We start from the raw sequence: 113,226 nt of genomic DNA on the forward strand, positions 1-113,226 counted from the left end.
TGTTAGGTAATGGATGTTGGCTTCTAACACGGCGTCCCATTATATCCCAGAGATGCTCTTTTGGGTTCATATCTGGACTGCAAGCTGGTCACTCCAAAACTTGAATATTAACATTATTTATAAATATAACATTATTTAAGTATTCAGTAAAAATATGTGCCCTATATGGTCTAGCATTATCCTGCATAAGAAGGAATCAGACGTCCACCATCAACAATAAAAAGCTCTGTGCGAGCAGTTAAAGATATTCCGTCCCATACTATCAATGAGCCGCCTCCATATAAAGTGGTTTTACGAATGTTATAAGCGAAATATCTTTCATTTAATCTTTTGTACACTCTTGGGCGGCGATTAGAACATACATGGCAAAACCTTGACTAATCCGTAAATAAGACCTACCCCCAATCATGATTTCCAAATTCATATGCCTCCCTGCAAAAGCCAGTCTGTTTCTTCTGTGGTCTTCAGACAATCTGGGACCCGTAGCTACTACCCGAGGTCGTAAATTTAAAGCACGAAGTCTTCTTTTAGAAGCGAGGTTTAATTACAACAAAACATGCTACTTATGAAAAGCTACTATAATTTCAAAATTAAATAAGAGAAACAGAATAAAAAAGCTACTATAATTTCAAAATTAAATAAGAGAAACAGAATAAAAAAGCTACTATAATTTCAAAATTAAATAAGAGAAACAGAATAAAAAAGCTACTATAATTTCAAAATTAAATAAGAGAAACAGAATAAAAATTTAAAGCAAACAAAATAGTTAATAATTTAACCCTTTACACTCCAGCCTTTCAATAAAACAGAACATTTATTTCTTAATTATTTAAACATATTTTTTAACATATGTTTAACAAAACATATTTAACTCATAAAAAAAAAACATAAATTTTAAGACTTAAAATTTCTTAAAGTGTGATGTCTTTCAAAACGATTGCCCATATCCATTCGCGGTATACCGGGACAAGTATCACAGTATTCCGAAGTTTCGCGTCTTTGTCCTTTTTCCTGTCTATTAGAACGCACAATACAATCTCTTTTCTTGCCTTTTCGCAATATGAGCAGTTTTTTTTGTCCAGGCTTGTTTCAGGTGCTGAAGTGGAAGGTCTTGATCGATCTTCACGGAACTCACCTTAAAGTTGATTAACTAATCTCTTGACGAACTCCAATTGGGACAATAGTTTTTCGTTTTTCTCCATTAGTTTACAATAGTTTTTCGTTTTTCTCCAAATAGAATTCGATTGCACCTGTATAACAATAAATTGTTATACAGGTGCAATCGAATTCTATTTTGTACACATACCCAGTTTCTGAGTCAGCCAAAACGTATAAGCGCAGACCCCATTTTGTAGGCTTATTCGGCTTGTAGGTTATAAAACTAGTTTTACCTTTGAATTTTATCACCAATTCGTCAACACATCTTGACCAGATACAAAATATTCCGTAAATTTTTAATTGATATATTCCATAAAATTACTGACCCGTTGAATCCGTTTTCTGATTTCTGTTTGTTGCTGATTAACTGTTTTTAAATGTAACACCCAAAATAATTGGTTAAATCATTACTAAATTATGGTTAAATAATTGGTGAAACACATTAGAAAAAAAATGGTATTTTGGTATTTGTACTAGTAGACCAATAATCTTGAACATTTGGTAAAACCATAGCTCCCATATTCAAAATTATACTAATAAAGGCCCAAAATTCCTCCTTATTTGTGTCGCGCCATGTATGCCATATAGAATCTTTGGAAAGAGTTTTATTTTTTATTTTTTTCTTGGTGTAACTATTTGTTTCTTCCACTAGCTTTTCTGTGATATACAATTTAAAAAATTGTAATGGCTCCTCAATGTTAAAAACTTTTGGCCCTGGTATTTTTTTTCCTGTTGAAAAGTTAATTGTTTGTAAAGGAATGTCGCTTCCCGTAATATTACTCCATACATCGCCGTCTACAGATGGTGTATTTTCGTCCTCTGAATTAGATTCAATAATTGCAATTCTTCTTTTTTTTCTTACTACTATTACGTCACTAATGTCACTATCTGTCTCTAAATGATCTTCTAATTCTATTTCACTTAAATCAATCATCTACCACATCGCTTATTTCACAACTTTCGTCAAAATTTTCGCCTTCCATCTTCACTACACGAAGGGTTAAAACTTTATGAATGTAACGAAAAGAACAATAGAGTACTTATTACTCTTATTATAATGTAAGCATAATAAACGTATCATAAACACTATAAGATAAACACAGACTATTTTGCTTACCTAACTGTTAAGTGCCCCGAGGCAGCAAAACAACCATGTCGCCGTAGCGGCGACAGCGGATTTACTGTTTGCTTTTTAATGTCGCAAATACGGCGACAACGGAGTGCAAAGGGTTAAGTTGTTTTAAATTTTATTAACAGTGGTTTTATAAACAAAATAAGAAAAAAAAAAACTTTTTTCAAAAAAAAAATTGAAGATTTTATAAGAGAAACATATACAACTGTTAAAAAGAACAAACAAAAAAACAGAGCAAAAATATAGAGTCAGGGTCCATTTTAGTAACTTGTATGCGCACCGCGAACTTTTACACATGCAAAAACACGTCTAGGTATAGACTCAACTTGTCTGATGCATAATTCTCTTGGAAATTCTTTCCAAAGCTTTTTCAAGGTTTGGTGTAATTACCCAAAACTGGTTATGCTCTCTTTTACCAATCTTTTGTTTATCTAAACCCAAATGTTCTCAATGGGATTGAGATTTGGAGAACGAGCTGGCCAAGTCATTACCGTAATGTTTTTCCGATCAAGCCACGTCTTCCGTAAAAAGTTCTGGCTGTTGGTAAAAGTTTACTTTCAAGGGTCTCTGTAGTTGTACTGGTTAATTCTGCAGTGATAAATGTTTTTTAATCCTGTTCCTTTATGGGAGGAGCATCCCCATATTCCGATTGATCCTCCTCCGTCTTTTATCCTTGGTACACAAAAAAGCTCTTTGAATTTTTCTCCAGCCAGCCTCTTGATGATTAATCTTGACTTGCGATTTATCACCTCAAAATTGGATTCATCGCTGAAAATGACTTTGGCCCAGTCTTCTACCGACCAGTGAAGTCTTTCTCTACACCACTTTGATCTTTTTAGGAGATATGAGACACACAAGTGGTTTTCGAGCAGCCAAATAGCAAATCTAAGACTTTCTTATTTAGGCATCTTCGTATAGTCCATCTACTAACACTAATGTTACCAGGCGTATTTGTGAACCCTTCACCAAGTTCGCGGTAAGAAACTTTAGGGTCTTGTCTAACCTTTCGATACAGATAACTTTGGTCTCTTGAAGTGAGCTTTAAAGGCTTTCCAAGCCTTGGTAAATCTATAACATCATTATTTAGCTCATGGTTTTTCAACGTTGTTTGTATAGATTTAAGCGAAACGTTGTACATTCGAGCTATTTCTCGTTGGCTTTTTGTTTTATCTCTTAGCAGACCTACAATTTCCCATTGTACGTTGTCTGAAACAGCTTTTCTGCCCATTTTATCTTTTTACTTTACCAAATAATTATCAATGCGAAGAACTCTAGATATAAAAAAGATAAATAATTTTAATTTCGCAAAGAATTTTTATATAGTTCGAAAGAAATCAATCACCAAATTTTAGACAGTTCGGATAGCGTTTCTGAGATATTTCAACTTAAGTCGTTAAATTTTAACTGACTATATTTTTACTACTTAAAAATACAGGTATTTTCTAACTGGAATAATATTTACTCAAGACTGGTAAATCTAACGAGTTCGAGTTAGATACCATTCGAAAGAGAATCAATTGATTAAAACATATAACCGGTGATAACTAAAAATCCGGACAAAGTTAAAGTTAATTTTGCTTCGTGTTAAAATAAGTATACGTAATAATTAAAATATATTTATTTAGCTCACATATTCTTTTTTTAGAAAAACATAAGTATTTGAATCAATCATTTAAAAATGAAGGTGAACCAAAAAAACGAAGATGAGCAGCGGAAACGTGTCTATGAGTTTTATTTGAAAAATATAAATCTTGGCAAAACATACACAGTGAAGCATTTTCTTGCTAAAAATATTCCAAGAACTACCATTTATGACATAATAAAAAGCGCTGAAAACAAATTTGGACATGAAAGAAAGCCTGGAATTGGTCGTATAGCCAAAAAAATGCCAACAAGTAAGGTTTTTAAGCTTAAAACCATGTTTGACCATCAAGATGGTATTTCACAGAGGCAAATAGCTCGTAAATTCAGTATTTTGCAACCGTATGTGAATAAAATACTCAGAAATCAGTTTGCTATCAAATGTTATAAAAAGCAAAAGATTCCGAAGCGAGATGAGCAAATGATGCTAAAAATTCGAACATGCTGCAGTCGGCTTTACCAAAATTACCGAGGCTTTGAATGGATCATTGACGATGAATCGTACTTTACTTTAAATTACAGTTCGATAAATGGAATTGCTAATTACTACTCCAGTGATACTTTATTGACTCCACAGAATGTAAAATTCAGCCAAAAAGAGAAGTTTCCAGAGAATAATAGTCTGGATCGCTATTTCGGCCAAAGGTACCTCAAAGCCATATTTTCGAGAATCTACCAACGCTATCAATCAGTTTATTTACTTAGAGAATTGTGTTCAAAAGAGACTTATCCCGTTTATAGAAGAGCATCATTAAAATGATAATTTTGTGTCCTGGCTAGATCTTGCATCTGCTCATTATGCCAAAAGCGTATTGGAATATTTAAAGGCTAAAAATATTGAAATTGTACCAAAAAAAGATAATCCGCCAAATTTACCCGAATGCAGGCCCATTGAAAATTTTTGGTCAATATTGAAAGGTCTAGTGTATAAGAATAATTGGCAAGCAAGAAAACTTTCACAACTTAAAGAAAGAATTAAGTATTGTTTGACCAGAGTTGATCCTAATGTTATCCAAGAAACAGTTGTCGCACCAAGAGTTTGATTGACCGTGTCAGACGAAATGAAGTGATTGAATCAAATGAGTATTACATTGAATAAATTAAATAATTCTTTATAAAATGCTTTTTTTACTCTTATAAATCATTAAAAAACGAGGAAGTTATGATCCTTTAAACTTTGTCCGGATTTTTAGTTATCACCCGTTAATACGCTTTTAATCGTATTAATTAGTTGGTTTCAAAGATAATTTTGAAAAATACAAAAATTTTGCATTAAAAAAGTAGTGACTATATTTATGCAACCCACTAAGTATATATATATATATATATATATATATATATATATATATATATATATATATATATATATATATATATATATATATATATATATATATATATATATAATGGAAAAAATTTGATATTTTGCAATACTTAAATAATAAAACCATAATGGACTATTTCTCTTTAAATATTAGCTAAAAACAAACTATATTAGCACAGGATGGTGTGAAGCGAAAAGGGGAGCAGTATTAGGGTAGAGGCACAATATTCCTACTCTTTGAGTAGACGAGAATATACCCCTGTAATCTTTTCCACAAAAAAATGATTTAATCTTTATTTAAAAACACCGAAAATATCAAGTTTTTAATTTCCAGAACAACATCGTTCGGATTAAGATGCTCTTAAATATTGAACGACTAAAATAGAAATTTCAGGCAAAACCGAAAGTACCGAAATTTTAGTTCAGTGTAACCGTTACCGAAATTTATGTGAAGCCGAAAACTGGCCGAAACTTGAAAACCAAATCATTAACAGAGTAGCATGAAGTTGCTATACAAAACCTAAACCAATGTATTATGCAAAGATGTATTTTCTAGTGAACCAATGATGTTTTATCTTCATTATTATTGATTAGGTCTTTTATATATTTGTTTTTTCGTATTAGTGCGTGATCAATTGGAATCGGACCATTATACAAAACGGAAGGAATTCACTAAATGGTTTTTGGAGTTCCAGTTGAAAAATATTGACAAAGTTCTGTAGACAGGCGTGTTTCCATCTAGGGGAAACTGTTTACACCAAAAACGATTTCATTTGGAGTGACAAGAGTCCTCACTGTTGTGTCAAAAAGTCACTTAATTCATCTTGTGCGTGTGGGTTAGTTTTTCTAAATAAATTATTGTTCCACCATTTTTAATTTAAAATGGAGCTACCTGTATATGTTTCATACTTGAAAGCCTATCGAAAACGTCAATCAACAGTATTCCAAAAACATGGCACTCCGCGGCACATAAAAACATGGCACTCCGCTGCACATAAAGAGAAATATGCAACGATTTCTAATAAAGATCTTCAAAAATGATCTTGTTATAAGTTTTGGGGCAATCTAAAACAGTTGCTGTATGCGCTCAAACCACCTTTAACACTTGAAAATCTAAAGGCTCAAATATCAGACGCTGCCTATCGAATTTCTACTGTCAATATCGAATTGGTGCTTCTATTTTTTTTAATGATCGCCTCAAATTAACACTGGAAAGTGGTGGCGGTCATATTTAATGATACTAAAAATCCCATTCCTATTATGTTTATTTCTCGTTCAAATTTTTTTGATTAAATAAATATATATAAAAATAAACAGATTTGTTTTTGTAGTTCTTATGGAACTTATGGTATTTAAACGATCAGTATGTAACATAGTTGAATAAAAAGTTGAACATACTTTAAGTAGAAGATACTTTAATATTCAAAGTTTTCAAAGTTTAAAGAATGATTTGAGAGTAAAAGTTGAATCAATTATAATGCAGTTTTAATTAAAATTACTACAACTCTTGTAACTAAAAACTGAATATGCCCCTAAAAATTTAAGCACCAATATGATTAAGAAATCATCCAACAGTAAATTAAAAAACAAGTTATCTAAACTTAAGATTATTTTGATGAAAGATTCGGTTTGTTATGGTAAAAGTTTGAAACTGAAATTTCGGCCAAAACCAGATAAGTAAAAGGTTGTCGAAACAAAAGTTTCGCTTTCGGTTTCGGCCGAAACCGGAACAGAACAGAGAGTTTCTGTTGACTTTTCTTAAACTTTTCACCTAGTGAGTTGTCCTAATGCTAATATATGTTCTTAGTCAAAAAAACTGTTGAAATTAATTTGAGGTATAATCGAAGAAAATCGAACATTAAAAGAATCTGCGAGATTTTTTAGGAGTCCCACTTACTACTCTTAAAACCTCTGATGCAAATTTTTTGCATGCAGTGGCACTGATTAGCACTGAGTAGCAAAAAGCTTGCAGCAATCTCCAGATCTTGAGAGCATCCTCAGTGTGATGTAGAGCTCATTAAATATTTTTATTTTTATCCATTTATGAGACAATCAAACTTTACTTTTTTTTTTAGATGAAGACAAAGCAAAAGATTTTTTTCAAACTTAAGTTCCTTTCAATTGTAAATTTAAATTTCCAGTAATCTAAGTATTGTGATATATTTACAAATACGAAATTTATTGATATTGATTGATAGATTCCCAGCAAGTACACAACATTAAAACAATGTTGAAATAACGTTGATCAACGTTATTTCAACATTGTTTCAACGTTGTGTGCTTGCTGGGTTGATTGACATGTTATGCTGTGTTAACTGACTAACTGACTTTCTGACAGACTGATTTTTATTAGGATTTTATATTAGTTAACATCTGAATAATCTGGCCATTTAACATCAGCACCATGCAACTTATTCTAGGTTAACAAAAACTTTTATATTTGCTGGTAAAAATTTTAGTAAGCACACACAGATATACACATGAGCTATTGATTATCAAATAATAAAGTTGATGTATTATCAAATAACAAAGCTGATGTGTTAACTTTTTATAGAACAATATAAAATGTTACAGCACAAAAAATAAATGGACTTTTACTCTTTGGAATGCCTCGATACATTTCACTTGAGTTTCAGAAGAAGGGATACCAACATATAGATGGTAGCTAACAAAAAGATTTTGATTAAGTCTGGGCAGCGAGAGAAGCTGGGATTATTTGTAATATACTCCAAAATCTGGGGGCTCGGGGGCCAGTTGATAATACCACGGTTTTTATCACGGTTTTTATCACGGTTTTTATCACGGTTTTTATCACGGTTTTTATCACGGTTAAGTTTTTCAGAAACTCTTTTACAGAACCAGATGCTTTTGAAATTGTTAAAAATCTTGTAAAAAGATTTTTTTTTCTTTCTCGGTAAATGTTACCAGGTAATAGCCGAGTTGAACAAAGAAATTTCTTCGTTTAAGCTAAAAGAACTTGTTCCTTTGTGAGGAGAATTCAAAAAAAATTATAATACCTATTTTATTTCCTTTTATTCGCTATAAACCATAAAAAAGAAATATTATTTTTAACTTAAGTTAAATTTTAATTACTGAGAAGTTTATAAAATACAACAAAAAGTTGTAACCATAGAAATAGCACATCAAATAATAAAATATTGCTGTATAAAAGTCTACATCAAAATATTAATACTAACGTTAATATTTTGTTGGGTAGCCCTTATTCTTTTATACTTCAATACATCTTGATGACACACTGTTAACAAGCCTTTGACATTGCTATTATGGACGTCCTTTAAAAATATCACAATACAATTAAAAAACTCATTAGATTCACTAACACTCTATCAGAAGCTTTACCTTATCGTCCGTATCTATTGTAACGAAAAATACATTGTATACATTACAGCAATAAAAAAAAACACACTGCCGACCTTATTTGCCTTAACTGAACTAAAACGCAAAATTTAATTAAATGAGCAAAAAAAAGTAATTTAAAAAACAGATTACCTTAAATATGATTGCGCTTTTGATTCTAAAATGATTTTCAAAAATATAAGGTCACTTAAATTTTTTCGCGATTCCTTTAATTATTTCCTTTGCTTTTTTTTAAAAAATAAGAAAGCTAGGGTAAGAAAGCCAGCGTAGAAGAGTAAGATGTTGCCTTCGAAACCACTCCACCAATTTGGGCCGCTGCGCCGTCCTGTTGGAAAATCTAATTTTTACTCCTTCCAGAAATTAATCTTGCAGTACGTAAAAAGCATATTTTCTAAGGTTTCTTTGTAATTATACTGGTCTCCCTGTATAAATTTTTTGAAATCCTATTCCCTTAAAATAAGATATATCATCATATACCTATCAAGCCGCCACCGTCTTGTGCTCTTGAGACACAAAATCTAACCTTATAATTCTCAAAAGCTAATCTTTTAACGATAAATCTTGATTTGCAACTAACCACTAAAAATTTGATTTACTACTAAAAATGATCTTAGACCAATCTTTTACTAACCAGTGAAGTCTTTTCTTACACCACTTATATTTTTTAACCCTATTTGTCACACTTAAGAGCGGTTTTCTGGCTGCAACATAACAATAAATATCTTTTTTAACCAGCGTTATTACTAAACTCAACTGACAGTACTCGGTAGCCAACTTTAGGATCCTCCCTTAACCTTCGATACATTAAGCTTTGATCCCTAGAATTAAGTTTTAACGGCCTGCCAACTCCTGATGAATCTTTGATGTCATTTAAAAGTTTGTAGTTTTTCAGCGTTGTTTGGACACAACTTAGTGAAACACCGCATAATCTTGCGGTGTTTCACTAAGTTGTGTCCAAACAACGCTGAACGGTGTTTAATCATAATTATTCGTTGAAATTTTGTGTTATGTCAAAGCGAGTACATCGCACCCAGCATAAGACGTCTTTAAGACGTCTTTATCTTTAAGTCGTCTAGACGTCTTAAAGTTGTCTGAAAGACGTCTTACGTTGGGTGGAAAGTTTCTCATGTAAGAGATATCAAATTTAAATTAACTGACGATATAATTTTGACACATTTTTAAATACATAGTTAATTTATCCTTTCTGAGTAATTTAATTTACCATTAAATTACTCAGAAAGGATAGGGGAAAGGTGCCTATGATGGCATACTTAACTTTAACGTTTCTCTGAGTCATTACCTGAAAACTTAAAAAATAATTTTTGACATGGGTGTATTCCCTCTAGCATACAGAATAATAATGAACGTCAGAATTTTTACTATTATATTTTTTTATAAGTTTATACCATTAAAAAAAAAAATACAAGTATGCCATCATAGGCAACTAACTGCTCCTATGATGGCACACTTTAAAGAAAATAGACAAACAAGAATTTTTTTTTGTTTTTTATTAATGGAAACTCAACTTATCAAGAAAACAAAATTAATAATAAATATTTGGTCTATAAGCATAGTTCACATATAAATTTTTTTTACTACTTCTCTATATGCCTGCACATCAATGATATATTATATATACTAGATGTCTAACTTGCGGGATTTTATTGGACAAAAAGTGAAGCCGCTTTTTTTGTTTACAAATTGAATCCGCCATTTGTAATAAGGGCAAAAACTATATCCGCCATTTGTAATAAGGGCAAAAACTATATCCGACGTGCGAAATAAAAGTTAAAAATGCACGTTTTTGCCCGAATTAGAAATGGCTCCTACGGCTTCACATTTCGGATCGAAGTTAGACATCTAGTATATATAATATATCATTGCTGCACATAAACAATGACACCAAGATCTGCATTTTTGACAACAAATCCTTGGTTCTTTAGAGCAAGACAGCGAATAAAGTTCATAACAATACAAAAATGCTGTATCAGATTCGAAATCGATTTCATTATTACTTCCTTTAATCTCCTCACTGCAATATTTTTCTTCAACAGCCGCCTTTCTTTTTGTTTTTTTTAACAAATTTTTCCTATTCTTTGTTACCTTTATCTTTTGCCTTATCTTTTAATTCTTGGATATCCGGTGTGGTATGCAGAAGTCCAGTTTTTCAACGTTTTCGTGCCTTTTTCAATTCGATTTTAGGGTTTGCTAAAGGCACCGGACACAACTTTTATATACTAGATCTTATCCTTTCGTTGAAACAAAAGATTTAATGCATATGGAAGCTTCTAATGGGGGAGATCTCATTTCCAAATGTGTTGGTTTCTCAAACTCTTGTATTTCATCTTTGTTCTTAATCTGATCACCTTTTTTATGGGCATAAAAATTTATTTCAGGCATTTTTTTCAATTCATTTCGCAGACTTTCATGATGGCAACTCCTAGGTATGCCATCATAGGAAAAAGTCACCATATTTATTAAAACAAGCAGTGACAACCTTATTCTACACATAGCATTAAAATAAGTATTCTAATAAATGTACAAAGCCTGCAGATGAAATGCATGAAAGTTTCACACATGTTGGTCTAATCACTTACGCACCAAAACTAATATTTTTGGAAATATGACCAGTATGCCATCATAGGCGCTATGCCATCAAAGGCACCTTTCCCCTAAATAGGACCGATAAGTGTTACATATCATTAGAAAAGTAATTGTTAACACAGGAATTAAAAAAGTTTTTAATAACTTATTATATAAAAAGTTAATTAAGAGATAGTTAAAAAACCATCAAAATTAATTAATTGACCTTATAATCTTGAAAGCCACTGTATGAGTTCCTTATGTTAAAATATCTTCATTTAAAATGAGGTTTAAAACTAGAGGAAAGACTTATGAAGTTATAATATTTACGGTATAATTGTAAAAATTGAAATTTCGGCGAGTAATTCATTCAATTAATTCGTAACTTCAAATAATTTGCTCGAAAAGTTTGTTATAGCCTACTTGTTTCAATTAATTTGCTCGAAATTTCAGTTTAAAATTACAAAAACCATCGATTAAATTACGATCGTTTCCCGTTAAAATGTCATAAATTTTGGAACTGACTATTCTCACGATAACTACTATTGCAGATTTTTCTACAAAACAATTCGTTACTAAAGTACTATTAAAGAATGTTATACACATACATTAGAACAGTTTCACTTTTATTGAAGAATATAAAAATGTATAATATATAAAAATATTTCGAGTTTTAAACTATGTAAAAAATGTTAAACTTGTTAGTGCATGCGTCTTCTAACAACAATCACAACTTGTCATTTGACTGCCGTTGGTAACTTGTATCTTTTCAGTTGTTTCCTGGCTGGTGTTTTGACAGGTGTTTGGAGTAGAAATTGTTCTTTTACTGTCTTCATCACCTATCTCTTCCTCTGAAGCCGAGACCTCAGTGGTCCCTTTTTCTTACGAGTCATCAATTGGAACCTGACCAAACCATCGCCAACGGGGGATCTTGACATGTTAATAACACCAGAAATTTAGAAATTTGTTTCGAAAAAATGTAGTAAAACTTCATAACTGACGAATATTTACGTTTACGATTCGTAAATAAAGATTAAAATGCAAATGACAAAAAATAAATTTCATTATTAATATCTCAATAAATTCAATACTAAAAGAAATACCAGTAAAAATAAGACTTTAAAAACCTTTGTTTTTAAATAAAAACTGATCTAGTATGTGGAGTACAATTTTGTAAACAAACAAAATTATATAGAAAACACCATTTACAAAAATACTTTAACGCAAACTATTTATGGAAGTTTCTTAACTGACGTAAGATCCAAATTATTACGATTGAATCTTTCATTTATTCCGTAAATTAGAATATGATCGTAAATTAGGAATTAAATAGTGACGTTTTTTATGAAAAATGCAATTAACTTAATCGTTTTTAGGAAGTTCAAAATTTTCCTCGTTCGCGATTAAAGTAACATATCTTCGTTTAATCGCAATCGTAAGTCTCTTCTTTATTGAAAATGATTAACAGACTGTTTCTGCTGGATGTTGGATGCAAAAACGTATTTGGCGGTAAAACAGTTTTGGCAATTATCAAGTTGCTTACTTTTTTATTTGCAGTTCATTTTGTAGCTGGGTACCACAATGAAAACACAGTTGATGGATGTCCAGTCGCTTTAAGTTACCCGTTTGTTTCTTTGAAAGATAAACTTTGTAAGGTCGAACACAGTCCACTAGAAAAACGCTCAAAGAATACAATGGGAACAGTTCTTTACTGGTTGAATGATGTCAACCAGATGACCAACGAAGAAGTTTTACGCTTGAGAAATGATGTTAGTAAACACGGAGTTGTAATCATTAAAAAGCAGCGTATGACAAGGTATCAACAAGAAGTATTTACGGCTAAACTTGGTGAAACGATTGTACTTCCGTCTTCTTTTCAAGGTGAATATCGATGCTAATCCAAAATAGTGAATAAGCTCGAGACAAAAAAAAAATGTTAAATTTCGATTTCTTACATTTTATTACTATTTTCATTTTTCTTTTGTTTAGGAAACACTAGCTACCCGGGTCACCATGGCATTGTGGCAGTTTCTAACTATTGGTTAAACGGGACATGGAAAGGGTTTCAGCACAGCTTTGGACAGTATTGGCATAAAGATGGTGATTATTTTCCCTATCCCAGAAATTTTATTTTTTCAATACTGTATGGTGACGAAGTTTCTTCCTTTTTAAACGGAGGAGAAACTGGCTTTATTGACGCTTGTTTTGCAAGAGATCATATTCCTTCGCATATCTTGGATACACTTAAAAACACTAAGATCGTTGTCAAAGTCGAGTTTATCACAGATTTTCGCAACGGTTTAAAAGAGCATTTAGAACGCTATCCAACAGCTCTTCATAGTTTTATTTTTAAACATCCTCTCAATAAACGGGAGTGTGTGTTCTTGTTCAAAATTAGTAAAGAGCAGGAAACATATTACTCGCCAGAAGAGCTGCGAGCTTTTAACGAAATGTGGGAATATTTGCAACAAGAAAAGTTTTCTTTCATTCATAAATGGAGCGAGTCAGACATTGTGATTTGGGACAACATGGCAGTGTTCCACAGAGCAATGCCAATCATCGATAACGGAGAAAAAAGAGTTATGTATCGCACAATGGTCAGAATCAACCTCTAGTCACCAGATTTAAAAGTTAAATCGCAAGGAAGATTCTTCTTTTTTATTCGATATTTTATATTTGGATTTTATCTTAAAGTTAAATATTTGAATAATTTCTAAATGGGCCGATCAAATTTAAAAATAATAAATGCGCTGACTCTAGCTTCTCTTTTAAAAGGCTGATGTACCTTTTTAAATGCAGCTATAACATAGTTAAAGTTGACATCTATTGCCGTACTTCTTTATTAAGATTTGAATAAGCTTTGTTCATGACGTATAAACAAACTTCGTCATTTTGTAGCTGTTCTCCAGTTTATTTTCAATCAACTAAAACCTTTAGATTTTCTTTTTTTTTTTTAAATTTTCTTATCGTTTGTAAAGTATTTTTTTAGTAATAAAATATTTGTGATTTGTGAAAATACAATAGAGTATTTAACTCCTAAACAATTTATACCCGCATCAATTGGTGAACAATATATAAAACTGTGAGGTAAAAAAAAATACATGACGCCTCTAAATGCTTTATCAGCCAAAATCATCTTCGTACTCTGACGACAAACCCATTTGCGTCTAGTTAAAATTTTTGTGTCACATCAAAATAATGGTTTTTAAACCATAAATAGCTAATTTTGATTATAAAAGCATCGTCAAGAAACAAGACAACAATTAAATGTTTTTAGCATTAATTTTGTAGTTTAAAAAGCTGTGTTTAGAAAGAAAATGTTCATCGTTTGTTTACAACTTTTGAACCCATCTGCATGTAACCTATACCATTCTTAGTTATCTGACGGGCTAGTTCTAACATTGATTTATAAGCATCTTTTGAGTAATTCCTTTCCATGAAAGTTTTCAAAATACAGCCTTTATATTCATAATTGCGATATATCTGTTTAAAGAACACTAATGCTTACACGGATCAGAAAGTTTGTCATGTTTTTTTAATGAATAGCGGAATCTGTTTGTTCTTTGGGGTGAGAATCGCTCAATTTATGGGAAACATTATCGTGGTAAAATCTCTTTGAGAACTAATAAATACAGACATTAAAAAGTTGATTAATTCTAGAAGTATCCGCTTGACCACCACCTTACAAGTTAATTGAGCTTGTGCTTTTCTTTGTCATTTTCTTAGTAGTCCGATAATCATCTCTATATAGCTTACTCAATAAAGTTCCAATAAATTTCTTGGTTTAAATTTTTTAAAAACGCAAAATTAAAAGCATGCTTTTATTTACATTAAATTTTACGCCTTAAATCTCCTTTTGGGTGCTGGGGTCAATGAGTGTTATGCAGCTAGGGAGCGAAAACCCGACCCGAATACCCGAGGGTGCCCGTAGATGGGTAATTTAGATAACTTTAGTTACAGGATACCCAAGCCTTCGGGTCGAGTAATACCCGATTTCAACTACCCGAATATTACCCGTAAAAGTACCCGAAAATTGGTTAATAAAATTACCCGTAGAAGTACCCGAAAATTGGGAATAAAATTACCCGATCATCGAACCGAAATTTTCGCGCGATCGGGTATTTTCGTTTTTGTTTTTGTTTTTTTTTTTTTTATTCCGTTTTTTTAAATTTAACTTTATTTTAATTCTTTTAACATCACTTTTATTTCCATTTGTTAGTTTCCATTTGTAAGTGTTAATTTTTAACTAATTAAAAAATAATACTTACATGGAGTAGGTGGAACAATTAATCCATGTAAGTGTTGATTCCACCTACTCCATGTAAGTATTGATTTTTAATTTTTTAAAAATTAACACTTACATGAATTAGGTGGAATTAATACTCAATTCTCAACAGTTTGTTTTTTGTTTGTGCTATCACCTCTTAAATATAAAAGTAAGTAAAAATTTATTTCTTTTTAATTTAATTACTTTTTTATTTAATACGATACCCGCTTTTGTTACCCGAAAATCGGAATTACCCGTATTTCGGAACAACTAGTTAGTCGGGTAATAAAATCATATACTTCGTGCATTTTCCGTAATATTCCTTTAAAATATGTAAAATAGTTTTATATTTTTTTAAAATTGACTATTTAAAGGTCTTCTTTTTATTAATTTAACTATCACTACTTTAAATCCTTTCTATAAAAATATGTGTGTAAGCTAATTTTATTTTTATATTTCTATTTATTTTATGCATATTTTAAGGCAATGACGACAAAGCCACCTGCAAGGAATGTCATAAATAAGGGTCGGCGTATCGTTTTATTTCTGTATCATTATCATTTCAATTTGATATTAGAAAAAAAAAGTGTCATCGGAATGATTACGACAAAATATTGGTAAATAAATTTTAACCGGTATTGTAATTAGTTTAAAACTCATGTCATTCCGATGACACTTTTTTTCCGATATCATATCGGAATGATAACGATACAGAAATAAAACGTTATGCAGACGCTTAGTCATTTACAGCAACGCAGGGATGTACAAATGTTTTGCGCAAAAACTTCTAAGGAAAACATGCAGATCTGTTCACAGAATGGAAAGAAAAGATGCAGGTAGAATGAGGGCTAATGACTCTCTTTTGAGGTTGATTCTAATGATTTTGAATCGCAATCACCAATTGGACCATCTGAACCACAAAAACCAACCACCAAAAAGCCAAGAGAAGAAGAAAAGCCCAGACCAAAAAGGTCTGATATGAGGATAGTATTCATCAAGTAAGGCTGATCACAGACATCACTAGGTGGGTGGTAGAAGAGATGAAACCATTTTCAGGCATCCAAAAAGTCCGCGCCCTTTATGTTTTCACAAAACATAAAGGGCGCGGACTTTTTGGATGCCGACAGTTTGATGGCTACTTAGTTGGATAATCACCACACACAAAGGTATGGAGCAACATATACACACAAAGGAGGGAAATCAGTTGCAAAAGAAAACGTAATAAAGGAGGTTGACAAAACCTTGGTGATGCACCAGCCGAAAAAACATTGGACATTTTAGACTTTTGGAGGGTTAATGCAGGCAAATACCCTATGCTTCATTTGCCACTTCTGAAAGCGTGTTTTCAAGTGCAGGGAACATTGGCACTGTAAGGAAAACAAATTTAAGTGCTAGCAAAATGGAGCAGCTAGTGTTCATGAAAGACAACAGTAAATTACTTAATAAAATTTCAGATTTAAAAGTAGCCTGGCTACTTTTAATTTTTGCTAATGCTGTATTTGAACTCCTTCAGTGCAAATATTCATACTTCAATTCTTTTTTTTATTTGTAATTCAATATAATAAATGAATTGAGTTGAATTGTTTTGGGTATTTTTACTTCTTCGGGTATTTCTACGGATAATTCTACGGGTGTTCTATGGGTATCAAGAATCGGGTATTAGACACAATCGGTTATTACCCTATTTTGAAAAAAATGAGTATTCTATAACTTTCAAATAATTTCTCGAATGTTTAAATTCGGGTAATACCCGAAACAGCTACCCGGATCCGAGTTTAGGTCTCGGGTTTCTATAACCAGCAAGGTCGTTTAAAGTTTTATTGGGAAAAGAAAACCTGTAATAACGAGTAAAAATAAATCAAAGCGGCGAAAAAAAATGATATTACATTGATTTAACATTTTGTTTAATCAAAGCATCCCCCTCTATTGATTTAAATGTTAAAACAGAAATTGGATGGAGAAACAATTTCAAGTCCCGTTTTTTCTTTAATACTCGCTACCATTTCATACCATCTTTAAAAATTGAGGTTTTCGGTAACGTTATCCGAAAACTAATGAAACGATGCGTTGTATTACAAGCATATAAATTACAGCGGGTCTACTTGCGGGTTTAAAATTCGATTACCTCTAAAGTATACGTGATTTGACATTTTCAAAATTGTAAACAAGGCCATCAAGACTTTTAACTACTTAAAAAAAAAAAAAAACTAAAACTAGAAAACGCGTATTTAGTATTCTCTTTTTTAAATCTGGTGATTAGAGGTTGATTCTGACCATTGTGCGATACATAACTCTTTTTTCTCCGTTATCGATGATTGGCATTGCTCTGTGGAACACTGCCATGTTGTCCCAAATCACAATGTCTGACTCGCTCCATTTATGAATGAAAGAAAACTTTTCTTGTTGCAAATATTCCCACATTTCGTTAAAAGCTCGCAGCTCTTCTGGCGAGTAATATGTTTCCTGCTCTTTACTAATTTTGAACAAGAACACACACTCCCGTTTATTGAGAGGATGTTTAAAAATAAAACTATGAAGAGCTGTTGGATAGCGTTCTAAATGCTCTTTTAAACCGTTGCGAAAATCTGTGATAAACTCGACTTTGACAACGATCTTAGTGTTTTTAAGTGTATCCAAGATATGCGAAGGAATATGATCTCTTGCAAAACAAGCGTCAATAAAGCCAGTTTCTCCTCCGTTTAAAAAGGAAGAAACTTCGTCACCATACAGGATTGAAAAAATAAAATTTTTCGGATATGGAAAATAGTTACCATCTTTATGCCAATACTGCCCAAAGCTGTGCTGAAACCCTTTCCATGTCCCGTTTAACCAATAGTTAGAAACTGCCACAATGCCAGGGTGACCCGGGTAACTAGTGTTTCCTAAACAAAAGAAAAATGAAAATAGTAATAAAACGTAAGAAATCGAAATTTAACATTTTTTTTTTGTCTCGAGCTTATTCACTATTTTGGATTAGCATCGATATTCACCTTGAAAAGAAGACGGAAGTACAATCGTTTCACCAAGTTTAGCCGTAAATACTTCTTGTTGATACCTTGTCATACGCTGCTTTTTAATGATTACAACTCCGTGTTTACTAACATCATTTCTCAAGCGTAAAACATCTTCGTTGGTCATCTGGTTGACATCATTCAACCAGTAAAGAACTGTTCCCATTGTATTCTCTGAGCGTTTTTCTAGTGGACTGTGTTCGACCTTACAAAGTTTATCTTTCAAAGAAACAAACGGGTAACTTAAAGCGACTGGACATCCATCAACTGTGTTTTCATTGTGGTACCCAGCTACAAAATGAACTGCAAATAAAAAAGTAAGCAACTTGATAATTGCCAAAACTGTTTTACCGCCAAATACGTTTTTGCATCCAACATCCAACAGAAACAGTCTGTTAATCATTTTCAACCTCATTGTAGATGAGGATATATTTTAACTTAAAAAGATAAAATGATTTAATCGCCGTATATTCGATTATCGTAATATTTGAAAGATATAATAATGAATATCGTAGTATTTAAGTGAATGATTTTTTACAGCGATGTTTGTAGCGTGTTTATTGTTTGTTTATTCTTTTGCTAAAATTGTTTTCATAACAGACATAATTCACAATATTTGTTTTCTTAACAACCTTAAAAATCAACAAAGTAATTAATAGTTTTCCTAAGGAAAACTCAATTAAAAGATTGACATGGCTTAAGATTTTCTATAATTGATATTTATAATGTTGCTGTTAAGTTAGGTGTTAAATTTCAATGGATGATAATAATTGATATTTCCCAAAGAATTACATTCCTAAATCTGCTTACTTCAAACGACACTGGTCAACACGTGTTAAGTGGTTTTTTGCTTTTAGGCGTTTTAAAACAGCGAATATTAATAAAGTTGTATAAAGTTTATATTTATACATAATTTGTTATTTATTGCTCTCAATATTTCATTTTATTATTATCTAATATTTGTTGTTTTTTACTTTTGAAAAACAATTTTAACGTTTTTAATCAAATAGCAATTTTGCGCATGCATCAAAAGTTTCATGCGACAGTTCTGACTTTTGATATCTCATAGAAAGAAAGAATTATGAAGAGTTCAACTTCTTAGCAGAACTCTTCATAATTCAGCACTTTAAAAAAAAGTAAAAAGTCTCGATTTCGAGATATTTCAAGATGAGCAAGGCTGATTAAATATTTCAGAACGTTTTTTAAATTATATAAACAAGAGGTTCGGAAAAGAAAAACAATATATTGAAAATGATAAATTGGTTTCGTGAAAATTTTTTAAAAATGCGTATGCCTATCACCATTAATTTCTTCTGCAAATTAAATATCCTGCTATTTTTATTTCAACATTTTAAATATAAAGAAAATTACAAGACAATGTAAATAATTTGCTTTATTGTGGTATTTTTTGTGGTTTTTTTTGTGGTATTTATGCTTCTTTTACCACTTGTTATACATCTTAGCTGATGTTTACCATTCAGAGCTAAAACTTTGTTTGCTTTGGTAATTTGAAACTAAGGCAGGGATGACGTTTCATGTATTGGTACTACTACGTCTTACCAGCCATACCCCACATAATTGTTGAATTGATGAGGTATTTTGTTCTCAGCATTTTCAAATGCTAATTGTCTTTGGTCTTTAGTATTATTTCAAAACAGGAAAATTGGTTTTAAAGGAGCATTAAATGAAATGGATTTGAAAAGGAGTTCACAAAAATTCTTACACTAAATATTTTTGCTAAACCTGACGTAACCCACCCAACAACAAGTCGTTTTTAAGATAAATTGAAGACGTCTTGAAATTGATCTTAAAGATGTCTTAAACTGGTCTCAGATGAAATACAGTTAGTCGTCTTATTTAATACGTCTTGAAGTTGCCTTATCTAAAACATCTTAAAGTTGTCCTAAACTGGTCTCAAATGAAACACAGTAAGTCGTCTTTACTAAACATCTTAAAATTATCTTATTTAATACGTATTAATGACGGCTAACGGCATTAATACGTATTAAATGACGAAAGGTTATATATATATATATATATATATATATATATATATATATATATATATATATATATATATATATATATATATATATATATATATATATATATAACCTTTCAGTCTCCTGCCAATACCCCATAAATATATATATTTATATTGTATTAGAAGGAGACTGGAAGGTGGTAACAGATAATAGAAAGGTATGAATATATGAACTATCCAAATGCAATAACTGAAAAAAGACACATGATTTACTATAGAAATATACTCCTCAGCAACCAAAAAAAAGAGTACATGATTATAAAATTTTATTAATATTTTCGTGAAGCTGGTGCATTTTTTAACACACCCTGAACAAATTTATGGCCTGTCTTCTCCGATCCCTTTGGATATGTCTTTATGACAGCCGCTATAAAGAGAAAATTAATCAAACAATATTAGGTCAAGAAAATCATTGTCATTTTTGGAGCGTTAGAAGACACTTACCAATTATACATTTATAAAGGTGGGTTTCTTTAAAACTTCTCTATCCGCCTCTCTGTCTATCCATGTTGAAATTTATCATCACGAACAATGTAGTATCTAAATTCGATTAGTTTCTCAGAAATCTGTAAAATATGTGCTTGTAATAACCTAGCCATAGGGCTTTTACGGAAATAATTCAAAATTCTTTTGAATTATTAGTTGGTCTTTTGCATATAGTCAAGGAAGAAATCCGGTAACATATTTAATACCAGTAACTATAAGAGGAGACTTTATATTTCTGATGTTACTTATACGACTGGCAACTAAAATCGTAATCTGTTCGCTTGCAAAGTTCTTGTTCTTCATTAAACTATTTTAAACTTCATTACTACTCTTCCTTCCCAAGAACCTTTGATAATGCACCTTTCAGAAGAATAATATCCAGCATGAGCAACAGCCCCTTTTAAAATTGATCTGCTGGAGTATCACAGAAAAAAGTTCTAACTTTAACAGTGTGTACAACTGATTTTATTGAAAACCGGTAACTTTAAACCACACAACTTTTGTCATTAATTTTTAATTACTTCTTTATATCCATTTTGTCGTAAATGGATATAAAGAAGTAATTAAAAACGCAATTAAGGAAGGAATTAAAGCATGGATGTATAAGAGTGGACGTGCAACTTATTAGTTTAAAATTTTTGTATTAGTTTAAACTTTTATAGCATTTGTTTAATAAGACTGTTCCTGATAAAGTAACTACTACACGCGTTGACAAACTACCAAACAAATTACACCAAAATAAAGGAAATAAGTTGTCGGCACGAACAGATTTTATCATTTTTTCAAGATGAACATTTGTAAATTTGGGAACTTTTTTCGTGTAAACAAAGTCTGTGAATGATAAAATAGATCTGTAAGGATAAATTTAAATGACTAAAAAAAGTATAGCTAAATATAAAAAAGCTTAAATATACATTTTTATCAAGATCTGATTTCATTCAATTCCTTGGTCCTTCATTCGCCAGCTTAGTCCTTCATTCCCAAGCTATTTTATAATTCATTTAACAATTCAAATCCTTTTTAAAAATGATTCAAATTTATAATTATCTTACAAAATGCGGCAGATATTTCATGTTTTCGTTTTTCATATTTCATATATAATTTCATTTATCATAAAAAGCACATAATAACCCATTACTTTTTGTCAAATAAATTTAAGGTTTTATATAGCTGGTAAATCATATTATGTTAATATTAAATTCTTAGTTATTCTTGCGGTTTTCCATAAATTGGCTTTGCTAAATTCTTTAAAACTGTGACAAACTATTTTTGCTTTCTTGTATTCATTTTATGTATAAGTTATTTAACCTTAACTGTTTATATTTCTGTTGTTGAACAATACATATATACATATATATATATATATATATATATATATATATATATATATATATATATATATATATATATATATATATATATATACACGTCTTTTTAAGCCGTCATTAATAGGTGTTAAATAAGACAACTTTAAGACGTTTTAATTAAGACGACTTACAGTGTTTTATTTGAGACCAGTTTAAGACATCTTTAATACCAATTTCAAGTCGTCTTAAATTTGTTTTTAAGACGACTTATTGTTGGGTGGGAAACGTCCATGATTAAAGACTCTTAAACTGGTTATTCGGAATAAGACGTCTTAAACTGGTTGTTGCAACAGAAGTCTTATACTAGTTATTCCGAAAGACGTCTTAAACTAAATATTCCGAAAGACGTCTTGTTAAGATGTCTTACGGATGTCTTAAACTTGTTGTTCCTACAGACGTCTTGTTCAAATGTCTTACGGACGTCTTAAATTGGTTATTCCGACAGAATTCTTGTTCAAATGTCTTACGGACGTCTTAAACTGGTTGTCGGATGACGCCTTAAACGTCATAAACACGTCTTTAACTAGTTGCAGACGTCTAGACGAGTTAAAGATAAGTTACATGTCTTAAAGTTGTCTCATGTTGGGTGGGAAGTAAAACGTTACAAATTTCGTTAACTAAACTTTTATGATTAAATATATATCACTTGACATAGTACTGAGTTTTAAGTTGCATTTAAGATGGCCTTTTTATCTTTTAACATCCATATTAAACACTAACTTTCGTGCCCTAACTTGATCTAACTCTTACTTCATCTTATTTTCGATTTAATTCTAACTTACACGTAAAAAAAATAATAATAATGACAAAACCATTTTCTATAGCTCGTCCTTCATTTTTTAACATTATAAAATTTAAAAGGTTCTTTTTAAAATCATGAAAACCATAAAAATATTTTGCCAGATTAATTTTTTAATGTTATCAATTAAAGCATTAGTTGCAAGAAACGTCAAAGAGTCATTTCATCGTTTTCATCGATTTTTAGATCGAGATTCATTTCATGGTTTTTTAGATCGAGAATGAATGATGCTGTAATTCTGACTGCCCTGTCGAACCAAGAGTGGCGAGCAGTGAGTGTCAGCCTGGAAAACTTATACAGATACTCAGCGCATCAAAAAATTTTGCCTAAGAACACTATTCGCGTTTGAAAAACTCAGTAATGATCTGCAAGTATATAACCCGAGACAATTTCCCAGCAAGCACACAACGTTGAAACAACGTTGAAATAATGTTGATCAACGTCGATCAACGTTATTTCAACGTTGTGTCACCGTTGTGTGCTTGGTGGGTTGGTTCGTCCAGAGAGAAGAGCTTTGAGCTTCTCTTTTTTTGTGAGTTTTCAAAAATTTTTTCAAAATATTATAGTTATTTAATTGTTTATGTCATATAAATATTTTATAATTAAATTCTTAACATTTTACTTGATAGTACAATAAATTAGCTTTGGTAATTAGAAGTTGTAGCGAATGTTTCCGACGATTCAAAAACAGCTATTCTTATGTCAAAGACAAAAAATTCTCTTAGACATAAGATATGAGATTTTCCACCGACGTGCACAAATAGAATAAACGTTATCAAAAATATTGTCTTCTTTTAGCCGCATGTATTCTTCGCACAAGTCAAAACTTTTGATTATTTTAATTATTTTACTTTGTGCTATCCTGCTTGCACAGAACCTCAATTTCTTCTTGAACTTTTAGGGGTAAAGTTTTTCTTATGCGTAACTTGTGGGATATTTGAAGGAGCTTCTAAAATTTTAACATAAGAAATTGAATTAACAAAAATCGTAAATCAGTGTTGATGTTATAATACTTACGCCTACAAACACTAAGAATTTCGTGAAAACCTAAAAACAACTCATGGTTTGAAAAACATATTTAAAAAAAAAGCCACTAATTCTTAATTTACCTGTAATTTTAAAAATATGATCAAAGCTGTTTAAAAATTTTAAAGGTAAAAAATCTTTTAGTTTTTATATGTTTATTAACATAATTTTAACTAAAAATATGAAATAGGTTTTTGAAAATATTTTTCACTTAAAGTAAAAAGAGCAACTTATAAAATTCATTTCATTTTTTGCAGTTGAAGAAGAAATGTAAAAGGAGATCATCAGTTTTGGGGAAAAATGCAAAAAAAGGGTTCATCATTTATACGATCTTATCCATTTGAGAGAGATTCTTACTATTTGTCTAAGTTTTCTGAGAATTGAGTTTTCTGAGAAATGAATTTTCTGAGACTTGAGTTTTTTCATAGTGGCTCTTCTTCATATTGTCCCAAACGTCCTTTTAAATAAACAAATTAAAGGAATTTGGTTTGAAATTTGATGCAATTGTGAGGAGGGAAGATGAAGAAAGTTGTAAACATTATCTTCAAGTTTTACCCGACTCAAACACGCAACATGCGAACGAAGAAAAGAGTGAGTCAACCAAAAATACCAGGTGGACACACATATCTAATAACATGAAAAATTAAGTCCCACCATTAATGATTAAAACAGTTTTCGCAAACACCACTTAAAACACAATGATATGATTTTAATTGATAAAGTTCTAGAAAGTTCTGTAGCCATTCTGATATAAAGACTAATAAAAAGAAAACTTGTTTTAAAGAATACCATGACTCAGCAGTTGAAACTAAAGTATTGAACGAACTTGAAGAAAAAAGAAATCTATTGTTTGGACGAGAATTCAAAATAACACCTGCGGAAAGATAGAAAAAGTACAATTGTTTCACAACCAGTAAAGAGCTGTTCCCATTGTATTCTCTGAGCGTTTTTCTAGTGAACTGTGTTCGACCTTACAAAGTTTATCTTTCAAAGAAACAAACGGGTAACTTAGAGCGATTAGACATCCATCAACTGTGTTTTCATTGTGGTACCCAGCTACAAAATGATCTGCACATAAAAAAGTAAGCAACTTGATAATTGCCAAAACTGTTTTACCGCCAGGTAAAACAGTTTTGGCAATTATCAAGCTGCATAAATGGCTTGATAAGTTGAGAAAATCTTTTAGATTTTTTTTTGAGATTTTTTTTGGGGAGATGTTTGGGACCTCTTTTGGAGAGATGTTTTCGGGAAGGTTTTGATAAAGTGTTTTTATCTTAAAGACAGTTTTGAAGATGTATTAAGAAAGAGCTATGAAAGATTTAAAAAATGATTTTAAGAGAAAGAAAAATTTTAAGAGATTTTGAAAGAGGATTTTATGAGAAGAGCATTTTTGAAGATTTAAAGAGAATTTAACGAAAAGAATTTATGAACAATTTAAAGAGGAACTTATGAGAAGGATTTGGTAAGGAAATGTATTTGAGTAACTTTCAATTTGTGTTATTATAAGTATTAATATATTGTTATTTGTATGAGTTAATATTAAGAGAATATATATATTGATGAGAAATAATTGAGAATATTTATTAAGAAAAATAAGTAAGAGAAGAAAAATCAGTCGTAAATATTTTTTTATTTTTATTTGCATTTTGAGTAAGGCAATGATATTATTATTAATATTTCTATTTTTGCTTATGCGTTAAAAATTGTCATTAAAAAGTCTGATGTCGCGCTTCTACAATATCTGCGTTACGTACTGACAGTCCTACCTCACATTCTATCACACTCTATATTGCGCTACCATTACACTTACATAGAACCAACCGCTTTGTCATACCTGCGCCGTACACTTACACCACACTTTTACATCACTCTATAATAATACTCTGAGCGATCATATAAAAATAATATAAAATACAATAAAACAAATAAAATCCACCGCCCTCACACAATATTGAACTTTTTAAACATTGAATTAACAATTGGAAAAATAATTCTTAGTAAAAAAAACTTGGTAATCACTTTTATAAAAAGCTTTAAACTGTGTTGTTTTCTTTGCCCCCTGGCACACGCTTCAAATCCCTTAAGCATTCATAAAGATTAAAAAAGGTTGCAAAAATGTCTTTTTTTGGTTGGCCGAAAGATTTACTTTTTGAAAAGTTTTTTTACTTGAATTAGTCTTGAAATGGTGTAAAAGAATACAGTGGAAGATCATAGTAAAAGATACCATCGGAAAACTGCAACGCGATTATTCGTTAATGTTGACCGCGACAGTCTAAATTCTCAAAGTTGATCCCTAAAGTTTTTTTACCGAATACCGAATACTGAATACCGAGTACCGAGTACCGAACCAACTTTGTCTCTTAAACAGGAAAATTACCTCTGGCTGACAAAATAATGAAAGTAGATTGGTTAAAAGCGCATTTAACATGTGTATAGAAATCAAGATTAGGCATTATAAAGTTCATGTACACACATACAGTCAACATATTTACACAATAAAGCCAAACACAATAACATTGTTTACTCAAATGTAAATTTTTTTATATAGTTTTATTTCGTTCAAGACAATCAGCTTGATATCTGGTAATTAAATATGCTTTTTTATTGATTAGTTATTTAATATTTTTTTGTATAAATAATACGATAAAAGTTGTAAATTTAGTTTTAAATCAGTTGAACTTTTAAGGAATAAAGTTTAATATACTAATCTTGTGTTCAAGACAGGAAAGCTCCGATCATATACCAATAATAAACCAGGAGGTGAGGAGAGATGTAAGAACGACCTCATTTTATTGCTACTCAGAAATTCTCGTGAGCTAATAATATTTTTTATTTATAATTGTTCTTATTGCTGTTGTTATGGTTTCAATGTTGTTGTTGTTTATTTTATATAAAGACAATGTGGCTTGGTATGATTAATGTGAAGAATATGGCATTTCCTATCAACAACAGAAGGTATGATGCATTACTGATACGAAGAATGTGACATATCCCATTAATCTGAAGAATTTCCTATTAACAACAGAAAGCATAGAATAAACCCTAAAATAAAAAAAAGGTATTTTAAATTTCTTAAAATCCGAATTAATTTCTAAAAAAAAATATTATTTCCTATGTTAAAAGTTATTCTATGGATGTAATGGATGTGATGTATGGATGTTTAGCAATTTTTTTTTTAAAGCGGTTAATGAAATGTTAAATGCTATTTAAATTGCGTTCAAAGACCATTTAATATGAAAATATAATCCCTGGTAGGAATTATATTGTTCTCTTTGTTTACTTTGTTAATTTGAATAATAAAATGTTTTTAAAAATTTAATCAATGAATCCTCTATTTTAGGCTTCAATGAATCGAATGCAAAGATACTACTAAATCGTTCATTTCTACAGACTGCCAATATTTGAGATGTTTGTCAAATAAGTCTTGGAGAGACTTGAATAACAATCACGATTTTTCTCCATTCGTTAAAGATTTTTACATTTTAGGAAATGTTGGTTTTAAACTGGTGATCAGCTCATTCTACTTAAACAAGCTTTTAGAGAGAAAAAATAATGAATTTAATTTTTACCCAAACGGAAAGTTATAACCTAAAAGCACTTCAGGCTAAGTTGAGGTGTATTACTCTTTCGAAAATGAGTTTGATAAGTCTTAGCTGGTAAGAAAGTTTTTTTTTTTGGCAATACCCACAATACCTGGTGGTCCACACAGTATTAAAGTTAAAGTTAAAATGGAAGTTGCAAAAAAAGCCAAAATTAATTACTTCTTTCTAAAAAATGAGCAGAGGAAAGTTAGAGATATTAGGCATTAACTTTATTGATTTAAATCAGGTTTCATTTCATTTTATATTTTACTTTTGAAAAAATTGCGTTTAACAATTTTGCATGAATCATCGAGAAATCAAGTTAAAAGTTAGTTTTGTTCGGAGAAAAAAGCTGGATAGTTAAAAATCTTTCCACCGTTTTCCAATAAATGATATTTAAACCATAAAGCATTCAAATGCGTTTACAATGCGTTGTTTTATTTTTTTGTTTCCAATAGTATAGGAACTCGTATGAAAGTTGAAACCTTTTTTTAATTTTTAGAAAAAATGATACCCTGTTTTCAGATAGTCATGCAATTAAATTCGAAATTTCATAAAAGTATCTTTTGTATGAAAGGTTTTTCTGATTTTAACCAGAAATGTTGATTAACGATTTTCTTCAAAGTCTGTGGACTGAATGTTTGTTTGAATGAAGTGTTTTTTCATCTGCAAAATACCATGTTCATCAACCCAAAGTCATCAACTTTATTTTTGCTTGATGCAAAGCATGTAATCTTTTTAGCAACTTATTAAACCTATCAAGTTCATCAGGAACGAGGTTTTGGACAGATAAAGGCACTTTTAAGGTTGTTTTAATGAAGATCGTTGAGGAGTGTCATGATTATATTCTTGTTCGTCAAAAACCGTTCTTTTCCATTTTTTGTTCAGAGGATGATCATACTCAATTAAAACTAATAAATCTGATTGAAAACAAAAGTAATAATTTGGATTAATAATTACTATGAACGGAGTTACCAATAAAATTAAAATAATTATTTATAAAATGAATTAACCGTCTTTAGAGGCCAGTAAATTATTATTTTTAAAGAAATGTACTAAATTACAAAGCCCTCACTGTAATTGAAGTTACAAAAACCAATTAAGAGATACTGCCGTTCAGAATTTTAACACTAACCATAAGTTTTCTTCTAACCTGTCTCTGTTTTTCCAAAAAGGATTGAGAAATTACTTCTAGTAAGCAGAGCTTTTTGTTATTTCCTTTGAAAAGAACCGGCATCCCGACACAATTTTGACGAGATGCGGGTTATAATGATGACTACATCTTCACTTTCTAAGCCTTACAGGTAACTCAGGCGTTAAATTCTTATTGTAAATGCGATTTTTATTGTGGAGAATATGGTTATTGTTAAAGTAAAAGTAACAAGAGAATTGCTAAAAATATTTTTTGAAAAAACTTTAACGAAAAATAAAAAGATTAATTTTGAAATAATTAAGTTTGATTTTATGTGTTTATTTGGTTCAGGTAATAAGATTATACATTGATAATATTATTGTAGATAGCTACCCAACTTTACAAGTATGAAGTAAACTTTTATGTATGCGATTTTACAATATATTTTGTACATAATTATTGTATACTTGTATTTAATGATACATATTTATCCTAATAACTAGCTTATTTTCGGTAGCTTTTTCAAACAATTTTGAATCAAAACAATAACAAATAAAAAAGTTTTCGACCTTCAAAGATTTTAAAATTTCAAGATGCAATTAGAAAAAAGAAAAATAGTCCTGGGTTTGCTCAGCTCCCAAGTGCCAATCCCAAAGATTTGTGAGACTGAGCGTATCCAGAGCCATTGTTTTTCGGGTCCAGAAGTCAGGGAGTTTCGTCAGAAAGTGGTGGACACAATCTAAAGCGCAACAGAAACTTCAAGAACAAAGTCAGGTACCATATCAAGAACAATCCACTAAAAAGCATCAGGAACACAGCAAAAGAAAGTCAAGGTTCATGAAAGAACAGTAAGAAGAACTTTAAAACTCCTTGGAGCACACAGCTATGTTCTTAGGGAAAGTTCGACTCCTTTCAAAAGATTCCAAACAATCAAGACTAGTTTGTAGAAAGAAGATACTCTTCTGGATGAAGAAGAAAAATCCCACATTTCGAATTTTCTCAAATGAAAAACTTTGTACTGTTGACCAGCCTAGAAATGGCCGAAAAGACAGGTTTATTGCATTCAGTCCTTCAGAGGTGAGTTACATTCATACTGCGAAGCAACCAGCATCAGCAATAATGCTTGGGGTTGTGGGCTCTGGTGGTAAGCGAATGCCTCCTTACTGGTTCCCTCAGAGTTTCAAAATTGCCCAGAGTTAGTGCCTAGAAGTTCTGAAAACTGTTGTGAAGTCATGGATTGATGCCAATTACAAAAATGTTGGCTATATATGGCAACATGCGGCCTTCCGGACATGGCTTGAGAAGGTAATCGAGATTGATGAATACAATATTGAAGTTTAAAGTTGCTGAGGCATCAAAAGATATTACTTCAAAAATTTTATTAATTTTTCTATTTCCGTTTTTTCAAAATTGAAATAGAGTTTCAGTTTTGGAGCCGCACCTAGTAATGTTAATGATGCAAAAGTTGAACATTAAGCACTATGTGTTTAACTGTTAAAAAAGTACTAATTTGTAACTGCGCAATATGCCTAAGTTTATATTTTCATTAGTTTTACTCTCCTCTTAGGGGGTTTGAACGAATTCTTATTTGTTTAGTCCAGAGCTGTGGAGTCAGAGTCGTGGAGTCGGAAAAATTGTACCGACTCCGACTCCAACTTAAACAAAATCTTTCAAAGTTTCATAGCTTTTATATGGATTCATAACTTTTATATGGATCATTAGATGTTACTAATTAAAATATTTTATGTTTCATCAGTTTAATGCACAAGTCTCAAACTCTAGCCCTCTAGTTGTTACAAAACTACAAGTCCCAGGATTCTCTGATAGGTGTAGGATATCCAGACATAATGGGAACTGTAGTTTGCAACAACTGGAGGGCAAGGAGTTTGACATGTTAGTTCCAGGCCTTTAAAACAGTGATAAACAATAGGGTATTTTGCTGCTTATTACTGAGAATCATAAATCACCTCCCCTGTGCTCTCCTCTACCATCCCTTAAATTAGATAACTTCATGATTCTCCTACCCCCGACTTAAACTGTCTGACACTGTGCTGCAGATTCTTAGTAGAAAACGAGGCGTACCACCACCAAGCACAAAAGAGCTGTTTCACAAAACAGAGCGACTGTGAGTATTCAACTAACTTTGCATTAGGCTATAAGTATTCAATTAATTTTGTTTCTTTGGAGAGAGAGAATATTAGAAAATAAGTGATTGAAGAAGCTGTTAAACAAAAAGAAGAACTTAAAGAATCTCTTAAAGGACGGGTTTCTTAACAGAGTGAACTATTTTGCAATCAATATCTGATTTTTTTTTTTTTAAAAATGAAGTAGTTAAACCAAGACGTTGGCAGTAAAAGACACCAAAGCTTATCACACCAGAGAATTTTTACAGGCCTTAGTAGAAAAGATTCTTAAACAATATGAACTTAAAGAAGAACAATTTCTTTCTGTGCAACTGACAAAATTTGAAACATGATTTTGACAAATTCATAATTTTATTAGTGACTGCATAAGAATTTATTGCATAACAAGAGTTCAGAAAAGTTGTTTGTTCAGAAATTGTTTGAAGCACTAAGTGGTTGGATTATTTGTATCATGGTGATGAAATAGCCAATGTTAACATTTTACTACAGTAAATTTGTTGTTTCAAATTGGTTACTTTTGAATGAGTCGGAGTCGGTCCATGATAAAATCAAGGAGTCGAAGTCAGAAACAGCGGCTTACTGACTCCACAGCCCTGGCTTAGTCAATTTTAACTTTCGATAAACCTTCATATCTTTAACAAGATATCAACTAAATATAAACAGAAATCCAATAAATAAAGGGCGCGAACTCCCAGACATTTTCCATTTCCAGGAATTTTCACATAAATAGCGATCCCGGAAAATTTTTTTATAAACATAAATTATTGGATGTTAAAATGTTTACTTTAGCCCATCCTAAAACTCTATAGTTGTATATTTAGAGGCTCAAGAAGCACCGAATAAAAAAATTTGAGTTGCAGATACCACTTGGAGAAGAGTAACATCCAAAACTTGCAAAGTCTATTGTTGTCATTATTAGTTAATATGATGTAAAACAGATTCATGGCATAAAAAGTGGGAAATTTTCCTCCTTGTTGTTTCCACTGATTCTGATAAACTTTTTTCTGGTCTAGTATGTCTGATTATTGTAAGATTTTTTTTTAAAGATTTTTCTCTGATATATATAACTTTTTCCTCTTAAGTGAGAAAAAATGAAGAAATCACCACTACATAAGAAGTTTTAAGGGACTTCTTTAATAGTTATATAATTTAAAATTTTTTATTACCTCAAGAGTTGATTAGAAAACCATTTTTAGTTTATCACTTTTGTATGAAACTCTATTCATGAATTTAAAGTGTAACATAAAGAATAATTTTATCTAATATTAGAAAAAAATACAGTGTAATTTTTCACAAAAACCATGTCCTACTGAGAAAAAATTAACAAAATAAAAATACCTTGTTTTATAAGATATATAAATAAAATCTAAAAAGAGAAAAACTCAAATCAAACACAAGCCTTCATTTAGGAAAAAATTTAGTGAAAAATACAGAGCCTTAAAAAAAGAATTTTTGACATTTATCTTGTTCTAATGCACAATTATAACTCTTTTAGCCAAGTATATCATGGAAAGTGGTGCCTTTGTAACTAACATCCTTGCTTGAAGCATCCTAAAATAATTAAGAGATTGAATTAAATATTTTAAAAATATCTGCATGGACTTACCTTTAAAAGAGATATCAAAGACAATAAGATACAACAAAATGAAAAAAGGATAACTATTTTAAGTAAATATGTTCAAAAGAATGGAAACATATTTAAAAATTGATTTAAATTTATCAGCAGAGTTTACCACAAAGTGGATATAACAAAGCCCCTCATCAACACCAAGATACTTCTGAATAATTGGGTAAAGTGCAGCTGCATGCTTCTTATTTTCTTTCACGCCAAGACAACCTATGCTCATTAAGGATGCATTAACAGATGGCAGTTTTCCACCTAAATTATCAGAGGTAGGATCAGTATGGTATTTGATGTAATAAAGATAATAATTAAAACTACATTCACACAGAAAAATCTTTTGACAAGAAAAAGAATGTGAGAAAAATGAAGAAAATCCCAGAATAAATTTTTTAAAAAATTAATTTTTTTTGTACTTGCCTGCATCTGCACCAGTCAAAATTAGAGTATCTGGCACAATGACAACCATACAGTACCCAATAGGCTTTCCTAAGGTTTTAGCTAAAGCTGCAAGGAGTTCTTTTGACATTTGTTCATGGTTGAAGGAACCTTTAGAAACATTAGTCTCTATTCTAAGACAAGGCATTGTAGTTTAATCTTTGTTACAAAGCTATCTCTAATAGAAAAAGAGACATATTATAAATATATACAAACTAAACAATGATTTTTACTTTTTATTAATTCTATTTAAAATGGCATACTACTTCGATTATAAAATGGGTTTTGATGTTTTCAGATCAGTTGTGTAAATACATAAAAATAGATCTGGAATTCTCCTAAATTATTTTTTTTATAATAAACACATATTTTAATTAAAACTGCAGATATCATAACAACATTAACTTTGTGCCTGAGAGCCACAACACCTTAAACACAATTTTGGTTCAAAATGACTTAAATACAGTGGACAACAACAACAACTATAACATTCATGTCATTAACTACACTTTATCTTTAATACTAAAAAGTCTCAAACTGGTACTTTTTTCATTTAAGAGAATAAGAGGTGATATTTTGATGCGTATGTTGCATTTCAAAAATTACTTGCAAAAAATAAAAAAAAAATAGAGTTGAGAACCAAAAACTTTAATTTAACTTTACTGCAAGAAAATTAGTTTGGAGATAAGGGCTTATGCCAATCAGTTGCATTATTGTAAAACAGCTTTTAAAATGTACCACAAAGTTACAGCTACAAATATTTATGAAGGACTTGCCTGAAAAACAATTAGTTACTTTTCTAAAAAAATGACAATTCAATACATACTAGTTATACAAATTTTATAGAGTTATATAAGATTAAAACGCGTTAAAAATTGCAGTATAGTAGCGTTAGAGAAATAAGTGCTCTATATATTAATAGAGTTTTGTCCTAAAACATTTCCCTTGAAAACGAAAACAAAGTAAACAAAATTTTCCGTGACATAAAGACTAAGACCATTTTATGTAAGCATGCGGATATATTTTCTTATTGTAGTTTAAAAAAATTAAGACTTATTTTTGAAAAGTAGAATTGGTGAAAAAATAAAATTCCTCTATTATTTAGTGGGTGTTGTTGAATATTATCGAATTTTGTGTTTCTACTTTCAGAATGTTTATGATAAACAGCAAGGGTGAACAAGCATGTGGTCAGTGAGACGCATTCCGGTTTTTCATATGTAACAAAAAGCCACACCATAATAACATTATTTCATAAACATCAAATTAATGATTTTACTTCTACAGTCTTCATCGCTATATTAAGAGTCTGTATTATTTTAAGGGATATCTTTCTAATGTAACAATTATTTGATTAAATAGTTGTTAAATTGTAAAAAAAAAATATTATGGCATCTAGGCTTTAGCAAATATTATTGTAAATTATATTTTTACTTTCAACATTAATTCAAAAAAAAATATTATTAAAGTTTAATTTAAGTTAATAAGGTGTCTTTTTGCTGTATGCATTTGGGTTTCCATGTATGTATTAAGGTTTTTTTTTTAAAAGTTAATGAGGTTTCTTTTTACTGTATGCATTAGGGTTTCCATGATTTAAGCAGTTGTACTAGCTCTTGATGTCAGATACATGCTCTGAGTATATTATGATCACTTTTACACATTTTTGAACAATCAAAATGAATCTATTAAAGGATTGTTCACAAGCTTTTTTTTCAATACACTTTATTTGTAAATAATCCTTAGATTTTCAAAGTTTAAGTTTGGAAGGAAATCCTAAATCTTCTTTACAATCATGGATGATCAATGAAGATAAAAAATTGATTAATTATACTGTGGATGATATACATGATTTATTGTTCAATGTTTTTATTACATCGGTTTGTTTAAAAGAGGCATTATTTGCAAATTATCTCTCCCTTCTTCAACTACTAAATAAAGTACTTTGAAGTAAATTCAAACTAAGATTTAAAGAAATTGATGAATGCTTGAAAAATTAAATGTGTTTCAGTTTGACGTAGTATGAATAGGGTAAAAAATGAGAATTAATAATAATAATAAATATTTAGATCTCATAATAATAAATATTAAGATCTCATATCTTCATTTCCTCTGTGTGTGTGTGTGTGTGTGTGTGTGTGTGTGTGTGTGTGTGTGTGTGTGTGTGTGTGTGTGTGTGTGTGTGTGTGTGTGTGTGTGTGTGTGTGTGTGTGTGTGTGTGTGTGTGTGTGTGTGTGTGTGTGTGTGTGTGTGTGTGTGTGTGTGTGTGTGTGTGTGTGTGTGTATTACTGTAACTACTAGGAAATGAGAGTTCTGGGAAAAAACATTTTTTTTTCATGACGTGAAAACGCGTAATGAAAAATTTTAATTTTTGTAAAGGTGTTTAAATATTGCACGAAATTTTTCTTGTTCTTTTTTTCTTTCGTCTTGTTCTTTTTTTGTTTTGATGATTGATTTGCATATTTCTATCTCCCGCCATTTGATTCCTTTATTTTTTAAAATTTGAATGGGATCTTGAGACAGTATTTTAAAACTTCGAGTTTTTCCGTTTTCATTTCGTAAGATTTTAATTTTGCGAGTTTCAATGGAATTCATTTTTAATGTGCCAAGAATTTCTTTAAGTCAAAAATTTTCACAAAATTAAATTTAAAAAAGGTTTAGAATTAGGCGTAATAATACGCTTGTCCGAGAAGAAGTTAAAAGCTTCCAGATTGACCGACTTGAGCGTCGCCAGAGTTGAGCGTGACAACGAGTTTTCTGCCAGCTGCGACGCTTGGCATGGAGTCTGCTTCTGCAAAATTTCTGTAAAACGAAATGGTGGTGGTGGAGCCGATAGAGGCGGTGGATTGGTATAGCAGTCCTGTTGATTTGTTGTTGAACGAGTTTAAGTTTGATCCGTTCCACGAAGACAAGTAAAAGTCTTCCAGTCCAGACGAGGAAAAAATGTATTTGCTGTCGCCGTCATACTCAGGGAAAGTGTTGTAATTGTTTTCATTGTAAGGAGTCCATGGACTGAGGACAGTTCCGTCGCCAGGAGAAAAATTACCGTCATACATTCTGACACTGGACTCCCACTAGCTTCCAGAGGAACCGATGACGTGCATCCTTATGCATTTCAGAAAAACGCCTTTTCCTTTTCCCATGGTGTTAAGAAGCACATATTCGTTTCCGTAAGTTGTGTTGAGATATCTGAACGTCTTCGAGTACAATTTAACGGAGGAAAGGAGAGGAGGGATGGTTGTAAATGTGGAAATAAAAGGTTGAATCCAGTAAGTTATTGCTGCAGCATTATTATTAACCAATTTGATGGTTAAGTTTGTTGTAAACGGTAAGTCGTAAAATATCCCCCTGAGGAAGTGGTGTTAACGTTGCAACCTTGCTAAGAGCTGGCGTAAACCGGTCCGCCGAGAGGGGAAAAGAGCAAGTCGCAAGCAAGGGCAGTGGTGTCCACTCCTATTCCTTTTGCTGTTGTTGAAGTATTTCCAACTACAATCTCTCCATCTGCCAATATTTGAATAAAGACACGTCCAGGAACTACTGTTCCTGTTCCACTTATGGTCAGCCATAACCTTCTCAGAACTCCAGGACCGTCTATGTAGCTAAAGACTGGTGCGGTGGTTGATCCTACCACGGTTTGCGACTTTAACCCTAAGGATGAAAAGTTTGAATTTGGAACAAGTCCTAAAAAGTTGGATTTTTGTGACAAAACGTCTGCGTAACTTTTTGTCGCAGCGTCTTGCGCGTTTGACGGATTAAGCACATAGATTAATTTATGGGAATTTAAATCCAAGTCCGCAGCTCCAATCACCGTGCCAGTTCCTCCCGACGAATGCGTGTCCACATAATATTTCGTGGCGGCGTCGTGTGAGTTGGTTGGTTCTGCCAAATTAATGATTTTTTGAGAATTAAAATCAATGTCTGCAGTGATGGTGCTGGAACCGTCTGTTTTAATAAAAATGTTGCTTGCTGAGTCTGTTGAATTATTGTCGAAATAAACGCTGAATTCGCTTCTGTTGAATTTATCAATCATTTTTAAATGGAAGAAATTTTTTTAAATTCGATTTGCGATTACCAATTGCTGTTTCCTTCTTCACATTTTTTCAAGACGTAAAGACACAAGTGACCACAGTAGACGTGTTTCCAAATTGAACCCTTTCGCTGTTGTAAAAGACGGGACTTTTTAAATGTTCGACGAGCTCGACGAGAGGGGGTTGGGCGTAAGAGTCAAAAATGAACTTTTTATCCCCGTCTTGAATCCCCTGTATTGACAATCTCGCATTCTTTTTTCATTGCCTTTTTTGGAAATTCGTCTCTGACAAAAACTCCTCTAAAGTTTTAATTTCAGTTTTTTTGCTGCCTTTATCAATTGAAAATTGGTCAAAACCTCGTTTGGCAAAATAATTCCTTCCACATTGATCCTTTTGTTACTCATTTTTTTACTTTGTTAAATTTTTTTTAAATTCTCTTGGACTATTCCTTGATTGTTGCCTCTGTAGATTTTTTTAATTTGTAATGGCCATAAGCCAACGTGTGAATTCCATCTTCCAAAATGATTCTTTTGTCGTCGTCGGCGCTGAGAGAGATTTTGTTAATTTCTTCCGTGTAATTTTCGTGTAAATGGGATCTGATCACGCTCATTTTACTTACCTTTTCTTTTTTAGTTTTGAGAGAGTCTTTGTAATCGTGGTGAGTAATGTATTTTTTAACCACATTATTTTTCAACCATTTACATTTTTTGTTCTCTTTTTCATGGATTTTGTAAGAGTACAATATCGACCGTAGACCGAAAAATTCTTCAATTTGCTTTCCTCCGGTTTCGTCTTTGAACATCCCAATGACTTTATTGTTTGCACCAACCTTAAACCCAACACTTTGAATGGCGGGATGTTTTTTGTCAAATTCACTCGTGTCGAATTTGCTTTCTACATCCTTAGCAATGTCTTTGTAAAAATCGTCCGTTTTTATTTCATAAATCAACGAGTCCGTGTCTGTCATCAACAATTTTGCCCGATCTGAATACATTTTTCTAATGTAATCGTAATGAAATTCAAACATCAAAGTTTTACTCAAATCCAAGATGGACATTCCCAAATAAATCGGTTTGTTGTAAAACAACTTTATTCTTTTCATGTGAACGGCTATTAAGTTTTCATCGAAAATCGTGTCGGACGTAATTTGGTTTGGACGACAATTTCGAGGCTTCCTCCCTTTTTGTCACCAGTCTCACGTCCACTCGCTTTTCAATGTTTTCCATGGTTTTTCCAAGCACCAAATTGTTCATTAGCTTGAAAAAATCCTTCTCAAATTCGTTTTTGGCTTTTGTTCTTAAATTGGTGTTAAGGTCAATGTATTCTTTTAACCAATCCCGCTCCTCAAATTTTATTCCTCTGTGTACCTTTGAAATTTTCATTCCCAATCGTTGATATAATTTAAGGTTTTCGCGGTGAAGGACGTAATTCTTTTTGTTGCTTAAATTTGGAATGAGTTTTTCCACTTTTTTAATGGTCATTTTTTCCGGAGCCAAAGGGTAATCGTTGTGTTTGTCGTGAAGACTGTCTGGATCCAAATCGACTTCTAAAATGCAAGGAATCGATTCCCAATTTAAAATTTCGTCTTCAGTCATCCATTTAAAACCGTGCGTTGGAAGAGCCTTGCTCATCGCCCATCCGTACAAGTTGTTGGCGTCCAGGTATTGAATGTATGTTGACTCTTTGCTTGGGTCAAAAGAATTTCCCATGTATTTATTATTTGATTTTCCAAGTCTGTTTGAAATCATGCTTATTCCTCCGCGGATTCCTTTTTGAACCATGAGAAGCATTTCAGGATCGCTCAACAACTCCAATTTTATTTTTGTCATTTTCAAACAAGCGTTCCAAGCCAATCCAGGAGACGTATAGTACCAAGCAGGGTCGAGTTTGTAATTTTTTAAGCAAACATCTCTGAAATTCTCTAACACATCAGCTAGCATCAACACATCAGACACATTGTATAAATCATGATAGTCCCTAAACGTTTTACAACCAAATTCGTTCCAAACCGTTTTGGCGTGTGAATAATCCTCATCACTTATTCCTTCATCGTTGAGTTTAGAGAAGAATGGAAATTACCTTTGGTGGTAATTGTGTTTCAGAGAGTTTATCAATCGAGTCAACCCAATCGTATGGGTACACACCTTTTCTTAGCAACAAATTTCGTTTTGTTCCACTATACATTAAATTCAGATTCTTACACACAGTATCAGCTTTTTTTAAGCTTCTAGGTTTACAATCTTTACAATTTATTTTACATTTACATCCATTTCCTTTTTTATCTTGACAGTTTTCCTTGCATGTCTCTGCATCTAACCTATCACATTCCGCATAAATCTTTAATGAGGTTTTCTGTTAAATTTTTTAATGAGCAAGCCATGAATCTGAAACTATCGATAAATCTCAACTCTCGTTTTACTTCAATCACCTTACCCTCTTTAATAAACTCAACCACTTTTATTTCTTTTGTGAAATTTATGTATTTTTCTTCATTGTTTGGAATGCAAATTAATTTTCCACCAGACTATTTCTTGATGAACAGGTGGCTGTCGTAACCTGTCAAATTGTGAAACACAACAGGGAAGAATTTTGGAATTTTGTATTTTGTGTTGCAAGTGTTGTGTGCAGCTCCTCGGTACTTTCCAGTCAAATGGCAGTGATCGCGCACTTTGTCATCTCCAAGAATTTCATCGCAAATGTGACACACGGTTGCAGAATTGAAATTTTTTTTATCTTCGAAGGTCATGATCATTTCTTTTTTGAATTTTGTCATTTTGTAAATTTCAGTAATGTCTTTTTCGAGCATCTCCACAAATATTTTTGCAACATCATCCGTTTCTCTCGTTGCGGTAAAAGTCACTGGATTTCCTTTGTAAACGGTTTCGTCAAAGCATTTGATGAAATAGCAGAACGAACTCGGAGTGTGTTTTTGGTACTATTTTGTGTAAGACTGTTTTGGGTCGGGGACGCAAGTGTTGATCGGTGTGATGAAACTTTCAAAGTCTGCGTAAGCGACAAAAGGAACTCTCATCGACCTTTCTTTTTGTTCAAATTTCATAAAAAAAATTTTTTTGGGGAGTTCGATTCGTACCGAGCTGTGCTCTTTGCAATAAGTCGAGTGTTTGGAAAGATCTTCCTCGCTATTCATCCCTTGCAGACAATATCTGCAAAAATATTTTTTGCCGTGATGTGTAGATGACTGCGATGAGGCCAATCGACTTAGATTTTTGATCAAGCAATAATGATTTGTTTTTTCGTTTGGAATGAGCAGAAAATCTATTTCATGTTTTCTGTTTAAACATTTGGATATTAGTAAAGGGTAAATGGATTTGTTTTCGTACCCAAAAACGCTAACGCTTATTTCTGGGTTATTTTTTTCAAATTTTTTGATTTGATCGAGTTTGACTGGAAATTCAATCCCTTTCCAATTTAACTCTTTCAATTTTTTGATCAAGTCTTTATCAATTCTTTCACCGTGTTTTTCCTTCATGTTTAAAATTCTTGAGACGCACCATTTGAAACATTCGTTGTCTTCGTTGACCATGTTGATGATTGCTTTTTTGCTCGCCAGAAAATCGTCGAGAGGAATGTATGACCTCGCGCTGATTGGATTGTAATCAATCAAGTTAATGTCCATTTTCAAGATGGCAGACACTCTACAAGTCGAACCCATTTCGTTGTATTTGACCATGTTTTCAAGGATTTCATCTTTTGCTGTGTCGTAAAGTTCTCCCAAACCCGTCGACTTCAAAATAATTCCAGATTTTGACGAAAAAGTGACAGTTCTAGACACTTCATCCCCAGTCGTAATGCTCACACACGACATCTCGCAAATTAAAACAATGTACGCTTTATTTTTATTTCATTAAAGAATTTTCATCGCACCGTTTTTTGCTGAATCTAAAAAGGAAGAAGCGTCATAATGATTTCCTTCGATTTGATGCGAAAATTGTTTGGCAACATTTCTTAACGCGTGATCGGTCAATTAAAAATTAATTTTCGGTTTTCCGAACACGAGCTATTTGAGAGACAATATTATTTTTTTTAATTCTCTTTTTGTATTTTTTAATCTTTTTTTCACAACATGTGGAACGTACGGATCAACTGATTCGAAAACGCTGTTAAAGCTGTTGACTACCACATTTTTCACAGCCGTCGTCAACCTTGAAAACAGTCCAGGAGTTAACACAGGAGACGAATCTGAAACAGGAGCGTCAATGAGGTGACGCGATGGCTCTGGAACAGATCTCGTCGTGATGACAGGATTTTGCAAATGGGTCGGTTTTGGAGCAAGAGCTAGTTTCCACATGAGAGATTGATTTGATGCGATGACAGGTCTCTGTGGAATTGTGGATGGTTTTGGAGCGATGATAGGCTTTTGAACAATTTGACGCGGTGCGATTACAGAACGAGGAGCAAGAGCCGGTTATTTAACAGCCCATGAAAGTATGCTCCTTTGAGATGATGCTGCGTTTAATTTTTTACGAGATCATCCTTTTGCATCTTTGAATAATTTTTCAATTTTAGGACTTTGGCGATTTCTCGCAATTTCTTTAACGTTTCGTTTTCCATTTTTATTATGCCAAGAAAATTATTTAACTCAAAATCAATTTTTATCATTTTATTATATCAAGAAAATTTTTTTTAAAATTTTTCGACTTAGCCATTTTTTTTCAATTCTCCGAAAAGAATTTAAAAATTTTTAAGCAGCAGTAGCGCAAATTCTCTTTTTTTCCGATTTCAAAATTTTAACCCTTAATATTTGTATTTGTTCCTCATCGTATTCCAAATCATCTTCTTCTGATGAATATTCTCCTGTTTCCAATTCACTATAAATTTCTTCACCATTAATTACTACAGGATTAATTTCTTCACCATATCTATTAAATACATGAATTTGGCCTGATTCATCAAATCTAATCACATCACTAATCCTCATTTCGTTTTCCATTTTATTATGTCAAGAAATTTATTTAACTCAAAATCAATTTTTTTCGATTTTGTCGTTTTTACGGTTTTCGAGTTTTTCAGAATTTAAAATTTCAATCTTGATTCCATTGTCCACTTTTCCATCTCGACGCTCCAAATATCTCCATCCGTGCCCCGTTTTTTTCATCGCTTTGTAAAGGGATTCGTATTCAACCACCCCCCAGTTTCGATGTTGGTCGTTTTCACAGTCACAGGTTTTTTTCGAATTAAACCAAGTCTCTCGTATTTTGGGTCGATCGGTTTTTTCACATTTTCTTGTTTCACCTTTTCCGTTTTCACAATTTCCGTTTTCACTTCTTATTTTGGTCGACCTACAGGTCTGTCTTCTTTTGCACCTTCCAAAAGCAAATCTTTGCTAATCAGATTGTTCTCAACCGCAATCATCATCAAAGTCAACAAATTGTTTGAATTTTTGTGACTCCATTTTCTCTCAGCAATTTTTTCAGATCATTTTTTGTGAATCTCATGTTTTTATTTTTAAAAAGAAAAAATTTTTGTTTAATTCATTTTTGTCAAGATTTATTATTAAAGAATCTAATGAACAGCATTCATGTTGGTTCCGTCTGAAACAAATTTAATCAAATTTGTCGGAAATGATCACTGCAAATATAACGGTGCTATCTGACGTTGCTGTTCGAAAGTTAAGGTTCACAACCAACTCGGTCGTTTCAGAAACAACTCTTTCTTTTTGCTTGCTGATATCGACAAAGAACAATGGATACAAATTTTTATATTCAAGAAGAGACAAGCCAGATTGACAAACAAGTTCGTTTGTGCCATAATATTTTTCGTCAAAAGAGAACGCGTCAGAATGAGCCATAACAATTTTCTTTTCTCCGCTTTCTTGCCTTTGTCGATGGCGACGTCTTTGGCTGTCAATATAGCGGAAGAGGCCAATTCTTTTCCGGCAGACTTGGCTGCTGTGATCGCTTCTCTTCCAATTTCGCGTGCTGCTGCCTTTCTCAATAAAGGAAGAGACGATCTCGATGCGTTTGAAGCTGCCATTCTCCTCAAAAAATTCTTAACCATGTCCATAATTCCTCCACCTCCGATGACGTTCTTTTTTATACATCTTCTTTTGTTAACAATGAGCATTTTTTTTAAAACAAGAAATTTTTTTTAAATCCATTGTGTTTTTACGACTCGATGTATTTTTGAATCGACTTGTATTCTTCATTATTAATTTCCCCTTGTCTCAGCAGCTCATCACAAATAGCCACAGCCTCGTTTCTCGTTGCGACATTTCCAGCATGATTTTTGCACAAACGCATTCGGATCGCTCGGAAGTATGATCACTCCGTTACCTTTTTTTCCTTTCGTTTTAATTCTATTTCTGCCCCAAATGGGTGCAATGATTGTAACATATTTTTCACTTCTCGAAGCTTTTGGTCTGTTTGGATTTGTATCTGATTCAATCGCCTGAGTGCTAATAAGAATTTTTTCATAATTTTCTAAGTCCTCTTTTGTCTAAATGTTTTTATCAGGTCTAGACCTTGAAATCAACTCCCAAAGGCCTTTTGTTCCCGTATACTTTTCTCCACCAATAATGACATCGATGACAAATTGTTCTTTTCCAATGTACATTTTACCACCTTATCCTTCGTGAATTCCAAACACTCTGCCTGAAGCAAATTGTTTGGATGCGTATTTGGCCAAATATTCCAAAGCATTATTTCCAACAATCATTCTTTCAGGAGTCTCTAAACTTTTAAAAGACGTCTCGCTTTCTGGATAAGTTAAAGCCAGTGGATTGTTGTCAACCGCTCTGTAAGCAATGCTCTTCAGCTCGTTTTTCACCTTTTCATTGCTCTCAATCAGAGGCTTAAAAAACTTACTCAAATCAGTCTGATAATTCGTATCTGAAATGTTGGTGTTGATGCTCTCATGGTAAAGCTTTTCTCTGTTAGCCATATAATTTTTAACAATCTCATCTCTCTTTTTCGGGTCTTGTATTTTAAAAAAAGACATTTTTAAAATACGTAGAAAAACAAACTTAAACAAAAACACGAACGAGTCTACGTTTTTGTTTATTTTCCCTTTTTAAACATATTATTAAACACTTGAATGGCGTTTTCTCTTCCTTTTTGGATTAGCGACTCTTTGGTCAATTCCTCAATGCTGCTTTTTGCCTTTGTTCGTATCTCCTCTGTCATGGTCTTAAATTTTTGAAGCTCGCTAAGAATTAATTCGTACTCAGAATCGCTCACAAAGCCATCCATGAGCGATTTTGAAATGTGATTGCTGATGGTGTTCAATTTGGACTCTGCAAGAACTTTTAATTTTTCGTGCTTTTCAGCCTTCAGCATCAGTTTTTTGTTCTGTTGATTTCCGAAAATAGATAAAACCCCCATTCCAATAGCAATACCCTAACACGCAATCGATACTGGAGCGGCTACGATGGTTGACAAAAGTGCAATTTCTGTAACTCCCAAACCAATGCACACCGTTTGCAAACCATCATCTGTAAAACAAATAATTTTTGCAACGCGATAGTACTTTTTGCTGATTTTTTGAAGTCGATAAATGTGCCCTTCATCTGATGGTGCTGTTGGAAGAGTCGGATAAATTTTATCCTTGTTTTTTATCATTTCCATCTTTTTAATAAAATTTTTTTTTTTTTAATTCGAATCGATTTGATTAATTTTACAAGGTTTTTCCTCTTTTTTTATTACGACGTCCCGTGAACTCTAATTGTGTATAGTCATGAAGATTTTATCCACAGACTCTGAAAAAATAATACCGTTTTTGTAATAATCCAATTGATCACTTATTTTGTTCATCAAAGTAACAACAGCAATACCATTTTCTAATTTTAGACCGTTAGACAACGATATTTGCGTGTGTGATAAATAACCAATTTAAATGTCTTGTTGAGAAAAAATCTCATGCTGCCCGTTGACGTTAAAATAGGTTGGATGACTCAATTTTTTATTGGTCACAATAATGTTTTTCGTATTTTTTTGTTCCAACTCTTTAATTCTTTCCTCTAAATGACCCAAATGCAATTTCAAACTTTGGTCTTCTACTGATGTAATGTTTTTATACAACTTATGAGGGGTGTGCATTTTTTATATGAAAAGAAAATGATTTAAATCATTTTATTTTCATGAATTTTACGTGATTTCACAATTCATCATCAGATTCCACTTCTCCCAAATCCAAATCATCACCTATGATGCTTTGAAAAGAAGGTGCATTTTTTGTGATGACCACTTCGGAAATTTTAACCTGAATGGACTCGATCTGTGCTCCAATAAAAACACCTTCAATTTTCAAAGAGGCGATGGCGTAGCACTTTTGTCGAATGTATTCCAAAGGATTTGCTTTCACAAGCATTTTATTTTCATTTACGCACTCTTCTTCTTTTGTTTTCTTTTTGAAAAACAAAGAAGTCACGTCAATGTTTTTTTCGTTTTTCTTTGTAAACAACTTTCCGAAAAAAATGGGAGCTGCGTTTGGATTTTCAGATTTGTTTTTCAAAATGGACAAATCTTCCGTCATGATTTTTTTTACTCTTCCTCCTTTTTTCAAAGTTGACATCATTTCCTTGACTTGTTTTTGAAGAAATTTTGATATTTTTTCAGTCATCTCAATGAATTTTCTTTCTTCTTCGTTCATTCCGTTTTTTTCGTTAAATCCTAGAAATGACATGGAATAACCATTCAGTTCTTTCGTTTCAAAACTGTAACTTTCAAACACACCCAGAGAAAACAAAACTGGAGTTCTCAAAACAACGGGACCTTTTCCAGAGGGGTAATCATAAAACAGCGGAATCTTTTGGTACTGAATTGGTTTTGTTGCTTAATAAACTTCTCCAACCGATAATTTGCTCTCATCAAAATTTTCAATTGTAACAAAATTCATCTTTTTATAAAGAAAAGAAAATTATTTATATCATTTTTTTCAAACGTATCAATTCTTTATGGTCCACCCAGGAGTTAAACGAGTCTGGATATCCTTGCCATTTGACTAATGATTTGCTCTTTGTTTTTCGAATAATTTTTTCAATTCTAAATATGTCTTGATTTGTCTTTTGCATTTCCTGCTCGTAAAAAGTGCCTTTAATTAGGGAGCTCAGGCAATTTTTATAGCCAATGTAAATCTTTTTTATTTAAAATGCATTGGATTCCTTAATATATTTTATTTTCAAAATGGTTTCAACCACTTCTGTAGCTTATTTAGTTCCAAAGATATTCGTGTTTTAATATTTTCAACTCATATACATTTTATGAAATATTTCCGTAAAGTTTCTTCTTTTTTTTTCTTGCGTAAAAAGTTGCGTTAACAATAAAATATCTAAAGACGGGGGAAATTTATAAAATTTCCACTTAGAAAACAAAAAACCCACCCTATTAGACTACCAAAAACAAAAAAAAAACTGATTGACATAATAAATAAATAGTTGCAGAATCTATTTTTATGTGGGGACGAAAGAACTAGCTTAATTTACTTGTATATAAACAAAACTGAAACATTTAAAGTTAAATAACTTTATCAACTCTAAAGCAAAACAACCTTTTCTAAAAAAAATAACATCTATATATACATATATACTATTTATTTTCATGGGTGGGTTTTCATTCTTCGACACCTACATAAAATCATTTGTTGCGTTTTTTGGACGAAGTTTTTCAAAAACGTTCGGTATATTTTTTTCCGCGATAAAATGTCACGTGACAAAACTCCCTACTTTAATTTCTTCACCGTTGGCGTCGGTGACTTTGTACGTGGGTGGATCTGTGTACTGAATTTTTGACACTGTGAAAACCTCCTCAGTCCATCTAGGCGTGTACCCTTTTTCAAAATTGGACTTCTTTTTTGTGATCCTCACTTAGTCACCCATTGAAAATTTCGGTTCTGGTCTTTCTGTTTGCACTTTTCCGTTCAGATTCATCCAACCCTTATTTTTATTATTTTCATCGCTGGCTTCAAATGGAGTCATTTTGATGGAAGAGTGCTTTGTATTGTTGCAATTTTTACCATTTCGTCTAAAACGTCGATGTATTTATTAGTGTTGTTGGCTGAAAAGTATTTAAACATTTTTTCTTTCATCGTTCTGTTCCATCGTTCAACGACACAACTTTTTTCTTCGTTTTCAGTGGAATACAATTGCATGCCCAACGCTTTCACGTGTTTGTTATGAAATTCTTTTCCTTTGTCCACCCACATTTTGGTGCACTTTCTTTTTTTAAAGATTTTACTGAAAGCTTCAGCCACGTCAAAACCCGTTTTGCTTTTTTTAAGGAACGATCCATCCATACTTTGAAAAAATGTCAATGACCATGAGCAAATATTTTACTCCGTTGTTGAATTTTGAAAAAGAGCACATGTCGACCAAATCTGCAGCCCATATTTCATCGACGCCATTCACAAACACTTTTCTTCTTTTAAAATTATGAATCACTGGTTTGTGAAGCGCCTCTGCAAGCTGATCAGTTCATTTCAGACGACTCTCGGGAATTTTTTTTTTTTCATGACACCCAGTCCAAATTTGGCTTTGGCTTTAATGATGGGAGTGATGAGTTTTCTTTCGTTAATTTATTTTTGAGTGGGGTTTGGAATGGAGTTCATTTCTTCAAGCATCGTTTGATCTGCCAAATTTCTGTTTTGTATGTCGTTGAAATATTTTTAAGCCAGGTCGTGATGGTATGCTGAATTGTCCACTCTGTCCACCGGTTTGCTCCACTTCTGATACATGTTGGTAGAAGTAAGCCTTTTGTCCAAGTTTGTGCCAGGCCCTGCAAAATTCATTCCTGGAATGTGCATTTCTCCTGGGAATTTTGCCCACGGTAGTTTGATTTTTTTTGAAAATTTATTGATCAATTCAACCAAGTCTCCCCCTTTTTGAAATGATTCATGCGAAGGAACAAACTTGCTTTTTGTCGATCCGCAAACGTCACAAGTTCCTTTTATCATATTTCTGTTGTTTTTTGAGACTTCGTTTCTCAAATGGATCGTTTCTGTTTTCCTTTTACATTTCACGCAGTACATTTTTATTTAAAAAAAAATATTTTAAATAACAATGGAAGTTACTGATTTGTCATGGAATATTGGAAAGAGCAAAAGAAACAACAACAAGCTTCTACCGAGAACCATTCGAGGAATCATCGTCGGAAAGTCAGGTTGTGGAAAAACAACTTTGCTTCTGAATTTGCTGTTAAGACCTGGATGGTTGGATTACAACCATTTATAAGTTTTTGAAAAATCTCTTTTCCAGCCCGAGTACAAAATACTGAAAAGTTCGTTCGAGAGGAATTTACCAAAAGAGTTTATTCTCGGTTTGTTCAAGGTACAAAGTGAAATCGAAAAATTGAATTTAAAACCTGAATGTGTTATTAAAGACCTTTCAAAAAATTATTTAGACAAAGAGAACATGGAGTGTCAGTTTTTCGTGACGATGTGCCTTAACCTGAAGATCTCGATTCAACGAAAAACAATTTGATGATTTTTGACAATTTGCAATTGACCAAACAAAACAAGTGCGAAAAATATTACATCCGAGGAAGACATTCCAACGTGGACTGCTTTTACCTGGCTCAAAATTATTTCATGCTCCCCAGACAAATCATCAGAGAAAACACCAACTTTATTTGTCTGTTTCCTCAAGATTCAAAAAATGTAGACCACATTTATCGAGACCATGTTTCGAGCGACATGGGAAAAGAAGATTTTAAAAAGTTTTGCAGACATTGCTGGTCTGAGCCTCACGGATTTACGGTGATTGATTTGTCATCAAAAAAGTACGATGGAAAATATCGAAGCGGATTTAATAATTTTTATTTTCCAAACTCGTGAAAAATTTTTTTTAAAATGAATTAAAAAAATTTCTTGCGCAAATAAAAAGATGTCGATTATTTTAGATGTGAAATAAAAAAAACAGCGTCATCGAGACATGCTTCGAGAAGCCAATCGAGTTGGATTCAAATAAAAAATATGAGATGGCAATGGTTCGGTTTAACTCTTACAACGTTGATTCAAAAACAATCAGAGTGACAAACGACCTTATCGGCTCGTCTTATTTAAACGGAGAAAAATCAAACATCATTTATTCTTTCCATGCGGATGAAGGTTTTATCGATGAACAACCTCGTAACTTATTATTTGCCATTAATGGTGAGCAAAATATCAAAAATGGAGACACGAATTGTGGATGAAAATGACGATTTGATCGACTTTAAAGGAGAAAAGATTTTTGTGAAATTTCATATCAGAGAATATGTTTTAAAAAAAAATAATGCATAATAAAAAAAAATGTGTTTAAATAAAATTTCACATATTAAAAAATGTCAGCCATAATCATCGATGTGGATGGAAATTCCAACGTAATCATAACAACTTTTTTGGACGAAATTGTTTTTGAAAAAGGAAAAAGTTACGAAATGGCTTTTCTCGGTCTAGAAACGTACAACAGCTTTCCAAATATCACAAGCAAAAACAATTCTTTCAGGTATAGCATGAACAATGAAGCCAATTGGGAAAACATCGCCATTCCAGAAGGGAGTTACGACATCATCGACATTAGTAATTACTTGCAAAAGTCAGTCTCAAACACAATAAAAAGTTACGCGTCTCAAAGTGCAAGTTACGTCACTACAAATAAAATCAGCTACTCCCCTGAAAACATCAAAATTGGATCCAATTCCAACACTTAAAAGTCAACCATTAAACTTGGTTTAAATTATTTGATGGACTTGAACGTGGAAAACAGCATTGCGTCAGTTTTGGGATTCACAAAAAGACAGTTAGATTCCAATTCTGAATACGAGTCCGATGACATTTTCAGAATTTCAAGCGTCAACACGATCAGAATCGTCAACAACATCATTGGGTCGGCATACATTAATGGCTCCCAATTAAATTGCATTTACTCCTTTTATCCAGCTGTTGGTCCAGGTTTTAAAATCATCAAAAGACCCACCCATTTGGTTTATCTCCCTGTCAAAGTGCCCGAAATTTCCACGATGATCACTCGCATCATCGATCAAAATGGAAATTTAATCGACTTTCGAGGGGAAGACATCGCGATACGATATCACATTCGAGAAGTGAAACAAATATTTTTCCAACATTAAAAAAATGAGCAGATATATCAGTGTCAAACTAAATGTGTCTCAGGGACAGATCGACAAAATAAAAAAATCAATGATGGAAGGCAAGCCAGTGAGCATCAGGATTTCAAAAGAAGATTTTAACGGAAATGACGTTTTGCTTGTGACGGAGAGTTAACATCAAAAATTTGTGGACGCTCTCCATCGAGGAGTAGGAGTAACCATTAAAATGAGCAAAACTCAGGTAGAAAGCAATTTTAAAGTGAAAGGAGAATTTATTGGAGCTCTTTTGCCTTTATTGGGAATGCTTGCAGCGCGAGTCGCTCCCATGGTTCCCACTGGTCTGTTGACTGGAGCTGCCTCTTCGCTTGAGTCCACTGTGGTCGACAAAATTTCAGGAAGAGGTGTTATAGGGTAAAAGAAGGTATGTTCGTGATATATGTAATTTCGTGATATTTCGCTCGGCATTTGTAGCGAACATACCTATTAGTCAAAAACATCGAAATTGCGTCAAATGGTACCCCGGGGTACTACTGTCGATTCACAAATAGTCGTTGGGTGCGTGTGATACGTCAATTGTTTACTATCAGTTTGTAAATTCTTTAGCATTATTTAACGTGCGTTCAGCACATTTGTTTGGAGTACTTGTCCAACATTTTTATTTCCAGACTTGTGTTTTAAGGTAAGTAAATTATTTTTATTAAATATTAAACTAGAAAAGATGCTTGATTTAATGGTAAAACTTTTGTTTTTTTATTAACTTCCTATAACTTATGATTCCTTATCGCAGTTACACATTTTCTTAACGTTTTCACCTCAAATGAATTTACATTTTTAATCATGTTTCTTTTATTAAATATAATGACATTAAAAATTGTTTTAAGCACGATATAACTATATAGTTAAATGATAATAATATCTTTCTCTATACGAATAAAATATAGAAAATGCATTTAAAAAAAGTGGCATTTGCCCTTTAAATAAAAATGCCATTCCTCCAGAAGCAATAGCTCCATCTCAATTGACAAACAGAGAGATTCAAAGTACAGAAATTCAACCACACAGTAATGCTGCTATACAAACATTGTTAACTATTCCATCTGTAGAGCCAACCACACCTAACCCTAATAGGCCAAAAAGGGATTCAAGTGCAAAGTGTCTGACTCCTCCTGATCAACCTATTCCATTAACTTCAAAGGATTCTATTCCTGTATGTTCTAAAAAAAGTAAAAAAAATAAAAATGCTTCAAAAGATGATGATTGGGAGTGCGGTGTTTGTAAAAAAAGTTACAACAGTGATGTAAAAAAAAAAATGGAAAAAAATGGGTGCAGTGTTCCTATTGTTTAGTACCTTATCATGAGAGTTGTCAAACATATGAGGACATTGGTGAAGTATTTATGTGTGATACATGTTGTCAACAAGAATGTGATTTAGAAAAATAAGTTAATCAGATATAAGTATGGTTAATATTATAGTTATTATATTAAGAGTTTTTTGTAGGTCTGTTATTTTATTTTCTAAGCTACCTATGTTAAAAGTATATTTTTTTTATATATAAATATAAAGTAATGAAAGTATTATTATAATTTTGTTAACTTATAAGCCTGACTATATTTATATTTTATGAACTTAAAGTCTGATTGAATAGTTATGAATTCAAAACAAGTGTTGATATTTTTTGTTATATTATACCAGATGTTATACTTAATTAATAAAGAAAAATTTAAATATTATTGTGTATTCACGAAATTACCTAACCACTATCACGAAATTAAATATCACATCACAAAATTACCTAACTTTTCTCAATGACTTTTGAGCTTTTATAAAAACTTATCAAAGGACTTAAAATCCCAAAACTGCATAGATTCTAGTAACTTTACTCTATGTACATCAAACAATTAAAGTAATTAAGTAAAATTACTGAAATTGACTTTGTAATTACACATCTAGTTAATTTATCACGAACATACCTTCCTTTACCCTATACGTCAAAAGAAATGGAAACGTATTTAAAATGGGAACTCACAGAGGTAACGGACTGTTTTTAACGCCGTGGGTGAAAAGAAGCTAAGTCAGAAATGGATTTTATGTAAAAAGCGGAAAAGGATACGAATCTATCGGCTCCGGATTACTTCTCGGACCAAACTCCCCATTCTCAAGCGTTCCCTTTTTAAATTTAATTTTGTGAAAATTTTTGACTTAAAGAAATTCTTGGCACATTAAAAATGAATTCCATTGAAACTCGCAAAATTAAAATCTTACGAAATGAAAACGGAAAAATTCGAAGGTTTAAAATACTGTCTCAAGATCCCATTCAAATTTTAAAAAATAAAGGAATCAAATGGCGGGAGATAGAAATATGCAAATCAATCATCGAAACAAAAAAAGAACAAGACGAAAGAAAAAAAGAACAAGAAAAATTTCGTGCAATATTTAAACACCTTTACAAAAATTAAAATTTTTCATTACGCGTTTCACGTCATGAAAAAAATAATTTTGTCCCAGAACTCTCATTTCCTAGTAGTTATATATATATATATATATATATATATATATATATATATATATATATATATATATATATATATATATATATATATATATATATATATATATATATATTAGGGGTGTCCAAAAAAAAATTTTTTTGAATTAAATGTTGCAAAGTTTTAAATCTTGTTTATTTGATTGAAAAAAAAACTTCTGTGAAAAATCTTAGGTGCTTTGGATAATATTTAGAGGTTGCTCAAGGAAAGTAAAAATTTACTGTGTTAAAAGCATTCGCCGCAACAACAATTTTAAAAAACTTGAGTTATAAGTATGATATACAATTAATCACTTTCAAAAAATTCCTTAAATAATGCAAATAGTATTCAAGTGTTGCACTATTTACAAGATCAAAAGTTTAGTCTGTTGCAATAGTGCCATATGTCATCAAGATGCTTTTGCGGCAATCTGGAATGCGTTTTCTGTTGTCCTCATCAACTTGTATTAGTTTCTGCATTTCAGATTCAGTTTTTGTGATGGACTGATTAAATGTGCTCGTAAGAGCAACAGAACGCTCAGCAGTGTCATTGATAACTTTCACAGATTTAGCAATTGCTTTAGTATAACGAAATTCAGCAATTTCCTCCGAGGTCTTTAGATCGGTTCCAGATAAAATGGTTACATCGAGACCAAGTGACTGCAAAGCAGCAGTTGATGATGATGTAATAAGCTCATGAAGTTGCTTCTTTTCCAACATGTTTAATTCTGCTGCTGGACACTTTATACCCCTGACACTCCAATCAGCTCCACTTTGAATCATAGCTTCAACAATCAACTTTTTTTCTGTGTCAAAAACCCTGTCAGAAAATAATGAAAGTGGAATCATTTCTGACCCAAGGTAACAAGTGTGATTTTGAAGCTACTTCATAGCAGCATTTGAAATGAACTTGTTGATCTCAGAATATTGTTTAATTCTTGTGAAGAGTATCAGGTTATTTGCTGGAGCATCACTTACAATCCATGCTGGTACATAGATATGAGCAACAACGATACAAAATTCGCATAAGTTGTTCTGTTCTTTCATAGTCAGCTTGAATTCATTTTTTAAGAGGTATATCTTCATACAATAAATGACTTTAGCCATCCATCTAGCCATGTGATAAGCTTCGGGATGCGAAAGCGATACTTCTTGGTGGCATAGTCTGATAACGGAAAACCCAAAATTAAAAGGCACAGCTCGATCATCTCTTTGTAGTCTTCCCTTGGTAAGTACGAAGAGTCATCTGATAAGAAAGGCTGCAGAAAGCGGCCAGCCTCTAATCTAAGTTGCTGAAGCTGTGGTTCAGCAAGACGGGCGTCATCTATAGGAGCATAATTGGCTTGATTTATGCTTGGCCAACACTTATGAAATTGTTCAAATAGAGCTATGTTGGGCCCACTGCTGGGTCCAAGCAAAACTGAGTATATTTCCCCAATAATTACTTCATGCATATGGTGACGGCAAGCAAAGTAGAGAAGATTTTTCTCCATCAACTTCTCTAGCAAGATGCACGCACCATTTTTGGAACCCGTGTTTGACGCTGTTGCGTCAAAACACATACCGACAATATAATTTGCAACATTCCATATGGTCAGTAACTGGAAGGTTGCTTTTGCTTGTGCCAGTTCAGTGCCAGATGATATCTTTACAATACCCAGTATTTTCTCCACATTACAACCAATCACATCAATAGCAATTCTATCAACATTGGACTTTGGATTTTCATAGTTGGTGCTGTCTCTCATCATCTTACCATCCCAGTGGACGATTATATGTTGTTTTTCACTTGACATAAATTTCTGCCGAATATGATTTTCAGTTGATGAATGGTGCATGATGCGTTTGCGGTGGACTGTTGATCTTGATATTGGTGTACTTTGGAGGTCCTCTCCACCTGCTCTAGCAATTGCAGCTGCCAATATAGTAAATTTTTGGTCAGATAAATTGATTCGATCAAGTGTGGATGATACATCTGGAGAAGACAAAATTTCATTGAGAATATGTGGCTTTTTATTTTTAGGACTTAGTTCACAGTCAGTTGATTGGGTTACTAGTTTTTTGTGATAAACCGGAATTTCTATTTCATAATCATCATTGTCATCATGAATGTCACTGACTTTTGTTGCTTTGCTATTACTATCACAATCAAGACTAAAGTGGCTGCAGCTAGGGTTAAGGACAGCATTTGCTTTTTGTCTTCTCTCTCCCTCATTCTGCTTTCTTTTTGTTTCTGCTTGTTGACGCTCTGCTGTTCGCTTTTCTTGTTGAGATAATTTTACATCTCCTCCATCCATCTTCATCATACGAGCATTCTTTTGGTCATCCAGAAATATTTTATCTTCATCAATTTTAATTAGCTTGTTTGCATCCTTGTGCGAAATGCCAAACAGTAAATCTAATTTGATACTAAAATCTTTCTCTCTAGCAATCTGTAACTTACTAGCTCTTCATTTATTCTTTTTAATTAATTTATATTCATCAACACATGCTTTCACTTTTGATACAATATGAGGCTGGTAAGTCTTTGGAAATCTGGCTTTTTTCCAGAAGTGAGCTAAACCATTACATGTTGCTTTTGCACAGGCTAGAACTGTTTGTTTCAATGCTTTGTGATAGTGGAAAAACGTCCTTAACACATCAACCATCGTTGGAAGGACATTGTTTGGTAGGTTCTTCTCAGGTTGACCAATCAACCATATTGCAGTTCGATTACGTGTCAAAGGAAAATTTGAAGAACTTATCTTTTCACTCATTTTCAGCAACAAGCTAAAATGAAATGATACCAAATTAAACTCAACTTGAGAAATTAAATATTAATTTGCAAACATGATTTAAAATATGTGATCAATATTTTAATATGAATGTGATTAAATCATAAGTATTACAAAACTACAAACACTAAAGTAAGTTAAGTCAACTAATAATATTTAGCACTAAAAAACAAGATATTGGTATAACAGCTATAATTATTATTTTATAGGATTAAAATAAATAAGAACCTCAAAATCTTTAAATATTTCAGTTATTCAGCAAAAAATTACAATTAATGAAAATGTTTTATAATCAAAAACATCAGATGGCATAATGGCTGCTTGTCACATGAACAAAGAAGTTAGCTCATAAAAGACAATGGTACATCAAATTTGTTTAACATTTTATCTAAATTGAACATGGGATAAAATTAGGAAAATATTTAAGGCGTAATGCTATTATTGTAAAACTAAATGGCCATTGAGCAACCTCTAAACATTAATTTATTTTAATTATCTTTTGCACAGTAAATTTTATTGGCACAAAATAACGTTTATAAACGTTTTAGTTAGTTATGTAAACAAACGAATCCTTAGTAAAGGATTAGTTACTGTTTTGAAATTAATATTAACCTACCACGGTCATTTGTAAACTTCTTTTATGTAAGGACTTCGAAATATAATAAAGGTAGCTAGGAGTAATCCTTATAAGAAATCTGGTTAATTATACCAAAAAAAAGCTGGAGTGTTTAGGTTAAGTAGATGTGCAGTAGCACCTTGAGAAAAGACTAAAAAGTCTGATTAATAATCATAAAACAACATTCTTATCAGGGAAGGGAAAACTTACAGAAAAGAATGTTAATTCAATTATAGATCACTACGGAACAACAAAAATCTACAGTATGAAAAAGTAATTTATGGCATTGCATGTTGATGATAAATACTGCCAGCTTTCTTGCCCAACAGGTGATAGAAATTTGTGCAAGTACAAGAAATATGAACTAAATGTGCTATTTAATCTGAATATAAGTCTTCCAAAAAGAGAGATTTATATTCGGATCAGTACTTCGCCCTGTCTAAGTTGAATTGTCTTCTGACGAGTTTTTGAAAAAGAGTTTGCACAATTAAACTCAAAATTCAAATGGAGCGCTAAATCATTTTAAACAAATGCCCAAAATATATAAAGGTTGTTAGAATGACTTTATAAGTTTGTGTTTTATTTTTTTAAGCTATACTTGAGTTTAAGAAAAGATTTTTCTGAGTTAACACAGTCTTTAACTAATATGGAATTTCATAAGGCCAACCTTACGATAAAATTTCTATATATAAAAATCTATTTTCCAGGAGCTTTTAATTACAGCTTTCTTTTCTTTTTTTCTTTTTTTTTTTTTTTTTTTTTTTGAATAGTTTTTAGAAAAGTATATATAGGAAATAGGTATATATAATAAGTGTATGTAGGAAAGATCATGAAAGAGAGATTTTTCTTAAAATTCAAAAACCAAGGAAGTTTTCAAATGTTGAAGCGATTTCTACTTTTGAAAAAAAATTTCTACTCTTGTATGCAAAAAACGTTAAAGAGTTGGTTCATTACAATCAACAAAAATGACTTGTTGAAAATGGTACAAATTATAAATGTTTTATGATGCGTAAAGCTAGAATCAATCTGCTAACTTGATTCCAATTTGTGTGCTTCTGATTTAGCATCGAATATTCAATTCCAGCAAATGACCCGTTTTAAATCTGAACGGAGTTAAATCACGACCATTGCATTAAAATCTAAATATATTATTTTTCATTTTTACACAGTAACAATCTTTTAATGTTAATTACTATAATTTTTGGATGATTATATGTTTATTTAATGGAAATTATTAAAAATTTATTAAAACTAGCTTAACTTTTAGGTATTATAAGCACGTCGTAGAGTTTTTGAGGCTGAAGTATGTGACAGTGAGATGGAATTTTCAGCGTTATTTTTAATGAATATAATAAAATGAAAAGTGAACCGAATAAATTTGTTTGATGTTAAAAGATTGATGAAAATCCAAAAATCTAATCCAAGCATCCGAATTGAGGAATCATCAGATAGAAATTCTAAAATTGTTATAATTGCTGTATTCTTATTCGGCACCGTCAGATTTTAAAGAACAGTTTTTGTGAAAATAAACCAATTTTTTTAGTAATTATAGTTTTAAAGAATTAAATGAGTAAATATTTAATATATATAGTGATGCAAGCTAGCGTTTCATTACTCCCAGGATACCCAAAATTACGTTGTCATTACAGATACTGTCCGATACTAATCACTATTTTAATTGCCATGACTATGATCACTTCATAAATGATATGGCTAGAATTAATGCTGTAACAGTAAAAGCCATGATTTCCATTGTACCAAAGATTGATTTCTATTCTAATGATCAAAATGCTATAACACCAAATATTTAATTTTTACAGTCTTAGTTTGCTGTACTGTGAAATTACAATTAGATAATATACGAATGGAAATTTAAACTGTTTTAATGAAATCTCAGAAATAATGTATGAGCTGTAAAATTTATTTTTTTGTTTGTATGAATCATGAAACCATTAAAGTTACTGTTAATGATATTTTGACAATCCTTCTATAATAAGGAGCATATTTCGCTAGTCTCTTTTTTCAAGTCTTGTGTTTGACTAGACTAAGTTAACACAATAGCATTTTATTAACTCAGTCATCAAACTATATGTGTATAATCAAAGTTTACTTGCAACTAAGCTAATAAAACAGTTAAACTGAGCAGCTAAAAAATCAATCAAATTATTAAGAATAATTATATTTGATTACTAACTTACAATTGAACTTTAGTTTACAATTAAATATAGCTAATTCACAATCGAGTATTTAAAGTTGGCTAAAGTGTTTTGTATGCTTTTTCTTAGTATTATACTAAAAATATGGAGGAGCTTCAACAGCTTGAGTTTTTGTCTTTGGTATCCAAAGTTTGCACTGAGCTAGAGAATCATTTAGGAATGAATGACAAAACCCTTGGTATTTTACATGTTTAAATCTGTAGATAGTCTAATAAAGTAATAAGTAATATGTATACAATCTAATAATGTAGTAACTGATTTGTATTTAATTTAATAAAATAGGTAATTGTAATCTAATTCTGATTAAATAATATTTATGTATTTGATTTTGTAATTTTAAGCAGAACGTAATTATTAGTTTTAAAGCTAAAAGTTTTAAAATAAAATGTAGCAAAAATGTTTATGTTAATATTCTATATAAGTTAAACTTTTATTTTTAAGCTGAATTTATCATTATGCTAGCGGGTAAAAGCAAGACAGTTGAAAGCTTCAAAAGTCGATTGGATAAAAATGGTGCAGAATTTCCTGTAAGTGATATATATTGCTCATATATGAATACAGGATGTAAGCTATGCTATAAGATATAGTTGCTAATTTAACTGTGTTTTTGCAATAGTACTAAAAGTTGTCAGAGTAACTATGTTTTAATTAGCATTGTTAGATAAGCTGAGTAGGCAAAGAAAAAATGGAAATACTAATATTCAGTAAAGTAAAAATCCTGGTTTACAATCTGGAATATTCATAATAGTTTTTTTTGTTTTTTTTTTGACAAACAATAGATTATTTATATAATAGAAAAAGCATAGTATGTATAAATACATGTTAAGGCTGAATGAGTAGCCTTCTCCAAGCATTATCAAATAAATTAAAATTAGTTGTTTTTTTTTTTTAATTTTTGTTAAAAATATTAGAAATAGTTGTGATAAACCAGTTTTTTGAATTACCTAGGCATTTGTATTGACTAAGCATAAACAAATGAAAGAAAAAGTATTACATTAGCCAGGAAATAATTTCTGTCAGTCAATGTCAATTATAACTTTTGTAATTGACATTGACTGACAGAAAAAAAAATATTTTGACCAAAAAAAAATTTTTTGGTTAAAATATTTTGGTTGGGCAAAAAAAGAATCCAAAAAAAATCATGGCAGTTGCAACAGAAAAAAAAAGGTTTATTGTGAAAATGTATCAGCTGTAAAGGTTTTATTTTGAAATATTTTTCAGATGAATGCCCACTAAATTTGTGTAAAATTGTTTAGAAATTACATACAAAAGAGATTCTCTTTCAGATATTTATGTGCTAAATTTTTATAAAGATTACTACTTCATTTCAAATGTAAAAACAACTAGGTGGGTTTGTTAAAAAAAAACAATTCAATAGTGTTTAGACAATTTTCACAAAAAATCTGTAATTGGTTAAACCGTTCTGAACTTAGGAAAAAAGTAACAAAACAAGTTTTCTTTATTCTTATGAAACTTTTTCAACAGAAAATTTATATAGTGATATCTTAAATTTGTTACATCAATAACATAATGCAATTTTGAATGAAATTCAAATTTCCACCACTCTATAAGTTTTTTTGCTCCAATTTTAAATATGATTTGTTGGCTTTTAATTGCAGAAACTTTCTTTTGTAAACCAATTTTGAGTTGTTAACGATGAGTAACATTAAGTAAAAAGTTAAAAATACTTTTGAATTTGCATTCAAAGAGTTTCAGATTTTAGAGGATTAGATTTTAAATTTAAATTAATTGAAATCTAAGAAATCAATCAGAGTTAAAAGCAGTGGTGATTTTGACAAATATTATTATTAGGTGTAGATAGGCAAATTTGAAAAGGGTTTTTACTGACAAATTAAAACCAAAGAAAAGTTTGGTATACTTTGAAAAAAATTATTAAAGCTGTAAAGAAGTTTGTAAATCTGATGAATAAATAAAATTAAATACCTCGTATAAATGTTAATAATTTTACATTATTATCAAAAATGTGTTTTGCTTAAGATATCATAATCATTTTTTTTAACATACACTACCGTGCAAAAGTCTCCGCTCATGTGTAATATTTGCAAAGAACAGTAAATGCAATACATTTTAGGATGATTTTAAATATATAAAAAGAATAAAATGTTAATATAAAAAGTTGATGAGGCTAAATCATAATTTTGCATACTTTTTCCTTTTCTTTTTGTTTCAAATAATTTTGTTTACCTTTGTTTTGTTGAGTTCTGCTGCTAAAAACATGGCAGAAATTTTTCTATATGAATAACCTTTTTCATGTAAAATACATATAAAGTTCTTCAGTATACTTTATTAAATTTAAAACTGCACAAAAGTTTTAACCAAAATATTTTTTGTAAGCTTAGGTTTGACAGTAGCATGATACTTTCCGGCATGGTAAGGATGTTTTCAGTAATTTTAATTGGTTGCTTTTAATAGACTTATGTTTATATTTATAATTGAAAATGGCATTAGTGTGCGCATTTAATGTCTTGAATTTAATAAAGAATTTGAGAAATGGTGAAAGTAAAGAAAGAATATTGTGAAGAACTTCGTGGCAAAATATGTATTTTACGTGAAGAAGGTTATTCATATAGAAAAATTGCTTCCAGATTAAAAATATCCGAATCAGGTGTGAGATATGCTCTACAACGATTGCATGATATTGGTTCCAACAGTGACAGATCACGTTCTGGAAGACCAAGAGTTACATCACGGCAAGAAGATACGTTTATTGTTGTGTCCAGCAAAAGAAATAGAAAAATTCCAGCCACAATTTTAACAGCAGAACTCAACAAAACAAGGGTAAAGCCAGTATCAACTGATACTGTAAAAAGAAGACTAAGATCAGTCAACTTAATTGGACGCATTGCTGCACGTAAACCTTTGTTGAGGGCAGTAAATAAGAAGAAAAGATTGGAATGGGCAAAAATGCATAAAAATTGGGGATTAGAAGATTGGAAGAAAGTTCTATGGACAGACGAGAGTAGGTTTGAACTTTTTGGTACCCGACGTCGCGTGCATGTTAGGCGTTTACCTAATGAAAGAGTGCTTCCTCAATGTATACAAAGTACTGTAAAACATGGAGGTGGTAATATTATGCTTTGGGGATGTTTTGGCAATGGGTTAACTGGAGATTTAGTTAAAATCACATCTACCATGGATAAACACATGTACCATAATATTTTGGTTAAGCACGCGATTCCATCTGGTATTCGTATAATTGGGAAAGGATTCATCATGCAGCAGGACAACGATCCAAAACATGCATCTGGATTATGCAAAAATTATTTGAAACTAAAAGAAAGGGGAAAAGTTTGCAAAATTATGACTTGGCCTCCTCAATCACCAGATCTATCACCCATCGAAAAGTTGTGGGATGAACTGGATTGGAAGATCAGAGAAGCAGGTGAAACATCTTTTATTAATCAGCAAATGCTATGGGAACGTTTGCAAAAAGCTTGGAATGAGATAACAGCGGAAACCATGAATAAATTATTAGCCCGAATGCCAAGATTATGCGCTGCTGTTATACGCTCCAAGGGGTCTCATATTGATGAAAATAAAATTTAACATTTACAACTTAGTATATTAACATTTTCTTGATTTTATATATTTAAAATCATCCTAAAATGTATTGTATTTACTGTCTAATTCATTGTTTAATAAACAATTAAAAATAAACGCAATTTTCTTGCAAACTTTTGTTACTTTATTGAAATATTACAAATGAGCGGAGACTTTTGCACAGTAGTGTATATTTAAAAGATGCTAAAATTTAACATAAACTTTTACTCATTTGAAAATACACTGGAAACTGTTTTGTTTTAATATGCCATCTAAAAGCTTATCAATATTAGATATATGACTTTAAATTGTCACACTTCAGTTATAACACCTGTTGTCCCACCCTCTTTTTATGATTATTCAAATTATATATAAGAATATGCCTCAATTGGTAGTAAAAGACATTAAATGGTATTATGGTATTAATGACCTAAATTGGTATTAAATGTTTTTTTGGATTAGTAACTAATTTTTTTTTTAGGATTCATTGATAACTAATTTGTATCGTTTAATAAAAGCTCTACAGCCTACCAGCTCATCAAAAAAAAAAGGTATGTGTTGAGTTGTAAATCATTTGTTTAAATCTAAGGGTTTTCAGTTTTTTTGTTCTTGCTGTTCTTGTATTTAACAAATATCTTGCAAATGTTTAAATAAACAATATCAGAACTGAAATTTTAATCTTAAAAAATTTCTCATTTTGTATTAGTTGCTTAACTGTTTAAATCTACTGAAAATCTTTATTTCAGTCAATTTAATGTTTCTACTTGTTATAATTATTTATTAAACAGTTCAATACTTTAAATGGATTAAATTTTCATTTTTGTAAAAGTCAAAAGAAGTTAGGTTCCATAATGAAATAGGTTAAAAGTGTGGTTTTCTTTTCAAGATAATGGTTTTTTTTGTAAAAGTTGTTGCACCCCGATTAAACGTACAAATTATAATTTATTTGAATATCCTTGGAGCATACAAGCAAGTCCAATTAAACTAAAAAAAATTCTACTAACCTAAGCAGAGGTATTTTTTTGGAACTGTTCCTATAAAGTAAGCCACCTAATACAATTATTCCAAAGCTTAAAAAATTTTTAACAAAATTCTTAAGAATTCGAACAAAACTTATCAAACTTTCAAGAATGATAGTTTTTACCCTAATATAATCATTGATTGAATATGAAGTTTTTAATATATATCTTAATGTACGCCTAAAATGTTAAAAAATTCTAAGTCTTGAAAAACTTGGATGTTAATATAAAGGAAACTAAACTTGAATTTGATGCCTCAAAAAATATTTTACTCATAAAACAGTTAGAATGAAAATCTGTAGATGAAGCAATAGGAAACCAGAAAATAGTTGTGGACTCTGATCATCTAATTAAAAGATGGCAGAACTTTAGTTCAATTGAAGTTTTGAAAAGTAAGGTGTGAAGATTTATTTAGGAAGTAAGATATGAAGATTTATTTGGGAAGTAAGGTATGAAGATTATTTGAGCCAAGGAACTTAAAATCAACTCTGTGTGTTAACAAAGTTTATCAAGCTACCCTGTGAATTTAAATTTCCATTTTATTGTATTTTTTATTTTTATATATTGTTTTACCTGGAGAGAAAGAATTGATTTTAGTTTCCTTGTTCTCACTTTTAAAGCTCTCACTTTTTTGTTCATAAACTTTTGCAGCTGAAAAGACGGAAATCTGTGGTGCCAGGTCAGTTGAGGAGGATAGAATGATAGAAATTCCCGGCTTTGCTACAGCAATCTTTTGAAGTCGTCTTTACACATGTAGTGTGGGTTATCATTAAAGAAATAGATTGCCTTGAATTTCAGGCATTTTTTGGCAATCAGAGCAGGAAATATTTATCAAGCTGTTCCCAGTAGATCATGCTGCACACATCTCTCCAAATGTAAAGCGTAACTTTTTACTGCATATGCACATATCTTGGGTTTGATCCAGTACAGCAATCATGTGCAAAGTTTTTCATATGATAGCGTTATTTGTAGAGCCAATTTTCAATCTGTATGGTGTATATAATTCATGAGCTAGATTCTTATATAATATAGTTTTCTAAAACTTTTTCTAAAGTTCTCTTGAGTTAAAGAAAACTTTTTAGCCGATTTAATCAGACTGTACAATTAACAAATTAGACTGATTCGCTTTGTATATTCAATATTTGACTGCACAATCAATCAACTAGACTGTGATTTCTAAATAATCTAAATAATAGGTACCAAAGTATCTAATTAAAATGTTATATTTAGGAATATTAGCAAATGATTTTGAATTTTTTTAATACAAAATAAATTTAGTAATTTTTAGACTATTATTTTGCAACATAATGGGAGTTAAATTTACCTTTCGATGATTCTTAATATTAAAGAATAAAAATTTTATTTGTTACTTTTATTGTCTTAGCAAAGAACAAAGTTGTTGATACTCAAGTGGATTCTAAGTTAGCTTTACGCAAGAAAAAGTTCCCTGGGCTATGCATACCTGATGAACCAGTGGGAAAGGTGAGAATAATTTAACAGCTTTTTATTTGATGAAATTTTTAATTTATTTAAGTGTTCTAAAAAATCTTTTTTTTTTTTTTATTGTTGTTGTTGTTATAAATATGTTAGCAGAGTGGTTCATTGTTAATACACTTTTATTTTTTTATTTTATTTAAGTGGGAATTAGAAGATGAAAAAGTTGCAGCATCAGCTTTAGATGAAGTCTGTAGTATTTCAAACCTTTCATAAATAATCTTTATCATAAACTAGGAGATTATTAATCATATAGATCTTTATAATAATTTTATAAAGTTCAATTACTTTTAAGATTTATCATTCTCAGTATTTAATTATGTTTAGTTCTATTCTTATTTGTCATTGACTGATGACCAACTTTTATTTGCCTAGATTTTACTTGTATATTTTACTTTGTTCAGCTAGAAGCATTAATTGTGAAAGCTCGTGAATCCTCTCCAAAAACAGAGTAAGTTGGCTTTTTTCTGCTGAAATTACAGAATAATTTCCTCTAAAACAATGATAACAATGATAGTTTGTTATAAGAATTTTGTTTTAAAAGTCTTTTTTTGCTTACTAAATGCCTTGTAAATTGCTTACTAGATATCATACAATTATCAAAGAAATTTATTCTGCTTGTTATTATTTATTGACTGATTTTATGTTTTAAATATTATACCATTTGATTTGACTTTTTTAGGATATGTTTTGGAGAAAAAAAACCTCTTAATAAATTCACTTAACAGTGGATCTATCAAGATGTTTTAAGTTGGAGTCCTAAAATATACATAACCTTTGTGCTTTACTTTCAGAGTACTGTCTGATGAAGAAAGTTATCAGAAGGATAATCAGAATGATAGAAAAGAATCAAAGGAGTTTAGTGATACAAGAAGGTAAACAATTAAGATATGTCAAGCTGAAATATTTTTTAAATTGCTGTGAACTTTATGATTACATAAGTTTAAATTACAGTGCTGCTTGTTTACGAAAACCGTTTGTCTATTTCTGCTTATTTAGTGTTAAATTGAGTGTTATAAGTTAAAACAGCCCCATTATCAGCATAACATCAGTGCGAGTGAATTTATTGTTAAAAAAAAGTCACTTTTTTTTTATTGAGCAACATTTTTGAAAATAATGAGAAATGGTGTTGTTAGTTTTGTTAAGAATATTCATTCAAAAAAAATAAAAATTCAAAAATGAAAAATAAAATCAAACTGTAAAATAATTCTGTTGGTAATATAGCTTTTGTTTATCTTAAAGTAGCTTGTATTATAAATATACACAGTCTGTCAAATTAATGTTCTTGTTGAACATATGGATTTTTAATACTTCCCCTAACCTAACCGGTCTTAATAATGGTACAAAAACATTGTCAGCAAAAATGGTACAAAAACATTGTCAAAAAGTTTTTAATTGCTTTCATATGAAAGAAATTAAAAACTTGTTACATTTGTTATATAAAGTTACAAACTTACTATATTTGTTCTATGAAAAAATGCTCTTTAGCAATAAAAATAAAGGTTTTAAAAATTAAATAATTATAGTGAGGTTATATATAGTTTTTTTTTTTTCAAAAGTTTCATGTTTTAACAATAAATTTGATGCAGTTATTTTACATGATTTTATGATGCTAAGAATTTTACAATTTACTTCAAAAAAGTTTATGCTTGTAATTTTACTTTTTTCACTAAAAAAATTTACAGTTTCAAAAATGAGCAGTTTTTGAAATTGTTCATTTTTCTAATGTGTGGTTAGAACATTTAGTAAAGTATTTTGCTTTAGTTTCTCATTAAAACTGGCACTTAATTTCATGAATAGTTTTAACTATTTAGTATTTTCATCTAGTTTCATAAATTACAGATACTTCATATTCAAATACCTATCAAATTAGCAATTAAGATAATTGCAGACTGTGTATCTTACAGAGAAAACATATGTTTTGTACTATTTGTTGTTTTAAAAACTAAATTTAAGTAAAAAAAACTAAGTGTCTTAAAAATTAAAAATTTAAGTGTCTTAAAAATTAAAAATTTAAGTGTCTTAAAAATTAAAAATTTAAGTGTCTTAAAAATTAAAAATTTAAGTGTCTTAAAAATTAAAAATTTAAGTGTCTTAAAAATTAAACTAAAGAATTAGTCTCAAAAATCAAGAAAAAGCTTTTTAAATTTTATTTTGTGGTTTCCATGGTAAATAAAAAATTGATTTTTTTTTGATAACTTTTATTTTTTAAATTAGTTAAATTAACTAATATATTTAACATGTTTATGTATAACTAATTTACATATACTTTATTTAGAAAGCGCAGATCACTTTCAGATTCAGATGAAGAAAAATACAGGAAAAAGTCTCGTCATCAAGATAGAGATGTACAAAGAGATTCAGAAGATAATAATCGAAGAAGGTAATTTGCTTTTAAGTAAAATGGTTTGGAATATTTTTGTTAAAGTTTTTAAACTGACAAATGCATTATCAAAAATCAAGCAATAGAGTTCGGGAGAATAAGTTCTCTATTTAATTATTTAGGAGAATTGGTTCACTACTTGATTATTAAAATTGTCTTAGTAGGATTCTTTAACAAAGATTTGTAATCAATGAAGAGTTGTAAACAGTTAACACATAAAATCAAAGAAACAAAAAAAAGATTTTATAATTGTCTAATAGTTTAAGAAAGTTTCATATTTTTAAATTTAACCAAAATCAGTAGTTAAATACTGATTGAGAGAATTAGCAAACCTAAAGTTTACTCTCGTAAAATTTAACATTTTCAATAAGAAAATTTTAGGAATATTTTTAAGAAAAGAAACTACTATTAGCATTTGAAGTTGTTGCTGGTTGATAATTGATGTTTTTTTTTCTATTTTTGTTTTTTTTTGGTAAACAACCATTCATTACTATACAGTACTGTGACTTATAAATTCTCTATATTGATAAATTGTTAACTTAAAATTTTATGCATAATGTATAGAAATCGTTCAAGATCACGTTCTCCAAAGAGAGAAAGAAGATCAGACAAACATAGCAATAGAGATCGAAAGCAGATTTCAGAATCTCCTGAAGTCGGGCAGGTTGATTTATTAATAGCATATATATTTATTAATAGCATATATATTAATAGCATATATATAACATAAACACTGAAAAATGTTTTTAGTTAAAAAATCAAAAAAAAAAAAAAAAATGCATTGTTAACATTCAAAGAAAACTTTACAAAACATTTATTAGAAAAGAATGGTTTTTATTTAAGTACAGCAGGTTTTCTCTGGTGGCTTTGATTTATTTGCTATGTATTATTAGGTTTATAGTCAAAATAAATAAAATCTTAAATTTCACAATTGTAACTGATATAAGAAAAAAGTTATGAAAATTTTATTTTTAAAAATTTTTTTTTTTTTATAACTTTTCTTTATTATTCTCTGATTAAATGACTTTGATCTAACATGTATAGGTCTTATTTATTTAGATATATGATGGTAAAATCACTAATATTATGCAATTTGGGTGTTTTGTACAGTTGTTTGGCATCCGCTCACGTGTGGAAGGGCTTGTTCATATCTCTCAGGTTAAAAAGAAAAGTATCTGTATTTGTGAATTTTTGTTAAGATTTTAGAATAGGTTTAACAATAGGTTTAGTAAAATTTTAGAATATGTTTAGAATAGGAACTGTTTAAACCTAATGTACTTAAAATTAAATATGGTAAGTTTTAAACTTCTTAATGAAAAGTCATGAAGCATTAAATAAATTCTTGCTTTTTTGATTTTTGCACTGTTTTTGATATTTTCAGGGTATTAATTGTTCTGTAGTAGGGTAGCAAATCTTTTATCTTTTTTAAAAGTTTATAAAATTTGTTTACATTACAGCTTGTACAAAATATTTTAGCCTTATAGTGCGGTAAGATTGAGCTTTCTGTGTATTCAGATATTTACATTAATTAGTCATTATTTTAAAAAATCTAATAATAATAATAATAATAATAATAATAATAATAATAATAATAATAATAATAATAATAATAATAATAATAATAATAATAATAATAATAATAATAATAATGATAAATGTCATCAATATTGGTATTGATAAATTATTAGTCTCAGGTTTGAGCTTTCATATCCTGTCTCAGGTTCAACCTTTCTTTTTAGTGTCACATAAAAAGTTTTTGTTTAGTGTTTGTTTTTATTCTATAATACAAAAAAAAAAGATATAATTGTAATTGATGTACATGAATAATTAACAGCTAATTAATATTACAGAGATCCTTCTTTGATATAGTGTTCTATGCAGTCTTACAATTCAATTCCAACTCTCAGTTCAACTGCCAATGAAATTTAATTTGCTATTCTTCATAGTAAAATAAACTAACAAAACTGCTAAATTAATCAAATATCTTTTTCATCACAATTGTTAGTGGTATTCAAATTTCTAATGAATAAACCAAAGTTCTGATAAAAATCAAATTCTTGCATTTTAGCTTCATTCAGAATGGTATTTAACTAGAATTTAAATATACTCTAATATATCCAGTGAATAAAAAGAAAATGCAACTTAGATTTTTCAACAGTACTTAACCTCTCCTTGTATATTATATTCTTATCAGGTACTCAGTTCTGAATTTAAGTCTCTAAAATGTTAGATTTGATTTGAATCTCAAGATTAGGATCATCCAGAGCCTCACAGCATTAAAAGCTTGAAAATTAATCAAAACTGAATCCTCAGCAAGACATAAAAGTCAGGGTGCTTTGAGATATCTTCCTTTTGATTTTCCTCTAGGTGGTTTATCAGCAATCAGGTGGTACAGGATTTATGCCATAAAGCAACCCTCATGGTTTGAAAATTTTGAAGAATAAAGCAGAAGATCAACACTCTAAGTTGTGTTTTCCTGTTAAAAGCAAAAGCATCACATCTTTGTATCTAATTTTTTTTAATTTTGTTGCTAAAGTATGAAAAAAATTTTTTTTTTTTTTTTAAAAAAAAAAAGCTTTCTCCTTGCAATAAAAACCACCTCTTAATCGGTTATTATCACAATTTCTTCATTTTCAAAAGATTAAGTATATAGAAAAATATTGCCTAAATCTTTTTACTTGAATATTTTGAAAAAAGGTTTGAAAAAAGAATTGGGAACAAAAATAACATATACATTAAAATTTTATTTTATTATTAAAACATTATAAATTTTGGAAAAACATAATGTAAATGTTATAAATCATAACAGAAATATAAGTAGTAACATGATTATTATAAGTAATAATATTAGTGTGACACATAATAATATAAATATTAAATGTTAATATGACACATAAATATTAAATATTAATCTGATAGATGATAATGTAAATGTTAAATACTAATGTGACAAATAATAATGTAAATATTTTAAGTAATAATGTGTTATCAAAACATTTTTATCTTGACAATTGGTTATGTGTTGTTTTATTTTTGCATCTGATAGCATATCTGAGTCATAAAATATAAGAATACAGCAAATGTTTTACAAAAATCTGTTTACTACTTATTTAACCTTAATAGTTGCGGAAAGAGGGAAGAGTGAATGATGTCAAGGAGGTGGTAACACGAGGTCAGAATGTGAAAGTGAAAGTTCTTTCAATTGTTGGCAAAAAGATCAGTTTATCTATGAAGGTAAATTTTCTGCTTTAAATTTTCTTTTTTTGTTGTTTCATAAATGTGATGAACTATGTGCTCCAACTTTGTTTTAAAATCTTTCTTGCAGGATGTAGACCAAACTACAGGTGAGGACTTAAATCCTGGGCAAGGTATTCGTCTTCCAGCTAACAATGAAGTCCCGTTGAGGAATCCTGACAGGTGATTAGTTTTTCATAAAAAGATTAACAAATGTTCTTTATAGAACTGGTTATTTGTTTCAAATGCTTTTTTGACTTGAAGATCTTTTTGTTATGTTATTGATATCAGTAGTTCTCAATGAAGAAATGTAATAATACTTATTTTTTTACTTTTAGACCTTCCACAGCTGCAGCAGTTCCTACATATGAAGAGTCTCTGGATGATAATACCAGGAAAAAGTTTAAAAGAATATCTTCTCCAGAGAGATGGGAGATCAAACAAGTATGGATGCTATTTATTTTTTTGTTTGTTTTTTTTCTTTAAGTAGTAGTAATTTGCATGATGAGTCATTAATGTTTTAGTTAATATCAGCTGGTGTGCTAGACAAGGCTGATTATCCAGATTTTGATGAGGAAACTGGTATTCTACCAAAAGAAGATGATGAAGGTTTTTATTATTTGTTAGTTTTTTTCAATAGCCGTTTTTTTTTTAACATTGGAAGTGTTTTGATTATTATTGTTAGCTATATTATTTGTAAATGTAGTTTTAGTTGATAGTTTTTAGCTTATCTTACTTTTTTCAGAGAAACATAATGATTACAAAAAAACTTCTCAATATTTTTCTTTTTAGATGATGAAGTGGAGATAGAATTAGTAGAAGAAGAACCTCCTTTCCTACAAGGACAAACCAAACTTACAATCAATGTCAGTCCAATCAAAATTGTAAAGGTAAGATTGTACATTATCTTTAATTAGCAAAAGTTAAGAAAATAAATGATTGCTCTTTACAGTAGCAGCTACACAGTAGCTACAGTAAACAAACAAACAAAAACTGATTATTTTGATACTCCTTATGATTTACTCAATTGCTTTTCCTGGTTATTTAAATGAAAATAAAATTAAAAAATAATATTTTTATTTTGATTAATTCTTGTTTTTATAATTTCAGTCAAAATGTGAAGGCAAAATTAAATACTTTTTATATTAAGAATCCTGATGGTACACTTCCTCGTGCTGCAATGATGCAATCTGCGCTTGCAAAGGAAAGAAGAGAGATAAAGCAGCAAGAACGAGAAGCACATACTGAGAGCATTCCAAAAGACATTGCAAAAATGTGGATTGATCCTGTTCCACAAGGTAATGTGTGTGTAGTTAGTTTCACCATTCTGTAGCTTTACTCTAGCATTTTATATTTTACTAAAACTCTACTATTATTTCTCTAGGTATTATTTAACTTAGTTGTTACTTAATGTTTATTTTCTAAAAAGTGTAATACTTTGTATAATATCCAAATAAAATATCCAATATTCAAAAGTAAGGTTTTTTAAACATTTTTGCTATACTAAAGTTGTATTTCTTAGTTAAATAAAAAAGTTACAGCTTTAAAAATCTTTTTAAAATTTTTTTTTTGCTTTAGCAAGTGAGGGAGATAAAAAATCAATATTTGCACAAGACATGCGTGGTGTACTATCCCAGGAAGTTCCTGAATGGAAAAAAGCTACTTTTGGTGGAAAGGGTGGCTCTTATGGGAGAAAAACTACCATGAGTATTGTGGAACAACGTCAAAGTCTGCCAATTTATAAACTCAGAGATGAACTAGTAAAGGTGGATGTTTGTTAATTGACTTGTATGCTTTTTAATTTTGCTGTTTGTGAAAATGCCTTACTTTCTCTATTCAGGCTGTATCTGACAACCAAATACTTATTGTTATTGGTGAAACTGGTTCTGGAAAGACCACTCAAATTACTCAGTATCTTGCTGAAGAAGGTTACACCACGCTTGGTGCTATTGGATGTACACAGCCTCGCCGTGTAGCAGCTATGTCTGTTGCAAAGAGAGTCTCTGAAGAAGTTGGATGTCGACTTGGTCAAGAGGTTGGATATACTATACGATTTGAAGATTGCACTAGTCCTGAAACAAAGATAAAATATATGACAGATGGTATGTTATTAAGGGAGTGTTTATTAGATGGTGAACTCTCTACATATTCATTAATAATGTTAGATGAAGCCCATGAAAGGACAATACACACCGATGTTTTGTTCGGTCTCTTAAAAAAAGCAATTTCTAAGCGCAAAGACTTAAAGCTTATTGTAACCTCTGCTACACTAGATGCTGTAAAATTTTCCACTTACTTCTTTGAAGCTCCTATTTTTACAATTCCTGGTCGCACTTATCCTGTTGAAATTTTATATACAAAAGAAGCTGAGACTGACTATCTTGATGCAGCTTTAATCACTGTTATGCAAATTCATTTAACGGAGCCACCTGGCGATATACTTGTCTTTTTAACTGGTAAGAAAAATTTTAAAGCTCAAGCTTAATTACATTTTTTAAAAGTTCCTTTTTGATCCATTTTTTATGTATGCTGCTTTAGGTCAAGAGGAAATAGATACGTCTTGTGAGATTCTTTATGAAAGGATGAAATCTCTAGGACCAGATGTACCTGAACTTGTTATACTGCCAGTTTACTCTTCACTTCCCAGTGAAGTACAAACCAGAATTTTTGATCCTGCGCCTCCTGGAAGCAGAAAGGTTCTCGTTAATGCTCTATTTTTTTTTAGTTAGAAGTTATTTTTTAATTCCATTTTGTTTGATTTATATTTTATTCTTTAGCTTTAGATTTTGTTGTGTCACTTCATATTTATTCATTCATTTTCATTTATTTTTCATATATTCATATTAGCAAATCAATATGTCATAAATAAGATTCTAGATTTTTGGGTTTTTTCCCTGATTAGCTTTTAGATTTTTGGTATTATTTTTCTGTTATTTTCAGGTTGTCATAGCAACAAATATAGCTGAAACTTCTTTAACCATAGATGGGATTCACTATGTGGTAGACCCAGGTTTTGTAAAGCAAAATGTTTACAATTCAAAGAGTGGTATTGATCAATTAGTTGTTACACCAATATCGCAGGTTGGTATCCCATGTTTTGCATGCTCTGATGATAATGGATATCATTTCTAGATAGTGGAACATTTATCCATCATTATGCAAATCTTATAATAAAAAGAAAAACATTTTAATTTGTTGCCATTGCTTTTAGGCACAAGCTAAACAAAGAGCAGGTCGCGCAGGAAGAACTGGACCAGGCAAGTGCTACAGGTATGATTTTTAAAAAGAAAATTTTAAAAAAAACTCGTTTTGTTTTGTTTTTTTTAAAAAAAAAAATTTCATGATTTCATTTTTAAGTAATGAAGTTTGTTTATCAATCACCATTCCATTTGGTCGTTCGGATATTTTGTTTCTTTATGCTTAACTATTACAATAATCTGCATTAAGAGCTCGCAATGAGATAGTGAAAACGAGTATTTTTAACTACAGCTGGTTATTCCTTTCAGATTGTATACAGAAAGAGCATACAGAGACGAGATGCTTTCCACTAATGTCCCTGAAATTCAGCGAACTAATCTCGCTAGTGTTATTCTAACGTTAAAAGCTATGGGCATTAATGATCTCATATCTTTTGACTTTATGGACCCTCCACCTATGGAGGTATTTATTTTGTTAAGTTTTTCTATTTTTAGTTGCACTTGTTATTGTCGCGTATGTTTTTGTGTGTGCATGCGTTTTTAAAAAATTGCATTTCTTTCTTGTAGACATTAACGACTGCCTTAGAGGCTTTACACTCATTAAGTGCTCTCGACGATGAGGGGCTTTTAACGCGGCTCGGACGGCGAATGGCAGAATTTCCTCTACCTCCGCAGCTTTCTAAAATGCTTATTCAATCTGTACACTTGGCCTGTAGTGACGAAATTCTTACTATAGTTTCTATGCTTTCCGTTCAAAATGTGTTCTATAGGCCAAAGGTAAGTTTTTGATTTTCAAAAACTAATTGATGCAGGTTTAATTTATTGATCTGGTGCGAGAAGTTGTTTCTAATTGGAAAATGTGCAAATTGCAGGAAAAACAAGCGCTCGCTGATCAAAAAAAAGCTAAATTCCATCAAATCGAAGGTGATCATATGACGCTGCTGGCTGTATACAATGCATGGAAGAATAGTAAGTTTTCAAATGCATGGTGCTTTGAAAACTTCGTGCAAGCAAGATCTTTAAAACGTGCGCAAGATGTCAGGAAACAGTTGCTTGGTATAATGGACAGGTAAATTCAAAATAATTTACGTAAGCTTTAATTGAAATTTTCTTAACCCACTTTTAAGTGTATATTTATTCTTAGACACAAATTAGACATAGTATCCTGTGGCAAAAATACGGTCCGTGCTCAAAAAGCTATTGTCAGTGGTTATTTTAGAAATGCTGCTAAAAAGGATCCTCAAGAGGGTTACAAAACCCAAACTGATAATCAGGCGGTTTACATACATCCTTCAAGCGCGTTATTTAACAGGTTTGTTCATTCTTGTGCATCATTTGTTTCTTTGTTTTTTTAATACGCCGTTTGTTATACGCTATCATTAGCTGTTTTCAAAGTTAAGTTATTTTTCATTATATTACATTACATAATTGTTATATCATTATATTACATCACAGTTTTTCATTCCAGGCAGCCCGAGTGGGTTGTTTATCACGAACTTGTTTTGACAACAAAAGAATACATGAGAGAAGTGACGTCCGTCGACCCTAAGTGGCTCGTAGAATTTGCTCCTGCGTTTTACAAATTCTCCGATAAAAACAAATTAAGCAAAAGAAAGCGCGAACAAAGAATTGAACCGTTATTTAATAGGTACATTAATCGCATATGTCTGATAAACGAAGCAATTTACGTGATATTGTTTTTCTAATATCTGAATTTTGTTAAATATAAACATCTTTTTTAGGTACGAAGAACCAAACTCTTGGAGAATATCTAGAGCATATAGAATGCGTTAAAAAAAACGGGAGAAACCACTGAATAATGGCATTTTATAAGGATTGTATAATAGTATTTTTTCCGATGCTGTTTTTCAAAATATATCCATCCAGTTGATCACCTCAAAAGCAAAGCAAATGTCAACTAAACTCTTGGCAGAAAAAAAAAAAAGAAAGAAAAGGTTTAAATGTCCCTTGGGATCGATTTATGAAATATAATAATACAATATTTTAAAATGGAGTTTTTCTTTTCATTTTTTTGCTTTTATTTTCTTATTACTTTTGTGTTTGAAGGATTCGCCACAACAATTCTAAAATAAAGTTTGAAAAACTTTACGAATAAATATAGTCTGGATTTTATACTCTGCACTCAGCACTGGAAAGAGAACTTCATTTTTTTTCCCATTGTGTTGCTGCCTCAATACCAAGGGATTTCTTTATAAACCGTAAAAAAAGAATGTGCTTACGCTACTGTTGAAGCTATTATTTACCAAATATAAGTTTCAGATGGAAGATTGATTTGAATGAGAAGGTCATTTTTTCCATCGAGTTCAAAAAAAATCCTCTTTTTATCGTTATAACTTTTTTTTTTTTCGTCTTCAAAACGAATTCCAAATAATATGAAGCTGGGTTGAAATGTTTACGATGTGATGCTAAAAAATCCTGATACCAATCAACCAATATACTGAACCCTGATACCAATCAACCAATATACTGAACCCTGATACCAATCAACCAGTATACTGAACCCTGATAACCAATCAACCAACTGAAATAGGTTTCATGTTGATATGCCTTTTTTTAGGAAGATTTTTACGTTTTTTGTTGCATAAACGACTATTGTTGGTATATCTATTTCTGCGGAAGAGTAAATTTAAAATTATACGCATGGATTAATTTTCGTGAATAAAGAATCTTAAATATTGATCTTTTTATATTGACGGTAAGATCGGAATAAACGATTGCGCAAAAAAAATTGTAATGGCTCAAAAGTTTATTGCAACTTTAACGAAAACCTAAATGCAGTTGGTTGCAGTCAAATAATAAATTGAATATTATTATGCTTTTACAATAAAGTAAATAATAGAAATAATTTACTTCTGCACCTCTATGACGTCATAGTTCTGACAAGTAAAGCTCTTCATAAGAATCTAATTATGTATATGACGTCACTTTCATTTACGATATTGTTTCACTTTTTTTGTTGTCAGTTTTTTTTGTGCTTTGTTTTTTTTGTTATCTTGTTTTTGTTTTTTTCTTTTAAGTCAACTTGAAATATCACTAAGTTGGTATCAAAGAGCGTTTACTATTTCTAGATAAATCTTTGCTTTTACGTTTTTGAAAAAATAAGAAACAAAAACCTTGGTTTTTGAGCTTCGCACTCTCAATAACCAGCCGCTTTTGTTTGGTAAGCGTGTTCATCAAGTTAAGTCACATACTTGTTAGTAAATAAAAGAAAAGCTGCTTCTTCAAGAAGTTTTCAAACTGAATTGTAAATAGAATAAGCAAGGAAAAGTTTTTTGATGTTGAAGTTTTTTATGGTTGTTTGTTATAGATTTAATATGACCAGCAATGGAAATTGGAACGGAACAATATTTTTACAGAGTCGCATAGATACTGTTCTAAGATCCATTCTTCTTGTGGTATCTTTCGTGAGTTTTCTACTCAACTTTGCTCTTGTTTTATTTCTTATAAATAATGCAAAGACTATTTTAAAACGAAAGTCAAATAAGTTCTTGCTGAACATGGTTTTATCTGATACATGCGTTTCTTTGACAACAGCTTGTTTGGTTATAGCAACCATGGTTGACAAGAGTTATAACGAAACAGACATCGACAACTTTTTTGATACGCACAGACATTGGTTTATTTTGATTGCAACTTTTACGCCAATATCGGTCTCAAACTTAATGCTACTTACTTTAGATAGGTTAATAGCAGTGAAGAAACCGTTTGTTTATGCTGATAAGTTTCGAAATAACCATGTCTATTGTCTAATATCAGTATGGTGGCTTCTTGCTGCCCTAGATATTATAGCATTTGAACTAGTTACTGAGTACGTGAAAATGTCTTCTGAAGTTTTTAAAATTTTAATACATGCTTGCCACCTGTGTCTTATATCTGTCGGATTTTTAATTTTAAGCTTGTCCAATATTTTAATATTTGTAGATGCTAGAAATCAGCTTCGGTTAATTAGTAATTTAACTGGAGATCAATTAAATCATCATCACCTCAACCATAGAAAAGAGTGCAGGTTAATCAGAATGACGATTGGATTGGTATTAACTTATTCAATTTGTTGGTCGCCTTGCTTCGTTTTTTCAATCTATTTTCTTTTTACGCGAGATTTTAACTTCAAGTACTTGATGGCCGCATGGATTGTAGCGCTCATAAACTACATGCTTAATCCCGTCATGTATGTTTGTTTAAGCCACGATGTAAAAGCAGAAATAAAGAAATTTCTTTTTAAAAAACAAGAAGCCAATGTTGCCTCGTTGACATTCACTACCTTTTAAAGATATTCTGAATTGAAGATTCCATGCAAGGAGTAAACAGCAAGAATGCAAATAAAAAACTAAAAAAGCTAAAAAGCTAAACAATTTTTGTTATTATTATTGTTGTTGTTGTTGTTGTTGTTGTTGTTGTTGTTGTTGTTGTTGTTGTTGTTGTTGTTGTTGTTGTTGTTGTTGTTGTTATTATTACTATTTATATAACTATTGTTGTTATTAATGGATTCCAATTAACAATCATTGAACATTTAACTGGTGAATAAATAAAAAAGTAAAAAAATGTTTTAGTTTCGGGTTTGCACTGGTCGTTGATTATCGATCTAAAAAAAGAAGAAAAGCGTGAACTCTTAGAAGTGCAAAGGAAGGTAGATGGGTAAAAGGGGTGCATGTTGGAATGTAAAAACAGTTACCTAATCCCTTTGAATAATTGGAGGAACTCTTTCCCTTGTGCAGTGGTATTTAACTCTTTTAATAATCTTTCTAAGATTTTCATAAAAGAAATCTTCAGGATATTTTACAAAAATACCAAAAAGTACATTTTTGAAGAGAGACTGAAGACAATTTACTGCGCCTTTAAAGAGTGAAATAGCAATAGCTCTGAAGTTTCCCTTTTTCTCCGTGTCAGCAGAGTATTTTTCTTTTTAATCTAATCCTTATTATTTTCCCCAGCTCGATATTCCTCAAACAGTTCTCTGACAGATGCTGGTGATGCATGTTATTACATGTTGAAATATTTACATAATTTTAAGGCTGCGTATCTTGGTTATTAGTATATTTAAAAACATTAACATATCTACCAACCAACATATCTCCAAAATCTCTACCAACATATCTCCTTAGCCGTCGATTTATTTTCTTTCAAAATCTAATTTTATTTTGAAAAAAAAAGAATTTCTGTTCAACAGCCAACTTTGAGTAAAATTTTGAAAGTTTTTAATGTTTTATTAGCCTCATGAAACTTACTCAGTGAACACGCTCTGAAAAAGTACAATATACAGCTAGTTTACACAAAAATATTTATTTTATGAAAACTAGCTGCAGATTGTACTTTTTAAATAAAGTTCTAATAGTAGGAAAATATATTAAAATAATATTCCTAAAGTGCCATAGGGGAACTAGCTCAAATGGTAGAGCGCTCGCTTAGCATGCGAGAGGTACGGGGATCGATACCCCGGTTCTCCACAACTTTTTTAATGCAACTCCTTTTATTACGTCGATCTTTTTCTTTAAAAGCAGTTTTAATTTTTCTAGGTTTTTTTAGGAAACTTGTTTGTGGTATTTAGGTAAAGCACAGGATTTTTATAACGTTGGTGTTTTTTATGAGCATTTTTTTTTGTTGTTTTGTTTTTTGACATAAATCATGCAAAATATACAAAATACACAATTTGTTTTAATGATTAAATGAGCTAAACCTAATGAACTTTAAAATTTTATGTAGACTTTTTACACACTTCTCAATAACTGAAACATATTATCATAGATGGTTATTAATATTCGAAACAGCAATGATGAGTTCTAAATTGAAGAGTGTTTTTTCAAAAGGGACAAAAGTCTATGTTTGCCGAAATTGAATTTTGGTTACCTTTGGATTCTAAAGTGGATTCTATAGGCCATATAATCATATTTTCTCTACTCTTTTCGACTTTAAAGAATTTCATCAAATCTTATGGTTTTCATTGGCCTTTTTAATAAAATAAAAAAAGACTATATTTTACATTTGTATAAGATAATCCTGGCTTGCCAGTATTTTATGATTTTATAGAACTTTAAGTAAAAATCAATTTTTTAAGGGCATTTAAAGAACACTTACCATTACACATAGAAACATGACACAGGCACATGACACAGGCATGTCACAGGCATGACAGATATTAATAGACACCAAGATAAATGATATTTTTTACTTTTAATTCATGATTAATATTATTTACAGGTAATAATATTATTAAATTAATTTAGATTATTTGACTAAAATTGAATTAAAGGAGTATTAGACCTATCCGAATTTCAGCGAGGGCTCATCGTGGGTCAACATGAAGGTGATCTTAGTCAACGCAATATCTGAAAATTGTTCAATGCCCCCTTTCTGCTGTCAGAGTGCTTGTACAATTTACTAGAGATTGCACGGAGTGCTTAAAACCTCATCCGGGTCGCCCTGGGCCCTCTTAAAGAACCTTGCGGCCTGGGCCCTCTTAAAGAACCTTATCAAAAGAAAGGTTGAAATAGGATCCACGTTCCGGGGCCTCTAACTTAGCAGCCCAAGCTGATGTCAGTCAAAGAATAATAACAACCTTAGCTGCTATGGTAGAGTTGCGAGAAGGAACTCTTCTCCGCCTAACTAATATCAAGCGCAGAAATGATTGGGCTCATGAGATGGTGGAGAGACTTGTGACCTTTTCGAACACTGCCATTTTCTCTAATCTAAAGATTCGCATTATTTTATTTAGTGGAAGAGTATGGGTATGGAGACTCTGTAGTCAAGAGTTTGATTTAAAAAGACTGCAGCCAACGGTGAAACATGGAGATTTTTTAGAAATAATATGGGGTGCAACTTGTTGTGATGGTCGCTCATAGCTTGTTGAGTGTAAAGGAAACATAAATTCAGCCAAATATATTTCTACATTACAGAAAGGGCTCCTTCAAATATATTCAAGTGATAGAATAAGTAAAGTTGACTCTATTTATGGAAGATGGAGCTCCATGTCATACTACTCAAGCAACGCAAGATTGGTTTAGACAAAATGGGATCAATAAACTTCCATGGCTAAGGTACTCCCCAGATATGAACCTTATTGAACACCTTTGGGGTATATCAAACCGAAACCTCCGAAAAAAGAACAGGAAACCACATTCTAAGGCCGAACTTTTAGGATATTTGCGTCAAAAATGGGAAGAAATCCCTGATGATGATGTTCGTCAACTCACACTGGCATGCCTCGAAGGGTTCTTGCATTAAAAAAAAAGCAAAAGGATGTCAACCAAGTATTAGGTATTCAATTTGTGACTATTTGTAATTACTTAATTTGTATAAATTACTTGTTTAATGAATTAAACGCTTTCTGTGAGCGTCTATTAATTTTTTAAGATCAAAAATCGAATCATAATCAATACGCCTGCGAAATTATTTTGGAATTTCCATTAAACAAATTTGTGGCAAGACAGTGGTGTAAATACAATCGCAATAAAGCTAATGGTACCAATAAATACAAAACAAGGTCTTTCTATTAATATTGTACTTAGGTTAAAGCAGTCGAAAAGAATGTGTACATTTCCAAATGTCTGGTTAAATTAAAGAAGTTCATTAACGAGATTCACAAAAACGATAATATTGTGTTCTGGCCTGATCTAGAAATCTAAATGGAATTCAGCATAGTATGAAAAAGATTGACTAAAATCGTGTACATAGGATTGGGGCAAGTTCTTACACAAGGCTACTTTTTTTAAATATTGGGTGATACTTTTAAATAAAAGTCTGTCATAACTTTATTCTTTTTCTGCCATTGCACTTTTTTTTAAGAAATTTTTTATTAGCACGATTGATGCACACCTATAGGTGAAATTCTCTTAAGCAAAATTTTTAAAAAATTTACCAAACCTGTTCAAACCTGTTCGAACATGAAAAGCGAACGGAAATGTTTTTCCAAAGGTTATAGTTTAAAATTTTTAAACGTGGTTCTTTCTTTTTATTGTGTTTTTTAAGAGCAATGGTTAGAGAGTGAGAATTTTAAAACTTGCACCTAAATTGGCCTCATAGATGAATAACATCTGATATTATGAGTTTCTTCATTATCAAAGAATTGGATAGCGATTAGATAACAGTAAATCTACATTATCTGAAGTTTAAAGAACTATATATATTCAGATGTGAAAGAAAGTTGCAATACGTCAATTTTCTCTAATATGAACGTGTTTTAAACATTTTTTTGCACACTTAAGATTAGTTCTCTAATAGGAGAAAGGACATTTTCAAAATTAAAACGAAAACAAAATTACGCAAAAAAATCCATCAGGAGAAGCTTCATTGAGCAGTTTATAGGGCAAAGAGTGGTAAATATGCTAACTATGACAATTTTGTTCTATAGCTTCTAGTTATCATGGGGCTCCGGCTAAGCATGAAAATGCTCCTTATAAAGGAACAAACATTTCGCTTCAAAATGGTTACCGATAACAAGTTATAGTTTACTTTTTATTTAATAATACGTAACAAAACATTTCTGCGAACAGTTTGAGGTTCTTTTGAGGCAATGACTACTGTTTTGATTGGAAAAAATCGCGTATTTTTTTCGCCGTTTCCGCTGATAGACTGAAATCTTTTAACTGTTCAATGGATGCAATCGACAAGTTTGCTAGAGTCTGGCAACCGTCCTGTACTACCATTGCGTCTATGAAATCAACAAAGTTTGAACTTTTATAAAAGTGAATTTTAAAAACTACTAACACCGAAAAACTATACAAAATCGTCACCACGCTACCATCATGCTACCATCATGGTACCATAAAGGGAAACTTAGAGGGAGGACTTTAAGTTATTTCCTAACTTACAAAACTAATTACAATCCATTCAAATTAATAAACTGTCTGAACTCACTAGATAAGTAAAAAAAAATGTCAATCCGAAATTGGCGCCAATTTTATTGGAGTATTAAAAAAAAACATTCTCGGAATTAATAGAAAAAAAGTTTCAAACAATTGCATGTTAAATATGAATATTTACATCAAAATACATTTTATACAATAATAATAGTAATAATAATAATAGTAATAAATAATAATAATAATAATAATAATAATAGTAATAATAATAATAGTAATAAATAATAATAATAATAATAATAATAATAATAATAATAATAATAATAATAATAATAATAATAATAATAATAATAATAATAATAATAATAATAATAATAATAATAATAATAATCATAATAATAATAATGATGATAATAATAATAGGGGAAAGGTGCCTATGATAGCAAACTTAACTTTAACATTTCTCTGAATCATTACCTGAAAACTTAAAAAATAATTTTTGACATGGGTGTATTCCCTCTAGCATGCAGAATAATAATGAACCTCAGAATTTTTACTATTTTGCTTTTTTATAAGAATATAACATTAAAAAAAAAAATACAAGTATGCCATCATAGGCAACTAACTGCTCTTATGATGGCACACTTTAAAGAAATCAGACAAACAAGAATTTTTTTTGTTTTTTATTAATGGAAACACAACTTATTAAAAAAACAAAATCAAAAATAAATATTTGGTCTATAAGCATAGTTCACGTAAATTTTTTTCTCTTTCTCTTTATGCCTGCACATAAACAATCTGCATTTTTGACAACAAATCCATGCTTCTTTAGTGCAAAACAGCGAATAAAGTTCATAACAATACAAAAATTTCCTATTCTTTGTTATCTTTATCGTTTGCCTTATCTTTTAATTCTTGGATATCCGGTGTGGTATGCAGAAGTCCAGTTTTTCAACGTTTTCGTGCCTTTTTCAATTCGATTTTAGGGGTTGCTAAAGGCATCGGACACAACTTTTATATACTAGATCTTATCCTTTCGTTGAAACAGAAGATCCAATGCATATGAAAGCTTCGGATGGGGGAGATCTGATTTCCAAATGTGTTGGTTTCTCAAGCTCTTGCATTTCATCTTTGGTATTTCGCTTGATCACCTTTTTATGCGCATTAAAATCTATTTCAGGCATTTTTTTCAATTTATTTTACAGACTTTCCTATATCGGCAACTCCTCGGTATGCCATCATAGAAAAAGAGTCACCATATTTATTAAAACAAGCTGTGTCTACCTTATTTTACATATAGCATTAAAATAAGTATTCTAATAAATGTACAAAGCCTGCAGATGAAATGCATGAAAATTTCACTTCTGTATGATGTATAATAAAATCGTAATCCTAAATATACGAGGGCATTAAAACTACAACACCAAATGCGAAAATTTATGTTCGTTGATTACAAAAGCACTATTAATGACTGAGGGACGAATTTTTACCAGAAGTTTAATGAATTACTAATATACACATGTTGGTCTAATCACTTTTGCACAAAAACTAATATTTTTGGAAATATGACTGGTATGCCATCATAGGCACTATACCAATCATAGGCACCTTTCCCCTAATAATAATAATAATAAATTAATAAATAAATAAATAAATATTTTTAAATGATCTAAAACACTTACCATGTTGAGAAATCTTTATATTTTTCTCTATAATTTCACATATGATATTTTCAGAAAGCACTCCCTCTGAGAGCTTTTTTGCATAAATAGTTCTTTCGTTCATCGATGTCTACCGAATAATGTGATAGTATCAAAAAATCATAAAATGAATTCTTAGCATTTGAAAGAATTTCTTTTATTTATAAATTTCTTTAGAAAAATGAAAGAGCACTCGTATTTCGTCAAATATCGTTAGTAAAATTTATCAGAAGTTTTTTAGTAGTCGCTCTATAAATATTCAGAAAGGAGCAATGCTTTTCAGCAGTTCACGAGAAATCAGCCATTCACTCTGAAAATTTAAAGACATTTATCTACTAACATTCATTTACTACAAATTTAACTTAAATACTGCGTAATTAAATGCACTATTTTGTAATAAGTAAATATTTGAAGTAAAACTTTAAAGATGGTAAGAATATATAGATACGATTAATAATAGTATACACTTAAAAGTAGGGAGCCGTTCAGAGGACAAGCATAAAGAAAGAGGAAAGCAAATTAAAATTTCTTCCATCATGTATGAGGGAAGTGCGTAAGTAAACAAATTTACATTTTCAAATAAAACATATCACTAACCTTTGAAACTTCAACAAGGATGTTAAAGCATTGGCCATATCCTGTACAGGGCAAAAAAATAACGTCTTCGTTTAGAAACCTAGATTTATTTTAAAGAAAACTGCATGAGAACAGTGTGAATACAGCAAATGCAGTTTTTGTTGCAATTATTTTGTAAGGTAAATATAGCACTCACATTTTTTGAATTTCCATAAGAACACTCTGAAAGCCCATTGGAGAGATAGTCGTTAGAAATACATAAGCATTGCGATGCAAACGGACAAACCTTTTTACCCTATAAATATAATCCTATAAATAAAGTGCTAGTAAGCGCGTAGGCAATACTTACACGATGCATAAAATTTGAGGCGTTATACTTATAAGAAATAATCTTCTGAAGTGAATATTTCGACAGCGGATTTCATTTTATTTTACATTGTGTGTACATTGTGTTTGTGTATACCATACATACATGTAATTTAAAACGAAATGAATATATCATATTTATTTACATGAGCAATGAATATATATTATATAGAATACACTATTGCTACTCTTTAAATGCTTTACAAATTTTGAAGGACCTTCCGACCACCGTGTCCTGAGATAAAAATCAGTCAACGGATTTGTTTTAGAAGTCTTAAATTTACAGATTCTCAAAGCTTTAACTGAAAAAGTTTTTCCTTTTTATCTATTTTTTTTTTGTCACGCACCATAATTAACTACAACATTAACAAGTTCAATTAAATTAAGAAACAGTTTAGTTTAATTATTCAATTAGTTTCTGTCAAATTAATAGCTAACTACTAATCAATGAATTCTTAGTTCAGTCCACTAAAAATGCCCCATAAAATTTTTCAATATTTACTCACAATAAAAGTCACAAAAACCTAAAAAAAACGTGATCAAAAAGAACGCATCACCTGTCAATAACATATGCATCAAAAGAAGTTTTCAAGCCTTGGGACGTTGTCAGCTCTTCTATTGATTGGATTAAGAAAGCAACGGAATTTTTGGGGAAAATAATAGAATTCTTTACTGTTCCCTCGGCAACTACATTTCAAAAAAATTGGATCTAAGGCCACAACAAAAATAACAAACTTTTCTAACCGGAAAAATCCACTAAATATTTCTAACTAACCTCTTACTTTAAATAACTTCTTTAACATGGGTTCTATCTCACTTGTTTCTAGAGACTTGTTTATGATAACTGGTACAAGCATTCTTTGTAAAATCAAGAGCAGAACTGTACTAAAACTTTATTCACGGTCAAAAGTTGGAAACGAACACTAATCTATGAAACTATTAGTATGTAGAAACAAATCTATCAAACTGTAACTAAGTGACGCAAACAACCTACACTTTTTAATGAAACGAAGTTTAAAACGATTATTTATTAACCGAGAAACGAGTTTTATAGACACTTATATTCATAAAGAATTAAAAGATTGAAGTGGAGGAACTTTAAAAATAACAATTTCAGCTGAACTGTGAAAAAACTTTTGTACTATCTCATTTTTGTCTCATAAATAAATATCATTTTTATAAATTTTTCTATACACAAATTTCCTTAACATAATACTCCGTTTAACATTTTTTACTCCGTTTAGAAACAAACATCAAAAACCTTAAGTTAGCTAGAGAAAATTAAAAGAATAAAGAAAAGATGGATTGCTAAACGATTGGTTTAAAAGAGAAAAAAAATATATAAAACTTCAATTAAAGGCATTTCTTAAATCTTTTTTTTCTTCTTCATTTTCTTCTTCTTCTTTTAGGTCCCAAATAGTATCGTAGTTATTCTGAAGAGTATTGTAACGATTTTCTTCACTTTCCTTTTCTTTATTATTTCCCTATGAAAAGTAAAAAATGATTGAAATCAAAACGTTATATATTTATATTTATAATATATTTATATTCCCGATTCGGATCAAAATTTGTAATCACCAGAGAAATAACAAAGCCAGATAAAGAACTTGATATATGTAAATAACTTTAAAAACTATATTACCAGAAGGCCCATTAGTAAATCTTTGAAGTCCAAAGAAGTACTCGTAGACAGGACTTTTGAGTTGGCAGTATATTTATCAAACTTTTCTTTCGAAGTTATTATTTTTATTTTGATATTATCTAAGAAAAAAAAAACCTACTTGAATACTGAGCAATTCCATGTCAAGTAAATAACAAGGTTTAATCATATATTTTTGGTTTTATTGAAATCTGGTACAGTTTAAAAACTCGGTGGAAAAATTTTCCTGGAGAAATTAGGAGAACCAATTTAAAGTAGTTCTCAAGATATTCAACATTTAAATATTCTATTTAAGGCCGGTTTACACAAAATCAAATTACGTATTTAGAATTAGTTTTTCTTAGGGAATATGTTTTGCATATAAAAACCTAACCATTAATTTAGAAACCTTCAAGTAAGTTGTTAGGTGATATGCAAAACATATTCTTGGCTAAGCAATTAAGTTTTATATCTTATTATTATTATTATTATTATTATTATTATTATTATTATTATTATTATTATTATTATTATTATTATTATTATTATTATTATTATTATTATTATTATTATTATTATTATTATTATTATTATTATTATTTACTGCTTTCTCAAGAGGCAAAAATGTAAAGAGATCTTTATAACTTTTTTTCCTAAAGTAGCTTTAAAAAGATACCTTAAAAAAACTATGATGATGTTATCATACTTTAAGAAATATTAAACATATAGTAAAATTATTATTCCACATGTTTATTTATAATTGAAACCTAAACACCAGTGGTTGTAGATGACTGTGCGGAAAATTATAGTTTTGTAGTCCAAAATGTGATACAGAGTTTTCACTGTATTAACTCACTAGTCACTTTGCATTATTTCTGATGACTTGAAGCATGATATTGGTCCATGAAGTGCAAAATGTTATTTCAAATTTTATCAAAACTGAAAAACCACAGAAAAAGAAAATTGGCTATTTTTCAGATGGTTGTGCTGACTGATACAAAAATATAAAAAATTTGTAAAAACCTAAGCATGCAAAAGGTTAAAGCTGAAACAGATGATTTGATATTTGAAATCATAAGCAAAAGATTGGTAGTCAAAAATGTGAATGAATACCAATAAATTTTATTCTTGTGGCCCCTCATGGCCCTGCATAATCTTTTAATCAGTTACAGTTTAGTAATAAGTATATTACACCTATAAATCACATTCCTGTCATCATAACACCAACAAGCACCACTGCAGAAATTAACATACAATTAAAGTAATAGCATTTCATTTAATAACAAAAAGATTTTATGGTTTGAACAATATTATTTGAATGAATTGTAAAAATAATATTTAAATATTCTTGTACTTAAAGATAAAAATTTTCAAAAAATTTTTTATTTTTTCTAATTAATTTTTATTTCAAATGTAAATGAATCTGTTAAAAAGTGCTGTTACTAAACGTTGAATAAGACATGCTATCGGCAAAATCTGCCCACCTTTTGTGGTGTGGTAAAGCTAGTTAACAGTCGTTTTTTAAAATTATTTTTTTGTGTGTGGTAGTGTTTGTATAATAAAACATTTTGGTAGAATAAAAAAATTTAAAATATTATTTAGTTTCAAAATGTCAACCGAGCAAACTAAACAAAGATTTTTTATTGTGGACAAACACTTAAAAAATCCAACTTTATCAAATAGAAAGTTGGCGAAATCATTAAAAATATCAAGAAGAACTGTAGATACTGTTCTTAAACGGTTTACAGAACAGAAAACTATTCAGAGAAAACAAGGAAGTGGTCGAAAAAAACGCACAGCAAATCCTAGAGCTCTCGAATGGTTGGAGACTTCATTGGAAGAACATCCTGATTGGTCTGATGGATATCGAGCGAAAAAACTGAAGGTTTCCAATTTTTTTGTACACAAATGGCGACAGAGACTTGGATATCAAAGTTTTAAAGTAGTTAAAATGCCAAATCGAAACAATAAACAAAATACAACCGCAAAGAGTCAAGCTCGAAAGTTGTATGACAACTTCTTAACAAAACATAATGGATGCATTTTGATGGATGACAAAACTTATGTTAAAATGGATTTTAAACAAATTCCTGGGCAGTGCTACTATGCTTCTAAAATAAGAGGAAATGTGAGTGATAAATACAAGTATGTAATGACTGATAAATTTTCCAAAAAATTGATGATTTGGCAGGCACTTTGCTCTTGCGGCAAAAAATCGCCAATTCATGTTTGTTTGGGCACAATGAAATCTTTGGAATACATGAAATGTTGTCTTTCTCGTATAAAATGACTAATTAAAGCTCATAGAAGTACTTCAGTATTGTTTTGGCCTGATTTAGCCACAATACATTACTCAAAAGATGCTCAAAAGTTTTACAATGATAATATAGTGATGTTGGTTCCGAAAAAGATGAATCCTCCAAACTGCCCTGAATTACGTCCTATTGAAAAATATTGGGCCATCATAAAAAAGAAATTGAAATTAAGTGGGAAAAACAGTAAAATCAGCTACAGATTTGAAGAAAAAATGGGATTATGCTGCTAAAACTTACAAAAATCACTCTGTCCAGAAACTTATGGGAGGCATCGAAAAGAAAGTCAGAATTTTCTTTAAAACTTAATTTTTTTTTGTTTTTTCTCTATTAATATGTAATCTTTACAGTCTTAATTTTTCAGAAATATATTGATTTAAATACATTTAAGCTTTCTTACATCCTTTTTTGATAGCATGCCTTACTTCCTTAAGTATAGATTTTATTATATTTTTTTAGTTACTGTGTAAACCAGCCTTAAATGGGATTTCTAAAAGTTATTTATCTTGATTTTCCACTTTGATTTGGGTGTTAAAACTTCTCTAGGAATTTTCTTATTGAGTTCAAATGTACCAAATTTCAACAAAATTAAAAAATTATGAAAAATTTTGCTGAGTTAATATGGAATTACTCTACTACTAAAAGAAGTTTAAAATTTTGTGTCAGACAATTTAATTAAATATTTTATTAAACTTGTATTTTGTTCAGAGAAGCAGTAAAATTTAAGTTTTAGTTTTTTAATCTTCTTTTTTTTTATTATTATATTTTAAAAACTTTTTTGCACCTATATCTTTTTTCATTGAAAACTCATAGACTTTTGAGCTTTTTTTTATCTATAACTTCAACTAGAAATTGAAGATGAAAAGAATTATTTAAACTACCATTCATCTTAAACCCAGCATCTTGCAGCTGCTTCTTTACTGCTTCTTCTATGTCATTTGCACTTTTCTCCGCACCAAAAGTTTCATCATCATCACCTAGATCATTTGGTAGGTCATCAAAAGATTGAACACCAAACTAAAAAGAAAAAGTTAAACTGATTGAACTCTTTGTTGTACCAATTCTATTCTGATCTTAAATGTCAAAAGAAGAACAATTTCTAAAAGTTGACCAGCACAAAGAAGTTAAATCTAAGAAACCCAATTTATTTCTCTTTTGTTAAATTTACTAAAAGTTCATCACATGCCTTTTTTTCACATGAAAATTTTATAGAATCTTTTTATACTAAGAAAATAGTTAAAGAAAACCAATTTTCTTTCATTCTAGTAACAGAATGTTATCTAACAGCATTGCAAATAGCTACTAACACTCAAAAATATATTTCCCACAAAATTATTTTGTTTCTAATGTAAAAAAAAAAAAAAAACTAATGGGTTTGTGCAAATGCAAAACTTAATAATTATACAAAACATTTAAGTTTTGTAATGACAAAAAAATGTAGCTAACCTTGATCTCCAGCATTCCTTCATCATTTTCTTTTAACTTGTCTTTTTCCAATATTTTGCCATAAGTTTTACCCTCTACTTTGGGCAAACTTTCGTCAGATGTTTTAATTGAATCCTTATTCTGAGTATCTTTTGTATTGAAATCAGTAACAGGCTCATTTAAGTTTGTCTTAGATTTCTCAGAATCTTGTTCTTGCAGCTGATCAAATACTTTTCTGCTGGTCTTATCTGACTTATGAAGTTCCTTCGGTTGAGCTTTTTCTTGAGCATCACTTAAACCTTTTTGGAAGATCTTGTAAATTTTATCCAACTGTTTAAGTGAAGCAGCCAAACTGTTTTGACTTGCTTTAACATTTTTTGATTTTTCTTTTGAAATTTTTTCTGCAGTATGGTCTATCAACGATTTTTTAACTGTTTTTGTGGATTTCAATGCATTTGCAATGTTTTGCAATTTTTTTTCATCTTTTAATTCCTCATCAACAATATGTAAATGCTTCTCTGTTTCTGCTTCTACTTGTTCAATTTCAGTCATTTGTTGATCCAACACACTATAATATTTTGCATTAGGCTTATTGAACACACAAGAAAAGTTAACTAGATTAAAACATAATTGTTAATTAAATTAAAAAAACAAAAAGTTTTTTTTCAAGAAACTTTGCAAAATCTTCTTGATCATTCAAAAATTTTAATTTAGAAAACAACCAAAACTATATATGAAAAGATTTTAATTTTGGCATAAGATCTTTATAGAAATGACTTCAGGTTAGAGAATAACAATTCTCTAATACAAATATGGAACTTTTCGAAACTAAAGTACAATTGTATATAAGAAATATAGTAATAGAAATAACAAATATAGGTATATTATACAGAAAAGGAGGTTTACTCTGCCTAACATGAATATTTTGTAAAATCATTTCTAATAATACATTTTTCTTTCTAACAGCACAAAGAGAATCAATACTCTTTCAACCCATTTTTCAAACTCTACCCTGTGTAAAGTTTAAGCAATAGATTAGCAAGCTAACCATTAAGACCAAGGAAATCAACTTTTTCTGCTTTAACTTCACCTATTTTTAAAGTTGATATAATAGTATCTACTCAACATGCTAAAAATTTTTATCTTAATCTGTCAATCTGTTTTTTATCTTTGTTTTGTATCTGTTTTTTAGTTGTTTTTTTTGTTTCAGCAATATTTTTAACATGGAAAAAAATTCAATCATCAAATTGTTTGTTTTGAAAGGCTTCCACTAACTGATATTCATGCAAAATCATTTAAGTAATCTAATCCTTTATTTAAACTGCTCATAGATGAACTATAGAATCGAAATGTTACAAAAGAATTGAAGATGATCCACACATTTGACATTCAAAAACTGCAAAAAAAGTACAAATGATTGAACATTTACATCATATTTTTATTGAAGATCCAAACATAAATATGTATGAAATTATCAATACTGTAGCAGTTTGAAAAAACATATTACACACAAAGAAGCATAAAAAAGTTACTTGAAAAAGTAATGTGTCACCCTCTTTGATAATTCAATAAATGTGATACAGTTGAATAAAAACTAGATTAAAAGCAAATATTTCAGCACCATTTGACTCATTTTAAGAGGAACAGATACTGTCAGTAGAAAACTGGAGACAAACCACGCTAGAATTCCAGCATTAATCCCAAGAACATTGGAAAGATTTTCAACAGCTTACAAACCATTCTTAATTATTTGAAATCGGATTGTTGTATGTAAAGGTTTTAAGCAAGTAGTATGCATTACAGCTGCTAAGAGAGGCAACTTAGTGAATGTTGCAAGTGCAGTCTCCAACAGGTAATTCTATTCCTTTATTTTTTATATTCCCAAAATTAAAGTTAAGAGGCTGCTTTTTAAATGTTGCTGTAGATACTGCATAGCATTCTGACTGGATGAGGGAGGTTTAGTTCATGGAATTCGTCCATCATTTTGTTAATCATGCAAGAAGCTCAAAAGACCAGTGTTATTACTACTAGATAATTAAGATTACCTCAGGCCTAAACAACAAATTTTGTTTTTGCCCCCTTCTATAGTAAACACTGCTTACAACATAGGATAATAAATAACCCTGGTTCCACTATGACAATACATGATATACCAGGGATTGTAAACACTACATTTCTACTAACATATGCATCAAACAATTTTAAAGCTACATTTCCAAAAAAAATCATGCATGACTAACAGACTAAATCTAGAACCAGCCCAGTCATTGACAATACAGCAACAACTAGGCAGGATGTAGCTCAGAATGCAGATCTGCCAACTGCAGTTATATCTCCTAAAGATGTGAGACCATTAAAAAAAGCTGAAGCAAAAAACCAATAAGAAAAAAGAAATGATAGAAAAAAAGAAGCACCTCAATATGATAGATATGAAAACTTTTACCAAATAAGAAAAATTCTAAAGAAAAACAGGAATCTGGAGAGGAGAACAAAATATATTCTAAAAAAATTAAGAGAAAAGAAAAAATTGAATAAAAAACAGTTTTCCCACTAGTAAAATAAACTTAAAATAAAAATAATATGTATCAAGAAAAGATAGTATTTAGACGATTTTGTGAAAAACTTTCTGAAATTTTCTTTTGGCTGGTTGAAAACTTTGAACTTAAACTTATTCCTCAATTATGTGTATGGAGTGTGCCAACCTTTCCCATGGATCTAGGCAACTTGCCCTGTCATAGGGTTGGTTAACGCACTTTTTTTTCTTTTTGAGGTAGCCTCTGCTCAGCATACAAAAAAAGATTTATAACCTGGACATGTTTCCCAAGTACTTTGTAAAACTGTAGTTTTACATTTTCAAAAACATTTACAAAAACTTTATAAGACTCAAAAACAAAAACTGGTCTCCGCTACTAACCTCATTTGTTTATCAAACTTTCCAATGTTGTCTGTCAACAACTCAACAACCTTTTCCCATTCTGATTTCTCAACAGGTGTCTCTGACTCATCTAGGTGGTTTTGCACTTTTTCTAGTATCTTCTTTGACATCTGAATTTCTTCTTTAGCACTCTTTTTTAGTTGAGCATACTCCATAGACAGCTGAGCTTTGCGAGAGTAGAGTTTATTTTCTACAGTATCCTCAGGAGGTAACTCGTCTTTTAAATCAGCTTCTTCCAATGGTGTCTTAGCTGAGCCCAACTTTTCATACTGACTGCTCTTTTTATTTTCAGAAATATCTTCAAGGACCTCATTGCGTGTGATAATTTCTTGTTTCTTATCAGAAGATTCAGCAGTGTTTTCAATTTTTAAGGGAGAAGATGCCATTTTTTGCATACCTAGAAAAAGATATTTCTTTATTCCTCAAGATACAAAATCTAAATAAAATATTGTTAACAGTTTCAATTAAAGTAAAGACAAAAACAAAATGAAAAAAACTTTTTTTAGCTTCAAAAAGAAAATGAATTAAAATTTTAACTTAATGAGATGATTTGAGGAAAAATATAGTGTAAAATATATTCGAGCAAAAATATAGTAGTGGATTTTGCCCTTAGAACTATTTCTCATGGAATTAACAAATAAAAGTATACTTTCAGTTAAATCTCCAAAGAGGCTGCCAAACAACATGCTGAGTCCATTAGCTGTTTCTTTAAGATCTTGAAAAATATTTTTGTCTGGTTTTTTATTTTCTACAGTATCTGTTTCTTTTTCTAATTTTTCTTCAAATTCGAAAAACCAAAAAAATACTACATTTAGATACACCATAGTAAAAATTACAGACAATAAATACAAAATGAAATTGTAAAAAAAAGAAAAGATAAAGATGTTGTAAGTAACATTAATGCCAAATTTAAATAAAGATAAATTTTTACTTTTACTACCTTCACTGCTTTTTTTTTTACTTTTTTTTCTGACATATTTATCATATGCTTCTTGTTCAAGACTGGGAGAGCAAACCATGTTGAAGTGTTCATATTCCTCATGCTTTTTGAACAAAGGATGTGAACAAAGCTTTAAGCTACTTATTGTTACAATATACTGACAAGATTCTGGTTCATCTACTTGTACAATTCCATTGTTTTCACCACATATATACTAAAACAACATGTATCTTTATGTATTTTTCAGATTCAAATGAATTTAAAAAAAAAATTGAAAGCTTCAACTTTGAATAACATATTTTTTAGTTAAGTAAAACCCTTTTAGGTTCTATTATGCTCATGGAAACCTGACGGAATATCTTATTGCAAAAATGGAAAACTAAAATTTAATTATAGTAAAATGAAAAACACTTTAGGTCCACCTACTGAAAACTATTTGTGCAGAGACATAATACAGATTGTTTTTAGCTTAACTACCTTAACTACCTTACCTTTATAGATTAATAGACTTTTCTTCTATAAAAATAGCATCAACAGCATTTTTGTAACATTTTTAGAATTTACAGGGCTCTCTACTTTTCTTTATAATTTCTCATGTCTAAAGATCTGTAATATTATACAACTTAAGTGAATTTACGGCTAATGCGAAAAGTTGTAAGTTGGCACATATTGTCAACTAGCCCCGTGATTATTGTGCCAACTAACCCCAAAAACTTTTTACTCATAAAATGGCTTATAAATCCCCAAAAATGTGAAATATTGAAAACCATAAAATGTGACAGGTTAGAGTGAACCATACAACACCTACATCTATTTGAGTTTGTAGCTAATGTAACTTGTAGCTAATACTTTAAGCTGTCTAAATTTAATTTTTGTTAATGACAATTAATAGGAATTTTACCAAGTTTGAAAATTAAATTTTTTAGCCTTTGTAATGAAACAAATTCTACAAATAAATAAAAAAGGTGCAGTTTACTTTTAAAAAAGATCTATAGGTACATTTGTAAGCTTTTTTAAAAACAATCAGATTAATTAGAGCTTAATTTTACCTTGAAAAAAAAAAAAAAAAAAAAAAGACTCTTTTAAAATCAAAATTACCTTTACTTGAGTACTTCGAGGTTTCATTGTTAGGTCACAAACTGCTCCATTAGTATACTTTTGATTATGCATTCGCCCACTCTTAATTTCTGATTCATTCTTGAAACAAATCAAAATACTATCATGTTAAATTGCATCGAATACTATAAAAACTCTAAAAAATCTTTTTTCATAAAAAAAAAGACAAGAACAATTTTACATTTTTTTACCATGACCATGATGACAAGATTTATTTTTTCATGACCAATCAAAGTATTGTTAATGTTTAATTGAATATAATCACTCACTATTGATACATTCCAATGATCTTCTGATTCATAAACTCCTAGCAACGTTACAGCACTTATTTTTGCTCCACCTACGAAAAACAAACTTTAAAGAGTTTAAAGTTAAGGTAAAATTTTGTTTTTGACCCTTGATATTTTTTGTAAAAAAATATATTACCATAAATCAATAGTTAATCAAATTTAGTTTTAATAAAATACTAATTTACATTTTCACATATACTAAAATTAAATATAGAGCTTTTTACATTTGTTAGTTTTAATAACTAAGCAGGCCAGTCACTTGAAAAGTCTTACTTATGATATTTAAGCATTCATCCACTTAATCATTTCAACAGTACAAATAAAAATGATAAGACATTATAGAATGTTAAAAAACATTGCAACAGTTGATTGTGAACATCTATAAAAGTTTTTCACTTAAAAGTTGCACATAAAAAATGTGTAAAATTCAAATTTTGGCTGCAAAAAAATTGATAGGCAAGTTAGAGGAAATTTTCTATATTAACAATTATTATAAAACAATTTATTACAGATAAATACTACTTTCTTACTAGTCACATGGAACTGTTCTACTTTATCTTTGTGACAAACTTTATATGACCACCAACCTTTGTGCTAAAAAATTTTAAAAACTTCTAGCATCTTTTTTTACATAGCATGACCATCTAGTAAACTAAAAATCCAAACCAAAAAATGTTAAAAAACACAATGTATTTTTTTGTAATACTCTTTTCAGCCCATGATACGTTATATCTTGTTAACAACAACTTACATGAACAAGACAAGATCCATTAAAAGCTTCATCTAATATCTTGGTCACCAAATTAAATTGAGCATTTGGACTCTTTTGCTCATCACCAAAATTTAACTGGATATCTGGGAGAGAGCATATATACTGTTGCCCATGTTTTGAGGAAACAATCAACTCATTTTCACCAACTTTCTAAAGTATACATTTAATGAAAAAATTAATTATTTAAGAATTAGAAACAAAAGATAAAATTTTGATATTAATCACTTTAAGACAATAACATTATGTTTTTTAATGAGACAATTACATAATCTTCATTATCATTATCATTTACTTGTCACAGTTAACTATTATACTCTTCTCTTCTTTAAACTTAAAAACATTTTTAAATAAGTTTAAATCTTTTTAAAAGTTGTTTTTAAAGAACTTTAGAGCTTTCTTTAAGAACTGCACATTTTAACATTAATTATGAATAAAAATTGGATCAATCACATATGATTATCATCTTCATATTGTCACAGTTAAATATTACGCCTTTCTTTAAACTTAAAAGTTTATTACGCCTTTCTTTAAACTTAAAAGTTATTATTATGCCTTTCTTTAAACATAAAAGTTTCAAGAAAGACATAACATTTGAATAAAATTTCAAAGTTTAAATTTTTTTTTAAACTTTTAAAAAAAATTTAAACTTTAAAATTCTATTCAAATGTAATGCCTTTCTTGAAACTTTTTTTGAGAATTCCTTTGAGAGCAACTATATTGTTACATTAACTATAAACAAAAATTGGAAATCTTGATCTGCAAAATTAACTCACTTAAAAGCAATTATTAGCCCACCCCAGATCATTTTCTGCATTTATTGCATTTATTTGTGGTTATCTGTTGTTGCAAGTATGTTTTTAAAAATTAAGATAAAATACTTATGATGATAAATTGATGAATATAATAATAAAAAAAAAATAATTAAAAAAAAAAAAAAGACTAATGTTATAATAATAAGTCAAACCTATCACTAGTGTAGTGTCATAGCATTTTCAAATTGGTGCACAGTAGCAGTAAAAATGTTGATAGAAAAATTATAACTTCCAGAGATGAAAGACTACAGATTTAAAATCAATTCTACAATTACAAATAAATAAATTAGGTGGGGATTAACATTGTTAAGATTAATGTTGAAAAAAGGTTATATAGAATAGGAATCAAACTTATTTTAGGTTTACAAAAGCAGAAACCCAACTTGACAGAAAAATAAGAAATGTCATAAAAATCATAAATTCTCTCCAAAACTATTATTTTGGTCTGTTATAAGTGACTATATGGACTGCAGTGGCTCTACATTTTGAAAGGAAATATAAAACAAGACCACTACATATAAACTCTTATGAGACTGCTGCTACCTCAATTATACAACTAGTTTCCTAATATTGAACCAAAAAAGCCCATGCAAAAATAGACATTTAAAAGAGATCAACAAATACATTCCTTTAAAAGAAAAAAAACTTTATATTCCTAATTAACATTGCTAATTGATAATATAACAAGTTATCGTTATATTACTAATAACTGATTATTCTTATTTAACAAATTTAATTCACCTAAAATGAAAAAAAATTACTAAATATTTAAAGTAGGACTATTAATTTGATCAGGAGCTATATATATTTGAGATGCTAACTATCAAAAAGATCTATATTTAAAAAAGTGAAATTGTGTGATGAAGGTCAACCAGTGTTGAAATAAGATTACATATGGAGTTTTGTTACAAGAGGAATATAACCTGTTGAATCTAAGCATAGAACAAAATATTTTGATTTACAACTTTACCAAAACTTGGAGAAGATTTGGTTGCAGGTGTTAGTTCTAAAAACAATAACTTTCATAACATGAGGTTCACTTTAAATTCATGCATGTATTTATATGCAAGTAATTACAAAACATATATACCTCATGAAATAATACAGGGTCATTAGATATTATTACTCCGTATTTCATTCTTGAAATTTCCTCTACATCTAGGAATGATTGGCATTTTAAATTTACGATGAATATAGAAAACCATATCATTACAAAATTCGTAGATGATTTTTCCCAACTTATTGGGCATGCCATCTTTTTGCTCTGTTTTCTTATTTCGCTGGATTGTTTTAAAAAAAGATAAACTCCATCCAATCCCAAACTACCTCGTTGCAGCGGTTTTCGTTATGTTATTTCATTTTGCATAATTAAAATTTTATGAAAATTTATTGCAATCAATAATAATAATCCGATTCTCTTGACTTTTTATAATTAAGAAAAATTGTCTAAAATATAAGCTCAATTACCACCTGAGTGATATTGTGCAGTTAACTGGAGAGTGGATCACTGGATTGACATTGTGCAGTGAACTGGAGAGTGGATCTGAATGTTAAGAATTAACAATAACTCAGAGAAATTAACAAAAAAAAAAAGAATTCTTCTGCTACAATCATAAAACTAAGGAGAAAACTTGAAGACTCATATCAATTATTTTCGTAAACTTTATCTCCCATGTCAATTATTTTCAAAATATGAATCGTTTTATCTAAATACTTGAACGATTCAGGGTAATAAGTAATTTGTCTTACAAGAGATAATGAGCCAGCTATTTTTGGTTTTAATAGAGGTAATAACTTAAATAGTCAATAAATTTAGAGATAGATGAAGCCTTTAACCTATCACAGATAATGTAATCAGTAGAGGCCAAGTAGAGGTCTACTCATTTCCCCCAGGATATACTTTTTTTTGAGACGAGCTTCTTTTGTTATGTTGTTTTTATAAATATTTAAAAGTAAAACGTCTATGAAACTTATGTAAATAATGATAATGTAAGAAATTATGTAAATAATAATTTGGAGGTTTTCTGCTACCAATCAGATTCATTTCAGAAACTTGACTTTGCAGAAAAATTTTGTTTTAATTTACGATTACCTACTAAAGATACGACCGGATATCACATTTTTGAGGGGGAAATTAAAAGTCCATTTTTATCCGGAAAATGGCTGGGCTAAGTTGTTGGAAAAAAATGTTTTGCTTATGAATTGAACTTGGTGAGTTTACGTGAACTGAAATTAGATTGATAAATACAAGCCGCAATTCGTTAGCTTACTTATTGAAACACATTAGAATAAACGTTGCTTTAAGTATATATTTACTCAAAGAAAAAAGGCAAATGAGTAATACCTGGACTTTTTACAAGGTAATCTCTAATATTAAAACATTACAATGACTTGCTAAAGACTTTTACCTGTGTATTTGGAACAAACTATTCTTTTTTTTTTACTATGTTCTGATTACAAATTTCCATGAGTTCAAACAATATTCATATATTTAAAAATCTAATCCAATTACTATTATTGGCTTAATTTTTTTATAGCTTTTGTTTATTATCAAAGAATATATTGACAATCATTTTTGTTTCAAGCATGAAACCCCAATCTTGGTAATTACCACAAACAAGTTTGTATTTTTATTTTGTGTACTCAGAAATGCTTCAGCTTGAAGAGTGACTACAATTGCTTACGCAGTTTGAGTTGTCATGGTGAATGCAAACTAATAGTACTTCCAATTGATCCAATGAACAAATGGTCTGTAGAATATCTTCTTGATCCAATGAACAAATGGTCTCTAGAATAACTTCTTGTCTCCATCAATAGCTGTCGATAAATCAAAGCTTTAATTAAAGGCCATAGGTTGACAAATTTTTTTTTTTTACATTTGTATTATTTTTAACTGCGCGTCAATGCATAACTTACTTTTAACTAATTTATATTTTGCTTAACACAATTTGACGTAACACAAAACATGAATTTAATAAAATAAACGAAGTATTCTGTACTTTGCCATAGCTTTATTCTGGCAGTTTTATTTGCCTTGTAAATGAGAACTTTCCTTGGGTTTACTTATTTAACTGAGGGAGTTCATGTTTACTTATCTAAAGTTTTTGGGGGAGATTTTTCAATTAGTAAATAACAACTCGAAGACTACATATTTTCAGAGAGTCATTACAGGCAACTAAACCGGGTTTTAAATTTCCCCCTTTTAGAATGTGATATCTTCAGTAGTGATGTACCAGACATGGCTTTTTTCATAAATTATCTGCGCAGATAATAAAGGGCCTGTTTATATAGAAAGCGGGCTGGCTTGTTTGCCGAGCCAGCCCGTTTGCCGAGATATCGACGTCATCAATATTTTAACTTAGTTTTATATTGCGTTTATATGAATAAACGAGCTAGCCCGGATAGCGAGATCTCACTGTTTTTTGCCGAGATCTCGGCAAACGGGCTGGTTAATTTCTGATATAAATTTGTACGCATGCGTATAAACTCTTACATTTTTTAAATTTGAAAGCTTTCACGTAAAATAATAAATTTAAGAATAAAACTGACAATTTCCGTGTACTTAAAATTTTAGTTGTTTTGCTTTTAAAATTTACCAAAGATCCAGTATCTTTTAAGTAATATAAAGTAATAGCTACTTTTTTATCTGCTGATAGAGCTCTAGAGTTAGGAGAAAAAGGGTCAGGAGATAAATAAGGGCTTAACTCTGAAACCAAATTCATGAGAAGAAACCGTGAAAGGCTAAAATTTGTTTTCCATACATCAATGGGAGCTACACCAGTTATTATATTATGCCACCATAAATCAGTTCTGCCAGTTTTAAACCAGCAACTACGATTTTTTTTTAAAGCACCTCTCTCTTGCTTGTTTCATCTTTTGAAGTTATTGTGATCGTTTTCGTAAAAGAATAGTATTTAAAAAAGTATCAAATGTAATGTGTTTTTTTTTGTCGCCAGCCGCCATCTTTAAAGTTATTATTTTACCGATAAAGAGGCCAGCCCTGCTAGAAAAAGCCAGGCTGACCTCGATATCATTTTTTATTTTTTTGTCAAAAATTCATATAAACGCAATTTTAAAACTGGCTCGTTTTCCGGGCTAGCTCGGCAAACGGGCTAGCCCTTGTCCATATAAACAGGCCCTAAATTGGAAAAGTCATAACCGGTGCATCAAGATTTTATTTTTAACTCAGAACAACATTACACAGAAATTCTCTATGTTGACTTTTGACAAGACCATTTTGTAATTATGATATTTCAGAGAAATCTTTTTTCATACTTCTAACCTTTTTGACTGATTCGTAATTCTGACGAACCTCCATTTGTATCAAAGCTATTTTGGCCTTTTATTTAATTTTATATTTTGGAAAAGCAGCCAAAAACAAAACTCAACAATTGGCTAAAAAAAAACCTGATAAATTTAAAACAGCCAAAAAAAAAAACAGCTTCATTATATATAAAAATGGAGCAAAGTTATAGCTATTTACTTAATAAGTATACATTCAATATGTTTCTTCAAATTGCAGCGTTTGTAGCAAGAAAACATGAGTAGTGAAACAGGATCTGCAAACTTAACTGGCACTTGTAGTATCAAAATATTCTAAAATAAAATATTTAGTATGTGTTGTTTTTAGAAAAGAAAAACTAATTTTTCAATATAATTTCGAATAATCCAGTTTTCACAACAAAATTGAAGCAAGCTAAAGATAAGCAAGCTATAGGTTAAAGATAGGTTAGTGCCCAGGTAGAAATATATTATACAAATATGATTTTCAAGTTGGGGTTAGTGCTGAGGTCTTTCTTGGAATAAATTTTCTACTAAACCTTTTTAATATCAATTACGAAATTTTACGGAATTATTGTTAGCAGCAATAATAATAAAAAAAAAAGAACAAAGGTTTCTTAAGAAATTCGCGAAGATTTCTGACAAACATAAAATTTACAAGAGAATAACGTAAGTTAACCGGTATCATAACGCAACATAAACAGCAACCATCTTATGTAAAATACTATAGTAAATGATCTATTTACTCTAAATTGCTACCTTTAGAATTGCATTGCATGATTACTGCGCAATCTTGATTTAAAAGAGGATGGTTAACCTTAAGAAATGGTCACACTTAAAGAAGTTTTTCAACTTACAAAATGAAAAAAGAAATTATAAGTCACGCAATGGTAATCTTGTGTTAACAATCAAACAGAAATATTGATCCATAAAAAGGGAGTGGAAAAAAAGAATTAGTCAAGTCAATTACAGAGCATAAGTTTAATTGCCTTGCTTTGCTTCCAACAATCATGTTACTTCAATAACCTAAGAAAAATATTTTTTTGCTTCACACAAATTATTTTATTACCCAATTTACATAGATTTCTGAGCATAGTATTTTTGACAAATAATTTTTCTCTTCCTATATAATTATATGACCTTTTTATAATTCCTTGTTTACATGATTTGTTATTTATAATAAAATCTTATAATATTTTATAACTAACATTTATACGTAAAAAAGAAGTATCGAATCTCTACTTTATTATTTACTATTGCATTATCATTTACTATTGCATTATTATTTAGCTAAAGTTGTATAATTATTTACTCTTACTATCATTCTATTATATAAATATTTAACCATATTTTTGTTTATACTTTATATCGATTTTATTGTTAAATGGCTGCCTTTTAAAGTATGTTAATGTGTGCCTGTTACGTTTATAAGCTAAAAAACAGAGGTTGTCCGTTCAAAAAAAGAAATTTCGTTATTACGTTTACAAAAAAATGAAAAGAAATAGAAACCCAGTGCATGCAGTGATTTAAATAATGTTTTATTTAGACTTTAACAATGTTTATCCATCGAAAGTATTCTTGAAAACATCCGAGGCACGTGCTTTGAACTCACTCTACAGTTTGGTTAAATTGGTTTGTAAAAAGTATTTGACAAAGTTGGGCAGTTGATTTTTTGAAAGTAACACTTAGAAGGGTTTGCATTATATGAATTGTGCGTAAAGTATTTTAGTTGTTAAAAATAAACAAAAATTTTAAAGATATAAATCTATAAATATGTTAAGAAAAAAAAAAATATCAACGTACAATAATTTATTAAATATCATTTTCTTGCAAAATATTTATTTCCTATATCTTTAACTAAATTTCTTTTCTGAGTTTCTATTTAAAAAAGAATCCATCTGTCACATTTCCTAGTAACCATCTTAGAAGTTGTAATAAGGGAAGCAAATATTTACCAGATTATGACAATTTCCCAGGATATATCAATCGCAACGGAAAATTGAAAAATCAATATTTTCCTGTTTATTTTTCAATGTTAGTTGTTTTTTCCTTTTTGTTTGGCTTAGGACGCTATTTATACCTCAATCTTGTTTTAAGTCCATTTTCAATTATATAGTTTATGAAAGTTTGTTTTGCTTAATTGTTTTTTTAAAAAATATTTATTATTGTTATTGATTTGCAATCTTGAAAAACGATTTTGTTGATATTTATCACGTTTAGGTTATCTTTGCAACGTTTTAAAAGAAAAATAATATGAATATTCTGACGTGACCCCTAACGTGGTGCATCTAAATGCTAAAACCCCAATGTTTTTTACTATTATTACTTTTTTAATTTATTATTTTTTTACAATATAATATAATTATCATAACGTATATATGCTGAGGTAATTAAAGTCATTGCAGGGTAAAATATAAAATATATCGAATTACTACACTGCAATATGGCCATAATAATTGTAAATAAACAAGAAATATACAAAGGTTATTGTTAAATATACACATGGTATTTTGAAATTATAAAAAGACAGAAGTAATTTTCAAGATAAATCTAAAATATTTTTTAAATGAGTTGAAGATGAGTTCGTTTCTACGTTTCTTTTGTCTCTTTAAACATAAAAATGGATTTTTTCGATCTTTCGAGCTTTCGATCATTTCTTTAACAATCCAATCGCATTTTAAAAACTCTTTTATTTATACTGAGCTAGTTTTAATGTTACTTTTTTATCTTTAATACCAATTTTCTATTTTTAATGCCCTTTTTTCTGTTTTTAATGTTACCTTTTTTTTTTTTACCTTTTAAAGGATCTCGATTTATCTTTGTAAAAGTTCGATTCTGTAACCTTGGATAATTAAATTAATTTTTCTTTTGTGTTGTAGCGGAGTAAAAGTGTCCTTTTATAACAGATTGATCATTCGGGCTGCTATTATTCAATCACCGCAGTAATTAACAAACGACTTGGGAAAAAAATTCTTTTTTTACAAGGTGTTTGCTGACTACCATTATTTTGTAGATTACAATGTGTTTATTAATTTATTTTTTTAGCTTTTTTTAAAAGAAAAAAAAACCTTCATATACTGTTTCTAAGTCACTCGCCAAAACCAGAACAAAAAAAAAAAGAAGACAAAAAAAATTTCTGAGAGAGGCGTGACGACTGGAAACCTACCCCACCCCCCCTTCCTCTTGCAGCCGTCCCAAGTTTTCAGAAACCACTAGAGTAAGTTAGCCCAGCCCTCATTCATCCTCTCGAAGGGTCCAAGTAAAGGTGACTATCATCTGAGATAATATGAGAGAAAATATTAACTTATTTCCACTTAACCCTTTGAAATATTGAAAAATGAATTAAAAAAATTAACACAACTCAAACGATGATCCTTGATGACTTTAAATTGACACAAATATTATTTGTCCGTTGCAGCATACGCCCATTACCTCAGGCTGTACTCAACGCAATGTAAATAATTAACTTTCTTTATAATTCATGGCGTAAACATTTTTTTGAATTAATTGGTTTAAAAAATGGAGAAAACAGTTTTATCATAATTCTCATAAACAACACATTTTTGACAGGACTCGAAAATACATCGGCATAAACAAGGATAGTATTTTTATTGCGACGGAGTTTTACAAACATTTGTTTTCAATAGGGATCTGTTAACATATATCAATCAAAACATTTATAAGTAAAATTTCACAACCATAATATTGCGTTCCCCAAAAGAGAAAAGAAATAAACGAGAAAGCAGTAACAAAAATTAAAAATCAACCAACAAGTAATTTATAAGCAGTTAAAAATGTTGTTCTAGAGAAGTTTCTATAAGAAACAAAATATCTAGTATATTCTTTAAATGATGCTTGTATATAAGTTTCTGCATGTATGTTTTATAAAATACTTTTTTTTTTTTTAGTTTTAGTAGTGGAAAAGCTTCGTTATCAACTTTTTATATTAAATATCAGTTTTAACCACACAAAAACTAAACCTTTTTTTTTTATATCTTTCAGTTTTAAGTCAGGCAAAGATTCATTAAAAAAAAAACTATATGCGTCACTAAATATAAACGAATTAGCTAAATAAATATTTATAAAGTCAATCCTGTTTAATAATATTACAAAATTAATATTCAAAAACAGTATATTTAACTTTAGTTTTTTCTTCATTCGTTACTTTATTGCGCTGCGAATGGATATAGTTAACATTTTATCATCTACTCTTATTCACGTCTAAAATATATAAATAAATATAAGAGTTTCTAAGCAAAGAATTTCTTTTGTCGTTTTAAATTTGTTCTGAGTTTACTTCATAAAGAACAGTTGCGTGACGTTTTTGTGTCATTTACATCAGTGATGCTCCGGTGAAGTTGCCATTGTTTAACAGTCGCGTGTTTTGTTCAACAAACGGGACAACAGTCTTCTTACCGAAAGCCCTAGATTTTCCTATATCGCCCGGAAATCATTACCTTTTCATCGCAGACTCATTTAAAATTCATAAAAGTTGTTTTAGTCCTTTGGGTATCAGAGCGTTTATTGCACGAACAGGTTTTGACATTTTTGATACTGTATACAGTCGTCGTGTTGTCATCAGCACAAAAAACTTTAACCAATTTTTGTTTTACTTTGCTTTCCGCACAAACATAATCATGCTTAGTTTCTTCTATCACTTTCTCAAAGTTTGTTGTATATTGGTTCAAATAGTATTGCGGGATGCAATAACCAGTACATACGCTAAATTTTACGGGTTTTAGCGAAGTGCAGTTTCGCTGCTTATCTCCAACGTGACGCCTAACAGTATATTTTCGACATCCTCCATCAAACGGGTCTAGTTTTAAAATTCAATCAGTTAAAATCCATACAATTAAACCATGATACAATCTTGAATATATTAACTAAATTATATTTAATCAAATATTTAGATAATAAGTGAATCAACCAAATAAATAATTCTAGACTTCAATTTTAGCCTAAAATTTGCCATCAAAAAGTTCTTTTCTTTATTACTCTTTTGATATTATTTAACAGATAAATTTTCCCGCCGAAAGAAAAAACTGCAGGAATTTTTACGGTTTTTAGATATTCACATTTTAAAAGTTTAATGTAAGTTGTTATTGGTTGTTCAAATTTTTGAGCCGGTTTCTTTACTTAAACTTTTTTTCAGAAAAATTTTTATCGGGCCGTCTATGAGGTAGAGGCGATAATTTTTTAAATTCATAAATTGACTGCTGTATATATCTTTAATATCCAAAAATTGACTGCTGTATATATCTTAAATATGCGGTTTTTTTATACAGTTTGAAGGTTTTTCTCTGAGTAACCCCTAAAGTAAAATGATGGTACTCAGTAAAAGGTATGCAATTTTCGTAAGAGATGGCAGTTAAACTTAAATTAATAAAACCTTTTAGATAGTCTGACCTATTTTGCTTTATTTTATCGATTACGCAGTCACGGCGTTTAGAAGCAAAAAGATAGATTAAGTTGGTATTTATGTAGCACAATTTGACGCCAAGAAAAATTTACGTTTTTCATGTTTATCTTCTTAGAAGATAAGAACTTTGTGGAGCACAAATAACAGTTGCTACATAAAACTAAACGTGTTTATTTATTTTATAAACGTGCTAGTAAAGGGAGATATCGGAGCACATTTATTTGCTTCAAGTACACGATGCTTTTTGTCAAGTTGTATGCACAATTATAGATTAGTCTACACCACCAAAATTAGAGGGAAATGGCAATCTCTACTTCCATTTTCGTTAGTGATACCTAACCGCATTCAAAAACAAAATAAATAATATATCTCTATAACTAATTAAAGTATTAAAAAAAAAACCCGAGTAAAAAAGTTGTAAAGCCAAACAACATTTTAAATATTGCAATAAATAATTTCACGTTTGTTTTCATTTAAATCGCAATATAACCGCAATAAACAAATTAGCTGTGAACTTCTTAATGTGTAGCAGAGAAAACGATGTTTAGATTATATTCGTAGATAGTTCCCAGACGTGAGAGATCTTTCTTCATGTGAAAACCGCAAAAGTTTGCAAATGTTAAATGAGTAAAATTTAAAAACAGTTTCCTTTTGTAAAATGTTGCCCCTAAAATTCTAAGGGCAAAGTTTCTTTCATTCTTTAACATTAAGTCAATTAAAGGAAAAATTTTTAGTTATTTTGTTGCATATATATATATATATATATATATATATATATATATATATATATATATATATATATATATATATATATATATATATATATATATATATATATATATATATGTATGTATGTATGTATGTATGTATGTATGTATGTATGTATGTATGTATGTATGTATGTATGTATGTATGTATGTATGTATGTATGTATGTATGTATGTATGTATGTATGTATGTATGTATGTATGTATGTATGTATGTATGTATGTATGTATGTATGTATGTATGTATGTATGTATGTATGTATGTATGTATGTATGTATGTATGTATATATAAAATCATTACAGTTTGTTAGAATAATTGTGGAGTTATTCAGTTTGACAAGATTATTCCAATGAGGTTTTAAGAAAACATTGAAAGATCTTCTTTGAATATTTTCAGAGTTTATTAATGTTTTGTTTGTGTATTCGTATGTAAAAGTTCGTATATAAAAAGTTCGTATATAAAAGTTTATCATGTGAATAAATGCGTAGTAATAACGAGGAAAAGGAAGTATAAAAGGAATAAGATTGAGAACTCAAAAATAATATATGAAATGGTTTTATATAAACTGAGTTTTGACCGGTTTAAACCGGATAATAAAAAGCAAATTAACACGATTATTAACTGGAATACCAGACTGTAACTGGACAAATAGTTAAAGTGAAAAATTGTTGTGAAACCAGAAGTAATAGATAAACCAGATAAACTTTCATACAAAACCAAGAAAGAAAAAAAATTATGGATCAATCAGAAGTTATATTGAACTTCACATAAAAATTATGTAAAATAATTTTTCTATCCTGCTAATACGGTCCAGGAAGTAATACGTTGTTTCCGTACCCCAAGAAGTGACGGAAAACACCAGCCGTTTTACCGCGTTTTAGCAAAGTTTGTTACACAATTTTACGACTGTGGTGTCGCTTATCACCTAAATTTATTTTTAGTAACAACGACTGTTTTAGTAAATAATATCAAAAAGCAATTAAAAAATAATAAATTATTACTAAACTGGATGTTAAAAATCAGTGTTCTCGACCCTTTTAAAACAGTGCCTTTGTTTATAGCAGCACCGTTTTAAATTTTTTTCAAAATTTTGAGGGAAAAAAGAAAAAAAAAAGAAAAGAAAAGAATGATGTCATAATAATTGTATCAGTTGATGATGAAAAAATATATATTGCTGAAATAAATTGTTCAAGACTCACTTTGTATTAGGGTTTTTGTAGCTATTCCAATTTCTCCGCCATTTTTTAAAGGCGCAACTTTTGTAGGTTTCGTAGACACCATTAGAAGCATGCAACAAAAACAAGTGAACGGAGTGTAAACAACTATTCCTTTCATCGTCATTTCGAAATACTCAATTTCATGAAGGTTTAAAACATTAATTATTATTGTGAATTCCATCCAAACATCATAAAGTCGATGTAATTCTAAAAAAAATAACGCGTTAATGCACGTTACGAACTTTGCACCTCGATGACCGCAACAGTCAACTACAATTCCAACAAACAAGAAAAAAGTGGCTTCAATAAATCATTTACCAAAGCTGTGCTATTCTAAAACAATTTTTAATATTTTACAAAAAGCAATACATATTAAATCGAAATATTCAGTTCTGATTTGCTCCCCTTTTAAATTAAAATAATTTAAAAACCCATACTACACTAAAAATTTCAATTACAGATCATCGCACGTTTCTCTAAAAACGCTAATTTTAGTCTTCCATATTTTCAATTCTAATATACAAAAAGATGTCTTTAAACTTTTTTAGCTGTTTTTCGCATTGTAAAACCATTGAATAACAATATAGAGTGTTTAACTTAACATAATATATGCTGTTTACACAACAAAAGAGTGAAAAGTGTCGGTAAAATAATACCGATTTTTAATTCTTACAATCTGTTGTTGTGATGCATAAATTTTATCCGAAATATAAATTTTTGATGTTTTATTCGATTTAAATGGTCAATCGTTTGGTTTCGTTTGAGGTTTGACCTTGATGTCTGATCTCATCTTCTTTTTAACTTTTGTGGCAGAATTTTTTTGAGTTTGACAATATCAGTTGACATACATTGTCATGGTAAACCCTTCTTATAAATAATTCTATAAATATAAGCAAATAATTATCTTATCATTAAAAAAATAATAACAATAAAGTTGAAAATAATTAGCTTAACATTATCTAAAGTTTTAACTGCAGATTTTTTAATAAAAATAAATTATTTTTGAATTATTTTAATGTTTTAAAAACGATAAATAAAATTTCCGACGGATAATTCTTTTTAATGACTCCCCTAAAATTTTAACAAATCTTTAAAGGTATTTTAATAAATCTTTAAAGGTATTTTAATAATTTTTAAAGAAATTTAAAATGTTTAAAAAAAAAAAAAATTAAAAACCTTTAAATTAAGTTTCAGTGACACGCGCATTCGAATTTGAACTCTACCTCAAAGCTCTGAAAAAAGTTTTGCCAAAAAGCTATTTTTATGGTTTTTCATGTTTTTTTGGCATTTAAAATTGTTATAATTTGAATTTTTTTTTTGTATCTATTACTTGTTTGTTGTTTTTAAAAACTAGATGCATTAATTTATTATTCAACGACTCTATTGTCTTAGTAATAATTCCTATCGACGGTTTTCAATTTTACTTCTAACTAATAAATTAGTGTTTCCTAAGTTGATTAAAGATTAAAATATTTGATTTTCTCTTCTCAGTGTTTTTAGCGTTAAATGGATAAGCAAAAAGGATAATGCAAAGTCCTCTAAACCATTGAAACTTGAAAAAGGAATTTTTTGTTAAAGTTAATAAATAGTGAGCTATTAAAGTTTATGCTATGCAATGAGAAAGGGTATACAATTACTCATAATTTTGGTATCGGCTATTACCGATACCAAAATTATGAGTGAATGATGGTAGCTGCGGCGGCGGCGGTGGTGCTTGATAATATCAAAAGGTGGTGCATGCTTTTCAATATCGATAATAATTTTCTCTCACGAAGATTATTAATAGATATTTAAGATCATGCACAGTATCTAAAAAAATTTACTTTGAGAAATTACTCAATTAATCTTCATAAGCATATAAAAATACCTACAGAAGGTAATGTAACCCAATCTTTACAAACTCAGCATAATTAAACCGAATTTCCATTAATAAGCATTACGTCATTAAATCTCAAAGATAATAAGAACGAGCTTTTAAAAGTTTTTATAAAATAAGTTTTTAAACTGAAATAATGAGTTAAATAGAGTTCTTTTTTGAAGAACATATTTAACATTTTTCTCTGGATATCCATTCATCAGAACTTGTATTGTTGTTAACCTTATCGATTGTTAACAACGTTGTCATTCATTCATATTTGTCAGTTTTAATGTTTATAGCATTTAATCCAAGTAAAAGTTGTGATAAAATGTTAAAACACGAGCTCAATGTGTTGAGGTTTTGCACATTTTTTTATCTTCTTTAAATTTCTCATTCAATTTAATCAATTGCAGCACTCTTCATGGATGAAAATAAAATTACTTTGAAAACGTGTTTTTTTTTAGGAGAACTAAAATCTTAAATAGTAATAATATTACATCACAAGATTTTTCATTCGAACAAATATGTTTTTTAAGAATATTGAAGTTTGATCACTTTAAAAGTAATTGTTTAAAAAAGCAAGTATTTTTAAAAAGACCAAACTTCAATCTACAAATTGGTAAGTAACACTTAAGCGTTTATAAAATTATAAAGTTTTCATCAAAACCACAGACATACCTCTGCTTTGATTCCGGTTTTTTTGGTGCTATGCAATTAAGACTTTAATGTCTACTCATTTTTATAGAAAAATACTAGCAGTTCGACTATTTTTATCTCTATTGTAAAAAATGCTAATAACTCAAATAATCTCCATGTAATAATGTTTAGGATATCTATGTTTAATTGGCTTGGGTGGGAGCTGTTATGTTAGGAATTTGCTTCATCATGACATTTGATAAGATGGCAATAGAATTAGGGAAAATTTTTATTAATTGCATTTATTACATCATCATTCATACATTAAATATATCAATACCAGTATTATTTTTTAAATATATTGCTGCCACTCATTCTGCTGACGTAAAATTTTCTTAAAAATAGACTAGACTTGCCTGAACATTAATGGTTAAATGGTAAGTTTTTTTGCACCTGTTACAACTCAAGTATACTTCAATTTGTATTAACTTCATAGAGGTGTTTCAACACAAATATCCCTTTTTATCACAAGAATTTATTGATTCGTATTAGCTTCTAGCGTAGCGTTTGTCTTAGTAATTCAGCACGAAAACAGCTCACTTTCAGTAGTTTATTATAGAAAAATGATTTAAATAAAAGATTTTATCAAATTAAAAAAGTTAAAAGGTGATACTTGTCTACATCATTTGTTGGGCCTGGATCTATTTCGAACCAACAACGTCGATAATATGTTGATAAAAAGGGAAAAGGTTACGCGAGACATGGTTCAAATTCAAGACAAGGGAAAAACACTTTTAAACCTTTAAAACCATTAAAATCAGTAGAGCTACTGGCTGGAGCTAGCTCGAGCCGAAAAGATCGGGGGAATTCTTCTTGCTTAAAAGTTCAATTTTTTATTTCTTCTTACTTTTTTTTTTACGTAAATTGGAAAATAAGTTTTTCTATTCCTATTTTTCTGTAAATTATCGGAATTACAGAGAGAATTATGAGTTTTTATAGTACAAAATCTAATTACTCTCTTAGTAATTCCGATTATTTTCAGAGAAAAAGGAAAAGAAAAATTTATTTCTTAATATCTAAACAAAAATTTAATAAAAAATCGAATTTTTAAGCGAGATCGAGCTTCGAACTCTGCAACCTCCCCTAAAGAGCTCGATCTTTTCGGCTCAAACTACCTCGAGTAGCTCTGAAAAATCATACTTTTAAACACGCTATAACCTTTTAAAATAGTTTTAAATTATTCTCAGCCAAAGTGTTCATTAAAAATTTACTTTAATACTACAGTAGCACCAGTTTGTCTTAAAGTTTTAGAAAAAGTAAAACTTAATGATGATTTCATCAAGGAGTTATTAAAAATGAGTTGTAAACAAAATAATTTCCAAAAACATAATGCAAAGGTAATTTAATTCAGTGTTCAGACTGTTTGAAACTTTAAAGTTAACATGACTTTATAGAAGTAATACATTTCTTTAGGAACAGCCTATTCAAAATGCAAGTTTTGTATCACACCTGAGAAATCCAGAAAACTTTGAAAAAAGTCAGCAAAAGCTGGAAGAAAAATGTTCTCTTATTTTTAGGAGTAGGCTAAAAGCAAGAGTAAAAATTTTGTTCTGTTATGTTTTAGAGGTTTTGTTTTCGCTAAAATATTGTCCTATGCTTAATCTTTTAAAAAAAATTCATAAATGTTAAATTAGCCGCTTTCCCTTAAAACGGAATATGAATCCGTCAATTAAAAGTTACCGGACCAAAAGGCTTTAGTAAAAAGCAGCTTTGCTGAATAATTTGAAATCTTTCAACTCTCATTTTGACTTTTCGATTCACGTAAATATAAAGTTTGCATCAAAGTTTGTCGTTATTGTTTCTACGATATCAACGTTGTGTCGTTATTGTTTCTACGTCGTCAATTTTAGATTTAGAGCCATATTTGGTGTTGAAGAATTCTGTCAATCCGACGTTGAAACCATTTTTTTTTCGAGGCCGGCAATCACGATCTGTTTATTAACGCCTTATCAAGCCTTTCTTGTGATGTCATTTTAACGCCGATAGTCAACAAATTTGACTCCAAGCAGTTAAAACAAAAACTAAGGCTGATCTCTCTAAAGTCCTAAAACGTTAAGTTTTAGTACATTGTAAA

At 30.2% G+C, this 113,226-nt stretch overlaps 9 protein-coding genes, 1 non-coding gene and 2 pseudogenes across 23 annotated transcripts; 6 read left to right on the top strand and 6 right to left on the bottom strand.

Moving 5' to 3' along the window:
* The first annotated feature begins 12,517 nt into the window (after window positions 1-12,517).
* LOC145190553 (uncharacterized) lies at window positions 12,518-13,975 on the top strand. 2 transcript variants are annotated; one of them, XM_090090875.1, is made up of 3 exons: window positions 12,518-12,651; window positions 12,774-13,097; window positions 13,206-13,975. In XM_090090875.1, the coding sequence occupies exons 2-3, from the start codon at window positions 12,911-12,913 to the stop codon at window positions 13,829-13,831; spliced, it is 813 nt and encodes a 270-aa protein (XP_089947001.1). In that variant the 5' UTR covers window positions 12,518-12,651; window positions 12,774-12,910; the 3' UTR covers window positions 13,832-13,975. The 2 variants fall into 2 exon arrangements, with proteins under 2 accessions (XP_089947001.1, XP_079923563.2); XM_080067437.2 differs by lacking the exon at window positions 12,518-12,651 and having other exon boundaries at window positions 12,662-13,097; window positions 13,206-13,918.
* Window positions 13,976-17,710: 3,735 nt separating this feature from the next.
* On the bottom strand, window positions 17,711-19,051 carry LOC145190708 (uncharacterized). Its single transcript, XM_080067593.2, has 2 exons — window positions 18,474-19,051; window positions 17,711-18,365 (listed from the first exon to the last, which is right to left on the bottom strand). Exons 1-2 carry the CDS (start codon window positions 18,907-18,909, stop codon window positions 17,740-17,742), a joined length of 1,062 nt encoding a protein of 353 aa, XP_079923719.2. The 5' UTR covers window positions 18,910-19,051; the 3' UTR covers window positions 17,711-17,739.
* A 4,255-nt stretch (window positions 19,052-23,306) lies between these two features.
* Window positions 23,307-28,148, top strand: LOC149886797 (uncharacterized). Its single transcript, XM_090091435.1, has 5 exons — window positions 23,307-23,394; window positions 25,172-25,298; window positions 26,937-26,976; window positions 27,113-27,274; window positions 27,557-28,148. Exons 1-4 carry the CDS (start codon window positions 23,307-23,309, stop codon window positions 27,200-27,202), a joined length of 345 nt encoding a protein of 114 aa, XP_089947561.1. The 3' UTR covers window positions 27,203-27,274; window positions 27,557-28,148.
* Window positions 28,149-32,359: 4,211 nt separating this feature from the next.
* Window positions 32,360-33,933, bottom strand: LOC145190164 (macrophage migration inhibitory factor homolog). Its single transcript, XM_080066951.2, has 3 exons — window positions 33,115-33,933; window positions 32,807-32,952; window positions 32,360-32,624 (listed from the first exon to the last, which is right to left on the bottom strand). The coding sequence occupies exons 1-3, from the start codon at window positions 33,278-33,280 to the stop codon at window positions 32,565-32,567; spliced, it is 372 nt and encodes a 123-aa protein (XP_079923077.2). The 5' UTR covers window positions 33,281-33,933; the 3' UTR covers window positions 32,360-32,564.
* Window positions 33,934-50,420: 16,487 nt separating this feature from the next.
* On the top strand, window positions 50,421-52,173 carry LOC149886798 (uncharacterized; annotated as a pseudogene).
* Window positions 52,174-53,100: 927 nt separating this feature from the next.
* On the bottom strand, window positions 53,101-55,531 carry LOC149886799 (uncharacterized; annotated as a pseudogene).
* Window positions 55,532-58,365: 2,834 nt separating this feature from the next.
* LOC145190129 (ATP-dependent RNA helicase DHX8-like) lies at window positions 58,366-75,223 on the top strand. Of its 2 annotated transcripts, none has more exons than XM_090089694.1 (27): window positions 58,366-58,503; window positions 58,767-58,852; window positions 62,368-62,437; window positions 64,290-64,387; window positions 64,544-64,588; window positions 64,804-64,850; window positions 65,194-65,274; window positions 66,678-66,782; window positions 67,347-67,446; window positions 67,842-67,940; window positions 69,906-70,016; window positions 70,108-70,199; window positions 70,355-70,460; window positions 70,541-70,625; window positions 70,809-70,906; window positions 71,167-71,314; window positions 71,595-71,782; window positions 71,857-72,472; window positions 72,555-72,712; window positions 72,957-73,097; window positions 73,228-73,286; window positions 73,523-73,676; window positions 73,781-73,990; window positions 74,086-74,282; window positions 74,358-74,525; window positions 74,682-74,861; window positions 74,956-75,223. In XM_090089694.1, the coding sequence occupies exons 1-27, from the start codon at window positions 58,410-58,412 to the stop codon at window positions 75,005-75,007; spliced, it is 3,588 nt and encodes a 1,195-aa protein (XP_089945820.1). In that variant the 5' UTR covers window positions 58,366-58,409; the 3' UTR covers window positions 75,008-75,223. The 2 variants fall into 2 exon arrangements, with proteins under 2 accessions (XP_089945820.1, XP_089945821.1); XM_090089695.1 differs by having other exon boundaries at window positions 58,393-58,503; window positions 67,347-67,442.
* Window positions 75,224-76,203: 980 nt separating this feature from the next.
* On the top strand, window positions 76,204-77,587 carry LOC149886800 (substance-K receptor-like). Its single transcript, XM_090090890.1, has 2 exons — window positions 76,204-76,394; window positions 76,542-77,587. Exon 2 carries the CDS (start codon window positions 76,549-76,551, stop codon window positions 77,500-77,502), a length of 954 nt encoding a protein of 317 aa, XP_089947016.1. The 5' UTR covers window positions 76,204-76,394; window positions 76,542-76,548; the 3' UTR covers window positions 77,503-77,587.
* A 1,018-nt stretch (window positions 77,588-78,605) lies between these two features.
* Window positions 78,606-78,678, top strand: Trnaa-agc (transfer RNA alanine (anticodon AGC)). Its single transcript has one exon. It is a non-coding gene; the product is annotated as a tRNA-Ala (tRNA).
* Window positions 78,679-81,647: 2,969 nt separating this feature from the next.
* On the bottom strand, window positions 81,648-85,657 carry LOC149886802 (uncharacterized). 7 transcript variants are annotated; one of them, XR_016453414.1, is made up of 6 exons: window positions 85,447-85,657; window positions 85,229-85,358; window positions 84,502-84,600; window positions 84,327-84,367; window positions 83,712-84,039; window positions 81,648-81,878 (listed from the first exon to the last, which is right to left on the bottom strand). XR_016453414.1 is itself a non-coding variant. In XM_090090681.1 (6 exons), exons 1-6 carry the CDS (start codon window positions 85,526-85,528, stop codon window positions 81,745-81,747), a joined length of 633 nt encoding a protein of 210 aa, XP_089946807.1. In that variant the 5' UTR covers window positions 85,529-85,657; the 3' UTR covers window positions 81,648-81,744. The 7 variants fall into 7 exon arrangements, 4 of the variants coding, with proteins under 4 accessions (XP_089946807.1, XP_089946808.1, XP_089946810.1 ...); XR_016453413.1 differs by having other exon boundaries at window positions 84,327-84,405; XM_090090681.1 differs by having other exon boundaries at window positions 83,712-83,820; window positions 84,327-84,405.
* A 132-nt stretch (window positions 85,658-85,789) lies between these two features.
* LOC145189900 (uncharacterized) lies at window positions 85,790-98,256 on the bottom strand. 6 transcript variants are annotated; one of them, XM_090090680.1, is made up of 13 exons: window positions 97,883-97,918; window positions 97,065-97,157; window positions 96,080-96,250; window positions 95,859-95,922; window positions 95,308-95,378; window positions 95,021-95,119; window positions 93,923-94,136; window positions 93,632-93,760; window positions 92,962-93,379; window positions 90,069-90,615; window positions 89,504-89,639; window positions 86,314-86,432; window positions 85,790-86,155 (listed from the first exon to the last, which is right to left on the bottom strand). In XM_090090680.1, the coding sequence occupies exons 6-13, from the start codon at window positions 95,090-95,092 to the stop codon at window positions 86,021-86,023; spliced, it is 1,770 nt and encodes a 589-aa protein (XP_089946806.1). In that variant the 5' UTR covers window positions 95,093-95,119; window positions 95,308-95,378; window positions 95,859-95,922; window positions 96,080-96,250; window positions 97,065-97,157; window positions 97,883-97,918; the 3' UTR covers window positions 85,790-86,020. The 6 variants fall into 6 exon arrangements, with proteins under 6 accessions (XP_089946806.1, XP_089946802.1, XP_089946803.1 ...); XM_090090676.1 differs by lacking the exons at window positions 97,065-97,157; window positions 97,883-97,918 and adding an exon at window positions 98,003-98,256; XM_090090677.1 differs by lacking the exons at window positions 97,065-97,157; window positions 97,883-97,918 and adding an exon at window positions 98,003-98,235 and having other exon boundaries at window positions 93,632-93,697.
* A 6,527-nt stretch (window positions 98,257-104,783) lies between these two features.
* On the bottom strand, window positions 104,784-111,270 carry LOC149886803 (sclerostin domain-containing protein 1-like). The gene is made up of 3 exons (XM_090091383.1): window positions 111,135-111,270; window positions 108,581-108,805; window positions 104,784-106,009 (listed from the first exon to the last, which is right to left on the bottom strand). Exons 2-3 carry the CDS (start codon window positions 108,777-108,779, stop codon window positions 105,666-105,668), a joined length of 543 nt encoding a protein of 180 aa, XP_089947509.1. The 5' UTR covers window positions 108,780-108,805; window positions 111,135-111,270; the 3' UTR covers window positions 104,784-105,665.
* Window positions 111,271-113,226: the final 1,956 nt, after the last annotated feature.

Source organism: Hydra viridissima, unplaced genomic scaffold, assembly GCF_058129835.1.
Source record: "Hydra viridissima isolate aposymbiotic clone 2 unplaced genomic scaffold, HvirCarnegie_v1 scaffold_6, whole genome shotgun sequence".
Lineage (NCBI taxonomy): Eukaryota > Metazoa > Cnidaria > Hydrozoa > Anthoathecata > Hydridae > Hydra > Hydra viridissima.

Excerpts from the sequence above, each read along its gene's own strand:
- LOC145190164 (XM_080066951.2), bottom strand. The coding sequence starts at position 33,280 with ATGCCTTGTCTTAGAATAGAGACTAATGTTTCTAAAGGTTCCTTCAAC. Across the intron at positions 32,953-33,114 it reads TTTGACTGGTGCAGATGCAG|GTGGAAAACTGCCATCTGTT; the intron begins GCAAGTACAAAA and ends CTGATAATTTAG. Across the intron at positions 32,625-32,806 it reads TTTGTTATATCCACTTTGTG|GATGCTTCAAGCAAGGATGT; the intron begins GTAAACTCTGCT and ends TAATTATTTTAG.
- LOC149886797 (XM_090091435.1), top strand. The coding sequence starts at position 23,307 with ATGTTATCAATTAAAGCATTAGTTGCAAGAAACGTCAAAGAGTCATTT. Across the intron at positions 23,395-25,171 it reads AGATCGAGATTCATTTCATG|TGAACTGTGTTCGACCTTAC; the intron begins GTTTTTTAGATC and ends GCGTTTTTCTAG. Across the intron at positions 25,299-26,936 it reads AATGATCTGCACATAAAAAA|ACAGGAAAGCTCCGATCATA; the intron begins GTAAGCAACTTG and ends CTTGTGTTCAAG.
- LOC145190129 (XM_090089694.1), top strand. The coding sequence starts at position 58,410 with ATGGAGGAGCTTCAACAGCTTGAGTTTTTGTCTTTGGTATCCAAAGTT. Across the intron at positions 71,315-71,594 it reads GATTGATCCTGTTCCACAAG|CAAGTGAGGGAGATAAAAAA; the intron begins GTAATGTGTGTG and ends TTTTTGCTTTAG. Across the intron at positions 74,526-74,681 it reads TCAAGCGCGTTATTTAACAG|GCAGCCCGAGTGGGTTGTTT; the intron begins GTTTGTTCATTC and ends TTTTCATTCCAG.
- LOC145190553 (XM_080067437.2), top strand. The coding sequence starts at position 12,674 with ATGATTAACAGACTGTTTCTGCTGGATGTTGGATGCAAAAACGTATTT. Across the intron at positions 13,098-13,205 it reads ACTTCCGTCTTCTTTTCAAG|GAAACACTAGCTACCCGGGT; the intron begins GTGAATATCGAT and ends TCTTTTGTTTAG.
- LOC145189900 (XM_090090675.1), bottom strand. The coding sequence starts at position 98,167 with ATGGCATGCCCAATAAGTTGGGAAAAATCATCTACGAATTTTGTAATG. Across the intron at positions 93,380-93,631 it reads CTTTGGAGATTTAACTGAAA|GTATGCAAAAAATGGCATCT; the intron begins GTATACTTTTAT and ends ATCTTTTTCTAG. Across the intron at positions 86,156-86,313 it reads ATTTACTAATGGGCCTTCTG|GGAAATAATAAAGAAAAGGA; the intron begins GTAATATAGTTT and ends TACTTTTCATAG.
- LOC145190708 (XM_080067593.2), bottom strand. The coding sequence starts at position 18,909 with ATGAGGTTGAAAATGATTAACAGACTGTTTCTGTTGGATGTTGGATGC. Across the intron at positions 18,366-18,473 it reads ACTTCCGTCTTCTTTTCAAG|GAAACACTAGTTACCCGGGT; the intron begins GTGAATATCGAT and ends TCTTTTGTTTAG.
- LOC149886800 (XM_090090890.1), top strand. The coding sequence starts at position 76,549 with ATGACCAGCAATGGAAATTGGAACGGAACAATATTTTTACAGAGTCGC.
- LOC149886802 (XM_090090681.1), bottom strand. The coding sequence starts at position 85,528 with ATGCTTGTACCAGTTATCATAAACAAGTCTCTAGAAACAAGTGAGATA. Across the intron at positions 85,359-85,446 it reads GAAGTTATTTAAAGTAAGAG|TTGCCGAGGGAACAGTAAAG; the intron begins GTTAGTTAGAAA and ends TTTGAAATGTAG. Across the intron at positions 81,879-83,711 it reads TATAAAGATTTCTCAACATG|ACGCAATGGTAGTACAGGAC; the intron begins GTAAGTGTTTTA and ends TTGATTTCATAG.
- LOC149886803 (XM_090091383.1), bottom strand. The coding sequence starts at position 108,779 with ATGGAATTCACAATAATAATTAATGTTTTAAACCTTCATGAAATTGAG. Across the intron at positions 106,010-108,580 it reads TACAAAAACCCTAATACAAA|ACCCGTTTGATGGAGGATGT; the intron begins GTGAGTCTTGAA and ends TTTTAAAACTAG.